The sequence below is a fragment of the Loxodonta africana genome, chromosome 24 (assembly GCF_030014295.1).
Source record: "Loxodonta africana isolate mLoxAfr1 chromosome 24, mLoxAfr1.hap2, whole genome shotgun sequence".
Taxonomy (NCBI): Eukaryota; Metazoa; Chordata; class Mammalia; order Proboscidea; family Elephantidae; genus Loxodonta; species Loxodonta africana.
Window position 1 is genome coordinate 30,346,126 of NC_087365.1, and position 124,454 is coordinate 30,470,579.

The window sequence follows — 124,454 nt, forward strand, 5'->3', positions numbered from 1 at the left end:
ACCAGACTTACTGGTCTGAGAGACTTGAGAAATGCCGAGAATATGGCCCCCGGACACCCTTTTAGCTCAGTAATGAAGTCACTCCTGAGTTTCACCCTTCAGCCAAAGATTAGACAAGCCTATAAAACAAAACGAGACTAAATGGACACAATAGGGGCAAGGACAGGAAGACAGGAGGGGACAGGAAAGCTGGTAATGGGGGACCCAAGGTTGAAAAGGGGAGAGTGTTGACATGTTATGGGCTTAGCAACCAATGTCACAAAACAGTTTGTGTACTAATTGTTTAATGAGAAGCTAGTTTGTTCTGTAAACCTTCATCTAAAGTACAATTAAAAAAAAAATCTTGACATCCAGGCCACATCCCATATTAACCGATTGAGAATTTCCAAGAATGAGGTCCAGGCATCAGGATTTTTTTTTTAAGTTCTCTGGTGTTTGCAATGAGAAGCCAAATTTTAGAATTAACCATAGTGACTGTCTCCTGGTAACAAACTTTCTCAGTTTTTGTTTGAAAAGTTCTTTATTTAGACCTCATTCTTGATAGACATTTTCACTGGATACAGAAGTCTAGCTGACATTTCAGCACCTTAAAGATAGCATTCCATTCTCTTCTAACTTCCATGGTTGCTATTGAGACATCATCTGTGAGTCTAACAGCTGCTCTTTTTTAAAACCAGCTTTACTGAGATATAATTCATATACCAGTAGTTTTTGGTACATTTACAGAGTTATACAACCATCGCCACAATCTAAATTTAGAACATTTCGTCACTGCAAAAAGAAACCCTGTCCCCATTAGCAGTCACTTGTTGTGTGCCGTCAAGTCAATTCTGACTCATATGAGTCAGAATTGACTTGACGGCACACAACAAGTGACTGCTAATGGATGAAACTGCCCTATAGAGAATCGACTCGACGGCACTGGATGGGTTTTTTATAGGGTTTTGCAAGCTATAACCTTTACAGAAGGAGCCCTGGTGGTGTAGTGGTTAAGTGCTCGGCTACTAACTGAAAAGTTGGCTGTTTGAACCCACCAGCCATTCCATGGGAGAAAGATGTGGCACTCTGCTTCCATAAAGCTTACAGCCCTGGAAACCCTATGGGGCAGTTCTACTCTGTCCTATAGGATCATCGTGAGTAGCAATCAACTCAGTGGCAACAGGTTTTTTGTTTGTTTTTTTAATCTCCACAGGAGTAGATCACCAGGTCTCTTCTCCAGCAGTGGCTGGTGGGTTCGAACCACCAACCTTTCAGTTAGCAGCTGAGCACTTAACCATTGTACCACCAGGGCTCCTTCCCCCAGCTGAAGGCAACTACTAATCTGCTTTCTGTCTCTGCAGATTTTTCTATTCTGGACATTTTATAATAAAGTTTACAATATGTGGTTCTTTGTGACTGGCTTCTTTCACTTAGCACACTGTTTTGGAGATTTATCCATGTTATACTTCTGCTATTTTGAAGGTAATCTCTCTCTGTCTCTTTTTTTTTTTTTCCTCTGAGTGTTTTTAAGACTTTTTTGTCTTTGGCTTTTTGCATTTTCACTATGATGTGTATATGTGTGAAAATTTACTGAGTCTCTTGAACCTGTAATTGGTTTCTGACTTCTAGCTCACTAATTCCCTCTCTCTTTATTGTGGTAAAATATATAAAACAAACCATTTGCCATTTCAGCTATTTTTACATGCACAATTCAGTGACATTAATTACATTTGCCATGCTGTGGAGTCATTACCACTATCCATTTCCAAATTTTTCCCTCACCGTTAACAGAAACTCAGTACCCCTTAAGCAGTGACTCCCTCTTTTCCCTGCTCTGCTGTCCTTAGTAACCACAGATAAACTTTTGTCTGTATGCATTTGCCTGTTCTAGATATTTCATGTAAGTGGGATCATACGATATTCTTTTGTGTCACTCAGTATGTTTTCAGTGTTCATTCATCCCGTAGCATTATCAGAACTTCACTTCTCTATAGCTGAATAATATTCTATTGTATGTATATATACCACATTTTGTTTCTCCATTCATCTGTTGGGTTTTTCTATCTTTTGACTATTGCTGCGGTAAACATTGGCATACAAGTGTCTGAGACTCTGCTTTTCAAGTGGAATTTCTGACTCATATGATAATTCTATGTTTAAATTTTTGAGGAACCACCAAACTGTTTTCCAGAGTGGCTGCAACCATTTTCCAATCCCACCAGCAATGGGGCACTGAATACAGGTCCAGCCTCAAAGAGTGGGCAGGGCTTAGCCACAGAGAGAGGTGGTGGGCCTCCATCTTTCTCTTCCCCTGCCACTGCTCTGTGAATCTGGTGGCAGGCAGTCCTCCATCTTATAGTTAAGGGATGACTTGGCCTCAAGGTGTCAGTGGCAGAGACAGAGATGGAGGCCAGCCCATCCTCAACAGCTTCAGCCCAGAAGTGGCCCTTCCTCTCCCCCACTACTTCTATTCACACACAATTGGTCCGAGGTAGTCATGTGACCCAAACCTAACTGCAAGGGAAGCTAGGAAGTGTAAGGGAACACATGGTGTATTTGGTGATGCCTGTCTTTGCCACAAAGAAGTTACCACAAGAGTGATTAGTTTTTTTTTAACATCTCTCTCCTCTATTAGACTGAGTCCTTGTGGGTAGGGGACACGTTGTCTGTCTTTCATGAGGCCTACCCTATAGTGGGCATTCAGTAATAGCTGTTGAATTGCTAAGTGAATGAATAATTGGACAGGCAACAATATGATTTTTTTGTATTCAGCTCTCAATTGCAGAGAAAATTCTCAATTAAATTTCTAACAGTCCCTCCCAATAATGCATGCATTACATTTGATATCGTAAAGCTCTTATACAATGATGATTAAATGCATGTAAATAGAACATGAAAGACCCCACTAATCGGTATCAGGGGTGAGACTGCCTCCATCACTTGTTAATAAGGGCAAGGATTTTGCTGTTTGAATGGGCAGTTTTCATGTGGCTGACTTGTCAAAAGTTCCTGCTTCAAGGCAAAACCAGGTGACTCTTGTTCTCTGTTGTGTGGCCTTGAATGAGTGCTGCTCTCTCTAAACCTCATTGTTCTATCTGTAAAACAAGGCAGACCAGAGCACCAAGTGCCAGTGGTTGTTGGAAGGATTAATCTCTCTCTTAATGTAGATAAAGGGTTTGGCAGTGCCTGCCACTTGGCAGCCCTCGTTTTATGTTAGTTTGCCTCCCTTCCCCTTGCTCCCCTGGCACAAACCAGGACATCCCACCCTCAAGGGGAGCTGGGGCAGGGTCTCTAGGCAGCTGGGCAGGGGAAGGGTAGAAGGCAAACGATATTGCCTAAGACCGTATACATAGTGATCATTTAATTTAATCACCGCTGTGAACTGGGCCATGTTCTGGGCAACGCTGGGCACACAGAGACAAAGCTGACGTGTCCCTGTCTGTATCAGTCAGCTTTTGCTGCATAACAAAACAGCCCAAAATGTAGTGGCTTAAGACAACAACTATTTAGCTCATGATTCTGTGGGCCAGCTGAGCAATTCTTCCTCTGTCATTGGTCTCTCCAATGTGACGCTTTGACTGCTATAAGCCCTCACACTGATAGTCACCAAGGCAAGAGAGCAAAGAGACAGGAAGGGCCTGGAAAGCCTGTGTCCTTGCTACCAGCTCTGAGAGCCTACCTCACTCACTGACTTCTTGTTTAAGCCACTTTGACTCAGGGCTTTTGTGACTTGCAGCCAAAAAGCACCCAACTGAGATACCACTGCCTCCAGAAGAAATAGAGAGTGCGGCTAGATCGGCCAGGCTGCCGGGGATCTAATCTCACATACTACTCAGCTGAGGTTGAGACAGAGGCCTCTAGCTGTTCACCATGGATGCTGTTTTGGAGGCAGAGGTGGGGGAGGGAGGATAGATAAAATCTGGAAAAACAGAAGTGATTTATAACTCTCCTTTATTAAGGCACAAGGTAAAAATATATACTCATGGTATCCAAAACCCATAGTGTTGAAGTGGGATCCCCAGAACAGGGCCTGATACTTCCAAGTGGCCAGAGGGCATACCCCTGGCTAATCCTGCCTCCAACCTCTGTGCTCAGGTCAGGGGTCACCAAGGTAGACAGGCTTGGACGCTCATTCTAAGCCATTCCTTAAGTTAGTTGAGGACCAGCCTCATAGTTTGGATTCTTGCTCTTCTGGCCCACATCCTTGGCTTGGGCCTGGATAAAGTACCTCTTAATCAAGAAGACAGAGCTGCTGGGAACACAATTCCCAGCATGCCTTGAGCTCTGGAGGCATTTGGCACAAGGACATTTCGCTTTCACGAGGTGCTAGACACAAAAGGCAGTGGGGTTGTTGGTGAAAGGGACTGTCCTAGGGACAGAAGCACCACAGCACCAGCAAGTGGGTGCTGACATGTGGGTACTAACGTGTCCAGGGCAGGCCCTGGTGGGTAGACATGGAGAGGGGTCTCTGGCTCAAGAGCACCAGTGTATCAGCTCTGTGAGGCAGGGAGGTTTGTCTCTTTTTTCACTGCTGTGTTCCCAGCACCCAGAATAGGGGTTGGCATACAGCAAGTACCCAGGACAGACTTATTGTATAGCCAAGCCTATGTGCACAGGCGTGTGGACACCACAGGTGTGAAAACAGCACGCTCTGCACATGCCTCCTCCTTCCTCCCCTGTAGAAGGCACTTAAAGTGTGGCTCAGTTCAAAGAGGAGGGAGAAAGCTTGGAGACACCCCAAATCAATCCACTGTTGGCAGCTAAGACTCTACTAGGGAGGCCTTAGCCGTATAAACCCACATCCTTGTCTCCCTCCTCTTCCTCAGCCTCTTCTGGCCCCAGTCCATCAGGGACCACCTGGTCAGCCTCCCGGAGGTGGGACCGTGATGGGGCTGGGGGCCGTGGGTCCTCCCGCAGCCAGGGGTGCAGCAGGATGCCCGTGGCTGTGAGCCGGTCAGCTGGCTCCCGTCGAAGGAGGCAGCGGACCAGGCATCGGGCTGGAGCCGAGAGGCCTTCCGGCAGGGCAAAGGCCCCGCGACGGATCTTGCCAAACAGAAGGACAGGCTCTGAGTCCTGGAAGGGGTAGTGGCCAGCCAGCATGGTGAAGAGCGCCACACCCAGGCTCCAGACATCTGCCGCCTTGCCAGAGTAGGATGCCCGTGAGCTGAGGATCTCGGGCCCCACGTAGGCTGGACAGGCGTGCTTGTCCCATAGACTGTCGTCCGGCCCGGTCAACACACACGCGTCCTCCAGGTTCTCCAGTACCAGCTTCGTCCTGAGGCCAGGGGAGAAACACAGGGGTCAGGTCCTATCAGGCCCCCACACCACTACCCCACATCATTACCCCTAAGGCCACCCACCTCCCGAATGCCTGCTGGCATTTGACAAATGTGAAGCAGTCGTGTGAGGCTGGCATAACTGATCCTGTTTTACAGATGAGAAGCCTTGGCTTAGAAAGGGTAAGTCATGTCTCAAGGTCACAGAGAAATTACATTTGAACTAAGGGTCTGAGAGGGACACAATCCCCAACAGTCCCTTGGGGAGGGGACTGAGGAGGCTACTTCTCTCTTAAACCAGCCACAAACTCAGAGTCCAGGCAGGTAATAAAGTAAGAGAACTAAGAATTGGTACGGTGCCAAATGTCTCAGCACCAATCTGCCAAAAAGAGCACCACCAACACCATGGAGTCCTTTCGTGGTGCAAACAGTTAAAATGCTTGGTTCCTAATTAAAAGGTTGAAGGTTCGAGTTCACCCAGAGGCACCTTGAAAGAAAGGCCTGGTGATCTACTTCCAAAAAATCAAGAATTGAAAACCCTATGGAGCACAGTTCTATTCTAACACACATGGGTCACCATGAGTTGGAATCGACTCCACAACAACTGGTGTGTGTGTGTGTAACAACACAGTCTAATATTGATCGAGTGTCCACTGGGTACCTGGCTCATCTCATTGTATCCTCACTACAACCTGTAAGGAAGACAGCACTTTACAGATGGAGAAACTAAAGAGTCATCTAGCTCTAGGGTATGGAGCTGGGATTTGAACCCATGCTGTCAGGCTCCAGAGCCAGTGTTATGACCTCTCCTGTAGGCCCAAGAGAAGCCAGAAGTTCATGTTTTAATGAAAAAGTCCCAGTCTTGAGACTAGAGGAATCCCGGCGGCCATGGTCCCCAGACCTTCTGTTGGCACAGGACAGGAACCATCCCCGAAGACAACTCATCAGACATGAAAGGGACTGGACAGTGGGTGGGAGAGAGATGCTGATGAAGAATGAGCTAATTATATCAGGTGGACACTTGAGATTGTGTTGGCATCTCCTGTCTGGAGGGGGGATGGGAGGATAGAGAGTGGGAAGCTGGCAAAATTGTCATGAAAGGAGAGACTGGAAGGGCTGACTCATTAGGGGGAGAGCAAGTGGGAGTACGGAGTAAGATGTATGTAAACTTATATGTGACAGACTGACTGGATTTGTAAACGTTCACTTGAAGCTCAATAAAAGTTAATAAAAGAAAAAAAAAGTCCCAGTCTTTGAAATGTTGGCAACCAATTCCAATTAAAAACACAAGTGAACACGCGCAGGGGTGCAAAACAAAACAAAATCGTGTTTGTGGCCTGCCATTTGCAACCTCTGCTTTAAACAAACCCCACAGAGAAACCTAAACCAAAAACGAAACCCATTGCCATCAGGTCGATTCTGACTCATAGCGACCCTATAAGACACAGTAGAACTGCCCCTATAGGGTTTTCAAAGAGTGGCTGGTGGATTCTAACCGTCGACCTTTTGGTTAGCGGCCAAAAGCGTAACCACTGCATCACCAGGCCTCCCACAGAGCACTCTAGATTAATAATAATTATGTATTCTATTACCACTGCTATTAATCTTCTTCCTTAAGGCACCCACTTCCTGGGTGCCTACCAACATTTGGCAAACATTGACCAATCCTATGAATCACAGGACTGTGGAGGCAGCATTGTGAGTCTGTTTTACAGCTGAAGAAAGCAAGGCTCAGGCAAGTGAAGCCACTGTTCAAGGCCAAAGAGCAGATAAGAAGCAGAACCAGGATTCGAACCCAGGTCTGTCTGACTCCACAGTCCCTCTTCCACCTACAGTGCTTTTCAAATTACTACCTTGAGAAGAAAAGGAAACAGGTTCTCACCTCCAGGTCTGGGGGTATTGTACTGACCCTAAGGTGAAAATTTATTTATAGTTGTATATTAGCTTAAAGATCATTCTAAATTTTACATTGTGTCTTATTAAAAGCATGTTTGTTTTAATCTAAAATGTAATGGAAGAAGGAAACAGAGTGTCAGCACTAGGCAAACAGCACAGCAATAACTGCTGCAGGCAAGATGGACAGCCGCCAGGCGGCCTCCAGAAAGGGCAAACAGGATGTTTACGTAGCCTCAAAGTACCCACAGAGGCCGATCGATGGAAAACAGCTCCAATGGCACGCACTGAACTTGCGCCTCCGCAGAGGCACCGCAGGGATAACCAGTGCTCAGGCGCAACCTTGAAGTCGCGCCCCCCCCACAGCCAATTTCAAGGTGAAAAGACGTTGATGTTGGCAAGCCATCAGCAGAAACACGCCTTCCCCCCGTGTCTGGTTGCCTCTGGCAGGCACCTTTTATACTTGTGGCGCCTCATCTGGTGCCCCCTTGAACTTGCAGCCTGGGGAAAGTGCCCCCTTCTGGTCCCCCACGCTGCACCTCTGCTCCCCCAAGACACTTATTAATTAAAAACCCAAACCAAACTCGTTGCTGTCAAGTTGATCACAACTCATGGTGACCCCCTGTGTAACAGAGTAGAACCGGACTCCGTAGAGTTTTCTTGGCCGTAATCTTAACAGAAGCAGATTTCCAGGACTTTCTTCTGTGGGCCATTGCGTGGGTTTGAACTGCCAACCTTTAGGTTAGTTTGCACCACCTAGGGACCTTATTTATTAATTACAATGGGAAAATTAGGAACTTTTTACAGTGCAGAAACCTGGCAGATGCCACCTTAACCAAGAGATTGAGGTTGACCTCACCAGTAATAAGACAGACATATCAACATCACATATGTCCCGACATGATGAGCTGAGAAGGGTACATCACTTCTGGGAGTATTCTTGTCAAAAATGCATAACCTCAATTTAACTGTGAGAAAACATCTGTCAGATCCAAACTGAGGGACATTCTGCAAAATAGCTGGCCAATACTCTTCCAAAATATCAAGGTCACGAAAGACACGAGAAGACTGAGAAACTGTCTCGGGTTGCCGGAGACTAAAGAGACATAAGGGATGGCGCAAACGGTTAATTAAGTGCTCAGCAGCTATCTGAAAGGCCTGGCGATCTGCTTCAAAAGGTCACAGCCATTGAAAATCCTACGGAGCACAGGTCTACTCTGCACACATGGGGTCGCCATGAGTAGGAACCAACGCCACAGCAACTGAAGTTTTTTTAAGGAGACACAATAACTAAATGTATTGTGGGATCCTGGATAGAAAAGGAAACTAGGGAAATCAGGATAAAGTCTGGTTTAGTTAATTAGCACATTGTATGCTGTTGAGTCGATTCTGACTCATAGCAACTGTATAGGACAAAGTGGAACTGCCCCGTAAATCTGTAAATCTTTATGGAAGCAGGTCACCCTGTCTTTCCTCTGGCAGAGCGGCTCATGGGTTTGAACTGCCAACCTTTTGGTGAGCAACCAGGTGTTTAATCATCGCGCCAGCAGGGCTCCTTAATAGTACCATAAACCAAAACCAAACCAAACCCAGTGCTGTCAAGTTGATTCCGACTCATAGAGACCCTATAGGACAGAGTAGAACTGCCCCGTAGAGTTTCTGAGGAGCGCCTGGCAGATTCAAACTGCTGACCCTTTGGTTAGCAGCAGTAGCACTTAACCACTACGGCACCAGCGTTTCCAATAGTACCATCCCAGGATAATTTCTTAGTTTTGATGATTATATTATGGTTGTATAAGATGTTAACACTGGGGGAACTCGGGGAAGGATATATGGGAACTCTCTGGGCTCTTTTTGCTACTTCTCTTCAAGTTTAAAATTATTTTAAAATATAAAGTTTAAAAGATGCAATGGGGTCACCCTCCTCTGCCTGCAAAAGAACCTTGAAACGAAATGGGTGCCCCCGGTTGAAGTTCATGTGTATCTGGTGGCTCTGACATATCCCACATACCCAGAAGTCTGAGGAGGGGGCCGGATGTCAGCTCCCCCTACCCAGTTCTCTTCTAACGAAAAACCACGGATTCTCGGTTTTACAGAAACAGTTCCCATGTGGGTTGGAACTTCAGGGCCTGTTTTGGCTGTTGTCTGTGGACTTGGAATTCTGGAAACATCCTGACAGTCCAGCCCTTCCCCTACCAATGGGGAAACTGAGGTCCAAACACCCTGAGTCACCCAGAGTTAGAGAAAGCCCAGCCAGGTATCCAGGCCCCCTGCCTCTCAAGTTCGGTGTGAATTAAGGCCCAGGCTCTGGAGTCAGATCCGGGTTTGAATCCTGGCTCTACCATTAAGCTGTGGGATCTTGGCAAGGTTACTTAACCTCTCTGGGCCTCGGTTTCCTCATCTGTCATGTGAGGACAATATCAGTATCTACCTCATATGTACAAGGACCCAGGCCAATCAGAGAGGGCAGCTGTGGTCTTCAATACTGTCAGCTGCTGTTATGATCATAACACAGTGCTCAGCCCCAGGGCCTTCCAGCAGGGCTGAGCAACCTTTCCCAGGGAACTTGGTGCTAGTCCAGGCTTCTCCATTTATTGCATGAGTTACTTTGCCTTCTTGGGCCTCAGTTTGCCTCATCAAGGCCCACCTCTTTGGCATGTTGGTGGGTGGGTCTCCGTGGCCACACTCACCTCTCACAGTTGGTGAAGACAAAGCGGCGCAGTTTGAGATCCCGCAGGACTAGACCGTGCTGGTGGCAGTGTGCCACGGCGGCGGCCATCTGGCGGAAGAGCACAGCAGCCTCGGGCTCAGGGAGGCGGCGGCGGCGGCGCACCAGGCTGTGCATGTCCCCGTGGGAACGTTCGAAAAAGGCATAGAGGAATTGGGTGCCCACCAGGACCTCAGCGGGTCGTGCCACGTGCTCGTGGCGGGGCAGCCGCGCGTAGGGCTCCTGCACAGCCAGGGCCTCGGGGGCCGGGTACACCTGTGGGCAGAGCATGGTGTGAGCAGAGGTGAGGACCTGTGGAGCCTGGGCTGGGCTTGGAGACAGTCATAGCTAACCCTTTAGACACCTACCGCAGGCTAGGCACTGTACCAAGGGTTTCATGGACCAAGTCACTCCACTCACTCAACATCCCTGAGGTAAGTACCATGATTCCACAGTTCCGGAAGCTGAGAAGCCACACAGCCAACAAGTGGCAGTCATGATTTGAACTCATTGTCTGTGCTCTTAACTACTAGCCTATAGAGCCTTGGAGCCCTGGTGGCACAGTGGTTAAGTGCTATGGCTGTTAACCAAAAGGTTAGCAGTTCGAATTCACCAGCTGCTTGTTGGAAACCCTATGGGGCAGTTCTACTCTGTCCTATAGGGTCACTATGAGTCAGAATCGACTTGATGGCAATGGGTTTTTGTTTTTGTTTTGTTTTTGGTACATAGCCTTAAACGTGAGATCACTGAAAAACAATAGGTAACCTATACAGAAAAGTAACCGTCCACGCTGGGGAAGTCCAGAAGAGCAGATAATGCAGAAGTCACATCATGCTATGTCATCAGCGCTAGCTCTCACGCGGACTCCTGCCCACCCTTTCATTCATCCTGCACCACACACGGACTGCCCACCTGTGCCAGCCACTGGAGACCACACCTGACTGATAGCCATGCACTTGCCCTCCTTGCGCCTGGCACCCAATACAGGAGACAGTAAACAAGCCAGCAGACTAGATATTTACAGATTCTGACGAATGTTGCAAAGGAACCAAGAAAGATGCTGGAATAGAGGGTATTTTGGAAGAGGTCACTGATTTTAGAAAACGTGGTCTGGAAGAGACTCTGGGGAAGTGACCTGAAGGATTCGGAGATGCCCATGGGATAAGCTTTCCATGTGCAGGGCACAGGCAATGCAAAGGCCCTGAGGTGAGAAAGAGCTTGACCTGTTCTAAACCCCCAGCCATAGATCAGTGTGGCTGGAAGGGAGTAGGGAGAGGAAGAGGGGCATGTGGTGAGGGTGGGGAGGTTGGCAGGAAATGTGCTAGGGGCTTTGTGGACATTAGATCAAAACATCAACATAGTTTTGAAAGGCGTATCCCATTTTACAGATGGGAAAACTGAGATTCAGTGAAGTAAGCCATACAGCTAATCGGTGGCACAGCTGGGACACGCACTCTGGTTGGTCTGATTTTAAACCCTTTGCACGTTCTTTTAGTTATGCCACAGAGAAAATTAGATAAAGGATACGCATAGTTAATGCATAATTTTTTTTTTTAAGTGGATGCTGAAAAACAAATACTTGGGGTGGTATAGAGGCTTCTATTTTAGTTCAAGCAAGCACATTCTCCTCCATGCATCTGTAGTTGCTGTTCCTGCTGCCTGGCCGCCCTCCCTCTCGGTACCCACACGGCCAGCCCCCCAGGTTCATGCAGCTCACATGGCACCTCCTCAGAGAGGTCTTCCTGGCCTGCCCTAGCTGAAATGATATCCTGCACCATCTGCCCTCCATGCCCCCTCACCCTAATCCCAGCCTTATTTTTCTCCATAGCACTTAGGACGGCCTGACAGATTTCACTTATCCACTTGTCTGTTGTTTGTCAATGTTATGTTGTGACCCATGAGGTTTTCATTGGCTAACTTTTGGAAACCTGCCAGGCCTTTTCTGACACCCCCTCCCTCAAATATATTAGAGGCTTCTCTGTGCTCCTCTGCTCCCCTGAGCTGCACCCTTAACCATTTATCACACTCTAGAGAGCTGGGTTTAGAGCCTAAGCTGTGAATTTTTCAAGGCCTAGGAGGATGTCTGGTTGCCTCTCTGACCTCAGCCCAGGCCAGGGCCTAACAGAGAACTGGAGGCTGGTTCCCTAATAAATAAAGGAATAAATGAATATAAGAACCCCCTAGTCCCCCTGGAAATCCTCTGTAGCCAAGGCCCCTTCCAGACCCCTGCGATGTGGGAGAACATGGCCCCTGGGGACGTACCTTGCAGGTATACTCGGTCCCTGTGGGGCAGTGCAGGGCACGGTAGGCACGGCCACCCTCCTCAGGCTCCAGGAGGATGTAGGGCCCAAGCCGGGAGGCAGTGGCCACAGCAGGTACAGGATCTGGGGCGGGGGTTGGGCTCAGGGGCAGCAGGCAGGGGGGCAGCAGGGGCTGGGACTGGCTTCGAGTTCGTTTCCGGGTAGGGCACTCAGCATCTAGGTCATTGTCCAACTCTAACCCCTTCTTCCTGGAGGGGGCACCAGCAGGAGCAGCCAGAGGGGTGGCTTGCATCTAGAAAGAAGGAGAGAAAGGGACTAAGGTGAGGCGTTTGGTGGCCCCTCTCTTCCCCTGCTGAGAGGGTGGCTTAAGTGGAGATTTATCCTCCACTTAAACTGCCCACAAAAACCTAACCACATGGTTGGGAACCATGAGTCTCGGGGAACATCTAGGTCAACTGGCATAACGTAGTTTATAAAGAAAATGTTCTACATTCTACTTTGGTGAGTAGCGTCTGAGGTCTTAAAGTCTTGTGAGCAGCCATTTAAGATAAGCCACTGGTCTCACCCCATCTGGAGCAAGGCAGAAAGAAGAAAACCAAAGACATAAGGGAAAGATTAGTTCAAAGGACTAATGGACCACAACTACCAAGCCTCCACCAGAATGAATCCAGCAAAAGTAGATGGTGCCCCGCTACCACCACAGACTGCCCTGACAGGGATCGCAATAAAGAACCCCAGACAGAGCTGGAGAAAAATGCAGAACAAAATTCTAACGCGCTCACACAAAAAAAAAGACTTACTGGTCCGACAGAGACTGGAGAAACCCCAAGAGTATGGCCCTGGACACACTTTTAGCTCAATAGTGAAGCCACTCCTGAGGTTCACCCTTCAGTCAAAGATTAAACAGGTCCATAAAACAAAACAAGACTAAATGGGCACACCAGCCCAGGAACAAGGACGAGAAGGCAAAAGGAGATAGGAAAGCTGGTAATGGAGAGCCCAAGGTCAAGAAGGGGAGAGTGTTGACATATCATGAGGTTGGCAACCAATGTCATAGAACAATCTGTATATTAATTTTTTAATGAGAAACTTGTTTGCTCTGTAAACCTTCATCTAAAGTACAATTAAAAAAACAACCACATGCAAGGTTGTTTATCAGAGCCTTGTGTCTACTAGCAGAAGGCAGGAAATGCCCCACATGTCCAGCAGTAGGGGGCTGGTGAAAACGTCAAGGGGCATTCACACAGGGGAATACTATAGAGTTCTGAAAAAGGACCAGGAAGCTTTCTACAAACTGATGTGGACCAATCCCCAAGGTATATTACAACAACAAAGCAAAACACAGAACTGTGTGTAACATGTAAGGCTCTTATGTTAAAAAAAATAAGGAAGAAATATATTTGCTTATATATGTATAAACTCTGGCAGTATACACAAGTCTGGAAGAAGACTTTTACTTTTAGACTTTTTGAATTTTAAACTATATGAATGTACTTCCTATTTAAAATTTTTACATTTAAAGAAACTGTTTGGAAACACAGCTTGTTCCTAAAAATCATAATAAAGAAAATCAATCCATCTTAGAATCTGTGGGTCTAGTACATTCCAAGATGCTACACAGAGATGCAATCCTATTCATTCATTCAGCACTCACTGGGAGCCGCTCTGTGCCTGGTCCTAGGTGGGTGCTGGGAAAGAGAGATGTCTCAGCCAGAGTTCTGGCCCTTGGGATCTTCTAGTCCACTCGAGGGCAGACAAGTAACCACAAAATCAAGTACAGTGTGATCGCTGCTCATGGGGCGAGGTGGGGAGCACGAGGCTATAGGAGCCCAGAGAGGCCTCTATCCCAGGCTGGGAGAAACCAAAAAAACCCATTGCCATCAAGTCCTACAGGACCCTATAGGACAGAGTAGAACTGGCCCATAGGGTTTCCAAGGAGTGGCTGGTGAATTCGAACTGCAGACTTTTTGGTTAGCAGCCGAACTCTTAACCACTGCCACCAGGGCTCCAGACTGGAAAAAGTAGTATTCAAAATGAGACCTGAAAGAGACCAGGAGTTAGCCAGGTGATGTGGAGAGACATATTCTAGGCCAATGGTTCCCAAACTTGAGTATGCATCGGAATCACCTGGAGGACTTGTTGAAACACACATTTCTGGGCCCCATCCACAGAGGAGCTGATTCAGTTAAGTCTGGGAAATGGCCTGAGAATTTGCACTTCTAATAAGTTCCCAGGTGAGGTTGTTGCTGCTGGTCTGGTAACCATTGTCCTAGGGAGAGGGAGGAGTCCCTGGATGATGGAAACAGTTAACATACTCATCACCAGCCAAAAGACTGGAGGTTTAAGTCCACCCAGAGCTACCTTGGAAGAAAGGCCTGGTGACCTACTTCTGAAAAATCAGTCGTGGAAACTCAGAACATTATGCTAAGTGAAAGGAGCCAGTCACAAAAGACTACATATTGTGTGATACCATTTATATGAGATGTTTCAAATAGGGAAATCTTATGAGTCGAAAACAACTTGACAGTGACGGGTTTGGCTTTTGGGTTTTATAGAGAGACAGAAAGCAGATTAGTGGTTTCTAGGGCCAGGAGGTATAGGAGGAAAGGGGGTGATAACTAAAGGGTATGGGCTTTCTTTTTGAGGTGACAAAAACGTTGTAGAATTGATTGTGGTTATGGTCGTACAACCCTAACTACACTAAAAGCCAACTAGTTTGTATACTTTCCATGGATGAATTGTATGGTATATGAATTATAGCTCAGAAAAGCTGTTAGCAAAAGAAAAAAAAAACCTATGGAGCACACTGCTAGTCTGACACACATAGGGTCACCGTGAGTCAACAACTATTTTGTTGTTGTTGTCAGGGAGAGGGGAAGGGCAAAAGTACAAGCTGCAGTTGGGAATGGGTGTGGCTGCAGCAAAGTGTGAAAAGTTCAAGAAATAAGGCTGGTGAGATGAGCAGGGTCCTATTCTGAAGGGCTCTACAAGCACCACATGGCAGAGATGGCTGGTTGTCCCTCAGTCTCTGGTCCCCCCTTCTCACAAAAGATTAGGACCTGAAGTTTTTAGATGAGCACAAGGCCACTTGGAATAAAGACTACATGTCTGTCTCCCTTGCAGCTTGGTATTGATGTATTGATGTGGCTAATAGGATATTAATGGAAGTATTGCGTCCAACTCACAAGGCGATGTCCTTAAAGAGAGGGCCTACCCTCATTTCCTCCTTCCTGTTGGCTGGAATGTGGACCCGATTGCTGGAGCCCCAGCATCCATTTTGGACCAGGAAGTACTACATATACAGTGGAGCAACAAGAGTAGAGCCTGACTCTGACACTGGGAGCACAGACCAGCCCTGGGCTGCCTGCCTCCAGAGTTTTTACACAGGAGAGAAATAAACTTCTATTTCATCTCAGCTGCTGCTAAACTGCTTGTTTCTATAGTACAGCTGAAGGAGCCCTGGTGACGAAGTGGTTAAGCACTTGCCTGCTAACTGAAAGGTGATTATTCAAACGCACCAGCCGCTCCATGAGATAAAGACGTGGCAGTCTGCTTCTGTAAAGATTACCAAAAAAATAAAAACCAAACCCGTTGCTGTCAAGTCGATTCCAAGTCGTAGCGACCCTATAGGACAGACTAGAACTGCCCCATAGGCTTTCCAAGGAGTGGCTGGTGGATTCAAACTGTTGACCTTTTGGTTAACAGCCAGGCTCTTAACCATTGGCACCAGAGCACAGCCATAGTTTCAAAGGCTCAGAGGAGGAGGATCCAGAAGACTCCGTAGTGGACTGGACGTGGGGGTGAGAGAGAAGGTGGAGTCAGTGAGGTCCAGTATTAGGTTCCTGAAGTAAGGAAAAGGCGTGGTAGCTTTATTTCCTGAGCTAGGGGAGAAACCCTTACTTTTGGAACTCTGGAGGAAGGTCGTTGAGTTTCATTTTAGACACGTTGCATCTTAGCAGAAAGAGTAGCATACTGGAGACGTTGTGAAGGAGGGTGTGCACCATGGCAGCCACTAACAACAAGGACATTCTGGTGGCGGGAAAATGGTGCAACCTCAATGGCATACATTTTGATAATATCAAAATAAAAAGTGCACACACGCTTTGATTCAGTAATTAATCCCATCGCCAGGAATTTACCCTTTAGATGTGTGTGTGTAATAATGCACCCATTGCTGTCAAGTCAGTTCCGACTCATGGCAACCCCATGTGATACAGCAGAACAACTCCATTTGGTTTCCTTGGCTGTAGTCTTTGCAGAAGCAGATCTCCAGGCCTTTCAAAGCATTGATCAGTGGGTTCCAACCGCCAACCTTTCAGTTAATAGCTGAGGGACCTCAAAATGGTGCGAGTACAAGGTTATTCCTGACACCCTGTACAATATAGAAAAAGAATGGCAAACCGGAAGTCCACCTTTAGGGGACCGGTTAAGTGAATTATACTTCACCCGTACAATGGAAGGTTATGCAGCCATTGAAAAGACTGAGGGAGCTCTTTACGTGCTAATTAGAAAGACCTCCAGGGTGAACAGTTAAGGGGAAAAGAAAAACAAAAAGTCAAACAGAAAGATGAGCTTGGTGGTGGGGTGAGAGGGAGAGAGACTCAGCACTGTATCTATTGAGTCTGGTTGTATAGACATTTATCATCTGTTGAAAGCGGGGGGGAGGAAGGAAGGAAGGATGAGGGTGAATGAATGGCATATGTACTAGACGTTTGTATGAATGGATGTAGAGAATGGGTGTATATTGTCAAGTGAATGAACAAAGCAAGTTGCCTGACAATACACTCGAAGTGATTCCATTTGTGAAAAAACTCAACAGCACATAGAACAATGCATCTCCATATCTGTACATAAGTAGTTGTGTGAGTGCACAGGAAAAGGTCTGGAAGGACCCAGAGTAAATTGGCCACAGAAGCTTCTGGAGAGGAAGGGATTTGCCAGGGAAGCAAGGAAATTTTTCTATTTCAAAATTTTAAAATAAAGATTCTGCCTTCGTTGATTGTTGGGTATTTCAAAAGAGAGCGTATTTCTTTTCTCAAATGTGACTTTTCTCTGCTGTATGAATAGGCCAATGGCCCAGAGCCGCTGTAATCAGAGTTCATATGCAGTTAGTCTATGAGACAGACACCTGAGTGCTCCAGTGTCACATCAGAGAAATGGGACTGAGCAGGGAGGGTCTCTCAAAGGCCCCAAGATTCCCTCATTCCACTGTGGAGTAAAGTGCCACATGCCCAGTTGAGAACTGTGTGCGGTGAGTGGGAGAGAGGACAATGTAATGGCCGGTCAGGGTGGGAAGCTTCTCTCCGGGACCCATCTGTCCAACCATTTAGGCTCCAGATGAGGACATTGGAGACGTAGGTCTGAGACATTAGATCAAGCCAGACTTCAGCCCCGATAAAGGACAAACAGTCCAAGCAGAGGCAGGATGAATGGGAAACATCATGCAAGTTGGTCCTGAGATGGAGACCCCCCACTCCAATCATGCAGCTCCCATAGGCTGCCTTGGGTGGGAGGGGACACTGCCAACCCAGTGAAACACCATAACCCTTCTTGGAAAGAATGTGATGGGGGGAAGGGGTTGGAGTCAGATATTCCTGGGTTCTAATCCTGGCTCCATTCATTCCTGGTTGGATAGTTCTGGGCAAATTCCTCAAATTTCTGAGCCTCAGTTCCCTCAACTGTAAAATGGGAAGAGGATGCAAAGCCCACAGGATTTTTGTGATGATGAAATGAAAACTCAAATTACGTAGAGCTTAGCGTGGCCCTGTAGGAGGATCAAAAAAAAAAAAAAATGTTGCTGTCAAGTCAGTTCTGACTCCCTGCAACCCCATGTGTCAGAGTAGAACTGTGCTCCATGAGGTTTTTAATGGCTGATTTTTCAGAAGTAGGTCCCCAGGACTTTCTTCAGAGGGGCCTCTGGGTGGACTCCAACTGGAGTCATTTGCACCAGCCAGGGACTCCTGTTGCCGCATATTGCTATGTGTGCAGTTGAGGGGATTCCAACTCACAGCAACCCTGTAGGACAGAGTAGAACTGCCTCCACAGGGTTTCCTAGACTGTAATCTTTACAGGAGCAGATTGCCAGGTCTTTTCTCCCGCAGTGCAACTGGGGGGGTTTGAACCTCTGACCTTTCCCAGCAGAGAAGCCCTTAACCATTGCATGTCGGAGAGGGTCACTACTGTTGTTCTATTGGTCCCCTGGTGCTGCAGTGGTTAAGAGCTCAGCTGCTAACCTAAAGGCAGGCAGTTCAAATCCACCAGCCGCTCCTTGGAAACCCTATGGGGGGTTCTACTCTGTCCTATAGGGTCACTATGCATAGGAATTGACTTGTTGGCAATGGATTTGAAAATGGATTTGGATGGGTTCGATTGTCCTATTATTATTTATCATTGTTATTCATAGCTGAAAGTACTTAAGTGCTACTCTTGAAAGTCTTAGAAATCTCCCCAGAAATCCCCTTCGGGGATGAGGCTAGGATAACACTCCTTACCTCACTTCCCCGGGCTGTTCTAAGAGTCCAGTGAGATGGGACCTGGCTGAGTAAGTGTTTCACCGCCCCCCCCCCCCCGCTCCGCCCCACACACACCAGGTGAAGAGGGGGTTGGGGCCTGGTATCAGCTCCGTTGGACAGATAGGGTAACTGAGTCTCTCAATGAGCAAGGGACTGACTCTGCAGGCCACACGGCAAGCCTAGAACCTTCACTGTAGGATGGAGGCAGCCCTTTATATCTACCTCCTGCTTTTCTCTGCCATAGGGAGAGGGGGAGAAGTGAGGAGGAGTCATACCCACCACTCATCCGCATCCAGGGCAGACAGGTGTACACCCCTCCCCCAAAAAAAAAACTTCATCCAAGCCAGTCGAAGACACACGTTCAGAGCAGAAAGGGACGCACACCTCATTACATGGCACACACACACACACACACATCCCCCAGAACTATCACAACCACGATCAACACCGACAAGGCCACATGCTTCCGACCCGAGGAGAGGGGGCGGCGGGCCATCGGAAGCCCCGCCTGCTCTGGGCCCTCCCGTGGGCGCGGAAGCAGCGTGCGGCGCACATCTGGGGACAGAAGACCCAGTGGAAACGGAAGAGCTGCCCGTGACTGGAAGACAGTGAGGCAAAGGGTAGGAGGTTGGGTCCTAGGGCCCGGCGAAGGGGCAGATCTGGGCCCTCGTCCCCCCTGCCCCAGAGACTGCAGGTACACCACAAACCGTCTGCGGGAACAAAACCTATGCGCGCAGAGTACAACCTGCAAATCCGCGGCAAGCTGCCGGGTGCACACTGCGGCCTACGCCCGGCAATCCCCGCACCCCCGCTCACCCAGTCCGACACCCCGCGTGCGGCCTCTTCGTTCCCATCGCCTTGCACCCGCACCCAGCTCCCGGGGCACCCCAGCTCCGCACCGGCCGGGCCCTCTGCACATCCAACACCTGTCCCCAGAGCTCGCACCATCCAAGGAGGCACGCAGATTCCCGAGACCCCCGCGGACCCCCGCACAGCCTGCAGACACTCAGACGCAGACCCTACAGAGTTCTACAGTTCTCCAATGACCCGCGCAGACCTCCCCCACAAAACTCACAACTTCCCCAGTCCACACTCACACAAAACAGACAACCCCGCACACCTCTCTGGGGTGACACAAGGACACCTCCATCCCGGGATCTCCTTTCCCCCTGGGTCACAGCTACTACGCCCCGCGAGAGACCCCGCACCCTACGAGACCTGTGGGGACGCTGGGCCCGGTGCGCCCCGCGGACAGCGGGACTTGTGAAAAGTTGCGTGTGTATGTGTGCGCGTGTGTGTACGTAACATGTAGCCACCCTCGAGCACCCCGAGGCTCTGGCCCCCCGTGCGCGCCGGGCTCCCCACTCCGGTCGGCCCCGGCCGGTTCGCTCTCCTGCTCTGCCGGTTACCTTGGTCTCGTGTCCCGCGTGGTTCCCGGCACCGTCCAAGCGCAGAGTCGGCAGGGTCCCCGAGGTGAACCGGGGACCGCTCCGCTGCGGCTGAGCTCCGGCTCCGGTCTAGCTCCCCCCGCTGTCGCCGGACGCTGACGAGGCTGCCGCTGCCGCCGCTCGAGCTGCGAATGTCTCGGGGGCGCCGGGCGTAGCTCGTCTCCAAGCCCGGGTGATGTAAACCTGAACTAATCCGCGCCGCTGATGCCCTCAGACGGGGGATTGCACCATCCCGAGCGCCCCGCCCCCGGGGTCACCGCCCCGGCTCGCTCCGCCCGGGCCTCGCCTCCTAGGTCAGCTCACTGCCGGGCACCCTGGCCTCGCCGTCTACCAGGGGGGAGTCCACCGCCACTCGGCCCCCCGCGCCCGGAGCTGAGTGCGGACATCAGCCTCTGGCTCTCCCCATCATCTGGGAAAAATCAGTTTATTGTTATGAGCCCCAATTTCCCCAACTGTGAAATGGAAAAAACGTCTTTCCCTCCCAAGATGTTGCTGAGAAGAAAAAGAGCAAACTGAATGTTTCACGGGTGCTTCCCTGTTTATAAAGCACCAGCCCACTACCGCCTTATTAACTCTTAGGAGAACCTTGGGCAGAAAGCCCCGTTGTCCCCATTCTACGGAAGAGCAGCCTGAGGTCCAGCTGTGGGACAGCAACCCAGGAGCTTTGCAAAGACTCACAGACTTAAGAGCTGACTCCTGGCTCATAAGAACCAGTGGGGTGCCTAGGGAGGCCTGAGCTTCACAATCTGGTGGGCTTTACGGCATTCATGATAGAAGCAGTGTGGTCTAATGGTTAAGAACAACTGCACGCCAGGGCTCCAACCTAGAAGGACCTTGCCTAAGTGTGTACCCCACCTCTGCCTTGACCTACTGTCCTACCTCAGGAAAACAACTTAAAGCCCTGCTTCAGTTTCCTCCTCCCTATCATGGGGCATAAAAAAAGAAAAAAAAAATTTTTTTTTATCATGGGCTCATAACAGTATTCACTTCATAGAGTTGTTTTGAGGATTAAATAAGTTAATACATGTAAAATGCTTAAAACAGTGTGTGACGTATCGTAGGTGCTCAATAAATAAAGTGGAGACAGTGGAAACGTAGAGATGGGAAGAGGCCTATAATGACTTGAACCCAGAGGCCTGGGAGCTCCTGGTGCCATATGCTGTTCAGCGGAGCCTCCCTGAGCAGCCTCAGGGGTCCAAGACCTTTCTTAGAAATCTATGTTAGGTCTTGATATCTGAATTCACCAAATGTCAAAAAATAACTCCTCAGGCAGAGGCTGGATGGGAGGAGGGACAGAGTCACTCTCCTTTATTTCTGGCCCCAGGGACCAGCCCATCTGTGTCTCAGAATCCCCAGCCTTTGGGGCACACCAGGGGGATCTGAGATATCATTTCACCCTGAGGACGCCCCCACTGGGGAGGGATGAATGAACTCGTCTTTTTCTTTATTTTGATAAAAATATATATAAGAAAACATTTGCTGTGTCAACATTTTTTACATGTACAATTCAGTGACATTAATTACGTTCATCGTGTTGAGCAATCATCGCCACTATCCGTTTCCATCACCCTTAAAAAGAAACTCAGTGCCCCGTAAGCAATGACTCCTCTCTTCCCCTCCCTTCTGCCCCTGGCAACCACTGATAAACTTAGATCTCTATACATTTGCCAATATTAGAAGTTTCATGTAAGTGGGATCATACAGTATTTGTCCTTTTGTGACTGACTTATTTCACTTAGCATAGTGTTTTCAAGGTTCATCCATGTTGTAGCCTGTATCAAGACTTCATTTCTCTTTATGGCTAAGTGTGTACGTATACACATTGTGTATGTATATACCATATTTTCTTCATCCGTTCATTTCTTGATGGACATTTAGGTTGTTTCCACATTTTGGCGATTGTGAATAATGCTGCAATGAACACTGGTGTACGAGTATCTGTTTGTACAAGTATCTGCTTACAAGTCTTTTGAGTACAGACCTAGGAGTGGAATTGCTGGGCCATGTGATAATTCTGTTTAACTTTTTGAAGGAACCACCAAACTGTTTTCCACAGCAGCTATATCATTTTCCAATCCCACCAGCAATGGATAAGCGTTCCAACTTCTCCAAGTCCTCATCAACACTTGTTGTTTGAGCTCACTTTTTACACCAGGACACCAAGGTTCAGGCTGGAAGGGCCAGTGGTCAGAGGTGAAGAATGGCGGAGATGGTTGTTCTCTGAGCACCTGCCTGAAGCCAGCACTGCAGTGAGCTTGCTCTTACATCCCTATCTTGTGGAATACTGCTGGGTTGTGGGCCCCGCTCTAAATGCTGGTCTTAACTCAGCGGAGACAAGACTGACCCATCCCTGCCCTCGCGGATCTTAGAATTCAGTGAGGAGACAGACCATTGTCAAGAAAATAAAATGAAAACTGTTTAAAACTGATTTTAAGCATCATGTATTTATTTTCTTGAATAAAATAAGGTAGATTTGTTCTTTCTACCATGCTTGAGGAAGGACGTTGGACCCTACCGGGTTAATAGAAACTGCTCAGTGGCACCCTCCCACCCCCACCCCTACCTTCAAGTGGCCCCCAGGGCACGTGACATACATCCCATATCTTAGACACACCTCTGTTACCAGGACCGAGGGGTGACTATTTTCAGTAGGCCTCATCAGGAAGATGATATTTGAACTAAGAGCTCAAGGAAGGAAGAGGTGAGGGGTGCAAAGGTATGCAGGGGAGACAGAAGAAACAGGAAGTGCAAAGCCCAGAGGCAGGAACATGAGTCAGTTAGAGGACTGCAGGATGGGCACTGTCGCCTCCTTTCCATAGATGAGCCAAGGCGAGGGGCTCACCCAAGGCCACCCAGGTTGGATGAGGCAGATTTGAGATTTGAACCTAGGACAGCTGACTCCAGTCCCCACCCTGTCCTGGGACATTTTACAGCCTTTGCAATCCAGTGGCCTCCATCTGGACTTGTGGGTATGGCCACTGGAACTACACCCTGGGCATAGCCCCCAGATTTGGGGGCCTTGTCGTAGTTGGGTTTACTGAACCCCTACTCTCTAGTCCAGCACTGTCCAATAGAAACGTAATGTGAGCCACCTATGTAATTTCAGATTTTATAGTTGCTGCATTAAAAAAAAATAAAAAGAAGCAGGTGTAAATAATTTTAATAATTTCTTATACTTAATCCAATATCTCGAACATATTATTATTTTGGAAACCATGGTGGCATAGTGGTTAAGTGCCATGGCTGCTAACCAAAGGGGTTGGCAGTTCAAATCCGCCAGGCACTCCTTGGAAACTGCGGGGCAGTTCTACTCTGTCCTATAGGGTCTCTATGAGTCGGAATCGACTTGACAGCCCTGGGTTTGGGTTTTTTGGTTTTATTGGTATTTTAACATATAATTAACATAAATTTTAATTATTAATGAGATATTAAGATTTTTTGCCATACTGATATCTTTGAAATCTGGTACGTATTTTACGCTCACAGTACCGCTCATTTTGGACACCAAATTGTCACTGGCTAAAGTGAAACGTAGTCCTGCTGAAACAACTAAGTTGTGTTTATTGGGAAAAATATTTCGCCTCCTTCAGTTTTACAATTAAAATAAATTAAAAAATCAGTCACAGGAGTTCCTCAGTCACCCTAGCCAAATTTCAAGTGTTCAATAGCCACATGTGGCTTGTGGATACCCTATTGAGCAGCGCAATCCTAGACCAAGATTCCTGATAAATGATCCAGGGAGTATAATAAAGAGGTTAAGAGCTTGGGCAGACAGGAATTTGACTCCTCTGTCTACAATCTAGAGCCCAAATAGCCTTGAGCCTCAGTTTCTGCATCTATCAAATGGGATTTATTATACCTCCCTAGCATTGCAGTCGTAAAGATTAAATGCATTGAGGAAGCCTCCTGTCCTTGTTAAACGTTTTCTGGGTTCAAATCCCACCACTTCTTAGTGGTGAGATTTTGGGCAAATTACTTAAGCTCTCTAGGCCTCAGTTCCCCTATCTGTAAAATAGGGATATTGATAGTACCTACCTCGTTGGGTTGTCATGAGGATTAACGCTATAAATCCTTATGATTTATAAATAAACCTTATGTACACATTTGTTAAAAAGTGAGAAAATAAATAGGGATCAAATATTAAATGCAAAAATGTGCCCTTTCCTGACACAGTTCAGCTTTCATGAATCTGCTTCATTCCAAAACATCTCTCTATGCAGGTGTGTGAGCAGATAGGCTGTTTCTATTTGCTGGAGCTCTGATGAGGCCTGGCCTCTGACCTCTGACCCGCAATGCTGGGGTGAAAAGGAACTGGGGATGGGGCTGTGCTCTACCGGAGAGGAAAGGACCTGGTGTCTATTGACTTCTGTGATCAGAGCCACATCTGCCTCCTTTCTTTCTTTCTTTTTTTTTTTTAATAATTTTTATTGTGTTTTAAGTGAAAGTTTACAAATCAAGTCAGTCTCTCACACAAAAACCCATATACACCTTGCTACACGCTCCCAATTACTCTGCCCCTAATGAGACAGCCCGCTCTCTCCCTCCACTCTCTCTTTTCGTGTCCATTTCGCCAGCTTCTAACCCCCTCCACCCTCTCATCTCCCCTCCAGGCAGGAGATGCCAACATAGTCTCAAGTGTCCACCTGATCCAAGAAGCTCACTGCTCACCAGCATCCCTCTCCAACCCATTGTCCAGTCCAATCCATGTCTGAAGAGTTGGCTTCGGGAATGGTTCCTGTCCTGGGCCAACAGAAGGTCTGGGGGCCATGACCACCGGGGTCCTTCTAGTCTCAATCAGACCATTAAGTCTGGTCTTATGAGAATTTGGGGTCTGCACCCCACTGCTCTCCTGCTCCCTCAGGGGTTCTCTGTTGTGTTCCCTGTCAGGGCAGTCATCGGTTGTAGCCAGGCATCATCTAGTTCTTCTGGTCTCAGGATGATGTAGTCTCTGGTTCATGTGGCCCTTTCTGTCTCTTGGGCTCATAATCGCCTTGTGTCCTTGGTGTTCTTCATTCTCCTTTGATCCAGGTGGGTTGAGACCAATTGATGCATCTTAGGTCGCTGCTTGCTAGCGTCTTCTCCCTTTCTACCAGGTTGTCCCTAGCCAAAAAACCAAATCTGTTGCTTTTGATCAATTCTGACTCATAGCGACCCTATACAGTGTGCCCAGTGGCTGCTGTATGCCTGAAATTCCACTATCAGTCCTTAAAGCTTTTCATCTTCACCGATTCACCCCACGAAAGTAAAGCTATGCCTTGAAAAGTGTCCCAGCTGGATTCCAGGTCTGGCTAAAGCCACTGACTCTCTGAAATCTTGGGCAAGACATCTCCTCTCTTGGAGTCTCAGTTTCTTCATCCGTAAAATAGGAAGACAGAGTTGGTTTAGGTCAGTGTTCTCCAAAATATCATAGGTAGGGCACTGGTGGGATGCCAGATGGTTTTATGGTCTCAAAATTCTGTACTAAATAACACTGGGTCATATCGGGAGATAGGCATTCTTTTTTGATTTTCTTTCTGTTCCTCTAATTACCTGGGGAGAAAGTCTCATTTAACAGCTGCTGTGTCTTTAACGGAGCCCTGACAGAGCCCTAGTGGTGCAATGGTTAAGAACTACAGCTGCTAACCAAAAAGGCTGGCAGTTCGAATCTACCAGCTGCTCCTTGGAAACCCTATGGGACAGTTCTACTTTGTCCTATAGGGTCACTATGAGTCAGAATCGACTCAACGGCAATAGGTTTGTTTGTTTTTCTGATTATGTCTTTAACAAGGGAGCCCTGGTGGTACAGTGGTTAAGCACTTGGCTGCTAACCAAGAGGCTGGTGGTTCGAACCCACCAGCCACTCTACAGAATAAAGATGAGACAGTCTGCTTCTGTAAAGATTATAGCCTTGGAAACCATATGAGGCAGTGTCACTCTGTCCTTTGGGGTCACTATGAGTTGGAATCAACCCGACAGCAACTGGTTTATGTCTTTAACACCTCAGTTTTTAAGGAAAAGAAAGCAAGGCTCTGGCTCAGAGCCTTCAGCAAGAAACAGGATTTAGCTAAAATTTAATAATCTTGGTTTGCTCTCCTTATACTTAATTTTATAGTTACCTTTTCTTTATGGCAAATGAGAGCGGTTTTCCATTTGAAGTCAGTGGTGCACATTTTCCTTTTCAAATAAATTTGCCTAAGTTTAAAAGAATGACCTTATTGAAAGAAAAATATTACAGAACTAATAATACAGATGGGTGTCAGTCACAAAAGGACAAATATTACGTGATTCAACTTATATGAAAGGCCTAGAACAGACTAATGTATACAGACCTAAGGTTGTTAGTGGTTACTGGGGGCGGATGGGGGGAGGGGACTTTGCTTAGGAAACACCACAGTTCTGTTAAGGGTGATGGAAAAAACTGGAAATGGATAATGGTGATAGTTGTACAACATGATGAATACAATTAGTGTCAATACATTGCACATGTGGAGAGTGTTGAAACAGCAAATGTTTTGTTACATGGGTATTTGTTGTTGTTGTTGGGTGCCCTTGAGTCGGTTCTGACTCATAGCAACCCTGTGCACAATAGAACAAAACACTGCCTGGTCCTGCACCCTCCTCACAATCGTTGCTATGCGTGAGTCTATTGTTGCAGCCACTTTGTCAATCCATATTGTTGAGGGTCTTCCTCTTTTTTGCTGAGCCTGTACCTTACCAAGCATGAGGTCCTTCTCCAGGGACTGGTCCCTTCTGATAACACGTCCAAAGCATGTGAGACAGTGTCTCACCATCCTCACTTCTAAGGAGCATTGTGGCAGTACTTCCAATACAGATTTGTTCATTCTTCTGGAAGTCCATGGTATATTAAATATTCTTCGCCAACATCATAATTCAAAGGCATCAATTCACTTTTGCCACACTAAAAAAAAAAAAAAAACAGCTGGGTAAATGGATTTGGGCCAATCAATTTGAGGAAGACAGCGGGTGATTCGAGAGTGACATCTTAGGCTAATGCTCTTCTTAGGGACCTCTTGTCGAGGTGACGAAGCACCTCCGCCTTCGCTGGAGTCTCCCAAGGGCTTTGCAGAAATCCTTCATCATCCAGATTCATCTCAGGCTGGGTCCCAGGGGAGCGACAGCCTAGGGAGGCCCGGGGTGGCCCAGCAGCAACCACAGCCCTGCTGGATGATCCAGCCGCCTCCTTGTGGGCCCCTGTTTTTTCACAAGGAATGTGAAACCTTGTGTGAGTGCTTTCCTTACATCATCTCACTGCATCCTCAAAACCTCCCCCATGGTGTTGCTGTTTGCATCCCTGGAGACAGATGAGGAAACTGGGGCTCAGAGAGGTGACATCACTGGGTCAAGGAGTGAGGAGGGAAGGTAGATTAGGAGCCAGCCAATCTGGCTCAAAGCCAATATGGTCTCCTGTCCACTATCTTGTTTCACCTCCTTGGCCTGCGCTGGCTGTGTGACAGTGGACAAGTCACTTAGCTGCTCTGAGACCTAGAGCCCTCATCTATAAAGTGGAATTTGTAACAGTGTCCTCCTTAGAGTTATTGGAAGGATTAAATGAGCTAAGACAGGTAAAGTACTAGAAGAGTGAGAGCCCGGCACATGGCAAGCATCTACAATAAGTAACTATTATTATTTCCAAGGGGCCCAGGCTGACACCCTGGTTAGAGCTGAGGATGAAGGGGAGCTGAGGACATATTTCCTGAGCACCACCCCTGTGGCAGGTCTGAGCTGTGTCCCCCATCTGCTTTCTTATGTAACCCTCACCACAACCTGCGAGCTAAGGATAAATTTATGCCCATTTTACAAGTAAGCAAAGCTGGTATCAGAGAGAGGAAGTAACTTGCCCAGAGCCACACAGCAAGCCAGTGGGGTTTGAACCCAGATCTCTGAAGTTCTAAAGCCCAGGTTTTTCACTATTTCAGGAGCCTCAGTGGAACAGATTGCAAGTTCATGGGCAAGTCCCTCACTCTGCTCAGATGTGAAAGGTCCTCTCTCCTGTCTATGTTGGGGGCACAGGCTGGGGCTGGGGGGTAGATAGTAGCAGGTGCGTATTGAAGGCAGCAGCAGAAAAGCTAATTTCTCATTCTGACCTTGCTTCTAACAGCTGGGTGACCTTGGGTGGCAACCAGTTGCTCTCTGGGCAAAAAAGGCTCTCTGGGCACAGCCATATAATTCCTGCTTGGTGTGTGTGTGGTGTGTATCTCCCCACCCTTATCTTCCAGCTGGGAGAAGGAGGGGGGGTCCCATACTCCCTCTCTTCCTCACCTCCCCTCAACACTGGAGTTGTTGCTGAGTCATCTGACCTGACCAGGGAAGGAAAGGGATTATGTGTGTTCAATCTAGGCCACTGCCGAGCCCTTCCCTTTCTGAGAAAAGCTGTGGGGGGCGGGGGTGCCAAGGTGCTCAATTGGTTGCATCAGAAAGCCTTGTGCAACCTCCTGGGTCAGGCACGGAGCCCTCGTCTATGGCCTTTACTCCTACCTTGGTCCCTTGGGATGCCAGCATCAAGATTGTTAGACCTCCTGGGAAACACTGAGCCAGGCCTGGCTGTCAGGGAGTGACCTGGATGGAGGGCAGGGGCTGAGAGGCCTCAGGCTGCCTGGAAGGTGGGAGCCCAAAGCAAACTTCATTCCCAAAGGCCCTTTCTGGAGAAAGAAGAGACTAAATCGTGCCCTGAACACTGACTGATCCCTGATTCCTGACCCCTGACCCCAATCGTAGACTGAGCCCTATTCCCTGACTCTTAACTCTGACCTGCACCCTTGGATATAGACTGAGTCCTGAATACTAACTAGCCATGGCTGACCCTGACCTTGGCCCCAAATAGAACTTTGACTTGGACACAGACTGGGTACCCACGTTTTCCCATATGATCCTTGACCCGAATTCCAATTCTAGCTCCTGATTGAGTTACAGTACCGGAGACAGTCTTAGCTCTAACATATTATGCTGAGTCCAGCCCCCAAATAAACTCCAACCCTAGTCCTAGACCTGGTCATAAATACTCTCTCCGGAATCAAGAGGAAAGGTGCCAGGCACAGGCAGCAAGAGCTTGGCACCTGCTACACTTCCTTCCGGTCCTCTTGGTCTTTTCCAGAGAGGCTGAGGATGGCCATGGGGCTGGATTGAACTGGGGGCCCCATGGAGCCTTCCCCTGGTGACTCAGCAGGGTGGGGACTGGAGATGGAGTCTGGCAGGACTATTGGGGAGGGGCTGGGGCAGGTGCTAAGTCAGTGCAGGGAGAGAGGAGACAGTCTCTCTGAGGCCAGAGCTACTGGTGGGGTGGGGAAGGCCCAAGTCTGGAGATGCTGGCTAGTGCCTGTGGCTGGCCAGGGACCTTTAAGGTGAAACCGTCCAGCCCAGGTTTTATCTACATTCATCTGCCCGTTTATTGCCCATTTATCATTCCCCTCCATGTCATTCTCTCTCAGCGAGTCCTATTTTTTTCCTTCACAGAATTTCTCATAATTTGGAATTATGTATGTCATTTTATTATATTTGCTTAGTGTCTGTCTCACTAACTAGACTACAGGTTCCATGAGGGCAGGCACCCTACCTGTTTTGTTCACCATTGTATCTCCAGAACTTTGCATAGTGCCTGGCACATGGAAAGTGGTTAGTAAATAGTAGCTGAATTAATTAAATTCCTCCATCCATTCATTCATCCTTCATCCATCTATTCAGCATTCGTCCCAATCTACCCCCTCCCAACTATCCATTCGACTTTGTCCTGCCATCTCCTTGTTCTTCCATCCACACTCCATTTAACCACCATGCATCCATTCCCCATTCATGCAGCGTCAGCATTCACCATCCACCACCTGTGTAACTTTCAAGCATCTACCAAACCATTTAGACTTTCATTTATTCACTCATTCAACAAATATTTATGGGGCACCTGCTCTCTACCAGTCAATGTTCTAGAGGCTAAGGGCAGTGCAGTGAAAATAACAGACAAAAATGGTGCTTACATTCTAACGGAGGGAAAATATATAAGAAATACCAACATAATAAATATGTACTTAAATTATAGAGCATGTTAGAGAGTGCTAAGTGTTATGAGGAAGAGTAATATGAACAGCAGGGTAAAGAGGATGAGGAGGGCGGGGTGGGGGAGGCAGGTGGCTGTATTGAGTAGGGTGGTCCAGTGGATGCCATTAGACATCCTGGAGGGCAAATTGTCCAGAGAGGGGCAGCAATGTGTACAAATGTTCCCAGGGAAGGCTCACTGGTGTGCTGGAGAAGGTCTGTGTGGCTGCATGAAGCTAGTGAAGGGGAAGTGGTGGGAGACAAGATCAGAGAGATAATAGGGGTTCAGACCATGTGGAGCCTGGAAGGCCCTGGAAAGGACACCTAGGAGTCATGGGGAGCCATGGAAGATTTTAGGCAGAGGAGGGATACGGTCTGGTTTCTTTTTCAATAGGATCATTTAGGGAGCTGTTCTGGGAATAGACTGAAGGACGGAAGGACAGGGAGACTAGGGAGCAGATGTTGCAATAATTCTGTTGAGAAACTTTGGTGGGTCCGAGCAGGGCGGTAGCTGTGCAGGTGGTGAGATGTGATGGATTCTGGGTATATTTTGAAGGTGGGCCAACAGGATTGTTGACTTTTCAGATACAGGGTGTAAGGAACAGGGAGATGTCAAGGATGTCTCTAAGGTTTCTTGGCCTGAACAACTGGAAGTTTGGAGTTGTAATCAAATGAGACAAAACAAGCTGTCTGAGGAAGGATCAGGAGTTCTTTATGGTATGCTGTTGTAGAATGCACCAGTTAATTTAAACCACCCCTTGTCAATGAACGTTTAACTATTTCCCGTCTTTTGTTATATCACACAGTGCTGCAATGTCCATACATGGACAGGAGGAAAGATAAGAGGGAAAATGTAATCTAGTATCCTGGAAGCAAAATTGCTAAATCAAAAGTTTCTACGTTTGCAACTATAAAATAGATTTCTGGATTATCCTCCACAGAGATTGTACAAATTTACTTCCCACTAGCTTTTTAGCAGAGCATATCAGTGCCCGTTTTCCCACAACTTCACCAGCATAGGGTGTAACAGTTTTTGATCTTTTTCAATCTGTTTGAAAAAGAAAAGTGTCTTCATGCAGTTTTCGTATGTATTTCCCTTACTCTGAGGGTGAATCTCTTCACATCTTCCAGCCACAAAAGCAGACGTAAAAGAAAAACTTCCTCAAGGTCAGCGCTGCCCAGGTTGCCTCAGTAGCCACTGAGCTCTCCATCTCCAGAGGTGACCCAGGGGAGGTGAAAGGAGGCAAGGCGTGTTGGCTTAGGCAGGGGCTTGTAGCTGGCATGGAGGCCCTGCCACTTCTGAGAATGGTCTTACCTCCATCTGCCTCCTGTTTTCAACTCTCTCTCCCTCCTCTCATGGGCTCTTGCATCTCTATCATCTCCCCCCTAACTCTATAGCCCCACAGGCCACCCCAGGGTCCCCAACCCTTCCTTCACTTTTCCCGCCCTTTAACTTTTCCTTAGCCCAGAGTTTTCGAAAGGTTGGCCTAAGGAGACATCCAGCCTCCTGCTTGGCCCCACAAGACACCATTGAAAATGTTAGAATCTTAGATATCTCTGCTGATTGGCCCTTAGTGCTCACCAAGCCCACACCCCTTCGTTGTAGGTCAGTGTGCAGGGTGCGTGTGTGTGCGGGCAGATACACATTTTCCGGTGTGCATTGCACAGATGTGTGTCTTAGTGTCAGCCTGGAGTAAAGGGAAGAAATGCCTGGGTTCTGGAGTCAGGACAGACGTGGGTGTGAATCCCTGCTTAGCCCTAAATAGCTGTGTGACATCGGACAAGTCACTAGCCCTCCTGGGCCTCAGTTTTTTTGTCCACAAAGTTAGAACGATAATTACTAATCTGGTCCCTGCCAGCCTCTGCCTCAGGGCCTTTGCTCTTGCTGTTCCACCTGCCTGGAAACTTTTCCTAAATCTTCCCAAGCTCCTTCTTCTCCTTCAGGTCTCTGCTCAAATGTCACCTCCTCAGAGAGGCCCTCCCTGATCCACTCTGCAGTCATCTCCAATTCATAACTCTGTCAAATTTTGTTCATTGCACTTGTCAAGGCCAGAAGTCATCTCGCTTATGTGTTAGATTGCTAGTTGTCTGTCTCTTCTTCCACCACTAAAATGTAAGAACCCTGAGGACAGGGATGCTGCATCCTCCTGTCAAGCACAGAGCCCAGCGCCTGCTAGTTATTCAACGAATATTTGTTGGATGAATGAATACGTGCAAAGTGCTTAGCACAATGTCTGACACCTACGAAAAACTCAAAATTGTTGGCCATTATTATTATATAAATGCTAGTGGCTATCATCATTATTATTTATGAGGAATAAGGAATCGACTCGACAGCACTGGGCTGGGTCAATAACTTCAGTCAGCAATCTAAGTCTGTACTGGTGAAGTTGTGGAGATACATTCCTCAGCCCAGACCCTGGACCCTAGGGGTAAAGACCTCCGGGCAGAGGGACCCCTATGCCCCTCGGCATAGGCCTCTCCACCAGGAGCCCAGAGTCATGAGAAACACATGCAACTAAAGGTCGCCCCCTGGTGCCCATGTGCGTGGAGTCTGCCTAGGTACACGCCCCACATTCTAAGCACTGGAGCAATGGACATGTCCTGGGGGAGGTCCAAACATGCGCAAGTGACACCGTGATCACACAGTTCCCACTCTAGGCTGGCACTGTGCTATGTGCTTTGGAGACACACCGACCAGAGAGCTGACTCTCAGCTGTGTGTGTGCTCATGCCCACAAACACAGACACACACAGTTCTCTTGAATACTCTTGCTCTCCTGGACAGGCTGACAACTCTGCTCGCATTAACTAAGACACTGTACACGTTAAGGGTCCTCCAGGACCCTGGCCTGACTGATGGCATCAGGGCTCTGGACTCTCACCTTTGCAAGTGCAGGCTGATGAGGCCTTTGTCCTCTGGTCGGAGGAAGCAGCTGTGAATGGGTGTTGGGCATGACTCAGGGCAGGCCCAGAGGCTCAGGACAGGGGCAGGCCGGAGGCTCAGGAGGGGGCAGAAGGAGGCTGTACTCCGGCAGGGCTGTGTCCACCCCGTCCACCAAGCATCCACAGTACCCCGCCCAGGGCCAGGGTAAAAATAAATTTTCTCCCTCCCTCGTTCCATCATTAGCTTATTTACCTGTTCATTCACTCTTTCACTTACTCCAGGCCTCCAGGGTCATGCCATGCTGCACCTCTCCCTCCCTCCCTCCCTCCCTTCCTCCCTCCCTCCCCTTGGTCCCTCACACAGGTTGTATCTGCTGAGTGCCCATCAGATGCCAAGTCCTGGCAGCTCATCCCTGCCAAACCCAGCCCAACACCCTACCCAGGTACACACCCCAGGCGGCATCCTGTTTTCCCTACCTCCTTCTTCCTGCCCTGAGCACATGTCCTAGCCGGATGCTTATGAAATCCCGTGAGCTCTCCCATCACCAGGGCCCTGATGGCCTGGTGCCCAGGGCTTGGCTTTGAGTTACGTGCTCTGGGCCATGGCAAGACTGGGACAGGAAGCTCACAGTCCTCAGTGACACCAGCCCAGGCTGAGACTTGGCAAGGGGCCGTGGGTCACTGGTTTCATCACCATGCGTCTCCATAGAGCACACATGTGAGCAGACACACATGATGATGTGGCCTGGACAAGGACGTGACGTGTCCAAGGTTACGGGGAATGTCAGTGTGGGAATCCAGCCATCTGTTTACTCCTGAACGCATCTGCATGACAGTGAAGTAGATACTGCAGCCTAGTATTATAAGACTTGGGTTTGAATCCCATTTACGAGCTGTGTGACCTTGGGCAAGCTACTTCACTTCTCTAACCTTTATCTTTAGTTATTTACACATAGTAGGTGCTCAATGAATGTCACTGCTAAAATCAATCACAGAGGAAGTGCAAAACACTACTAGCAGAGTATGTTGGTGTGTCTACAGACATCATGCAATTTACATGCACATGAATATAAGTCAGTGTGCACACACAGTTGTGGCGTGTTTATTCAAGAAGTTGTTTATGGATCCACCAATTCACACCTGGATGCAAGTGTGGTTGTGTTCATTTAGGGCTGATTATTTTTTTTGCAACAATGTGCACCAATCCTGGGTGGGGGGCGGTGTTCCAGAGGAATTTCTTCTTGCCTGTGCCTGTATGAACACGTGTGTGGGGTCATAAGGAAACCCCATCTCTTTATAGGTTCATTAGTTGGTAAAATCTGGGCTACAGGAGTCATTTCTGCATCTGTCGACACCAGAGGTATGGGGCACTCAGAATCTGGACTGCTTGGATTCAAATCTCAGTTCTGCAGGCTGTGCAACCTCGGACAGGATGCTTAAATACTCTGTGCCTCAGTTTCCTCTTCTGTGAGTCCTTTTCTATGACAAAAGTAATGAGGACTAAAAGAGTTAACATATGTAAAGCACCGAGTACAGTGCCTGGCACAGATTAGTGTTATATATGTGGCTATTATTATGTATCACTCTCTGAATCACCCTGTGTCTGTCCCCAGTGATATGACATTGCATTGTCCCTGCTTTACCTCACTATATTGCTGTTGTCTGTCTACAGGATGGTTCTTTCCGGTAGATTGTGAGTCCCTGGTGAGCAGGGACTGAGTCATCCATAATTACAGCCTGCGCATTGCCTGCTCTTGCATCAGATTTCTCTTCTTTAATAATAATACCAGTGGCTGTAGAGCCAATTCTATGGTGTCAGAGTAGAACTGTGCTCCACAGGGTTTTCAATGGCTGATTTCTCAGATGGAGATCACCAGGCCTTTCTTCCAAGGTACCTGGGGGAGAACTCAAACCACCAACTTTTCAGTTAGCAGCTGAGAGAATAACCATTTGCACTGCCCAGGGATGCCTTTAATAATAACTAATGTATATTGGGCACTTCTATGTGCTAGGCACTTGTTAAACTCATTCAGTCTTCAAACAATCTGAAGAGATGGATACTATTGTTGTCCCTATTTTAAAAAACAAAGGAACTGCCCAGGATCACACATCGACTCAAACCCTGGTGTAGTGACTCACTCTCAGCCTGAACTCTATATAAGATATGAGATTTGGGAAGAAGAGTTTGGGGCATGAGTTGTTGCCTCTCTGATCCTCCCAGTAACACCTCCCCCATCTATATGAAGCCCTCTTTGTTTTTTTTTCTCACCTTGGAGCCTCTCAGCTCCCTGTCCTGTCTCAGCATTCCCAGAGACCTGCAGATGGCCCTAAGATCACCCCTTCTTTGGTCAGTTGGGGGTGGGCTGGAGGGGCTTCTCCTCGGAAGCTGGGGTCTCCCTTGGGTTTGAGAAATAGCTAGTCCCCTCGGTGGGTAGGGATAGGGGAGGATAGGCAGGACTCAGCAGAGGGAGGGGCAGCCCCACGGTGTGTGTGTTGGGGGGCGGGGGACAGGATGCTTAGGCTCAGGGATAAAAGAGGGTGGAGCAAAAAGTGGACCCCACCAATCGGCCTCTCTCCCTCTCCCAGGCCTCCTCACAGCAGAGAGGACAAAGAAATGCTGGCAGGAGGAAACGCAGCTGTCTTCTCTGGTCTGCAGGAAGCTGTTAAACTGTGAGTTGCCGCCGCCAGAGGGCCCCCTGAGGCAGCGATGGGCTCTGTCTATTGAGCCTCCCCCTTGCCCTTCTGGTCTCCGGGAGCTGCCAGAGCCAGAGGCCTTGTGTATTCTGCTGTTGCTGGGTGGAAAAACCAAAACCAAACCCGTTGCCCTTGCCATTGGGTCGATTCCGACTCAGAGAACTGCCCCACAGGGTTTCCAAGGAGCTGTTGGTGGATATGAACTGCCGACCTTTTGGTTAGCAGCTGAGCTTTTAACCACTGCACTGCCAGGGCTCTCTTGTTGGGTGGAAAAAAAACCCCGTTGCCGTTGAGTCGATTCCGACTCATAGCGACCCTATAGGACAGGGTAGAACTGCCCCCACAGAGTTTCCAAGGCGCGCCTGGTGCATTCAAACTGCTGGCCTTTTGGTTAGCAGCCGTGGCTCTTAACCACTATGCCACCAGGGTTTCCGTTGTTGGGTGGGGTGCTCTGTAAATGCCAGTTAGGTCAAGCTGACGGTGTTTCACAAATCTTTCCTATCCTTACTGATTTTCTGTCTCGTTGATCTCTAGTTATTGAGAGAAGGTATTGAAGTCTATGCTATGGCCTGGAATCTCTCACGGAGGCCAGCTGGAGCAATTGTAGGCTCATCTCATTTATTTCCTGGTCCATTCTTCGGTTCTTTCAGGTGCTAGAGTAAGCCTGATCCCTATTACTCCATCTTGACCAGAACGAATGTATTATTTTAACCTTCTATTTTGAATTAGGTTTCTAGAAGAATTGCAAAGACAGTGCAGAGGGTTCCCTCATGCCCTTTTTCCATGTCTCCTTAGTCTCCTCCAATCTGTGACAGTTTCTTGACCTTTCCTTGTCTTTCATGACCTTGATACTTGAAGACACTGGTCAGATATTTTGTAGGATGTCCTTCAGTTTGGATTTTCTCATGATTAGGCTGAAGTTATGGATTGAATACCACAGAAGTGAAGTATCCGTCTCCTCATATCCTGTCAGGGGGTACATGAATGACATCAACAGGACTTGTTACTGGTCATGCTAACCTTGGTCATTTGGTTAAGGCAGTGTCTGCCAGATTTCTTCACTGCAAAGTCATCATGTTTTCCTTTCCTTGTTCTATTTGTTAGAAGCAAGTTGCTAGGTCCAGCCCACACTCAAGGGAAGGAGAATTAAGCTCCCTCTCCCGGAGGGTAGTGCATCAGAGAATTTCTGGACATGCGTTACCACCACCATAGTAATACATATTTGGGCAGAGATAGTTTAACACTGTGGAAACATCCTGTTCTTCCTTAACGGTTCATCCATACCTTTAGCTTTCGTCAATGGATCTTGCCTACAGCAATCATTACTGTGATGCTCTAATGGTGATTTTTCTATGTCTCTCAGTCCTTCTGCATTTATTAGTTAGAATTCCTCTGTAAGGAAGATTTGCCCCTTCTCCCTCATTTATTTATTCAGTAGATTATATTATTTTTTTAATTTTAAGGTAAAATTGAAATTAATACATTAGAATTAAAATGTAATACAGTCACATGGTTCAAAATTCAAAATGAGTTAAAGAGTAGATGGTGAAAATCTTCACCTCATCCCTAACTCCAGCTACCCAGGCCCCCTCCAAAAGCAACCAAAGTTAATAGAGATTTTATGTGTATACAAGCAACGTCCATAAGTATTCTTTTTTTTTTCTCAGAAAAATTAAAAAAGTATTCATAGTGTTTTTCACCTTTTCACCTCTACACTATAACTTGGAGATGGTTCCAGGTCAGTACATAAAGCGCTTTCTCATTCTTTTACATAGCGTTCCAGTGTATAAATGGACCATAATTTATTAACTAGTGTCCCACCAATGAACACTATTGCAGACAATCGTTCAGCGTTCTGACATGTAGAATTTAAATTGGATTCTGCTTCTCTGAAATGGGATGCTCTGTGGAGATTGGGCTGTGTGGAGGCCGGGGAGTTATTAGGGTTACAGACAAGGGGTGGCTTCCCATGTAGCAGCTGGGAAGGAAAGCTAATATGACATATTCAGGGTAGGGAGCAAAGTCTACTTTGGTTTCCTGAGCCATTTAGTCAACATGAAATCCTATCCTTGGTCCTGATCAGCCATAGGCACTACCCAGAAGTGTCCAAGATGGAGTCACACGATGGCTGCCCATGAGATGAAGCTATACCCAGGAATGCTTTGTTTGTCTTGCACAGTGCTTAGTCACATTTTGAATTAGATACTGATATTTTTAAAAAAGAAACATTTCATTAAACAATTGGGATTCCTAACTTCCATGGGGAAAAAAAAAAACATGTTAACACTGTGCTCACATTTCCACAAGGCAACAATCATCTGGATACACTTGTTGGCACTTGATATTGTGCACCCAGCTCTGAGCCTTCAAGCCACATGGCAGCGAAGTATAGTAGTCTGACCTGTGGACTCTGGAGCTCAACTACCTGTGTTTGAATCCCAGCTCGGTCACTTACTAGCTCTGCATCCCTGGGCAAGTTGCTTGATGTCTCTAAACTTCAATCTCCTCATTTGTGAAAGTGAAAGTAGGGTTGCTTTATTCAACAAAATTTTCTTGAGCATCTACCATGTGCCAGGCACTGTTCCAGACACTTGGGATATGTCAGTAAACAAAGCAAGTAAAGATTCCTGCTCTTGTGGAGGTTATGTTGTGGTGGGATAGACAGGAAATAAACAAAGAAATAATAAATAGATAAATTATACAGAAAGGTGATAAGTACTGTGGGAAATGAGAAAAAAAAAAACTCCAAAGTGTACAAGGAAAGGAGTATGTTGGCATGGTTGCATTTTTAAATAGGGTTGGTGCTTAGGGAAGGCCTCACTGAGAAGGTGACATTTGAGCAAAGTCATGAAGGAGGTGAGGGAATTGACCAGGTGGTTAACTGGGGAAGAGCCTACCAGCAGAGGGAACAGCTAGGCAAAGGCCCTGACTGAGGTAGGAGCCTGGCTTGTTGAAGGAGGAACAACAAAGAGGCCAGTGTGGCTGGAAAGGAGAAAGGAAAGGGGAGAGTGGTGAGAATTAGGGTCACAAGGGAAGGTGGGGGGGTAGTAAATTGTGTAGGATCTCGTGGGGCGTGGCAAGGATTTTGGCTTTTACTCTGAGTAAGGTGGGAGCCATGACAAAGTTCTGAGGAAAGGAGGGACATGACCGGACTTATGTTTTAACAAGATGTGTCTGGCTGCCCTGTGGAAATTAGACTTGGCGGGGGTGGGGGGGGGGGTGTGCAAAAGGTGAAACAGGGAGACTACGGAGAAGCTGCTGCAATACTCCAGATGAGAGGTGATGGCGGCTTAGACTAATCGCTAATTAGCTAATTGCAGGCATAGTGAGAAGTGGTTGAGTTTGGGATGTATTTCCAAGATTGAGTTGACAGGATTTGATGGATTGGATTCAGGGTGTGAGAGAAAGAGTCAAGGATGGCTCCAAGTCTTTGCCTGGAGCAACCAGAAGGATGGAGCTGCTACTATCTAAGATGTGGACAATGAAGTAACGGCAGGTTTCGGGGGTGGGAGATGATAGGGAGGACAGTTTGAGATAACTGAATTTGCGATTCAACATCCAGGTGAATGCTGTTGGAGATATCATCTTGGAGTCTGGGAGTGAGTTTGGGAATAATAGTCCCCATCTTAGTTAGCTAGTGCTGCCATGCCAGAAATACCATTAGTGGGTGGCTTTAAAGAACAGAAATTTATTTTCTAACAGTTCAGAAGGCTAAAAGGACTGATTCAGGGCATGGCTTTGGGGGAGGTCCTTCTCTGCCCATTTCAGCTTCTGTTAACTGGCAATCCTTAGCATTCTTAGGCTTGTAGATGTATCTGCTGTGTGTCCGTCTTCATATGGCGTCTTCCCCTCCTGTGTGTCTCTTTCTATTCTGCTATTTTTACAACTCAGAAGGGATTAGGTTTAGGACACACCCTACTTTGGTATGACCTTATTAGCATAAAAGAAACCTCTATTTCCAAACCGGATCGCATCCAAAAAAAACCAAACCCGCTGCCCTCCAGTTGATTCTGACTCATAGTGACCCTATAGGACAGAGTAGAACTGCCCCACAGGGTTTCCAAGGAGCGCCTGGTGGATTCAAACTGCCTACCTTTTGGTTAGCAGCCATAGCTCTTAACCAACTACGCCACCAGGGTTTCCGGATCACATCTACACGTACCAAAAAAACCCACTGCCATCAAGTTAATCCCTCCCTACTCATAGCAACTCTATAGGGCAGAATAGAACTGCCTGTAGGGTTTCCAAGGCTGTAAATCTTTAAGGAAGCAGACTGCCACATCTTTATCCCATGGCGCAGTTGGTGGGTTCGAACTGCTGACCTTTTGTTTAGCAGCCAAGCACTAACCAGTGTACCACCAGGGCTCCTTCCACGGATACCAAAACCAAGAAACCAAACCTGTTGTTGTCAAGTCTATTCGGACTCATAGTACAGGGGCCAGGAAATACATATTTGAATATAATTCAAACCACAACACCACCTCATGGGTTGTTGTGAGGGTTAAATGAGTTCCCGTCTGTAAAGCACTGAGAACAGGACCTGGCACCTGGCAAGTTCCACCAGGTGTTAGCTGTTCTTATCACCCTGGAAAAGATCCCACTTTTTGCTCCCGTCCTCTCCCCAGGCCCCTGCCTCCTATTCCTCTCCTTGTCTGCTGACCTTGATTGGGCGTGGGATGAGAGCAGTAGGTTCTCAAATGGCTGAGAAATTTCCTTCCCACGTGACACGGGAACGCCACACACTCTCACGCAATGGACCAAGGAGGTTAGTATCTAAATCCACCTCTGGGAGGCCTTAGGTAAGTGACTTTGCTTCTCTGATACCAGTTATCTCATCTGTAAAATGAAGACACCTTATATACCAGCTGCCATCAAGTTAAATTCCAACCCATGGTGACCCCATGTGTTTCAGAGTAGAACTGTGCTCCACAGGGTTTTCAAGGCTGTGACCTTTTGGAAGTAGATCGCCAGGCCTTTCTTCTAAGGTGCCTCTGGGTGGAGTTGAGCCACCAACTTTTCAGTTTGTAGCCGAGCACTTAACTGTTTGCAGTACCCAAACCAAAAAAAAACAAAAAACCAAACCAACTGCCATCAAGTCGATTCTGACTCATAGCAACCCTATAGGACAGAGTAGAACTGCCCCATAGAGTTTCCAAGGAGCACCCGGTGGATTTGAACTGCAGGCCTTTTGGTTAGCAGCCGTAGCTCTTAACCACTACGCCACCAGGGTTTCCTTGTGCTACTCAAGGACTCCTAAATTAAGGAAAATAATCCCTTCTCAAAGGGTTATAACGAGACAAATGAGAAATAATGGATCTAAGTGCCCAGCACAGAGTAGGCACACGAGGTCTCTTGCCTCCCTCCCTATGCCCCAGTGGCCAGGGAGAAAGGAGGCAGAGTCAGCCTTCATCCCAGCTGTTTATTGAAAGGGAAGGTGGGATGCAAAGGGTGTAGGATGAGGAAAGGCAAGGGGCACAAGGGTGGTAGGTCCTGGCCTGGTGAGGAATGAGGACCCATTCAGGAGGCTTGTCCAGGCTACGGGTGGTGTTGGGGAGTGGCCGGGAGCTGGGAAGTCCATGAGCACTTCTCTCCAGCTGTCTTGGAGCTCCCCCTAGTGGTGGAGAAAGGATAATACAACGCCACTGGCTGGGGAGCCTGCAGGACTGAGCCGCTGGTCTCTCCAGGTCAGAGTCTGGGGCTAGGTGGAGGGACTTTGAGAGAGCAAAGACATCCCAGTTCTCCTGCTTTCTGCCTTTTAGAAGCCACTTAAATCCATGTCCAGAATATCTTCCAAGTTACCTGGGACCATCAGGCCTCTGGCTAGCCTCTCTGGGCCAACGCTGCCCCCTGCCCACTGGGTCTCCCTGGGAATCAGGACAGAGTGAGATGTGGAACAAGAGCTGGAGTAGGAGGGGTCTGAAGATGTGGCTCTGAGTCCCCGTGGACTGCCTTGCTGTGTGACCTTGGACACATCAACTCTCAGCTGCGCTCGGCCCCTTTATCTGTAAACCGGGGCCAATAATAACCCTGTGACAGTAGACTGTGAGGCTCTGATGTCAAATGCATGCAGAAAACATACTACATGGGGTAAATTAGGATGTTTTCACACCATCCTGGAAAGGAAGGCCAAGGGAGCATCTCTGACTCGTCCCGAGGCATCCTGGTGGATGAGAGAATCACCCCTTAACCCTTCCGCTCATCCTTGCATGTGGAGGGCAGTGCTTATACGCTGGGAGAAAGGATCAGGAAGGTCACAGAACTCAAAATCTGGTCCAAACCCCTCATAGTACAGAGGCAGGAATTGATGGTCTGAAAGGGAAAGGGGCTCGCCCAAGGTCACACAGCAGGAAGAGCAGGGGCCAGGTTGAAGCAGATGTTTCCGGTTCCTTTCTGGGGCCTTGGAAAGGAGGAGCGGGTGTGACCTTTTAGGAGGATTTGGGGAAGATTGGCATCTTGGATGAGTTATAGTCCTATCCATGGGGGAGGGACAGGGAGATTTGACCTCCAGACTTTCTGACCTAGAGTCGGGCCTTTTGGGGGCTTGGATGAAACAGGCCCTGCTGAAAGGGAGAAGTTGGGGAGACAGTGGGAAGGCAGAGCATGGCGGAGAGGAAGAAGGGCCCAGGCCCCAGGCCCAGCTCCTCCTCTGGCCGAGTGGGCAACTCAAGAGTCCCGCTTGGGCTGGATGGTCTGCACAGAAGATTGCCCAAAGGGGCTGGGGGGTGGTGAGAACCATGACTGACTGCTGGTATCACGGAAGATGGGGGACAGCTGCTGCTCCAGCTCATCCCCAGAGACCTCCACATGGCCATTAACTTCGGTGTCCAAGTGTTCTGCTTTGGTGTCTTGGCTCAGCCAGCTGGTCATGGCCCAGAACAGGCAGATGGCCAGGAGGACTCCCGCTGCTGCACAAAGCACCATGCCTGCCAGACGGCAGGTGCTCAAGGCCCGGTTATAGTCGGCTGCCTGCTGATCCAATACCAGGAACTCACCCTCACCGATGCCTTCTAGCTTGGGGGGCACTGCATAGCCAGTGGTCAGGGCCGCCACACCCAGAAGCAGAAGCAGGGTCCCTGAGGACAAGCTGATCTAGGGAGAGACAGATCAGGAAGCAGTCAGGGTCAGCCAGGGGCCCTAAGCCAAGGAGTCACCTTTGATCCCAATGGGATTTAAAGGACATTTCTTGGTCCAGCCTTAAGAGCTAGGAATCACAGAACACACCTGCTGAGATCTAACTGACGGGAGCACAAACAGTCATGTTCTATTTGGAATCTTGAAGCTTCTTGATTAATTTGCCTTTCCAGCTCCCACCCAGCAGTGTTTCTCCTGCGACCTTGAGTCCCCTCCTGTATTATTTGGGTCCCATATTATCTCTGTGTCCCATTTACACTGTTTCTTTCTGTCAAGTTAACACCTACATGTTCCTCAGATCTCATTCAAACCTCATCTCCTCCAGGAAGCCTTCTAGGACATCCCCAGCCTGGGTCAGGTCCCCCCACTTTGCACTCAGGTAAACACTATGCCTGTTCACTCTTCAGTGTGCTCACCTGGGTGCACACTTTGACATGTATTTTGGTTCCTATATGAGTGATGAGGAGGCCCGGTGGTATAGTGGTTAAAGTGCTTGGCTACGAACCAAAAGTTCTGTGGTTTGAACCCAACAGCTGCACCATAGGAGAAAGGTGGGACAGTCTGCTTCCATAAAGATTATAGCCTTGGAAACCCTATGAAGCCATTCTGCTCTGTCCTACAGGGTTGCTGAGCCAGAATCAACTCAGTGGCAACAGGTTTGGGTTTTATGCTTATATATTTTATATTTTATAAATATTTATATTTGTATATACTTCATAATTTTATATATATATATATGATGTCCGAGAGCAGGGGCTGTGTCTGTTTGGCTCACTATGTGTCCCTGTGCCTAGCATGGTGGTACTAGCACAGAACAGCAGCTGGATAAATGTTTGCTGAAGTACTAAATGGACCACAGCTAGGAGCTCCTAGAGCCTAGTACAGCGCCTCACAATGAGAAGATGGTCACAATTTTTAATTACGTTCTCACCTCTTCCTAGACATTTTCCTTGATCCTCCAGGCACTGAGGCCATTTCCTCTCCTGGCATCCTCTGCGTACCTGGTCTCAGATTGTGCATTCAGTCTGCACAGGTTGGCACCTCACCTAGAGTACCTTATGCCTCTGTGTTTAGCAAAGAGCTGTACCCATTGTAGGAACTCAGTTCACTGCCCCCTCCACACCTTTACCCATATGTATCTGGGCCTGACTGCTCTCCCTGACTGCCAGTCAGTGCAACCCATTCCTGAGCCACAGTCATTGGTTCAGGGATGGGCAAGTGACCCAATCAGAGGCACTGTGATGCTTGCTAGGACTTCTAGGAACGAAAACTATTGTCTCTTTTCTGAAAGAACTGTTGGAGGACACTCTGACTTCTCTTGGATGGCGTGTGAAGTGAAGGTCTAGGGTCAGCAGAGTAGCAGGCATTTGGAGAACATGTCAAAAGAGCCTGAAGCTGAGAGTGGGCCATAGAGGAGGGAGCACCATGGGCAGCCTGAAGACTGAGAGACACTTTGACAAGTCTTCCGTGTGATGGTTTGAACTGCTAGATCAAACTTTGCCTGAAGTCACCCAATCTCTGGTCTCATCTATGAAATGAGCAGTATTTTCCCTTTATTGCATAAACCCATTTGTGTTGGGTTTTCTGTTTTTTGAACTCCTAACTGCTGCCATGCCTTTTCTTCTGTCCTCTGAGCCTCAATTCAGTCCCCTATCCTTTATGGAGTCGCAGGAAATCACAAGAGTTGCTCCTTCTCTGCCCTTACCTTCCAGCACAGTGAGGGCCAGGGTCGGCGGGGGCATAGGACAGGGGGCCTCTCGGGGTCATCGCTGAGGGCAGTACCCGCACAGTCCTCATAGAAGAGGTGGAGATAGGAGCGAACCCCATACCACTTGCCATCCTCCACGTTGGGGCCGCGGCTGCAGCCACAGGAACGATCACAGCTGGGCATCGTGGATCCCTGGGTGTGGCTAACAGAGGGGGGCGGTCAGTGAGAGCTGCCCACAGTCAGCCTACCAGGTCCCCCTGAATCTTGGTGCCATGCCCACTTCTCCCACTTATAGACACCCCACACGCGTAGTACCACCTGACTTTTTGGAATCCTGGCCTATCTTTCCCTAAACACCCTGCAAGTGAGCCCATGCATTGAAGTGCTTAGGCCAGCGCCTGGCAATTATAAAAAAAAAAATTATAGGTGTCAATAAATATGGGTATTCGACCCAGAGGCCACCCAGTGGCTGAGACTGTGGGCTCAGGAGCCTGACTGCCTGGATTGGAATCCCAGATCCACCACTTCCTTACTGTGTGACCTTAGACAGGTGCCTTCACTTCTCTGAGCCTCAATGTCCTCATCTGTATAACGAAGGCTAATAATCATACCTGCTTCATATAGTTACTGTACGGTACAGAGAAACAGTTGCCGTTGTGATTGTCATTGCTGTAATGTGTTTATTATCGTTGCCATCATGAATTTGTTGGCCCCCACGTCTGGGACCAGAGATCCTCACCTTCGTCCCACTCAAAGTTCCCCTTCCCCATTCAGGGCCCGTCCTGGGGACAACTGTCATGGCTGACACTTGTCCAATCAGTCAGGACTCCCAAGCTGCAAGGCCCTAGAAGGTCCCCTCTGGGCTGTCTCTTGGAAGGGAATGACAGCCTCCAAGTCCCCGGGAATCTTCAGTCCACAGGAGGTGAAAGTCAGGGGCCCTCAAGATTAGAGGTTCTCAGGCTCAAGGGCTGTTAGATTTCTTAGAGAAACCCATTTAAGAGCTCCTCTTGTCACAAACAGAGACAAGGGAACATTGAGAATAGAAGGTACTTGTGTATCCACACACAGGTAAGGGTCCAAACCAAAGTCAGGTTTGCAGCACTTTTCACAATAGCCAAAAGGTGGAAACAAAATGTGGTACATACAGACAATGGAGTACTACTCCCTTAACGAGAAATGAAGTCCTGATGTATGCCACTACCTGGATGAATCTGAAAACATCATGCTGAGCAAAGTCAGTCAGCCGCAAAAGGACAAATAGTGTATGATCCCACGTATATGTAATTAGATCGTTAGTGGTTACCAGGGGTGAAAGGGAGGGGGAGAGTGGGAACTTTTGCTCATGGGGCAGAGAGTTTATGTTAATGGTGGTGGAATAATATGGAAAAGGATATCAAGAATGGTCACACAACTTGAAGAATGTAATGAATGTCACTGAATTATACATGTAGAAATTGTTGAATTGGCATATCTTCTGTTGTGTATATTTCGCCACACACACACAAAAAAAGTCAGGGAGGTGCTGGAGAAGGGCTGGCTCACCTGCCCTCCCCCCCCCCCGCCCACATGGTCCTCGGACCCTCTGAGTAGCTTCAAACAAAGTAAAACCATGTGCTTGCTCTGAAGGGTACACAAATCTCTAGGCCCGTCACTTCCAATCAGATGTGGCCCCCAAATCTACCCCTAGAGAAATTCACAGCACACACGATCACACACATGAACACAGAGCACTACAAAGAGACACACCCAGATAGTCACGCACACATCACACAGAGACAGACACACAACACAGAAAAACACAGCCGCGCGCGCGTAAACACACACTACACAGAGACATACAAATACAGACACACAAAGACACTTCACTGAGAAACACACACACCACACAAAGACGCATGGGTAAACACGCAAGTACAAATTCACACCACAGAGAAGCACACATATAGACACATGCACACACTTAAACCGTGTGTGTTGGGGGTGCTTCTTGGAGGCCTCCCGGACCCACACAAGCGCACATGACTGCTGCTGTTGACAAAGCCTGCCCATAAGTCACGGCTCTCCAGCCCCCTCACCCACAGTTCTGGAGAGAAACGAGGAAAAAAAGAAAAAACACAGAGCAGAACGGGGGAGGGCGAGGTGGGCGGGGCGGCCCGCGGGCCCCGGGAGGTGGGCGGGGCGGCCCGCGGGGGCGTGGCCAGTGCGCAGCAGGCTTCAGGCGCAGCGCCAAGCCGGCCGGGAAGGGAGAACGGATGGGCTGGAGGGGCACTGGGAACCTCAGGGCAGCGACCCTTAATTAGTGGCCACAGGCGAGGGGACGAGGAGGCGGGCTCAGGGAGTAGTAGCTGGGTCAGCTTCTCCCCTGCAATTCACCGCCCCGCTCCTCCAAATATATATAAAACCACTCAATCCTGCTGGCACCGGATAAGGAAGGTGACCTTGCCGCTGTCTCTCGCCTCGGCCTGACCCCTCTCTCTCCCATTTTAGGGGTGGCAGGGAGGCGGACTAGCGGTAGGGGGAGAGAAGGAGGGAATACTGGGGACCCGGTGCGGGTACCCGAGACGAGGGTTGCCATGGGAACCGCTGGGGAGGTGTCTGTGGCCCCGAGGGAGGAAGGGAGCGGGAAGAGGAGGCGGATGCGGAGTCCAAGGAGGGAGACCGCAGTGGAGGAGGCGAGGGGAGAGAGGCGTACCGGGAGGTGACAGGCACGAGGGCCTGAAGATGGATAGACTCTCGCTTCTGCACGGCCTCGACACTCAGCCCTCCTTCCCCGACCGCCCCCCCCGCCCCGCCCACTCACGTCCGGTGCCGCCCAGGCCAGGGGACAGGGCCGCTCTCCGGGGCGGGGGGCTAGGACACGGAAGTCAGGCCTCTGCCATCTCCCGCCCCACCCCATCACTGTTCCTGCCAGGACCACCCGTCTCCTGGTAAAGATTAACTGCGGTCTTTCCCCTAGGGGGAAACTGAGGCACAACGGGGTGGAAATGGGTTTTCAGTATGGAGTAGGTAGTCTTGCCCTTTGAAGCCTCCGCCCAGCCTGTCAACCCTGAGGTGCCATAGGGCGGTGGGGGTGGTGCAGTCCTTGCCCCCCGGTATTACCCTGGGATCCCGCCTCCCAAAGCTCAAGACTCGCCAGGGCTCCGGCGCCGCGGTCCTGCAGAGGCGGGGCGCTGCCGGGCCTGGGGATGCAGGCGGGGGAGATGTCTCCGGAACCCCTGGAGAGGGCCGGGTAGGGGTCCGGCAGTGCATGGAGCAGTGGCTGAGCTCACCTCTCCGCTTGCTGCCTCCGCGGAGCGGGAGCCGGAGCGGGAGCAGAGCAAGAGCCAGCTTGGTCTGCGCCTGCGCCGCAGTGGGAGGCGGGGGTAATGGGGGGCTGGGGGAGGAGAAGGGGTGCCCGCCTGCCCCAGGGGCTGGCTCTGAAGGTCGCGCCCCCCTGCAGCTCCCGAGCCCACCCCCCTCCTCTCCCAGAGTTCCCTTCCCTTTTCCCTGAGACTCCAGGCACCTCATGGAGACCCCACCAGTTCCTCACCGAAGCGCCTATCACCCACCCCTTCATTGAGAACCGATTCCCTCACTGAGCCTTCATCTCTTCTCTGAGTTCTCAGACTCCTCTCTGGGTCCCCCTCCCCCTATACGTGGAGCCCCCACCCCAGTATAGAAACTCGTATCTCTTCTCCGAGCCTCTGCCTTCTTCACAGACTCCCCTCCTCTCAGAGCCCCCACCCCATCCTTGAATTCCACCCCTTTCTCGCTCAGCCAGGAGGTCCCTCCCTCTTGCTTCCGGAGCCCCTTAACTCTGGATAAAGCCGTTATCCTCTCACTGAGTCCCTCATCCTCTCTCTCTCCATCCTCTTTGAGTCTCTACCCTTTTCTAAAGGATCAGTCCACTTACCGAGAAGGAAGCTGGGCTAGGGGAACAGAAGACGTGTCTCCAATGCAGAAGTCGAGAATTCTACCATTGAGCCACCATGCCCTCTGAGCATATTAAACCAAAAGAAAGCCAAACCCCTTATGGTCCAATCAATTCTGACTCACAGTGACCCTATAGGACAGGGTAGAAATGCCCCACAGAGCTTCCAAGGAGTGACTGGTGGATTCGAGCTGCTGACCTTTTGGGTAGCAGCCATTGCACTGAACCATTGTGCCCGCAGGCCTGAGCACATTAAATCCTATCAATTCATTAAAATGCCTCAGGGCAAATATTAGATTAAGGATTTTGTCTTCACACCAATTTTTAAAACGTCTCTATTGATTAAAGTACCTCAGGGCTAAAATCAATTAAAGTAAGAGACTGAATTATAAAATCTTTGGGTGAAAATTCCCATGTAAAACTTCTCTGATAGATAAAATGATTCCAGTGCCAAGATCATATTACAGCTGTGAGTGGCACTGATAGCTCCCTTTAAGTTGAGAGAGATTTGGGGTAAGAAAGCAAAGAAAGAAAGCTGACCTGAGAACTATGTGGCATGGTGGTTAAGAGCTCGGCTGCTATTCAAAAGGTCCGCAGTTCGAATCCACCAGCTGCTTCTTGGAAACACTCTGGGGCAGTTCTGCTCTGTCCTATAGAGTCACTATGAGTCGAGTTTGGATTTAATTTGGTGGTGCAAATGGTTAACAAGCTTGGAAATGTGGGAAGTTTTTTGGAGGAGAAAGAGAACTTGACATTTAGTTAAAAGAAAATCCTGAAAACAGCCAAAGCTGAGAAATTGAGTTGCTAAGAAACTCCCAAGGACGGGGGAGAGGGTTGGCATCCATTGCTAGGCAACCTAGAAGAAGCAGCTAGACAACAGGCAGGTCTGACTACAAACACCTTTCTCCCTCCTTTCCATAGACTCCTAGAATACCAGGCTGGGTATATGCTCTTAGAGACTTCTAGTCCAACCATCTCATTGTATAAAAACGAAAACTGAGGCCTCAAAAGGCAAGGTGACTAACCCAAGGTCCCTCGGATTCCCCAACAAGGGCAAAGACAAATGGCATGAGAGGGCATCGTCACTGAGGAGTACATAGCTGAGGCAGTTTGAGGGTAGGGCTGGTAGCTAAAGATAAGTCTATGAAAGACTGAAGGAGTTAATTGTAAAAGGCCTTGAATGACAGGCGAGAACTTTAGACTAGACTGAGGGTAACAGGGAGCCATAGAAAGGTTTTCAGCAGTGGTTAAATTTGTGTTCTCAAAAGACCCCTTGGGCTGCAGTGTGGAGGCTCAAGATAAAGTCCAGGCACCTTCAAGACCCTTGTGCTCTTTCCTCTACCTCATCTCTCCCCACCCTCTCCTCCAGCCAGAGCCAACTTCTGGCAGTGTCAGCCTCTCTTGCCAAGTCTTCCCACTTGCTGTTGACGGTGTCCAGAAAGTCCTTTCCTTTACCTGAATCTGCCTCCTCCTACTGTTCTAGTTACTATTTCTGCGTAATAACTACTCCAAAACTTAGCATTGTGAAGCAACCATCATTTCATTATGCTCATGGATTCTGTGGGCAAGGAATTGAGACAGGGCACTGAGGGAATGGCTTATCTCTGCTCCTTGATGCCTGGGGCCTTAGCTTGAAAGAAACTCCAACAGTTAGGGTGACTTAAGTGACTGGGGGCAGGAATCACTTGAAGTTTCTGCACTCATGTGTCTGGGGCCTGGGCTGGAACTGCCAACTGGAGCACCTACACCTGGTGTCTTCATGTGGCTTGGACTTCTTCACAGCATACTAGTCTTGGGGTATTCGGACTTCTTGCATGATGGTTCAAAGTGACCTAGCCTTAGAAACCCTACAGCATCACTTCCATTACATTGTATTGGTTATCAGTGGATCACAAAGGCCAGCCCAGATTCAAGGGGAAGGAAATTTACAGGAAGAATGTCAAAGAATTTGTAGCTGTGTTCTAAAACCACCAGCCTTCTGAGGTTTCAGGTCACAGGTTAAACATCACTTCCCCCAGGAGGTGACCTAACCTGCTCTTCTCCATGTCTGGGGCTAAGGGCCTCCTCTGTGGTCCCCCAGCCCCACCATCCATTTCCATCAAAGCACTGCCATCCCTGTGGATATGTGTCTTTCTCCTTCTCAGACCTGTAAGCTCAGTGAGGGCAGACCATGTCTGTCTTTTTCGCCTTTGTATGCCCAGCGTCTAGCATAGGGCCTGGTTAAGGCAGAGCCTTAATAAATGTTTGTTGAATGGATGAGTGGTCAAATGAGCTAAGGCATGGACTCCAGCGTAGAGGCCATTCCTTCCTCGTGAAGCTTACATACTAACTGGAGAGACATATAAAAAAATAAAAATTATAAATGGCATGTAGGGATAGTGTAATGGGGAGGGGCGTTGATATTTTATACAGGATGGTGAGAGTACTCTTTGAGGTGGTGACATTAGAGCCGAGACCTGAAGGAAGCAAGGGACTGAGCCATGTGGTTACCTGGGGAAGAGCATTTCAGGCAGAGGGAACAGCATGTGCAAAAAACCCGAGGAGCGAGTGTGTTGGGCAATTATGAGTAACAGCAAAAAGCTAGTGTGGATGAAGCATGGTGAGAGGAAGAAGGAGCAGCCGTACATGAGTTCCAGAGTGGGCCACAGACCAGTTCACATAGGGTTTCACAAGCCATGCTGGGGACTTTGGTTTTTATTCTGAGAAAGATGGGAGCCATTGGAGGGTTCTGAGCAGAAAGCCATGGTCTGATTCATAGTTTAACCAGATCACTTTGGCTGCTATGTGGAAAATACGACTGTGAATGAGGCCAAGGAGAAAGCCAGGAGCCCAGTGATCTGGGCTGGTAGAGGGTACCAGGTGAGACATGATGGAGGCTGGGACCAGGATGGTCAGTGTGGATGAGGTAAGAGGTGTTAAGGCACAAGACACATTTATACTTAGAGCCAAAGAATATAAATGGTATGAAGCTAGGAGGGAGGGTGGAGTCAGGGATGACTGCATGGTTTCTGGCCTTTTACTGATAGGAGATGTGAATATGTAGGGTGGAAGAGCAGTCTCGAAGGGTTGCAGAAACAATTTATTTTTAGATATGTCAAGTTTGAGGTGCCAATTAGACATCTCAGTGGAGATGACAAGGAAGCAGCCAGATGCACAAGTCTGGCAATGTCGGGGATGGAAGTACAAACTCAAGAGTTCTCAGCTATGGTAAGCAGAATTCGAAGATCATCTCTAAGACTCCTACCCCCTGGTGTACACACCACCCTACATAACCTCTCCTTGAGTGTGACACTAGTGAATCTGACAGACGTCACTGTTGTTATTAGCTGTTATTACATGCCAACAGTGAAAGGATTTTGCAGATGTAATTAAGGCCCCAAATCAGTTGCTTCTGAGTTAATCCAAAAGAAGATTATTCTGGGTGGGCCTCACCTCATCAGATGAACCCTTTAAAAGAACGCTTAGGCTTTTTCTGAACCAAGAGACTGGATGCAGCATGTTCTACTGGCCTTCACAGAATAAGCTGCCATATTGTGAGAAAGCCTGCGTGGGGCACATAGGAAGAAAAGACAAGCAGCCTCTAGGAGCTGAAAGTGGCACCAGCTGACAGCCAGCAAGAAAACAGGAACCTGTAACGGTAAGGAACTGAATTCTACCAAATGCCACGAGTTTGAAGAGAACCTCGAGCTCCAGAAAGGAACACAAGCTGCCCAGCACCTCAATTGCAGCCTGAGATCCTGAGCAGAGGACCCAGTTAAGGCATACCTGGACTCCTGACCCACAGAGGCTGTGAAATAATAAATGGGTGTTGTTTTAAACTGCCAAGTTTGTGGCAATTTTTTATACAGCAAAAGACAGCCAGTACATCAGTACATGGGTATTTTAAAAACTTGAAACCAAAATGGTTCAAATAGTCCAGGCAAGGGATCTGACCCAGTGAGGAGTCGATGGCTACAACTGGAGACTAGGCATACTTCCTGCCCAACCTCCAACTGCACAAAACCTGGGCTTCCTACTCCTTCCAGCCACTAGGTGTCCCCCGTGTCCCCGCAAGCAGGTCTCACCTCACCTTTCACAGGTCAGGATCTGAAATGGAAGGAACCAAAAAGTTTCCAACACTCCCTCCCCCGCAACTTTACATATGGAAAAAGAGGCTGGCAAAAGGGAATAGCCTTGCCCAAGGTCCCACAGGGGTCTAGAACTACCTCCTGGCCACGAATTTTACCCTCCGGCTGCCCTGCCTCCCTCCCAGGCCATTCTGAAGGACACGCACATATTGATAACTCCCTCTCAAGGCTGTCTCCAGCAGGACCTCTCAGGTTTGACCAGGGGCAGGACTGCCAGTGAGAACTGCATCAGAGGACTCTGGAATGACTTGTGGGCTAAGCTGGAGTTTCTAATTGATGCCAGCTGGTTTACGGACTGGCAAAGGGTGCAGTCCAGGATTGAAGCTGGTGATGTTGGAGAGGGAAGACTCCTCTGAGGTTGAGGGCATCCAAGGTGACCAGCTTTGGTTGCTGGGCCAGGGACCCAATTTCCCTTGTCTAGCCCCTTGCACCCTCTGTTGCAGACTGAATTCTCCAGAAGCAGACGCTGAAGCTGAGTTTGGGGTACAAGATGTTTATTAGGAATGAACACCTGTGAAAAGAAGAGGAAGCCGGATCGGGGTGAGGAAGAAGTCAAACTGCTGGCTTGATTGAGCCTTGACCACACCAGTGGGAGCCTGGTATGAGCACTGCCTGTGTCCCACATTGGGCTGAAACACCCAAGAAATAGCCACGCTTTTATACCTTACCTGGCTCAGACACCGGATTCAGGCTGCCCTGGGATGGCATGATCTCCAGCTACGTGGCTTTCGACAGCTGTGGCAGATCCTGAAAGGAGCTGACAGCTGGAATTTATCCACTGCCTGTACTTCCCGACAGCTGGGCAAGTCCTTCCTTGAAGGGGGTTCTGGGTGGCACACACCTTTGTCTTCCACACCATCGCAACTTTAGCCTTTTACAGGGTTTGCCATCTTGCTTCCAGACATGCTGAGAGAAAGCAGTCATAATTGGCTCCCAGCCCCAAACCTGCTATTAAAAAAAAAAAACCAAACCCGTTGCCATCAATTCCGACTCATAGTAAACCTATAGGACACGTCAAAACTGCCCCACACGGTTTCCAAGCAGCAGCTGGTGAATTTGAACTGCTGACCTTTTCGGTTAGCAACCCGGCTCTTAACCACTGTGCCATCAGGGGTCCAAACCTGCTATGGCCCCTTTTTAAAGCCTCTATGGGAATCCCAATCCTCAAACACCCTCTCTAAAGGAGGTCTGTACTCTTGGCCTTGGCCCTTGGAGGGGAAGCAGGGGCTTTGTTCAAGTTAAGGAATTCACTGGTAGAGGAAGAATCGGTTGGGAATGTTGCTCTTCTAGCCATTCAATCTACACTGCAGGCCAATGTGTGCCAGGCACCGTGCTGGGCACTGGGACCAACCCCCACCACCCAATCTGATGGCTTAACATCTACAGGTTTGTACAGGGAGGGAGAGGCAGCACCCCAAAATGGCACTGCAGCAGGAGACAGGATCAGGATTTGAGGCCCTGTCTCTGACCTTGACTGCTTGCAGGCCCTGCTGTAAGTTACTTTGCCATCCTGAACTTGTTTCCTCTATGCTAAAGGCTTCTCCCCTCAAGCCTCATTTCATCCCATAAAGCTGACAGTTATCATCCTCATTCCACCCAGATGGAAAGAGCCAGGGGTGTGCTCAAGGTCACACAGGTGCTAGGTGGTGAAGCTGGGCTTTGAGCAGAGGCAGGATGGCTCAACCCTGCTTCCCCAACCTCATCAAGGGCAGAGTCTAACTGGCCACCTTGGGCCAGACTTGCGGGAACACCTGTTTCATTTGGTCCACGGGGGATTAATGATATCTGAGTTAGCTTTCAATTTTAAATCGAGATGATTCATAGAAATATTCAAATTTCCAGCCTCTCTCTCAACTGACCCTCTGGTCACCCTGGGTTACATTCCCACAGGGTCACAAAGGGGGAAGTGAACAGCATCTCCCCTTGAAATGAGTCACGAAGCCAGTGTCCACCCAGACTTTCACTCATTTATATTACCAGCCCAGCTCCTGAGAGAATGAGTGTTTCATCCTCAATGAAGACCAGGGGATTCTGAAACAGAGGGGAGCCAGAGGCCTAGAGGGACCAGGTGCCTTGCTCTCAGACAATCAGTTTTTCCTGCCAGGTGGCTAGCATACAACTAAATTATATTAACTTGAACTTGACCAAACTGTTCCGGGAGGATTGAGAAAAAGCACAGACATGCAGAACCACAGGGCGAGGTCGGGGCAAATACACTTTATTCAGTCCTGGCATCAGACTGGCACAAGTCCTGCTGTGGGTGCCAGTGCCCCAGATGGAGGGACCCCTCCCCTCAGCTACAAGACTAGTTCTCCAAGACCACAGACAGTGACACCTCTTCACTCACATGACATTTTCCGTTTGCTTTTTTTTTTTCCATTGTCTTTTTTTTGTTATTTTCGTTATAAAAGAGAGAAAGAAAGAGCGCGCGCGAGAAAGGCCCAGAGCCGGAGCACCAAGCTTAAAGGAGGCAGCTGGTGGCTTTGTCAGCGATGGGAACGCGTGGGGCAGAGACCTGCAGAGACCCTGGGCAGGGGTCCCGGAGGACTCTGGGACCGTTTGTTCCTGAGATTTGTGTGTGTGAATGAGTGTGTGCACCACCCCGAGGGTGAACACACGGCCGGTGAGATACAGGTAGTGAGGACAAAGGGGGTGTGGGGAGGTCGGAGGGGCGGGGCTTCAGCAAGGAGTTGGAATCAAGGAGTAATAGCATCAGGGGCAGGGACCTGAGAGCACCCTGAGCTGGACAGCATTTGCTCCTACCCCCATTTCTCACGTGGAAAAACTGAGGTGCAAATGGCCCACCTACGCTACTCTGACTGCACCGTCTCGATTTTACTGGGTCCAGTCGACGGTCCCTCTCAAGTCAGCTGTTTAAAAGCGCAGCTCTTCCTGCCACCTCATCTGTTATACCTCAGTCTCAACCCCATAGCACCAACGTGCCTCAGTTTCTCCCACTGAATACTGTGGCTGTGGATATTGACAGGGGACTTGGGTGACTGGAGGGGGCAGAGGCTTAGGGAGGGGCCCCGGTCGGGAGGGTACCTTGAGGTGATAGGGCGTTTCTCCAGGGGGAAGGGAGCGGCAGGGGACCGGTGCCCCAACACTCTGGTAGGTCTCCTGATTCTGAGTTTTCTCGGGCAGCCCCTTCTTCTCTTGGTGGGGTTCCAATAAAAGATCCTACCCTCAGTTCCCAGGTGGGGAAAGGAGACGTTGCTAGGGACCAAAATAGGCTACGGGTAACCCCTAAGAGAAGACAGACTATGCCACTCAGGGAAGCTCCAGGTTCTAAACATACCCATCAGACCAACTAGCCTCTTTCTCCCCTTCCCAGTGCTCCTCCCAATAAGGCAGAGACGCCCCGTCGGGTTGAGAGGAAGCGCCGCGGCTCCGGGATCAAAAGATTTCTCAGGATCACGCTCCACCCGCCCCACTTCTTCCCCGAGCAGGCGGCGGAGGCGTGCGGCTCTGCGGGAACCAGCCCCCTCCTCCCAGGAAGCACTAGGCATGCGCGAGGAGGGGGCGGGGCCTAACCCTTCGGGGATAAAGAGCGCGCCCCTCCCCCCTCGGGAGGGGCGGGGAATGGGAGGAGCGCGAGATGCGCCCAGCCGCAGAGCCCCCAGAACCGAGAGAAGGGAGCGGGCTGGGCAAAGGCGGAGGGATTCGGGAGCAGCGGGGGGCGTGTCCTCCGGCCACGAGGAGGGGCGTGTGCAAAGTGGGGGAGGGGTGCAGGTCCCTAGGAGAGGACGGGAGGTGTGCCGGAGGGGGTGGCTGCTGGTGGCAGTGCGGGAGAGGGCAAGATGGGGAGGGGCGTCCGTGTCGAAGTCGGGGTGGGGGATGGGCAGCCTTGGGGTGTGTCTGCGGGGGAAGGGCACGTCTGGATCTGAGGGGGGATGGGCACGTCTGGGAGGGGGGAGGCTGCGCGGGAGATGGGGTGCCAGCCTCGGCCTCCGAGGGGCCCCAATACCTGATTCCTGTATGTAAACAGCTGGTTTGGGGGCGTGCGCGCCCCGCTGACGGTGGGCTCAGTAGGTGAAAACCAGGTCGGCGATGCTAGACGGGCGCCAGTCCCCCGCGATCATCTCGGTGACCTCGGGGGTGCAGTAGTCCGGGAACTCGAAGTGCGACGTGCCCGATGGGGGCGGCAGGTCCGGATCGCGGTCCAGGGAGCTGCAGTCCAGGCCGGCGGGCCCGGGGGGCAGCCTGGTCAGAAAGCCCAGCGACTCCTCGCCCGACGCCACCGTCTCCTCCTCGCCTTCCTCCGCTGCCGCCCCCTCCTCCTCCTCTTCCTCCGGCTCCTCGTCCTCCGACGGTGTCGGGGAGGCGGCGGTGGCTGCGGTCCCCTCGCCCGACGGCCCCTGGGCGCGCTCCACCGGTCCCCGGGCGGCCCGCCCCGCCGGGACCATCCTCCACAGCTCCCGCCCGGGGGTCTCGACCAGGCGCACCTCCAGCAGCTCCTCGTCGTCGTCGTCGTCGTCCTCCTCGGGCGCCGCCGCGCCGCCCCCCAAGGGCCCTACGGCCGCTCGGCGGCCCCCGCGGCCGGGCAGCTGCGCCCCGGGCTTGAGCCTGCTGCCGCCGCCGCCGCCGGGGGGGCGGGGCCGCGCCTTGGCGGGCGCCCCCTTGCTCTTTTTGCGCGGCCGGTACTTGTAGTCCGGGTAATCCGCCATGTGCTTGAGGCGCAGCCGCTCCGCCTCCCGCACGAACGGGATCTTCTCCGAGTCCTGCAGCAGCTGCCAGCGGCGGCCCAGGCGCTTGGAGATCTCGGCGTTGTGCATGTCGGGCCACTGGTCCATGATCTTCCGCCGTTCGTGCTGCGACCACACCATGAACGCGTTCATCGGCCTCTTGATGTGGCCGCTCGGGGTCTTGCACCAGCCGGGCTCGCGCGCCCCCTCCTCGGTAGTCCCGGGCCCCGGGGGCGGAGGCCCGCCGTCCCGCTTGGCCCTCGCGCCCCGTTGCTGCACCATCGCGCCTGGGCCCGGGGCCGCTAGACGCCGCCGGGGGCCGTCAGCATCCTCCGCGGCTGGGGGTGGGGGAGGAGGCAGCGGCGACGGAGGGGCGGCTCCGCCCCGTGGCTCGGCCCGGCCCCCACGAGCTGGGGAGCGAGGAGCTGGGCGCTCCGGCCCAACGGACGGCGGGGGGAGAGGGTCAGCAGCGCGGGCTCAGGCGGGCTCGGCGCGCCCCCGCCGCCTCCGGCAAGTTGGGTCCCGCTGCACGCCACACATTGTTTTGCGGGGGCGGAGGAATCGCCGGCCCCGGGGCCCCGCGGGCTCTCCTTGCGGCCGCCTTCACCGGCGCAGCTCCCCGCCCCGCCGCTACCCAGTGTCTTTCTCCCCGCGCGGCCCCGCCGGCGCGCGCGCCACCCCTCCCCCTCGCCGTCTGCGGGCCGCTGCGGCGCGCGCGGGGCCGCCCCGAGTAAACACCGAGGTGCCCGCTTGGGCTGCGGCCGGGCCACGCCTCGCGCTCGGGTGGCGCGTCACCGGTTGCTGGGCAGAGAACCCGGTATTTGCATCTCCCAATCGCTGGCCGCCGGGGCGGGGCGGGGCTCAGGCTGCGGGGTTGGGCGGTCTCGCCGCGGGGATAGGGGGAGACGGATGAGGTCGTTTTCTTTTCTTAGGCTGGGGGTTAGGGGGAGGGTGGGCGGAACGCCATGCGTGCTTTCCATCTGGTTCTCAAAGCTCGTCTCCACCCTGCATTGCCTTTGAATTTCTAGCTTATTCTGTGACAGTTGCTGGCAGGTACGACCTCCGCCCCCTCCTCTTTTGGGGATATCGTCACAGACCGTCCCAAAGCGGAATTCGGGGGCTGGAGGACAAGGCAGGGTATGGTCTCCACAAGGTCTTTAGAGGAGACAGACTCAGCTTGGTCCTAGATGTAGCCCCGCTCAGTACACACAGAGCCCGCTTACATATGAACTCAACAAATGCTTCTGGACCCAATAAACGAACCCCTTTCATATTTTCTTATCTCGTTTGAGGGGCCACAAGAATCCTGAGAATGAAAACGATATGACGCCCACTTTCCAAAAACGGAACACGGGGGCGCAGACTTCGTTCCGAGGCCTCTCTCCCCGGCTGAGCGCACGAAAGCGTTGGACACCTCTCCGGCCAGCCGAGGTTTCTGAGCAGAAGCGCACTCCCCGCTTTTCACAGTCCTCGGGCCAGGCTTCAGGTTAGAGGATGCGTGGGTGCCGTGCTCCCAAGCCCCACGCCATCCGGCGGCCAGCCTGGTGGCCCGCTTGGGCGCGTCCCGCCTCCCCCGGCCGGGAGAAGCGTGCGCGGACCCGGGGGCGGAGCCAACCCGGAGGCGTGGCCAGGGCGGAGGCGCGTGGCAGGGAGGGGGCGCGCACTGCCCGTTTCCCACGTGTGAGCCCTCCTGGGTACCGCGGCGCGGGTGCCGCCCTCGGGGGGAGGTCACCTTCACGGCGCAGTGGGCCCTGTTCATGGCAGGGGACGCTGCGACCTTGGCCCTCGGGATCCGAAGCTGGGAGGGGTCGGGATTAGGGTTCCGAAGGGGGCATTACGCTAGCGCGCAGCGGACACGGTCCGGGACTTGGGAGTACACGCCTCTAGCTGCAGAGTTCTTGCCTTCCGGGCTGGCAAGGGCTGAGATCCGAGCTGGAGGGTGTGGGGCTGGGGGAGGGCCGAGGTGCGGCTCTGCGGACGCTGAGTGCTGCTGTGGATGCCTGGAAGGGTAACTGGAGCATCTCGGGCGGGAGCGGATAACTCCTAAAGGCACAGAGATCTTGGAAGAAGGCAAAGGCTCTCCTCCCTTTTCCTCCGACGATTTGCTGGACGCTGAGACCTGGACATCTCCCAGTTCGAACCTTCACACCTGCAGCCTGGGAAGCCGAATAGCTTCTTGTGTTCATATCGTGGTTCTTCCTTTTGGTTGTTCTTAAAATGGGGATAATGTAGTCTCTCCTTCATAGGTTATTTTGCAGATTAAATGGGATAATGGATGTAAACACATCCGAGACACCTGGGCCTGGATTTCTCAATGAATACCCAGGGCATCAACAACATAGAGACGCGGACAAAATGAGAAGAAAATTGACGGAAGCCGGTATGGATTTGACATTTCAAAAAAGGTGTCAAAGTAGTGATCATGAGGGGAAAAAAAAAGCTTTCAGAATTGTCCATCGTTTTTACACATTCCTATCTCACGTCTGTTTTATTTTAAGTGACATATGATGGGCACTGTCACCTTTTCAGTGCTTAGGGCCTTTCAAAGGTCTACTGTAGCTCCTGGTTACAGTAAGTAAGTACCTTCATTGAATTCCAGAGTATCCGAATAGTCCCTAACCCTTCACTGCCAGCTTGTCTGATTTGGAATAGAGTGTCACTCTATTCTCAAAAAAGAAAAATATCCATCCGTTATCCCATCACTCTTCCCTCCCTCTTTCTCTCCATCATCCAACCATTCAACAAAACTTAACGCTGTTTCCCAGGCCCTATGATGGGTGCTGGGAAGAGAAAGATAGTTAAATGCAGAGTCTGGGCCCTCAAAGGACCCGCCTTAGGACTCCTCCAGGACACATTAAAGACAGCGAGATAGGGTGCCTCAGTTATCTCAGTTGAGGGAGATAACGTCTTCGTTTTTTTTTTTTTCCAACACATTTATTCAATGTATGGTCCATTCTAAAATAATCCCATAAAGAGAGGACATTTAATTCAACAAATATTTACTGGGCACCTACTGTGTACCAGGTACTGAGCTTGAAACTGGGTTTATGGGATTACAGTAGGAACCAAGACAGACAAGGTCCCTATTCTCAAGGAGCAATTGTTAGATGCTGCTGAGTCAATTTCAACTCATCGCGCCCCCATGTGACAGAAGAGAACTGCCCCCACAGGGTTTTCTAGGCTGTAAATCTTTATGGAGAGCAGATCTACAGTTCTGCTCCCCAGGAGCCGCTGGGTGGGTTCAAACCGCCAACCTTCCGGTTAGCAGCCTAGTGCTTAATCATTGCACCACCAGGGCTCCTTAAAGTACAATCAGGGCAACAGAGAACAGTAACTGAGATAATTTCAGACAGTTGTGAATGCTATGAAGAAAATAAGACGATGTAATTGGTGACTGGTTAATGGGTGAGTGACTGGGACAGAGGTGATTATCTGGGAAGAGCACTCCAGGCAAATGAAAAGTGCCAGGGCCCTGAAATGGGAAGGAGAGGGGGTGGAGTGTTGAGAGAGATTCAGAGAACGGGAAGGTTCCAAAACCAAAGAGTGTAGAGTATACATGAGGAACGGGATGGATTTATGTGGAGCTGGAGGCCAAAATGGTGATTGGGTCTTAGAAGCCAACTTAAAGAGGTCTCTGGGCTGTGGGCAGTCAGGGAAGGGTTCTGAGCTGGAGGGTAACATGATCAGAGTTGCACTTGAGGAAGATTAAGGGATTTTAGGTGTTGTGGATGAATCAGAGGAGAGAAATCTGGGGGCAGGAAGATCAGCCAAAAAATTGTGTTTTTTAAATATGTCCACAAATTTTTGGATACTTCTCCCTTCAAAAGGAGGAGCCCAATTCCTCCCCCTCCCCCTTTAAGTGTGCACTGTATCCAGTGATTTGCTTCTATTTTTTTTTTAGTAGAATGTGGCAGAAGTGATGGGATGGTGTGTTACCCATGAGATTACATTCTCGTGTTATACAGCTGCTGTGACTATCCTTTGCCAAATCACACCACCACCATTAACATAACCTCAATGCCTCCTGAGCAAAAACTGTCCCCTTTCTCCTCCGTCCCACCCCTGGTAACCACTAATGATCTTTGGTTTCTGTGTATTTGTTTATGTCATGTAAGTCAGTTCATACATAACAAGCTCTCTCATGCCTTTTGCAGTGTGACTTTGCTACTTTTCCCATCAAGAGATATACTTCTCTCTCCTCTCCTTTAGAAGCTGGCTGGTTTTGTCACTTGCATTGACCAGAAGAATATGATGAAAGTGATGTTGTGTGACTTCAGGGTAGACCTCAAGCAGCTTTTTGCAGCTTCCAGTTTTGCCCACTCAGAATCCAGCTGCCAGGTAAAGAACCCCCCCGGGCTAGACTTCTAACCAATGAGAGACCACATGGAAAGAGAGAGGCTACTCGGAGGAGAACTGTGCACTTACCACATTCTGAAACTATTTTGTTTACTTGTGTTTTTTGTTTTTTGTCTATCTCCTCTCCACTGGCATGTCAGCTCCAAGAGGGCAGAGCTTTTTGCCTGTCTTGTTCACTGCTCTATCCCTAGGAGAGTGCCTGGCGCTCAGTAGGTGCTCAATAAGTATTAATTGAATGAATCAAAATCAGTGCTCTATCAGGAGTGCACTCAAATCCCTGTCCCTATCGGAACCCAGAGAAGGAAGTGAAAATTTGAAAAACAAAACCCGAAACTCCAGTTTGCCACTGAAATCTAGTTGTTTTCAGTATATCCAAATGGCCCTGGGTACTTCCAGATGGGTGCTTCAGCTTCTAAACCCTGCAGACTGTGTGAGTTCAGTACACTGAGCTGTTCACACCAGACTGCAGTAGGTGAACAGTGGGGTTCGTGGATACTGATGCTGACCACCCCACAGGTCCTGGCTGCCATCATCTCTCACCTTGGCACCTGCCCAGCCTCCTTAGGGTTCCCTCTGCACCCACCAGGTCTCCTTCCATTCCATTTTCCTCCCTGAAGCCAGAGTGATGGTATTTTGCCATCATAAACCTGTTTCTCTTTCCTTCTTAAAACTCTTCAGTGGCTCCCCATTTGCTCTTAGGATAAACATCAGGCCCTCATCGGGGCCCACTAGGCCTTGCATGGTCTGGTCTCTGCTCACCTTTCCCACGCTAGGCTGTTTTCAGTTTGCTGCCTTCCCACATGGGGTATTACTTAGTCCATTTCCTCGCTCTTTCCAGCATTCCTGCCTCTGTTTGCCTCTTAAATGCTCTCTTAACTCCATGTTTGTTTGTTTGTTTCCCCTTCAACCCACCAGTGGCCTAGCTAGCTCATTTGACACCCAGAGCAGATATTTTAACACTCACCTCTTTTAAGTAACAAAATTATTTTCAGTAAGTCATGTAATGCAATAATGCATTAATGCATAATGGTCAGAAAAGAAATATAGAAAGTATATTTACATATTGCATATACATACATGTCAGTAAAAATAAATGTTACAGTACTAGAAAAGGAAAAAAGTAATGGATCAATACTTTCAAGTTATAGTAATATTTTTTTTGGAAAAAAAAGTAAATAAAAAATACCCATAAAGTATTCTGTTGCAGTATTAATTGCAGTAATTATTTACAGTTTTAAAACAAATAAAAATAAAACATTAAAAATCAATTTCAATTTCAAACATTCAAATTTATTGTTGCCATTAGGTGCAGTGGAGTAGGTGCCGACTCATAGTGACCCTATGTACACCAGTTGAAATACTGCCTGGTCCTGTGCCATCCTCACAAACGTTATGTTCGACCCCTCGTTGCAGCTACTGTGTCAGTCCGTCTTGTTGACAGTCTTCCTCTTTTTCACCGACCCTCTACTTTACACCAAGCATGATGTCCTTCTCCAGAGACTGGTCCCTACTGATGACATGTCCAAAGAACATGAGATGAAATTTCATCATCCTCCCTTCTCATTAGCATTTTGGCTGTACTTCCTCCAAGACAGATTTGTTCATTCTTCTGGCAGTCCATGGTATATTCAATATTCCTTGCCAACATCAATTTACTAATTTAGTAAAATGTAATTTTACTAATAATTTTACTAACAATAAAATTAGTAGTTACCACACAAAAATATTACACCTTGCAGTTCATTCTTTGCCTGTTTTAAAATTTAAATACAAAAGCTTCAAGAGGTCCCATGGAATTGACAATCGCAGTGCTATCAATACTTATTTTGAGTCTAGTGTATATGTAGTATACACTATTTTGAGTCTAGTGTATATGTAGTACCAAAGGGACTGGAGACATGACTGCGCAGAAGCGCGCTCGAACAGTTCAGAGCTGTGATGATCTGACTCTCAAACGCTGGTCGGTGAGTCTGAGTCTGCCTGTATCAGGGGCTGACTGTGTAACTGGGCGTTCTCTGGATTAGCTTCCTTGGAGAAGATAATGTTTATTAATGTATAAGTAACTAAAATGTGCTGATTTGAAGCTTACAAATATTAAAACACAAATTAGACCAACAAAAGGTTTCAGAGAGGAGTATTTTATCACTGCCGTGGTTTAGACCAGCTTTCCATCAGTTTCACCGTTGTTTTTACATTCTCTACAGACAACACACCCCTCGTTGCCTGCTGGGGCTTCTCCCGTGGCCCACTCAGCTAGGCCCAAAGCTCCCTGAGGTCAGAGCACCCATCTGATTGGCACTCTGGCCAGCGTATCCCCGGCCCTTCGCAGAGCAGGGCACAACACAGCCCGCTGCCGTGGAGCCGACCTCGCCTCATGGTGACCCCGTGTGCGTCAGAGCAGAGCTGTCTGCCACAGGGTTTTTAATGGCTGATTTTTAGGAAGTAGATCACCAGACCTTTCTTCTGAGGCACCTCTGAGTACACCGCCCAGTGGCTTCTGGCACAACATAGACTCCCGATAATGTCTGATCAGTGAAGAAAGGAAGGAGCCAACTCAGGTATGGGTGTGGCTGCCAAAAACACCATCATCATCAACACCATCCACAAACCCCAACTGTATGTACCTCCAAAACCCCCATCTGCAAACTGGCATGGTCCTCAAAGACATTCATAATGAAAACAGGGAACAGTAAGGACAAGCATCTTAGTCATCTAATGCCACTGTAACAGAAATACTGCAAGTGGATGGCTTTAACAAAGAGAAGTTTATTCTCTCTCAGTTCAGTAGGATAAAAGTCTGAATTCAGGATGCTGGCTCCAGGGGAAGGCTTTCTTCCTCTGTTGGCTCTGGAGGAAAAGTCCTTGTCCTCAATCTTTCTTTGGTCTAGGAGCTTTTCCATGCAGGAACCTCAGGTCCAAAGGACGCGCTCTGCCTCCCAGTGCTGCTTTCTTGGTGGTATGAGGTCCCCATGTCTCTCTGCTTACCTCTCTCTTTTATATTTCAAAAGAGATTGGCTTAAGACACTATACAATCTTGTAGATCTCATCAATATAACTGCCACTAATCCATCTCCTTACATCATAGTGATAGGATTTACAACACTTAGGGAAATCACGTCAGATGACAAAATGGTAGACAATCATACAATACTGGGGATCATGACCCAGCCAAGTTGACAGATATTTTGGGGGGATACAATTCAATCCATGACAACAAGGGTAACTCATTTTTTTATTCATCTTTCTTCACCTTAAAAAGTTCGGATATCATGATCACGTATGTTTGTGTTACAGCGCCCTTTTGTTTACTGAATGACAGTACAGGACTGTATGTGTGGCTATTGAACAGGTGAGCCGTGGCCAGTGCAAACCGAGATGTGCTGTAAGTGCGAAATACATGCCAGGTTTTAAAGATTTAATATTCAAAAATAATGTAAAATATCACATTAATATTTTTCTACTGATTTTATGAATTATATGTTGGCTATATTGGGTTAAATAAAATATATTAAAATTATTTTCAGTAATCTTTTTTTAACGTGGCTACTAAAAAATTTAAAATTACACTTGTGGCTTGCATTATATTTCTACTAGCACTAATATAGAAAATGAAGGTTTTTCTCATTTTGGCAATATAAAAAGGTGTCAATCATTTTCTAGTCCCCCGATTTTAAAAGGTGTCCTTTTTGGGGGGTAGTGGTGGTAGTTATTATTTTTTGAACCCTGACTGAATGCTGGATTGCCAACCCATGAGATGTAGCTTGAGTCTCAGGGAAGCACAAGGCAAAGAAGTGGCTAGAGCTGGGGAGATGCTCATGGGGTGGACAGGAGAGTGTCATTTTATTGACACTGGCAGGACTGGGAATGGGGGATAGTCAGATTGGGAGAAGGAAGGATTGAGGTGACTAGATGGGACAAGACATTTTATTTTGATCGTTGGACCCAGGTGGTTACTCTGAGGCACATTAGCCTTTTGACCTACCAGGGACTCACGCTCTTACTCTAATTCACACCCCACTGGTACCTCTCCACATCTCCTGGGGTATAATCCTTCCCTCCACAACCTGACTCTGAAATTCTGTTATGTGGTGTCCTGAATGGGATTCTGAAACAGAAAAAACGACATTAGGTTAAAACTAAGGAAATCTGATTAAATTATGGCCTTTAGTTACAATGTATTAGTATTGGTTCATTAATTGTAACAAATACACCATATTAATATAAGATGTTAATCATAGGGGTACTGGGTTGAGGGGTATATGGGAACTGTCTGTACTATGTGTCACAAATTTTCTGTAAATCTAAAACTATTCTAAAAATTTTAATGGCACAGAATTTGTTAAAAACACAGTTAGTTTCAGACTTTCCAGTGTCAAAGCCATTACATGCAGCTTGTCTCAAAAGTGAAATTTCTTCCACAGATTCAGAGAAACGCTCATTTATTTTACCTTTTTAATATATTCTCAATCTAGGAGTTAAATTGTTCAATACAAAGTCTGCTACCAATTAAATAGGCCAGTGTCTCATGAACTAAGCATCAAAAAATCACGGTCTTTAATCTGTAGGTATTTGAATTACAAACCAGGGAAAACGACTAGTTCCTTAATCGCTCTAATGTAAATGAAAATACCTATAACGAAAGAAATCCCCACAGAACACTAGATTTAAATAGCAACTCCACTGCCTAAATTTTCATTGCCTAAAATTAGGTTGTAGAGAATGGCATATATCGTTGCGTAATTGCAGCATTTTTGCTCCCCTTACATAAAATACCAACCAAAGATTATTCAGGCTGCAAGTGACAGAGACGTTACTTCTAGTTCCTTCTAATTTGGAGAATTCCTTTTTAAAAAATCGAGACTTGTTGCTACATTGAAGCTAGAGGGAGAGAGGCTTGCAGCTCATTGGTGGTGTCCCTGGGCCGAGAGCAGGGCTCTAAGCCAAGGGACTTGCCCATTGGCGGGCTGCCCGGCCGCTGGGGCGGGGACGCCTGAGATGGAGCTCGAAGCCCATTGGCTATGTCGCTGGAGGATGGTGTCTTGGACCGCTAAGGCCTGTGCGGACGGTTTCTACGGCAACACAGGCTTGAAAGAGCCACTCAGATTTCTGCTCTCGCCCCCAACTCCCCCTTCCGGAGGGGGGCAGGGCGGCCTGGATTTGAGGGCCGGTGGGGGAGGCGCGGGGGCTGGGAGTTAAGGGGATAGGGCCTGCTTTGGACCGAACCAACCCAGCAGTGCAGTATTTGAATAGGGGTTGAGGAACCTAGCCTGCTTTCTCGCTTAAAAAAACAAAACAAAACAACAGCAACAACAAAAAACAGCCAAATAGGCGAAAAGAAGGAAGAGAAAAATGACATATAATTCCATCTTCCCCTGAGCTCTCCGCTGGTAACACTTTGCACCGAACACGTAGCCTGGCACATAGTAGGCACTCAATACACAATACCCAATGAAAGAAAGAAAGGGAAACAGAAAAAGAGAGGGACGGAGGGGCAATGATGTAGGCAACGTGGCGGTAGACTAAGTGCTTGCCCTCTTGGGCTGCACGTCCACAGACAGAGCCGACGAGGTGTCAGGCCCTGGATGGGGGGTTTGGGGAAAGAGGGGTAGCCCGCGCCCTGCAGAACGGAGGGGCTGGCAAACAGCTCTTTGGCGCGATGTTAGTTTCTGAGAGACTGGCTGCAGTATGACTCCCTGAGTTCAAATTCTCGCCGGCTCTGGCACTTACCAGCTGCCAGTGCTTCAACTCTCCAGATCCCAGTGTCTTTGTGTTTGGGGAATAATAAACAGTACTCACTTCATTGAGTTGGTGTCAGAACTGAGTTGAGATAATGCATGTAAAGTTGTTGAAACAATGCCTGAAACACAGTAAGTGGGCAATCAACAGTAGCTATTATCATAATTGTAGAGGGGGTCAGATTTGACTAGCAGAAGAGAATGGGAAGGTCATTCCTGGGGAGAGGAACAGCGTAGACATGCTACAGAAGAGGCCAGTTTGGAGGTCACGGACAATCTTAGGAGATGATAGCCAGAGGGCACAAAATAAGTGGGAGCGTAAGGATGCTACTGTGTATTGAGGGCCTGGCGCTCTGCTAAGCCCTATGCATGGATGATTTTATATTATTTTCTCACCAGCCCTCATGAAGCAGTTACAGTTAGACCCATTTTCCTGGTAAGAAACTGAGGCTCAGGGAAGTTACCTGGCTTGTCTGAGATAGGAAATGACAGAGTCAAACAGAGGCACTGGTGGGGCCGAGGGCGAAGGTACACTTGGGGGCCCCTATGCCCTATGTCTCTACTTATTCAGAAGTTACACATCATCCTACAAGTGTTAAATAAAAAATGTTCTATTTGCCTCCTTGACAAATGGGCCTTCAAAACAACATGGAAGGCCAAAGTCTGAATTTAGAATTCTAGGACTCTTGGAGTTCTGTGCCAGAATGTATTGGCTCAAGGAGAACGCCTCCCTGGATCCCGCGTCCAGCCCTGGTCCAGCTGCCCCTCGTCCCATCAGTGAGGGACCTGGCATGCATGGGTGAGCACCCCAGACCCCATGTGTAAGCTCTGTCCACGTCCCCTTCAAACAGGTACTCTCAGGCATCAGGCCCCACCCTCATCCCTGACATATGTAACCAAGCTTAGTGACATTTTGAAAGGGGATTCTGGAGTCTCACAGCATGTTCTAGAAGGGGTGGTCACAGTCTCTGGGTAGGCAGTTCCTAATCCCATGAGAAAAAGTGACAGGGCCTCAGGGCAGAGGTAAGGGGGTGTTGAAGCCAGGCTGCCAACACAGGCATTCTGAGCCCAGGAGCCTAGTGCTCTTCCTCTGTGCCTAACAGTGCCATGGGCCACACAGGCTGAGTTTCCATGATTTCATGCTCTCAGAGAAATAGAAGAGGATGAGCTGGTAAACTGACAGAGCCAAACAGGAGCGTTTGAGGGGCTGAAGGTAAAAGTACAATTGACCTCCTAGGCTGAAGGAAACCATTATCAAAGGTGAGAAGAATGAGGGAGATTCATTGATGCCTTATAAAAATGAATGAATAAGCTCTTCTTTATAGTCAGTGTGACAGGTATGCCAAGGGATATTTGGAGTATCATTAAAGATACTGATTTGTCATCTCAGTCAAGTACTTTCTAGATTATTCATGCAATAAATATTCACTGGGCTTTTACAATGTGCTAGCCACAGCACTAAATGCTGAAGCTACAAAACGTGAGCAAAAGAGATATGGTTGTTCCTGCCCTCAGGGAGCTCAAAGTTGAGAGTCAGAGGCAGATACTAATGAAAACATAATAAACATACCACAACTGCAGTAACTGTTGGAAGGAAGGGCTGGGGAGAGTGTAGGAGGGTCTGACTGGTCTAGGAGGTTAGAGAAGGCTCCAATTAGGAACAGGCATTAGAGCTGAGTACCCAGGGACAGTAGAGTTTAACCCTGGGTAGGAGAGCAACCAAAACCAAACCTACGGCCTTGGAGTGGATTTTGACTTACAGCAACCTAGACAGAGTAGAACTGCTCCATAGGATTTCCAAGGCTGTGGGGGAGGAAGAAGATGAATTCCAGAAATTACTAGAATGGACTAGGGAAGCCAGAGTGAGGGAGTGAGGCCAATGGAGGTAACTCCAGACCAGAGAGGAGGCAAGGGGCATTAGGCAAGGCCTGGTGAGCCCCAGGAAGAATGCAAAGTCTTTGGGATCAAATTTCATTTTGGGGAAGCTCAAATGAAGGAGGCCAAGGCTGGAAGCAGGAGGCCCAGTGAGTGGCTGCTGTGGAGTTTCTTAAACTTCTCCATCAGAGTTACTATATTTAAAGAAAGAGGGGAATCGACTCCTGTCCCTATAGAGTCTGCAGGAATTTTTTTTTAAGTCTTGTGTTTTGCATTTATTTTTGTTAAAAGATTTTTTTTTTTTTTTGGATGGGGGGCTATAGATAATACATGAAATAGCTAAAAAGAAAAAACTCAAACAATATAAAGGGATATACAAGGAAAATAAGTTTTCCTCTCACCTTAAACCCCAAATACTGTACCTAGCACTGAGAAGCCAGCATTTCCTGAATATCCTTTCAGAGTTATTCTATACACAAACAAGTCTATGTACATGGATATTCTATCTTTAAAAAAAATGTAAACAATAGCATACCATACCTTGCACACTTCACTTGCAGCGCCTCTTAGAGATTGTTCCATATTAATACATACAGAACTGGTTTTTTTCACAGCTGCGTAGTATTCTGCTATTTGAGCATGCCATAACCTATTCAGCCAGTTCCCTACTGATAGACAAGTTATTGCCAGTCCATGCGACTCCAACCAATGCTGCAGTGAACTTCTTTGCACTTATATCTTTGTGCATATGTTTAAGTTTAGCTATAAATTCTTTTCTTATAAATGATATTGGTGTGTTAAAGATTATGTGAATTTTAAATTTTGATAGACAGTGCCAAACAAATTGGTTTCCAAAGATGTTAGTCCATGTCTTATCTTAAGACTCTGGAAAGTTTGAATTCTCTTCCATAATATACCTGTGGTTATTTCCATGTAAACATGTCCTCCCCCAAATCTTCTTGGTCATATTGACAAGCCAGCTGATGCTCTGTGGATCCTATGGCTGTGTACACAGATAGTACACCCTCGTGGAACTCCACCACCAGCTTGGTAATTAATGATCTGACCCGGGCTCACCTTAGCTTCATCTCCTACCACTCCACGCCCCAGCCATACTGAACTCCTTTTTATACCTTCCCATTGCTTTTTGTCAGCCCTACCTGGAAATGACATGAACGGATGTAATGGGCGCTCTGCCTGAGAATAAGGTTGGAAATGAGCCCAGGAGCCTCTTGTAAACGGACTTGGATGGCTCCTGCTCCCATCACTCTACAGCTAGAAGTTGCTCCCTGATGACCTCCATATTACTCAGCCTGGTGGGCAGCCGTCCTCCCTTGGTTTATATAACTCTACACTTTTGTTTTCCTTCTTCCTTTCTGGCTGTCCCTTAGTTTAATTGTTACCATATCCTTTTTCATTAGGGAAAACTCTCACAAGTCAGAGTTGCTCAAGACATGATCCTAGTTGCTATAATCTTCCTCCCCTCTGCTTCTGCCATGACTCATTAGGAGACTGCGAAGTCAATTTAATGGGTCATATAAGCTTTTATAAAAGAATGAAGCAATAGAATGGAAAAATATCAGAGTGCATCATACACCCTGTGTATAAATACTGCTTGGGGAAACTTGTTTCAGATTTATGTATAGATACACAGGCATATGATGCCTGTAATGTAAAATGTACACCTTACCTTACTGTGGGATATAGTAAAAGAGTTTGAAGCCAGTTCAGTTGCCATCAAATTGATTCGAACTCAAAGCAACCCCATGTGTGTCAGAGCACAACTGTACTCCATAGGGGTTTCAACGGTTGATTTTTTCAAAAGTAGATGGCCAGGCCTTTCTTCTGAGATAACTCTGGATGGACTCAAACCTCCAATGTTTCAGTTAGCTAGCAGTCAAGCAAGTTAACTGTTAGCACTGCTCAGGGGCTCCAAAGAGTTTGAAAACCAGTGCTATACAATGACTCCTGTGTTTATTTCTTAAGCCCAGAACTGTCCTCAGAATTTAAGTATCCAACCACCTACTCCATACCTCCTCAAAGACCTCCTCTGTGGAGATCTCAGACTCAACACTTTGAAAATCAAACTTAAGATCTTCACCCCAAACTTCAGTTTCCTTCTCTGCCCCACATCTCAAGGAATGGCCCTACCATCTACCCAACTGCAGAAGCTGGAAACCTAAGAGTCACCCTTGGTATTTGCCATTTTCCCCAGCCCATGTCAAATCCAACTCTTGTTGACTTAAACTCCTCGGTATTTCTTTATCCTTCCTGCTGCCTTCTGTCATCTTCACCACCCAGGTCCAAGGTGCCACCATCTCTCACCTGCGTAAACTAGACTCCTTGTTTCCACCTGGGATTCTCTCCAACCTATTCTCCACAAAGTACTCGAATGGTCTTTTAAAACCACAACCCTGATCATGTCACTCCAGTGTTAAAAAATCCTTCAAGGGATCCTCATTGTTCTTAGGCCCATATTCTTAACACGGCCTACCAAAGGAAAAAAACAACAACAACAACAACATACCAAAGCCCTTGCCATCGAGTCGATTCTGACTCATGGCGACTCCACGTGTTACGGAGTAGAACTGAGCTCCAGAGGGTCTTCTTGGCTGTAAAATTTTATGGAAGCAGGTCACCAGGCCTTTCTCTTGCAGCACTGCTGAGTGAGTTTAAACTGCCAGCCTTTTGATTAATAGTCAAGTACAAACCATATGTGCCATCCAGGGACCCTACAGACCCCCCATAACCTTCAGTCTCATCTTGGATCATCACCCTCCCCATCTCAGCATGTAGCCACACTGGCTACACTGGATATGGTTGGTTGGCAGGCAGCAGCCATTCCCATTCTACATGCCTTTCTGTGCTTCAGATGCTGTAAAGCTAAAAGATTTCCTGACTCCCTTGCAGCTAGGACTTCAGCAATCAGATGCACTTGCATGAGATTTGGAAGGTGGAAATAAGGCAGAAGTCAGTCAAATGGTTTTGGCTGTTTCTGTTCATAGTACAGTTGCGGAGACTCTAGTGTACAGTCTCTGGTTTTCCTGAGGCAGGGAGAGGACGTGGCATATCATTGTCCTGGTGTTGCATTTGCTGTCTGACCCCAGCATCCTGTTCAGCTTTAGTAGTGTGTTCTCAAACTCCACTTTTCCAGTGGTGACCTCTTGGCTCTCGTCTTTCTGACCATGATAGAGATATTAGCTCTTTTGGTAAGTCAGTTCTGTGCCGTTCTAGAAGTCATTCCTAATACCCTGCCTTGGGCCCATCACTTTCTTCAATACCTAGAGTGGTTTCTGTTTCCAGACCCTGAAAGATACACAAAATTTCTAGAACCGGCATGCTTCTTCCCACTGTTGGGTCATTATACTTGCTATTCCTTCTGCCTAAACTAAATTCTTTATCATTCCTCAACCCCCCGCCCCATCTCTCAGTTAACTTCATACGTAACTTTTGGATCTCAGTTCAAACATCACATTCCCTGGGAAGTTATCCCTGACCCCTAAGACTAGATCAGTTTTCCTTATGTCAAAGAGAGAAATTAACAGCAGATGTCTGCTTTGATTTTGGAGTTTTCTTACCCACAAAACCAAATATTCATTTAAAGAAATCCCTGACCAAAAATTAACCCAACAGCAGCTTTTCTTTCACTGGAAGTTGCAAATCCTTTCTTTCCTGTCAGAAGCCAGGCTACTAAATTTGAATCTCAAAAGACACACCTGGGTGGAGGGGCAGAGACTATCTTGTGAATTGATATTCCATGATCTCAGTAAAAGGGGGAGAGTAAAGTTCAATCAATCATGTCGAGTTCAGCCAATGGCTGATCTTCTGTATTTCTCCCTCCTCTTTTCTTTATAAGCTCTATTATACCTAGCTTCTTGGAGTCATTTGCTTTTTCTGGAATCAAAATGGTGTCCCTTATATGCACAATATGCACCCTGGTGGTACAATGGTTAAGCATTTGGCTGTTAACTGAAAGGTCTGTGCTTTGAACCAGCAGCTCTGCAGAGAAAGATATGGCAGACTGCTCCTGTAAAGATTTCAGTTTTAGAAACCCTATGAGCCGGCTGGCAATGGTTTTTATATGCATATAGAATAACTGCTCAGAATAAATGTTATGTTCAAATTTCAGTGAATTTGGATTATTTTTAACACTTGTTAAACACTATCACCCTGTTTCTTTCAACGTATTGTCATAATTTGTGTTAAAAAATGTAATCATGTATTAATCAAAAGAATAGTACACTATTTGATTGCTGTATGATTTAATAAACAATTTGCAAATTGGGGCAACTTCCCCTCATGCGTGGAGCCCTGGTGGCGCAGTGGTTAAGAGCTCTGCTGCTAACCAAAAGGTGGGCAATTCGAATCCACCAGCCGCTCCTTGGAAACCCTATGGGGTGTTTTACTCTGTCCTATAGGATCGCTATGAGTCGTAATCAACTCGATGGCAGTGGGTTTGGTTGGTTGTTTCCCCTCGTGCAAGAGGAGCCTGCTTCCAGAGAAGGAAGAATTCACAGAGACTTAAATAACTTTTACTTAAAGAATACAGTTTTCCACGATGGCAACTGAGTTAACATTAAAAAGGGGAGTTAATAGTGATGGAAAAATTGCATTAAGGGTAGGGTTGCACAGGTGATAATTTAATTGCTTTCAATAAGTTGTACACCTGTAAAAAGTCGAATCGGCAAAAGTTATGTGACAGATATATTTACAACAATGACAGAAAAAAAAGAGTGGCTGCTGAGGCTGTTTATGCACAACCAAACACCTTACGGGATTTGGTTCCTTGGTTTGGAGGTTTAAGGTCATGGTTTCATGGGATTTCCCAGTTAACTGGCCTAATAGCGCGTTTAGTGCTTCTGCTCTACTTCCTAGTTTATTGCATACTGGGGTCTTAAAAGCTTGCAAGCGGCTAGGCCATCCAAGGTACAACAATTGGTCTCTATTCACATGAAACAACAGAAGAGGAAGGATAGTCAGGAATGGGAGGATATGGAATGTGTGGCTAATTGCCTCCATAAACAACTGTCTCCTTTACCATGAGACCAGAAGAACTGGATGGTGCCCGGCTACCATTACTGAACATTTTGATCAGAGATTCCACAGAAGAATCCTGATCAAAAGGGGGAAACAGTAGACCAGAATTTCAAATTCTCATGGGCTCTAGACTTTCTGAAGTCATGGAGGGTGGATGAAACCCTGAAACTATTGTCCTGAAATAATTTTTAAACTTAAAACCAAAATATTCCCTGAAGTCACCTTAAAACCGAACAATAGTTGAGCTTAACTAGTAAAAAAGGTCTGCCTTGAGCATTACGTTCTTTTAAGAACTATCTGCTATCAAATTGGTAATAGCAACTTGAAAGATTAGATAGGAACATTAGGGGGCAGTGAGTTTATGTTAATGAAGGAGGAACAACTCAGAAAAGGAGGGTGACAATGGTTGCACAACTTGAAGAATGTAATCAATGTCACATGTAGAAATGGTTGAATTTGTGTATGTTTTGCTGTGTATATTTTCAAAAACAAAATAAACAGAGCTTAGAAAAACAGAAGGTAACTTTTCGGAAGCTTTGGTCCTCCACCTACCTGCAGCCCTTAGACCTCTAGAAATTTAAAGAAGCTAGAATTTTTTTTCATTAAATCACAAGTTAATGGTTTTGTTACTGTCTGCTCTTCAAAGAGGCAAGTAGATTAGCAATTTTGGGAAAGAGAAAAAAATCACTAGCAGGATTAACTTTGGGTCAGGAATTTTTAATTCTCTGATAAGAAAAACCAGTAACCATCGAGTGGACTCCCACTCGCGGCGACCCTATAGGACAGAGGAGAACTGCCCCGTAGGGTTTCCAAGGAGCTGCTGGTGAATCGGAACTGCTGATCTTTACGTTAACAGCTGAGCTCTTAGCCTCTGTGCTGCCAGGGCTTTCGGATGAGAAAATGGCCTCTCGAAATAAATCATCTATTTTTAATACAAATTTGATTCCACATTTGTAATTTATGTATTTATGTGACTCTAGAATTCGAGTCCTAGGGGACTTGACTGTTTTGCTCACTGCTCTATTCCAATGCCTAGAAAGAGCCCACATAGAGTTGATGCTTCAGGTACACGTATTGAATAAATGAATGGAATGGAGGTCAGATTGGAAGCTCTTAATTTAAAACAAAAATCAAGTCTCTTAAATAAGGCTGGGAAGCTCTTTGTTATCGCCTCTCCCTCTCTTCCCCCACCTCCATCTTCCTAGGATTCTCTGGTCTCTGTACAGACTGTTTCTGCTGCCTGCATCTCTTTCTTCCCTCTTCCTCATCTTGCAGGTGTCAGTGAAGCCATCCTCTTTTCTAGGAAGCCTCTATTTCAGATAATCTTTGAATTTTTTTTTATCTTAAAATACTTTTTATGACTTAGAAAATTGCCTGCTTGTTATTTACCTGTATCTTTCACCCCGAGTGAGCTGTCTTGTTCACTGGTGTACAGTGTTTTGCTCATAATGGTCCCCAGTATTTGTTGAAAACTGAATGTCTGCCTTCCTGTCAGCCCCCGTCGGATCTAGACACTCCCCTGGGAGCCCATGAACAGTGAGGAATTGTAATTTGCGGGCTGTTTGATTAGAAGGGGAAACCCTGGTGCTGCAGTGGTTAAGAGCTATGGCTGCTAACCAAAAGGTCAGCGGTTTGAATCCACCAGGCTCTCCTTGGAACTCTACGAGGGCAGTTCTACCCTGTTCTATAGGGTCGCTATGAGTCGTAATCGACTCCACGGCAAGGGTTTGTTTTTTTTTTAGTTTTGATTAGGAGGAAGCTGGGGGAGGCTTGTCCCACCCCAGCCAGGGGTCAGTCCCTGCACCGCCAGGCAGGAGGCCCTGGAGCGGATCCTGTGGGGGCTGGGCAGGGAAGTAGTTTCTTCCTCTGTTCACACCAGGAGAGCCGGTGGGGGAAGGGAAGGAGAGAGAGGTTCCTACGGGGAGGCTCCTTGGCACTAAGCCGGCTTTGCGAAGGGGGCGGGGAGCACAGTGAATGCACGCTTTCTCCCCGGCCTCAGGCCTCTAAAAAAAAAAAAAGAGGGAGGGAAACCGCAAGCCGAGGAAGAGAGGTGAGGGGGAAGGGGAGAAAGGAGGAAAGGGGCGAGCCGGGAAAGGAATGGTTGCTGTGGGAGACAGGAAGGCGGGGCTGAGCTGGCTCCCACCAGGCCACAGCTCCACGGATCAGCTCCGGATATAGCCTGAAATCACTGAGCTACTGACTCAATACGCTGGAAAACCTTAATTCTTAGGATCGGATCCTCTCAACATCTCTGAGCTGGAAGATCCTTCAGAGGGTTTTGTCTGGGGTTCGCAGGGCACTGGAGGGAGTCAAGAACCTTGATCGTATTCAGCCCCCCGAATAGGGCCCAATCTCCAGGGCTGGCTGGAAGGAGTGGGTCAGGTCTCCGGGAAGTGTCCTGGATCCCCCTTCTCACCTCCTCTCTTAGCACTGTGATAGTTATTTTTCTAAATCCAAGAATACATCTCTCCACCCTCCACCCCCCCATTCATGGCGCTTACAATAACTTCAAGATGATGAGGCTGGCATCTTATCGCCCCTTTCAACTGGTTTATCATTTCCCTGGGGGCAGAGCCAGTTTTATTCATCTTAGTGCCATTCAGAACTGGGGTCTCAAACCTGGCTGCCCATCAGAATTGCTTGGGGCTCCTTAACGTATTTTCACTCACTCCAGTGATGCTGACACCCTGGTGCTGGGTTAGGCTGAACGCTTCAGTTTTAAAAGCGTCCTAGGTGATTGTGACTCTTTGGGTTAAGGCAGCATTCCAGAGGAATCGGCAAAACAAGGTGGGTGCTAAGTGTTGGCCAGCGGGGGCAGGGACACGTATTGTCAGGGTAACAAATGGTGTGTAGAAGTCTGAACTAGGGTCTGACTAGCATTCCTGGGCAGGTTGGGCAGGTCCTGCAGAAATGTGAGGGGAAGGAAGAGGTGTTCATCTAGCACTTGGAAAGGAAATAGAGCAGCAATATTAGCAATACAAAAGATAAATATTTATTCAGAACCAAACTTTTAACAATCGATTTTACATTCTAAGCCACAAAAAGAAAAAAAAAAAAAAAGGCAAAACAAAGCAAAAGACAAAAACTAAGAGAAAAGCAGTGTACTATCTTCTCTACTTTAACTTGATAACACTAAGTTGACCCATGCCTTCTTGCTTGGCCTATTTTGCAGGTACATTTTAACGTTAACTCACTTATAATTCCGGGTTAAAACCGTCTTTCTCCTGAGAGTCAGGGGGTTGCAGATGAGCTCCAGCTAAGCTAGCTTCTCGGGGGTTCTTGGCTATGAGGCTAAGGTGCAAACGTAAACCTTTGGTAGGCTTCCTTCCTCAGGAGCACCCATTTCTCACTGCTGACACTGGATGGGAAGGATGGGTAAGGTTCTCACAAAAGACCTGGCAAACTTTGTTCCAGTTGTGGTACCCTATGGAACGAGTACACCCTGGAGTACGTTCCTTGACCCTTTCCCTATCTCCTGTGTTTTCGGAAGTTCCTGCTAACCCCCAGGTGGTTTCTAGGCATTCTTCTGGGCTCACCATTCTGAAGAGACATTCTGGGCCCTCAAGTGACATGGAAAAACATGTTGTGAAGTGTGAGAGGTAGTGGGATGAGCACCGGGCTTGGGGTCAGGGAACTCTACTCTAGGCTCAGCTCTGGAACCAGACAGCAATGTGATTTTGACCCAGTCACTTAACCTCTCTGGGCCTCTGTTTCACCTGCTGGAAAACCAAGGGTCTAAACCAACTCTCAGATTCTTACCAGCATGAAAATTCTAAATTCCATGATTCTGATGATTCTATAAAAAACGGCTTCCGACCTTCTGAAAGAGCTGTCATTAAGTCCATGCATTTTTTGCCCTAAGAGAGGCCCTTTCCCACCATTCAGAGCTTACGGAATCAGATTTACATACACTTCGAACAACACTGGTTTCACAAATTCTCAGACCACGTAGATTAGAAGCAGCAAATTAAAACGGGAGGGGAAGAGCTGCAAAAGGTAGACATCCTGATAGAAGCCACAGCCGACATTGTTTCAATTCAGCGACACTGATGGAGTGCCTACCACGTACTGGGCCCCGTACCTAGTGCTGGGGCATGAAGATGAGCAAGGCAGCCCAAAGGGTGACAATCCAGGAAGAAGACAAGGTATGGGGTGGGAGATTGAAGTTAAAAAAAAAAAAAACCAAATATAAAAACAAAACCAAAATTAAAAAAAGAAAAAAGACGACATATCTGCACATTACAGTTCTCGGCAGTCATTACTCAGGATCACCAATTCAGAAAAGGCTGAAATGGAGTAAACTCGGCTTAAGAAGGCAAAGAGATGTCTCTTGCAGGTTTAAAAAGATGTCCTTCAAAAATGACAAAAAAAAATGGTTTAAAAAAAAGTTTTGGCACTTAGAGGGGTAAGCTGGCTGTGTGTACACTCCGGCAGCTGGCAGGCTGGCGGGTCTTCAGTGCCCGGCCACGCCGGTGAGCTGAGCTGCCACGGAGTTGTGAACTGCTTTGGGGCACTGGGCAAAAGCGTGTCCTCGCTTGCCACAGAGGTTACACACGATGCCCTTCCGGCAGTAAGGGCTCAGGTGCCCCTCCTCCCCGCACCTGAAGCACCTGTCCTGCGTGCAAGTGCCACTCATGTGGGTCCGGGAACCACACTTAAAGCACGTCTTGGGCTGCCCCTTGTACCAGCTGTATCCCCTCTCGGCCCCCAGGAAGAAGGCCCCCGGCAGGTGCCTGATCCCGCCCTCCCCCTGGCGCAGCTCGATCTCGCATTTGTACTCCCCGGTCCAGATCCCAAACCTGTCGGTCACTTTCACGGGCACGGCCAGAACATCGCAGTGGCGCTTGAGCCAGGTCACGATGTCCTCCACGTCCACCGTCTCATTCCGGAAGAGGATGAAGAGCGTCTTCAAGCTGGACTTGCTCCGCCCCAGCACCACGAAGTTCTCCCAGCAGTCCTCCTGCTCGCGCTTCTCCTCGTAGACGCGTAGGAACAGTGCCAGCTTCTCCGCCGAGCGGAAGCTCACGTCGAACTCGCGGCTGCCCGGGATCTGGATGACCGCGTAGATGTCGCTCGGGTCCATGCCGATGGAACGCAGAATGAGCGCACCCACCACGAAGTCCCGGGTCGGGCAGGAGCCCTCGTCACCCTGGAAACAGATACGCACGAGGAAGCGACCCTTGCCTGGGCCTGCCGCGGGGCCCGCCGCGGCCGCCTGCTCGTCCTGGTGGGGCCGCTCGGCCGCGTCCTCGGCCGTGCCGGGTCTGGCCGGGGCCGCCATGGCTGCCGTCTCGCTCTTCTTCCTCCGGCTCGCCTCGGCTGTACCTTTCTTCTTGCGGGGGTCCGCCGCTTCGCCGGCGGGGTCCTTCCGGCGGCCCTTCAGGTCCCCGCGGCCAGCTGGGGGGAAGTCACCGAAGCCCGGGGCAGCCAAGCCGGCCGGGGCGCCGAGCGCGCCGTCGCCGCTTTCTTCGTCCCGCCGCGGTGGCCGCGACTCGCGGAACTCGCCCTTCTTCTCGGCCAGGTTCTTCACCACCTGGGCCCAGCCTAGCTTCTCGCGGCCGCCCTCGGGCTCCTCGCCCCGGGCAGCCGGCCGGGCCGGGGGCAGGAGCTGCGGCCGCCCCCGCTTCCTCTCCTCCTCCGTGCCGCCGCCGGTGGCCATTTTACCTCCTTCCCAGCATCCTCCACTCGCTCCCGCAGCCTAAGAGCGCCCATCGCGCGCGCCCGCCCGCCCGGGGCTGTAGGGGGGTTTGTTTTTTTTTGAAATTCGACCCTTCTCTCCCCCGCCCCTCCAAAGGTATTTACATGAGGCGCATATTGGCCAGAGCCCGCCCTGAGCCCCCTCGGCAAGGCTGAGCCACGTTTCCTCCAGCGCTCGCTCCAACCCCACCTCCTCTGCACGGAAGCGGGATGGGGAGCTTGGAGGCGCGTCCCTTTCCCCTGCGCGGATTTGGCAGCCTCCGGCCTCGCGCTCGAGGATTTGTTATTTCGCAAGCAGCCCTGGATGAGTTCATTCAAGCAGCATTGTTAACGGCCCGCAGCCCAAAGGCGGGACAGAGTCGAAGGAGATCTCGCCCATTTTGTTGCTTTTTTCTTTTGTGTTCAAACAAAACTTGTCTTCCTCCCTGAAAGAATGCCACAGTGCATTATTTTTTTCCAGAGTTAAGCATTTTCCAACATACAGAAAAGTTGAGAGAGTTTTACAGGGAACCCTTTACCCTTAACTTTTCATTATTTTAACTTTTTATTATCAAACGTTTACTATGTCTTATCACATATCTACCTATATTGCTATTCATTCATTAGTCTTTATTTTTTGGTATATTTCCAAGTAAGTCTTAGAGAACGTTTTATTTTTAAAAATTTCCGTCGTACTAATGATGGCAACTGTAATGTATTGAGCAGTTAAGTGTTTGGTGTTGTGCTGAGCACATTGCAGACTTTTATTAAACTGAATCTTCCGTAATTACACCCATTTTACAGCTAAGAAGCAGGGGCTTGGAGAGGCGTTAAATCACTTGCCCCGAGATGGAGCAGTAGTTACTAGGAGGCCCCACGTATAGGTGACTCCATCAGACGCTCCAGGAAACTTGGTTAACATGCAGATTCTCCGGTTAAATTCAGCTTTTTTTTCTCCCTTTGGAGACATTGATAAAAGTTGGGTGGCTGAGGGGATGGGTTTAACATCACCTGTAAGTTTTGCTTTCCTTCCCCGTATCTATGTGCATTTCAGGGTCTTTCAGTCACCTTTCCATCTTAAGTGAAACAAGGGTGAGTTCTGCAGTTAGGGTGACCCATGTTTGAATCTGGCTGCTTCACACCTCAGCCTTGTCATACTGGGCCATGATTTCGGCTCTCATAGCCTCAGTTTGCTCAGCCATAATAAAGGATACTAACGTCTACTGGAAACCCTGGTGGTGTAGTGGTTAAGTGGTACAGCTGCTAACCAAAGGGTTGGCAGTTTGAATCCGCCAGGTGCTCCTTGGAAACTGGGGGGCACTTCTACTCTGTCCTACAGGGTTGCTATGAGTTGGAATCCACCCCACGGCACTGGGTTTGGTTATTTTTGGTTAATGTTTACTGGGAGCCCTGGTGCTGTCCTGATTAAGGGCTTGGCTGCTAACCAAAAGGTTGGCAGTTCAAATCCACCGTCTGCTCCTTGGAAACCCTATGGGGTAGTTCTACTCTGTCTTACAGAGTCGCCGTGAGTCAGAACCCACTGAGGACACTTAACAACAGTATCTACTATGAGTGGGAATCGACTTGGGGCAACCGGCTTTTTTTTTTTTAAACGAAGACTGGAGTCTTAGGGGCACAGTGTTTAAGCTTCCGGCTGCTAACCAGAAGGTCAGCAGTTAGAATCTACTGGATGCTCCTTTAGAACCCTATGGGACAGTTCTACCCTGTCTTACAGGATCGCTTTGAGTCTGAATCTACTCCGTGGCAATGAGTTTGATCTTGACTTCTGTCAGAACGATGGAACCCAGGTGGGGCGGTTAAGAGCTATGGCTGCTAACTGAAAAGTTGGCAGTTTGAATTCATCAGCCACGCTTTGGAAATCCTATGGAAAATTCTACTCTGTCCCAGTCCCATAGGGTCGCTGAATTGGAATTGACTCGACAGCAACGTTTTTTTTTTTTTTTTTTCCCATAGGAGGACTACTGTGAGGGTTCAGAGAGATAACCTGTGCTAAAAAGCTGGGTCCAGAGTAGGGTCCCAGAAAGGTTGTCTTCCTTTCCAACAGTGTTGGATTCTTTCCTATTTCTGTCCCATATCTTCAAGTTCTATTTCGCGTTTTACAGTTCTTGTGGACCCCTGGTGGCGCAGCAGTTTAGTGATCGCTGCTAACCAAAAGGTCAGCAGTTGAACGCATCAGCCCACTCAGTGGGAGAAAGGTGTGGTGGTCTGCTGCTTCCCTTCACTTACAACCTTAGAAACCCTGTGGTGCGGTTCTGTTCTGGCCTGTTGTGCTGCTATGAGTCGGAATCAACTTGAAGGCAGTGGGTTTGGGTTTTTTTGTTGTTTTGGTTTGGAGTCCTTGTGAGTTCCTGGGTCATGATCTTTCCACTGATTCTGATTCCAGGTATGAGTCTCAGGGAGGCCAACATACTTGATTTTTGTCCCGTTTGTCCTTTTAATTCCCTCACTTCAAAACCTCGTCTTCAAGGACGTGGAGTTCATTCTGTGGTGTCTGGCTGGAGCAGTAATTTTCTGTAAGTTTTCTGTTTTGCTAAGCTGTCCATTTTCTGGTCCTTTGGCTAGAGAGAGCAGCCTTTATGTGTCTCTTTTTGTTTGTGTCTCTTTGGTGTTTTGGGGTTGCTGGTTTCATAAAATGCACATCTGGACTATAGAAGGCAAAATGATAACACAGGGTATTTAGCACCAAGTTGTTCCTTGGGTCCTGAGGACCATAGCTTGTTTGCCTTCTTCTCTTCATCTTTCAGAGTCTAGTTTCCTCAAAGAAATGAGGCACAAAGCAGCCCATTGGCCAGAATGAGTCACATGGTCTCACCTAACTGCAAGGGGCTGGGAGCTGTGAGGCAGTAAGTACATGGATACTCAACAAACAACAAACCTCTCTATTTCATAGTGGATTCTAGGACATTTTCTTCTTCTGACCTAGAAAGGGTTGAGGAGATGGCAAATGAGGTGGGAAATGAGGGTGGCATTTCAAATACCCGTCTTTCCACACAAGTTATTTCATCAACAAATATTTTTGAACATGTGAATGCTCAAAAGCAATGAAGGTCATTTCTAACACATTATGTTCAGAAACCTAGTTCTTGATTTCCCCACTCTTCTAATCCTATTCCTCCCTAGTTTTCTCCATCATTCTCCTGTTGTTCAGGCCAAAAGCTAGATATTTATCTCCTCTCTTTATCTCAAACCTCACATTTGCTTCTTTGGCACACCCTGATCACTATTCTTCCAAAACAAACCCCAAATCTGACCATTCTCGCCTCTGTCCAAGCCACTATCCCACAAATTGTTTAGAATAGTGCTTAGTTCAGGCATTGTATTTAAATAATGACAGATAAATGTGTGTAGGCTGGGCCTGACCAACAAGTTTGCTATTTGGCTTACCTACCATTATCCCACTTTATATATGAGGTAACTGAGGCTCACAGAGGTGAAGGGACCAGTTGCAGAAGCAACACTGGGCCATGTCTTACTCTTCACAGATGCCTGCTGTGAAGAGTACACAGTTGTCCAGTGCTCTGTAAGCACTTAGTAAATAGTAGCTGATTTTTGAATTGTTAGGAAATTTGCTGTTAGTTGGAATTATGTTGAGCTATAACAGAAAATTTCAGAATAATGGGGACTTACATAAGAATAAGGAACCTTGGTGGTATAGTAGTTCAGTGCTTGGCTGCTAACCGAAAGGTCAGCGATTTGAATCCACCAGTAGCTCCACAAGTGAAGGTGGCAGTCTGCTTCCATGAAGATTTACAGCCTTGGAAAACCTATGGAGCAGTTCTACTCTGTCTATAGGTTCTCTATGAGTTGGAATTGACTGGATGGCAATGGGTTTGGTTTGTTTTTAATACAAGAATAAAGTTTATTTCTTTCTTTCATAAAATATGTCTGGAGGTAGGATCCCAGAGCTGGTATCGTGGCTTCATGATGTCAGGGATCGGTGTTCTTTGTATCTTCCTGTTTGGCCATATACATTGTCAATAATACCTTATAATCCAAAATGGCTGCTGAGTATCAGCCATCACATACCACTCCAGCAGCTAGAATAAGGGCATACTTCTTTAAGGACACTTTCAGATACTGTGCTACTTACATCCTACTGCCTAGAACTTAATTACATGGCAAAGCAAGCCTAGCTGCATGGAAGGCTGGGGAATATAGTCTGTCCTGTGGCCCATGTGTGCAGATAACATTGGGGGTTCTATCAGAGAAGGAGAGAATGGGTACTTGGATCAATGGACACACTATTCTCTCTGTAAAATATTTGGACACCGGTGGCCACTATGTGCAAACGCTCGTGTTTAGAAGTTTGCTGTTGCGCTTACTATAGCTATGTAACAAACTGCCCAGTTTTAGTTTCCTGGGGCTGCCATAACAAAGTACCATACACTAGGTGGCTTAAAACAACAGGATTTTTTTCCTCTCACAGTTGTGGCAGCTAGAAGTGTGAAATCAAATTGTCAGCAGGGCTGGCTCTTCTGGAGGCTCTGAGGGAACATCTGTCTCATGCCTCTCTCCTGGCTTCTAGTGGTTGCTGACAGTCCTTGGCATTCCTTGGCTTGTAGAGGCATCACTCCAACTCCGCCTTTGTCATCACATAAGGTTTTTTCCTGTGTCTCTGTCTCTGTGTGTCTGTATCCAAATTTCTGTCTTCTTAAAAGGGCATCAGTTATTGGATTTAGGGCCTACCCGAATTCAGTATGACTTCATCTTAACTTGACTACATCTGAAAAGACCCTATTTCCAAAAAAGGTCACATTCACAGTAACAGGGGTGTGATGAAAGGAGTTCCTTTAGTAGGTTTTTGCCTTGGTTCTTTGGAAAGACAGCTTGGGAGATTTCCCCACTAAGCCCTGAGGAGTTACCTTTGCCCTAGTTTTCTACCCCAGGGGGTTCGTTACTTCTGTCCAAGTTGATGGAGATTTCCTGGGTAAACAGTAAACAACTTGATGGTTTGATATTTTTGTCTGACCCTGTGTTGTAGCCTGCCCTGTGACTGGTCTATTTTATGCACTTTGCAGGGATTGGTCAATATACTATAGACACTTTCAGTGCAGTGAATTACTTAATATGACCCTTCTAGCCATAGTCTTTGTAATGCCCACCAAATGACTGGGTGGGGCTATGCAAATGAGGTGCTTTTGGCCCACCAAGGAGATTGTATAGCTTGCTAATAATGTAAATAAGGTGCATGGCACCCTTGTGGGGTGGGGCCATGCAAATAAGGTATATGGAGCCCCAATGTGTGGATGAGTCATTTTTGCCATTCCACTAGGCTTAAGATGAGCCACCCCTGAGGCCAGAAGAAAGGATCTCACCACCACCAAGAAAGAAGAGCTGAGAGCAGGGTGTGTCTTTTGGATCCCGGGTCCCTGTGCTGAGAACCTCCTCGATGTAGGAGACAGAGAGAAACCGGTAACATCAAAGACTGTGACAGATAGTGAGAAGCAGCAGCAGAGAAACGGTGGCAGCAGAGGCAGCAAGCAGAACCAGGAGACCAGAAGGAGATGGCTTGGTGGGCTTCCTGCCTCACAGAGTGAGAAAGCTGAGTGCCTTCAGGCAAGAGGCTTTCTGTTGGAGTGGGATGCCTCCAGGTGGTACTTGGCAGCAGAGGTAGGGCCATGAACCCACTCAATGACAGAGCTGAGCGCCTCCAGGCCCAGACTTACTGGCAGAATGGAGTGCCTCCAGGCACTTATCGGCAGAGCTAAAAGGGCTTTGTAACACTTGCCCAAGCAGGGCAGAGGCCAAGGGGCCAGAGAGAGGCATGCCTGTGGGCACAGCTGAGAAGAGGCTGTCCTGATGGAAGAACTGTATCCTGAGCGTTTCTGAACCTGAATCGTAACCTGTTACTTCCCTAGTAAACTCATAATTGTGAATATTGTCTGTGAGCTCTGTGTGGCCATTGCAACAAATTGTCAAACCCAGCAGAGACGTAGAGAGTGCCAAGGGGAGGACAGCTGGCGTCATGGATTGAATTGTGTCCCCCCCAAAATATGTGTCAACTTGGTTAGGCCATGATTCCCAGTATTGTGTGGTTGTCCTCCATTTTGTGATTGATATGATCTTCCTATATGTTGTAAATTCTGATCTCTGCCTGTGCTTAATGAGGCAAGATTGGATTGTGTTGAAGAGGATTACGGTGGGATATAACACCTTTGCTCAGGCCACATCCCTGATCCAATGTAAAGGGCGTTTCCCTGGGGTGTGGCCTACACCACCTTTTTTTATTACAAAAGATAAAAGGAAAAGGAAGCAAGCAGAGAGTTGTGGGACCTCATACCACCAAGAAAGCAGAGCCTGGAGCAGAGTGAGTCTTTTGGACCTAAGGTTCCTGTGCAGAGAAGCTCCTAGTCCAGGGGAAAATTGATGACAAGGACCTTCCTCCCAAGCCACCAGAGAAAGCCTTGCCCTGGAGATGATGCCCTGAGTTTGGACTTCTAGTCTACTAGACTGTGAAAGAATAAACTTCTATTTGTTAAAGCCATCCACTTGTGGTATTTCTGTTACAGCAGTGCTAGATAATTAAGACAGCAGGTGTCAGAATTGGTTCAAAGGTTGGAGAGTGGAAGTACGTGTGACCTCCACCTCATGGGAAGCAGCTTTAGGCTGATCCAGGTTCTTATCCCTGAGAAATCTAGACAAGCTCTGGTACTCCTAGATTACAGTGGGCTAGGACTTGAAAATATCTTTTCGGGAGACACATCAGTCCAGTATACACCCCTACGTTAGTGCTATAAAACAACAGCTATTATGTTTATGGATTCTCTGCGTTAGGAATTTAGAAGGGGCACAACAAAGATGGCCTCTATTCTGCAATGTCTGGGATCCAAAGGCTGGGTGTGAATTAATGGCTGGGGGTTGGAGTCATCTGAAGGCCCATTCACTCCCATGTCTGGCAGTTCATGCTGACTCTTAGTTGGAACACCTACACGCTGGGTGTCCATGTGAGCTTCCTCACAGCATGGCTAGGTTCTACCAGTGAGTATCCTGAGAGAACCAAGAGGAAGCTGTATCACCTTTTATGATCTAGCATCAGAAGTCACATAGCATCACTTCCACCATACTCAGGCCCACTCAGATTTAAGAGGGGGGAACATAGCTCCCATCTCTCAATGGGAAGTGTCAAAGTGACATTGTGAGAAGAACATGTGGGATGGGAGATCTTATTGTATCTATCTTCGGGAAAATACAGTCTGCCACAGCTGCTCTCTAATATGTCCTTCACTTCTGTTCCCACAAGCTGAGCTACATATTTACCAAGAGTCAATTGTATTTGCTCTTAGATCTACTTCTGTTAATTGCATTTATCATTGAACTTACATCATTTAATTAGATGTTTTTAAATAGAAAATATTTGTGAATAATACAGTGTCTAGCAAAGGAGAGATACCTGAAATTAAAAAAAATATATATTTGTTATAAATAAAAGTATCATGTGCTTATTTAAAATTTGAATAATACAGAAGTATATAAATTAAAAAGTAAAATTGATGAGTCCTTTCCCCTTCTTGCCACAAACTGCAATCTCTTTACCAAAGAAAAGCTGACCCAGAAGGAGAAGGAGGCCCTTGACCATTGGTGTCTGGCCTGGATCAACATCATCCTAACCCACGGGAATGAGAAACTGGTAGAGTCTGTGAAGCAACATCATTTGAAGTCCAGTTTTACATCGACAAGACCAAACTCCTTGACATCTTTTATGAGACCCATCACAGCACTGGACATGGCAGGTACATATGTACGGAGGGAGGTGGAAGCTGGCACTGTAGTCCAGGTGCAAGAGGAAGGTGTGTGCACGTGTGTGGTGGTGGTAAGTGATCTGATTCAGCATATATTTTGAAGTTATTGCTGGAGAATCTGCTGATGGATTGGATGAGGGATGTGAGAAAAAGAGATGAGTCAAGGATGACTCCAAAAAGAAAGTTGCCATTTTGAGTTGGGGAAAAACAGGGGAGATGGGTTTCAGAGGAAAGATTGCACATCAGAATTGCCTGTTAGGCATCCAAGAGGAGATGTCAAATAGGCAGTTGGAGGTACATGGCTGGAGAAGTGAAGTTGTGAGGTATCCGGGTACAGATGGCATCCAAAGTCATGAGGCTGACGAAACTGGAAGGGATATGAGTGTCGACAAACGGCAGGAGAGTGAATAGAGTAAAGGAAGGAACCGAGCCTTAGGGTGCCCCGATAATGAAGGGAGAAAAGGAGGAACCAGCAAAGGAGACTGAAAAGCAGATAGGAAAGAAACTAAGAGAGTTGTTTTCTGCAAGCCAAGTTAGAAAAGTGTTTCAAGAAAGGGGTGATCTGCTGGGTCATATGCTACTTGGCGAGGACTGAGAAGTGACCATGGCATTAGCAACATGGAAGTCACTGGTGATGTCGGTAAAGGCAGTTTCAGTGGAGAGGTGGGGTGTGAAAGCCTGACTGAAGTAGGGGAAATGGACCAGGAAACAGAGAGTAGACACACTTTTCCAGGAATTTTGAAGTAAAGTGAAGCTTCTTGAAAATGGGAGGGTAGCTGGAAAGGAGTGGCACTTTTTTTTAATAGAAGAAATAAAAACATGGTTGTGTATCAGTGGGAATGATAAAGAAGAGGGAAAAATGATATAGTAGAGGAAGTGGAGGTAGAGTGAGGGTAAACACAACTGTTTACCCTTATGCGAGTTGCTTTACTTCTTTGAAATTCAATTTATTTATCAGTGAAAAAAATAATGCTTACCTCACCTGGGGCAATGCCTTTGAGAAGATGAGAGAGGACAGGATTTTGCGCACAACTGTAGGAATTGGCTTTGGATAGGTAGTTTATGCATAGTCACGGGAAGAAAGCAGGTACGGTGAGCAAATGAGGTGATGTGAACTTGTTAGTTTATTGATCCCTATGATTTTCTCAGTGAAATCAGAAGCAAAGTCGTTAGTCAAGAGTGACGATGGACAAGGAAGTCATGGAGGCTTGATGAAAGTGGGAAAATATGGTATAATCCTTTAGGATTATAGGTGAGACAAACTGAGGGGTAATTGAGGCCAAATTGAGAATAATGAGGCAAGAGTTACATTTTGCCTTGCGGGATTAGTCCCTCCAGGCGCTCTGTAGTCCGCGTCCCGTTTCCTTGGAGACTGAGACGCGAGAGAATGCGTCTGGTTTTGCTGGGAAGTTCAAGTGACCTGGGTAACCGCGCGATCCACACAGAGACAAGGAGGCTGGAGAAGCCGAACAGGCATCCCAGAAGATCAGGGCCCCAAGGACTACAACTCTTCTTCCATTTTCCCCAATGGCGCGCGTCTTTGCAGAGTGGGTAAAAACAGGCGTGGGTAGTGGAGTACGAACGCGTGACCTCACTCCTACTAACCTTGCCCTCGCCCCCCCCGCGCGTCTCCTGACTCAGCACCCTTCCCCGCCCACATCTGCTCCCTTCCCAACCTCTTTCCACTGGGTCCCTGGTTAAACTACAATTTTGGGTTCGAGACCCCATGCCTGTTTCAAGTTTGCTGCTTGCAGCCCCCTAAACTGAGTATGATGTTTAAGTTCTTTCCCACCCCAACTCCTTCCAGACCCGACCGCTCTGGGATTCGCTCCACAATCCACAAGTACCAGGCGCTGGTGAGTCCGGGAGGGCTGGGGAGGAGTGGGGGCTCGCTGACCCTGGGTCTGCAGTTCCCTTCTGTTTACCTCCTACGGGCGTGACAGTCCTGGGCGATAGAGTTAGGACACCTGAATTCCAGTCCCAGCTGTGTCACAGTATTTGCTGTGGGACCTTCCATTGAACATTTGTTTTCTCTTCTCAAGTCCTTAGCAGAATCTAAGGGCATATTATAACCCGTTGAAGTCATAGTGACCTCATGTGACAGAGTAGAACTGTCCCATAGGGTTTTCTTGGCTGTAATCTTTAACGAACAGGAGCCCTGGTGGCACGGTGGTTAATTAAAGCTCTCAGCTGCTAACCAAAAGGCCGGGGGTTGGAACCCACCAGCCTCTCCATAGAAGAAAGACGTGACTCTGCGTCCTTAAAGATTTACAGCCTTGGAATTCCTCTGGGGCAGTTCTACTCTGTCCTGTAGGGTCGCTATGAGTCGGAATTGACTCGACGGGAATGGGCTTAACTTTTTGGTTTGGTTTACCACATATTTTTACAAATATTATCTCTCAGAATCCTCATACGAATTCATGGAGGTAGGTTTTATTATTAGGTTCAGTTTACAGATGAGGAAATTGAAGCTCAGAGAGGTAAAGTCGTAGATACCTGTAATGGGTGGAACTGGGATTTGAGCCAGTAATGCTGTGTGACTAATTGTGTTATGTCTGGTAGGATTATGGCCCATGGCAGCGGTCTAATCAGAAAACCAAGCCCTCTACTCTACCTCCAGTCCAACCAACCAGCAACAACAAGAAAAACAAAAGGAAGGGCTTCATTAGCCTCCAGCCAGGTGGGCAGAGGCACTTGGGAGCCGATTTAGGGGTTGGGGACAGGATGGAGTGGCTGCTCCCAGTCCTTGGTGACACCATTTGTCAGGCAAACTGCTGTAAAAAAGTCTTCAATTTCTTCATCTTTGGCATTAGTGGTTGGTGCGTAAATTTGAATAATAGTCATATTAACTGGTCTTCCTTGTAGGCATATGGATATTATCACTGACGGTACTGTACTTGAGGACAGATCTAGAACTGTTCTTTTTGACAATGGATGCCACATCATTCCTCTTTGTCATTTCTGACATCAAACCCATTGTCGTCGAGTTGATTCCGACTCATAGTGACTCTATAGCACAGAGAGAACTGCCCCATAGAGTTTCCAAGGAGTGCCTGGCGGATTTGAACTGCCAGCCCTTTGGTTAGCAGCCGTAGCATGTAACCACTACACCACCAGGGTTTCTGACATAGTAGACCATAAAATTGTGTGGTTCAAAATGGTCAATACCAGTCCATTTCAGCTCACTAATACCTAGAATATCAGTCTTCAAGTGTTCCATTTTATTTTTGACAACTTCCAATTTTTCTAGATTCATACTTTGTACATTCCATGTTCCAATTACTAATGGATGTTTGCAGCTGTTTCTTCTCATTTTGAGTTGTGCCACATCAGCAAATGAAGGTCCTGAAAGCTTTACTCCACCCACATCATTAAGACCGACTCTACTTTGAGGAGGCAGCTCTTCCTCAGTTGTATTTTGAGTGCCTTCTAACCTGAGGGGCTCATCTTCTGGCAGTATATCAGACAGTGTTCCGTTGCTATTCATAAGGTTTTCACTGGCCAATTTTTTTCAGAAGTAGATTACCAGGTCTTTTTTCTCAGTCTTAATCTGGAAGCTCTGCTGAAACGTGTCCACCATGGATGACCTTACTGGCATTTGAAATACTTGATGGGATAGCTTCCAGCATCACAGCAACATGAAAGCCACCACAGTATGGCAAACTGACAGACAAGTGGTGTTTTACTGACTTGGCAAAGGCATTTGACTGTGTGGATCATAACCAATTATGGATAACATTGCGAAGAATGGGAATTCCAGAACACTTATTTGTGCTCATGAGGAACCTGTACCTAGACCAAGAAGCAGTCATTTGAAAAGAACAAAGGGATACAGCGTGGTTTAAAATCAGAAAGTATGTGCATCAGGGTTGTATCCTTTCACCATACTTATTTGATCTCTATGCTGAGCAAGTAATCTGAGAAGCTGGACTATATGAATAAGAACACAGCATCAGGATTGGAGGAAGACTCATTAACAACCTGTGATATGCACATGACACAGCCTTGCTTACTGAAAGTGAAGACTTGAAACACTTACTGATGAAGATGAAAGACCACAACCTTCAGTATGGATTATACTTCAACGTAAAGAAAAAAATCGTCACAACTGGACCAACAAGCAATCATGATAAACAAAGAAATATTGAAGTTGTAAAGGACTTCATCTTACTTGGATCCACAACCAATGCCCATGGAAGCAGCAGTCAAGAAATCAAATGACATATTGCACTGGGCAAATCTGCTGCAAAAGACCTCTTTAAAGTATTGAAAAACAAAGATGTTGCTTTGAGGACTAAGGTGTGCCTGACACAAGCCATGGTATTTTTAATTGCCTCGTATGCATTTGAAAGCTGGACAATGAATAAGGAAGACCAGAGAACTGATGCCTTCGAATTATGACGCTGGCAAAAAATATTGAATATACCATGGACTTCCAGAAGAACAAATTTGTCTTGGAAGAAGTACAGCTCCTTAGAAGTGAGGATGGTGAGACTTCATTTCATGTACTGTGGACATGTTATCAGGAGGGACCGGTTCCTGGAGAAGAAGAACATTCCTGGTAAAGTTGAGAGTCAGGGAAAAAGAGGATGACCCTTAATGAGATGGACTGACAGAGTAGCTGCAACAGTGGGCTCAAGCATAGCAGTGAATGTGAGGATGGCACAGGACCGAGCAGTGTTTCATTCTGTTGTACACAGGGTCACTAGGAGTTGGAGTGGACTTGATGACACCTAATAACAACAACTGCTGTAACATACAACCTTTACATTTCAAGTGTTAATACAAAAGTTTATTTCTCTTTTATTTCAAAGTGTATTGGTGGATCCACATGGTCACTCAGGGATCCAGGCTCCTTCATCCTTGTGGCTCTGACATTTTGTAAGGTCTTGAAGTCCTCTGGTGGATACCTCTGCATCCAACTGGAAGAGAGGGAAGAGAGAAAGCAAGAACATGGACAGTTTAGTGGGCATTTTTTTGGAGACCAGTCCCAATGCATATCACTCCCATTCATATATAGCCATAACACAATCACACAGTGGATGATGCAACATGTAGTCTGGCTGTCTGTACAGGAAAAAAGGGAAACAGGTTTTGGTGAACTCATAGGATAATCTCTGCTGCATCATTGTCATGCCTTCTGGGATTTTCTGAGGAATTGGCTTAGGCAGACAAAGTTCAAATCTCAGCTCTGCCTTCTACTCACTTGGGAAAGTCATTCATCTCTCAGATCCTCAGTTTACTTATTTGTAAAATGGAGACAGTAATACTTGCCTCATAGAATTGTGATAATTAAATGAGATGATCCATGTAAAACAGACTTTCTCAACCTTATCACACTCAAAAACTTCTAATAACAAATATTTTATAGTGTTTCCTTCAGTATTCTTAAATGAACATCATAGATAATATAACTCACTTATATATATAATTGGAAACCTTGGTGGCATAGTGGTTAAGAGCTATGGCTGCTAACCAAAAGGTTGGCAGTTTGAATTCACCAGGCACTCTCTGAAAACCATAGAGGGCAGTTCTCCTCTGTCCTATAGGGTCACTATGAGTTGGAATTAACTCGACGGCAATGGGTTTGGTTACATACATAATTACATGGTTTGTACAAATCTTACATGTTTTATAAACACTTGTAAGGGGAATCTTGGAACTTGGTTAATTAAATTCCCCTAAACCTGTTATGAGGCAGTTCTACTCTGTCCTATAGGATCCTATAGGGTCACTATGAGTCGGATTCGACTCGACGGCAGTGGTAAACCTGTTAAAAGGAGCCCTGGTGGCATAGTGGTTAAGAGCTCGGCTGCTAGCTAAAAGGTCGGCAGTTCAAATCCACCAGCTGCTCCTTGGAAACCCTATGGGGCAGTTCTCCTCTGTCCTGTAGAGTTGCTTGGCACCTAACAACAGCAACCATTAACCTTTTAAAAAGGAGCCCTGGTGGCACAGTAGTTAAGTGTTTGGCTGGTAACTGAAGGGTTGGTGGTTCTAACCCACCAGCTCTTCATGGAAGAAAGATGTGGCAGTCTGCTTCAGTAAAGATTGCAGCCTTGGAAACTCCATGGGGCAGTTCTACTCTGTCCTATAGGGTTGCTATGACTCACAATTGACTTGATGGCAATGGTTTTTAGACCTTTTAAGACAAATTTTAAAACTTAATATATTCGATTTCATTTTCAAATAGTTAATTTGTCTCATTAACAAAAGTCCATTGGATATTTAAATAATTCTTGTAAATCTAATAAATAACTTCTAAATATGGGTTATTTTATGTTAAAAGTTCTGATAATATATACAAACTTAAGAATTTCTTAAATTTTCAGCTTAAAATGAAGTCAAATTGAATTTACATATTTCTAATTAGAATCACAAGATTAACCTATTAATCATTCAATTTTTTAATACAATTAAAGACCAAATATATATATAACACAAAAGTAATTATTTTAATTCACTTCATCAGCTCAATATTTAATATTAAAATTTCCCAGGATTAAGGATACTGATTCATTAAAGAATGAATGAATGAATATTTTTCCCAGGTGAACTGGGTTGTTCAATGAATTGTGAAGGGAACAGCAGCTACCTAAGTGACTTGTCTTGTGTAAATGCAGGACAGGCTGAGAGGAGACCTTATTCCAAGTCCATGCCCTCCAAATGGTTTATTCTAATCTGAATTATTTTCATATATTCTTTACCTGGTAGGTCCGTAGCTCTTAGAGTTATTTCAGAGACAGCCAATGAAGTTTTGCATATCTCTTATGCCTTTGGTGCTATGGTGCTGTGGTGCTATGGTCCCAATTCTCAGGCCATTAGTTGGACTTTGAACCATAATTTTTTTCTGTTCTGGTTATCATTCTGCTTCGGCAAAGTTTTAAAAATTCAGTTCAGTTGTGCTAGAAGTCCTAGCTAGAGCAAAAAGAAAGGGTATTCATATTGGTAAGGAAGAAGTAAAACTGTCCCTATTTGCGGATGATATGATACTATGCGTAGAGAATCCAAAAGACTCTACAAGAAAACTATTGGAACTAATAGAAAGCTTCAGCAGAGTGACAGGATACAAGATAAACATACAAAAATCAGTTGGATTCCTATACAGCAATAAAGAGAACTATGAAAAGGAAATCAGGAGAGCAATACCATTTATAATAAAAAAAAATTATTATAATAGCCCCTAAAAAATAGAATACTTAGGAATAAATCTAACCAGGGACATAAAAGATTTATACAGAGAAAACTATAAAATGCTACTTCAAGAAACCAAAAGAGACCTACATAAATGGAAAAAACATACCATGCTCATGGTTAGGTAGAGTCAACATTGTGAAAATGTCAATTCCACCCAAAACAATCTACAAATACAATGCAATCCCAATCCAAATACCAAGAGGATTCTTTAACAAGATGGAAAAACTAATCATTAACTTTATATGGAAAGGAAAGAGGCCCCAGATAAGTAAAGCACTACTGAAGAAGAAAAATAAAGTAGGAGAACTTGCACTCCTTGATCTCAGAACCTACTATACAGCTATGGTAGTTAAAACAGCCTGGTACTGGCACAACAGAAAAATTGACCAATGGAACAGAATTGAGAACCCAAATATAAATCCATCGATGCATGGCCACCTGATTTTCAACAATAGCCCAAAACGCATTAAACGGGGAAAAGACAATCTTTAACAAATGGTCTGGCAAAACTGGATGTCCATCTGTAAAAAAATTAAACAAGACCTATACCTCACACCGTATACTATAAGTAATTCAAAATGGATCAGAGACCTAAATGTAAAACCAAAAACTGTAAAGATCATAGAAGAAAAAATAGGGTCAATGCTAGAGCCCCTAACACAGCATAAATAGGATACAAACCATAACTAACAATATACAAACACCAGAAGATAACCTAGATAACTGGGATCTTCTAAAAATTAAACACTTATGCTCATCAAAAGACTTCACGAAAAGAGTAAAAAGAGAACCTACAGACTGGGAAAAAATTTTTGTCAGTGACAAACCTGATAAAGGTCTAATCTTTAAAATCTATAGGAAAATCCAACACCTCTACAACAAAAGGACAAATAATCCAATTTAAAAAATGGGCAAAGGAAATACAGACACTTCACCAAAGAAGACATTCAGGCAGCTAACAGACATGTGAGGAAAAGCTCTCAATCACTACCCATTAAAGAAATGCAAATCAAAACTACAATGAGATACCATCTCACCCCGACATTACTGGCATGAATCAAAAAAAAAAAACAGAAAATAACAAATGTTGAATAGGCTGTGGGAAGACTGGTACTCTCATGCACTGTGGGTGAGAATGGTGCAACCATTTTGGAAAATGACATGGCAATTCCTTAAAAAGCTAGAAACAGAAATACTATATGATCCAGTTATAGCACTCCTAGAAATGTATCCTAGAGAAATAAGAGCCATCACACGAATAGACATATGCACACCCACGTTCACTGCAGCATTACTCACAATAGTAAAAAGATGGAAACAGCCTAAGTGCCTATCAACAGATGAATTGATAAACTATGGTACATACACACAGTAGAATACTATGCAACGATAAAGAACAGTGGTAAGTCTGCAAAACACTCCACAACATGGATCAATCTAGAGGGCATTATGCTAAGTGACATACATCAATCACAAAAAGACAAATACTGTATAAGATCACTATTATAAAAACTCTTGAAAAAGTTTACCCACAAAAAGAAATACTGCATTTTTATAGTAACTCGCATTTTGTTCATCCCGTTTTTTTTATTGTGCTTTAGGTGAAAGTTTACAGCTCAAGTCAATTTCTTATTCAAAAACTTATATTGTTTTGTGACATTAGTTGCAATACCCACAATGTGACAGCACACTCCCCCTTTCCACTCCAGGTTCCGTGTGTCCATTTGACCAGTTCCTGTCCCTTTCTACCCTTTCCTTCCTTCTTCACTTTGCAATCTTGCCGTAAATTCCTTTAAAGATTTTAAAGTTCCCAAAGTTAATTTCACATATATCCTTTTGTCATTAAATCCATTGTTGTCCAGCCAATTCCAACTCATAGGGACCCTGTAGGACCGAGTAGAACTGCCCCATAAGGTTTACAAGGAGCAGCTGGTGGATTCAAACCGCTGACGTTTTGGTTAGCAACCAAGCTGTTAACCACTGCGACACCAGGGCTCCCCATTTGTCACCGTAGAGAATTTTGCATCCTAGTAAGGTTTCTAACATGGTGTATAGACCGTTCCATCTTGTTGGGCAGTCCAGTACAGGTTTCCTTAAACTATTTTCTGAAAATTCGGTACACGATGAGTTCACGACATTCTAGAAATTTTTCCAGTTCAGCATCCTTTTTGCATCTTTAACAACTAATTGAACTGTGTGTGCAGCACAGTTTATACAGTCTTATCTTTTCTTATAAACCTTATTGTTTTCACCGTGATGGTTAACATCTGCAAGTCAGAATGCACTAAGTCAGAGCCTTCAAAATCGTCATTTTGCCCTGACATTTGCCATTCAATTTCACATTCATTCCTGAGCAGATCAACAAATTTAATCCTATTAAAGCTATCATCTGTGGTTACAGAAAATAAATCTGTTGTAAAGCCACGTTGTACTTCTCTAAAATTTGGTAGTTTTTTTTTTTTTTTTTAACGTACAGACCTGTGTGCCTTTCTTTTAATTCTTTCATTCCCAGTGTCAACAGATGTATTTTACCATCTTGTGTGAGCTGAGGTTAATTTCCAGAATTGACCGACTCAATCTACTGGCAACAACCACTTTCAAAGAGAATATTCATTTTTTCTAGGTTACTACTCGTTACTACTACTGAGTTTAATTGAAAAAGTTTGACCAATTGAAGCAATAATTGAATTAAAAATTTTACGGAATCCTGAATATTCAGTTAACTCAAACTAATGAGCAACCGTTAACAGTACCTAATTCAACACATGCGTAGACAATTGTTTGTTTACCTAATTTTTGTTTAGGCATTCTGGAATGGCAGACTAGTCTAATGTTTTCTGTTGGTTATTTGGAACACTTCTGACACTTTCTTCCATCTTCTTTGTCTTCATGCTTTGCACTGCATTGTATTCACCCTTAAGGTGATGCTTCAGGTGCCTTGGAATTCACTGCATGGTCTCCAACCATATCTGCGTTCTAAATTTTACACTGTGCTTTTATTTTCAGTCTTTTCATATTTGAAAAATTCTCAACATGCATTTTCTCTGGTTTATCCCATACTAGAATTCAAGGGATAGGAAATAATATTAACATCAGGGCATATTTTATAGTAAAAAAAAAAAAAAATTTTTTTTTTTTTAATAGTCACTATGAGTCAGAATTGACTCGATGGCAGTGGTTTTTTTTTTTTATATTACATTACTGAGCCCTGGTGGCTCAGTGGTTAAGAGCTAGCCTGCTAACCAAAAGGTCAGCGGTTCAAATTCAGCAGCCACTCCTTGGAAACCCTGCGGGGCAGTTCTACTCTGAGTTGGAATCCACTCGATGGCAAAGGGTTTGGTTTTAAGGGTATATTACATTACGGTAAAAACAAGTCTTAAACTTTGATAACATAAAGAGAATAGAATACATAGACACATTTGTAGAAATGAATTAGAGCCAGCATATATTAAAAGGCTTCTAGCCGCTCATGGTCAGTACATTAGAAAAATCAGAATAACTTCAATTTTACATTCACAGGGTTTGCCGATTTCCTCCATTTCAAGGCCCACTTTACAACATTCCTGTACATTTAACCAGCGCCTTTCGAAGAAAAACCTCAGTTCATAGTGATGCCATCAAGTTGTTTTCAGTGAAATAACTATATATCTCAGTTGAAACTAATTTTCCGCCCACCAGTGGCTGATTTATTAACATTTTGATTTGTGAAATAAATATGAAATTTAAACATAGAAATACAAACAGTATGTGAGAGTACATTTAGATTGAGATTGAATGCAAGAGTGAAATTATCAAAAAATTACACGCAATTTCTTGAGTTTAAATATCACACTTAAAAATGTGAATAACATACGTTTAAAATGCTTACATTCACCTGACAAGCTTCCGTTCACATGAAACTCTGTTCAGAACTTTGGTGCAGTTTCGCCAGCTCTTTGAGATTTCTCACTTCCGAGTGTTCTCAATCACGGAGCGTTTGTCTCATCTCTGGGGACAGAGCGCTCAGGCACGGAGCGGAAATAGCAAACTCTGCCTGGCCTGTGAACCCTCTCGAGTAACGTTGCACGCTGCAAACGATGAACTGTGACCTTCCCAGCCATGGGCATTCGGCGTATATGGGTGCCAGATGCAAATCAAACATGAATGGTCCATTGGTCTTGCTTACTATTTAAAAACTTGTTGAACTGAAAATAGTGGAGGGGGAAAAAAAAAAAGGTTTTCGATTTCAATTTGGGTTCAGGAAAACATTTTTTTCGATTTATGTTTTGGTTTCACCCTGGCGAAAATTTTGGGTTATTTTTCGGTTTTGGTTTTCCGTTCCGTTCCGGTTCGAAGCCCTGGTTTATTACACTAGTATCAACTAGCAGTGTATATCCAGTACTGAGTATGTATGTGTCAGGCACTATCCCAAACCCTTTAATGGACGGTAACTTCTTATTTATTCTTCACCACAGCCCTATGAGGCAGGCATGATTATTCCTTTTTTACACACTGGGGACGCCGAGGGCACAGCAGTCATGTGACATGGCTAAGGTCACACAGCTAGAAGAAGGTAGAGCCTGGATTCAAACCCAGATTGTGTGGCACTATAGTTTTTGTTCTTTAACCCCTATCCCACCTGACCTTTCCACTGGTCAGGTCAGTGGGAGAACAGGGATTTGGACTCAGGCCTGCCCAACTCTGGTCTTCTTGCTGTCCCGTGCTGCCTCAGCTATTGGCAAGACGCAAAGAGCGGGAGTTCCCGACTCTCTGCTGCATGGAAGGGCTGAGAGCAGGAGTCCCTGACTGTCTCCGTGCTGCCCCTGTCCTCCCCTCTGCCCACACTCACAGTCACTGCTTTCCTCTGGACCTGTCTCTCCCTCGTGTCAGGGCTCAGAGTGGGGCCTGGGGAGCTTATCGATGGGTGTGAACTCCATCCTCTGTCTCACTGTGGCACCTTATAGGGCTGGGAGCAGGTGGGGTAGGGCCCTGTGCCCCATCACATTGATGGTGCCTTCCCTGGGACCTGACCCTCGGCCTGCCTGGACTCTCATCCTTTCCCTGCCCTTTCTTATTTACCTCAGCGTTGCTCTCCAAGTCCGTCTTATCTGTGGCAAGCCAGCCGAGGAGTCACCGAGAACTGCGCAGAGGGGAGAAGTTGGACCCTGGGAAGATGCAGGCGAAAATTCGGCTACTAAGGGTATGGGGGGCACTGGGCCTAGGGCAGCTAGGTAGGCGATGGCTATAGCAAACATGCACCTTCTTGGGTGCCAGACTGGACTCACTTCCTCCTCAGAGCAACCCTGTGGGCACACTTATCATCATCCCTGTTTCACAAATGGGGAAACTGAAGCGCAGGGAGGTAAGTGACTTGCTCCAAGTCACAAAGCCTGGATAATGGTAGTACCATGGGTCGAAGCCAGTTAAACAAAGCTTTTACCATTGTGTTTAAGACTCAGGAAAACTATCAGCATCACTGTTTATTTCACTGTATTAGGAACACCATCTAGTGGCTTGAACATCTTAAAATTTCCAGTAAATTAACCTTCTGTGGAATACAGTGCACCTTGGAGAAAGGGTTAGAAGCTTACTATTAAATTTTCCACATTAACTGGTAGAATTTTAGGTAAATAAGTTTCTCACTGTTTATTGTTTTGTGGCTTCTGTAATTACCTGAACAATGTTTCAAAGTATTTGAAATGACTAAAAGAAGGAGGGTCTTTAGTGTCCATAGCAGAAAGTAAAATACTAAATATGCTACAAAATAATACAGAAAATTTCTTAAAGAAATTTTTTAGTAACTCACTGAACAGTGACTACTATATAAGGAAATAGGAAAAAATGTATTTGCTTTGAAACCTTTTTTTCCCCGTATACATACATATTTTTAAAATATTTTATTTTTGTTGTTGGTGTTGAGAATATATACATAGCAGAACATAATGCCAAGTCACCAATTTTTACATGTATAATTCAGTGACATTGATTACATTTTTCCAGTTGTGCATCGTTCTCACCCTCCTTTTCTGGGTTGTTCCGCCCCCATTAACATATACTCACTGCCTCCTAAATTTCTTGTCTGATCTTTCGAGTTACTGATGTCAGTTTGATCCCATATAGATGGGTCTTAAAAGGGCACAATGCTCAAGGCAGACATTCTTTACTAGTTCAGCTAAACGGTTTTTTGGTGTTAAGAAGACTTCAGGGGCTGTTTTTGTTTAAGGTTTAAAAATGATCTCAGGGTAGTAGTTTCAGGGGCTCATCTACCCTCCATGGCTCCAGAAAGTCTGGATTCCATGAGAATTTGAAATTCTGTTCTACATTTTCCCTCTTTTGATTAGAAATCTTCTGTGGAATCTTTTATCAAAATGGAACTCATGTTTTTAATGTTATATTTTTACTGACTTTTGAAGGGTGTTGTCTTAGCTATCTAGTGCTGCTATAACAAAAATACCACAAGTGGATGGCTTTAACAAAGAAAAATTTATTCTCTCACAGTCTAGGAGGCTAGAAGTCCAAATTCAGGGTGTCAGCTCTAAGGGAAGGCTTTCTGTCTCTCTCGGTTCTGGGAGAAGGTCCTTGTCATTAATCTTCCCCAGTCAAGGAGCTTCTCAGTGCAGGGACCCTGGGTCCAAAGGACACACTGTTCTCCTGGCTCTTGTTTCTTGGTGCTATGAGGTCCCCATGTCTCTCTGCTTGCTTCTGTCTTTTATCTCTTAAAAGAGATTTACTCAAGACACAACCTAATCTTGTAGATTGAGTCCTGCTTCATTAATATAACTGCCAATAATCCTGCCTCATTAACATCATAGAGGTAGGACTTACAACATATGGGAAAATCACATCAGATGAGAAAATGGTAACAGTCACACAATCCTGGGAATTATGGCCTTCCCAAGTTGACACATTTTGGGGGGATACATTTCAATCCATGACAGGCGGTTTATGGGTTTTTGTTTGATACAGCTCTTGAACTTGGACAATTTGGCTCTAAAATCTGGGCTCCTAACCAGTTCCTAATACTGTCTCTTATATTCATTTGTTTAGTTATTTTACAAATATTTGTTGAGTGCCCACAGTGTGTCAGGCCTTGTTCTGTGGTAAAGACTCTGCCATGATATAGCTTCTGACCTGAGGGAGGCAGAGCTCACATTCTACTGGGAGAGACAGACAATAAGCATAACCAATAAATATATAATATGTGCAGTGACGATAAGAGCTGTGAAGAAGCATAAGGAAGTTAAGAGGCTAGAGAGGCACAGAGGAGAGAGTGGCAGTGACTATTTTAGACTGGTCAGGGAAGGCTGCTAAGGTGGGGACATTTGAGCGGAGACCTGAAGAAAGTGAGGAAGCAGCCATGTGGACATCTGAAGGAGGAATGTTCCAGGCAGAGGGAACCATACATACAAAGGTCCTGAGGCTGGTGTGGCTGGAGCAGGTGAGTGAGGAGGAAAGATAATAGGTGGCGGGGAACGATGGGGATAGCTTGTCCGTGATTAGACCTTGTGTTTTTGTGCTGCGTACGACTGGAAGACCCTGGAGGGTTCTGAGTAGAGCAGAGACATGATCTGATTTAGGTTTTCACCATGCCAGGTACAGCTGTGAACAAGACTTTCAGTTTGTGCTGTTATGGAGCTTACTCTTTAGCGGGGAGACGCATAGTAAATGAATTAAAAAAATGCCAAAGGATAATCATTCATTTATTCAACCCACATTACTGAGTTCTAGGCATTGTTCTACATGCTGGAGATGAAGCTGGGGCAAAACGATCAAAGTCCCTGCTTCCCTGGCATGACATTCTGGTGGGGGGAGACATACCAGCAACAGGACAGTAAGAAAAATATCTGTGTGTCGGATGGTGGTAAGTCTTAGAGAAGAATAAATTAAGGAAGAGGGACACACTATTATAAATTATAATTAGAAATTGGGGTAAGGGGCAGGAATAAAGCAAAGCAGGGTTTCTACAAGAGATCTGGAGGTCAGAGAAGACCCCTTTCTAGAACAGAAGCTATTAAATTATACTGTTTATTAGAACCACCTGGGAGTGGGGTGTGTGTTAAAAATACAGATTTCTGGTGCCAGCCCCAACAATACTGGCTCAGTAGGCCCAGGACTGGGAGACTGACATTTTTCACAAGATGCACGTGGTCCCTATTTTTGAGATATTTTGGTCTAGAGATGTGTAGGCAAGACAGCAGAGTGGCTAGGAGCCCAGACTTTAATGACAACAGTCTGCTATGTGGGCAAGTGACTGAACCTCAGTTTCTGCTTCTATAAAGTGGGCTAATAATAGTGCCCATCTCAGAATGTTGCCGTAAGGAGGAAATGAAGTAATGCACATAGTAAGCACTTAATAATTTGAGCTATTAATAAGGGAGCAAGGGTTAGGAAGGGGTAGTTTCTGGCAGAGGACAGGGAAATCAGGAAGAACAGAAGGAAGAAAGAAGAGAATAAAGAGGTGTGTCGGGGTGGAGGGTGAGAGCCAGAGAGAGTAATCACAGTTGCTGTTCACTGAGGGCATGCCGAGTGTGAGACACTACTCTCATGTATAATATCTCTTTTAATCTTTACAGCAGCTCTCTGAAGTAGGTATTAGTTTCCTCACCTTGAGAATAACAGGGCTCTGGGAGGTTAATTAACTTGCCCAGCTCCCTTAGATGGTAAGCGGCAGAGCTGGGCTTTGAATCAAGGTGTGCCTAGGCCTAACATCCAAGTCTCACTCACTGTGTGGTTCAGCTGCGGCTTGCAGTTTTTTGTTTATTTAATTTTTATTGTGCTTTAAGTGAAAGTTTATAAGTCAGTCTCTCATAAAAAAATTTATAGACACCTTGCTATGTACTCCTAGTTGCTCTCCCCCTAATGAGACAGCACACTCGTCCTCTCCACCCTGTATTCCCCATGTCCATTCAGCCAGCTTCTGTCTCCCTCTGTCTTTTCATCTCCCCTCCAGACAGGAGCTGCCTATATAGTCTCGTGTCTCTACTTGAGCCAAGAAGCTCACTCCTCACCACTATGATTTTCTGTCTTACAGTCCAGTCCCTGTCTGAAGAGTTGGCTTTGGGAATGGTTCCAGTCTTGGGCTAACAGAAGGTCTGAAGACCCATGACCTCTGGGGTCCTTCTAGTCTCAGTCAGACCATCAAGTCTGGTCTTTTTACAAGAATTTGAGGTCTGCATCCCACTGCTCTCCAGTTGTAGCCGGGCACCATTTAATTCTTCTGGTTTCAGGCTGATGCAGTCTCTGGTTTATGTGGCCCTTTCTGTCTCTTGGGCTCATAATTACCTTGAGTCTTTCGTGTTCTTCATTCTCCTTTGCTCCAGGTGGGTTGAGACCAATTGAGGCATCTTAGCTGGACACTTGCTAGCATTTAAGATCCCAGACCTGTGGCTTGCAGTTTTAAGCCCCTTAGCTTTAAGCCTTCCGACTCACAGCGACCCTATAGGACAGAGTAGAACTGCTCCATAGGGTTTCCAAGGAGCAGCTGGTGGATTTGAACTGCTGACCTTTTGGTTAGCAGCCATAGTTCACAGTAGCTCTTAACCACTGCACCACCAGAGTCAGAATCAACTCAAGAGCAATGGGCTTGTTTTTTTTTTAGTTTTAAGCCTCAGTGTAGTGGAAAGACATCGGGAGTCAGAAGTCTGGCTTTCCAATTTCAGCCCCAACACTTCCTGGCTGTGTGATTTTTGGCAAATCACTTAACCACTCTGAGCCTCCATTTATCAATAAGATTGTTACCCAGTGGAAACCTCAGGTTCTCACTCGGCATGACTCCTATTGGCCAATAAAGGAGACCAAGGTGGGAGAACAGGAAAGGCACCTTCATTTTGTTGTACAAGGAAAAGGAGTCATTCAGAGCTGCTGCCGCCAAGACTGCTCCCCCAGGACGGCAGGCAAGTTATTTTTAAGGAGTTTGCAAGTAGGGAGTTCATACAAGTTATATCAACAACAGTCTTAAGTCATACTAGGCAGGGTCAATGGGGTTTAAGTATAACCTCTGAGCAAAAGCAGGATTCAGATGCAAAGCTGAGGCGGGGGGGCCTGCAGCAAAGGAAACAAGCTTTTTAATACAACACTGTGGGGGAGGAAGCCAAGCAAAGAAAACAACAGGGTAGTTGGAGGATGAAATGATACTATGTGCCAAGTGCGGTAGAGTGCCTGGCACAGAGTAGGTAGGCTCTGTTATTGTTATTTTAGACATTATGTACCTGTTGGGTGTGACCTTAGGCCAGACGTTTAACCCTTCAGACTCTTGTTGCTTCCACAGGGGCCTTGTTGAGAGTACCGTGTTTACTTAGCTCAGCAGCCCGACAGGAAATGGTGGCCTTAATCGTCTACTCACTGCTTCCCCTGCGTCAACTCCAGACATGGCCTGCCACCTCTGCTACTTTCTTACTTCCCTAGAACAGTTTTTAATTATAACAGTGAAACCTGTGAGAGCCGGAACTCGCCCGAACTGCCTTATTTTTCTGGGTCTCGGAAGTTTTCTGCCTTTGACAGGGTGCAGTTTTACCACTTTTCTATGGCTTGTTTTAGTGGAAAAAATTTTTCTTTTCTGACAGGTTTCCGCTTTACACAGGTTCCAGCTTTCACAGGATTTATGGTATTAATACTAGGATGTTATTGATCCTAAGACGCCATCGATGTAAGACACCTTTATTTTAATTCCTACTAATAAATAAAAGTATTTACACCCCCCCCTTTCAGAGATGCAAAATTAGGGAAAAAGGTACGTTTCGGAATGCATGAAATAGTAACCTAGCAGGCGAAATGCTTTGACGCGAAGACAAAGGGAACCGCCGCCTAGCTCGGCCGCATTTACCAGTCGCGGCCACAAGGGGGCGGGTGTCCGGCGGGAAGGCGTTGGTCCCTAGGCTCCCAGAGGCTCTTGTCGGCCCGGCGCAGCGCCGCCTCCCTTCCTTTCGTCCGCAGTTGGTGCTCAGGAACAGGCGCACCTCGCTCCAGATGCTCCAGAACCACGAGAACTTCCTCACCAAGGTCAACCAGGACCTGGTCAAGACCATCCAAGACATGGAGGACAGCACGGCCCTGAAAGTGCGGGAAATGCTGCAGCAGCAGACTATCCTCGGGGTAAGACCCCGCACGGGCACGCAGCCCCGCCTCAGCTCCCTGCGCAGCGCGGGTGCCCACGGCTGCCGCTGCCCTCCGAGCGCTCTGGCGCCCTCTCCTGCCCTCTGCGTCCCACCGGCGGCTTCCTTCACCCCAAACATGCATCCTTCCCCTTTTGCCCCATCCACTGGGGCTTTGGGATCGGACCGAGGTGGAGTCTTGTCCAAATGCTCACTAGATGGGAGAGTATCTGTGAGTTAATCTGACCTCTTGGAGCTTCAGTTTCCTCACGTGGTTCTCTGTAAATGTGCAAGAGAAAATAGCTGCTATAATCTGTACAATATAATAGAAAGTACTGTATACACACACGTTGTTGGATGCCGAAGAGTTGGTTTGGGCTCATGGCGAACCTGTGTGTGCAGAGTAGAACTGCTCCATGCAGATCGCCGGGCTTGTCTTCTGAGGAGCCTTTGGTGGGTTGGAATTGCCAACTTTTCATCTAGTAGTTGAGCTTCTAAACATTTGTGCCACATACATATAGATACATATAATTCTTACAGCAAGGTGGATACTATTATCATCCTTATTTTACACGTGAAGACAGGTAAACACACAGCCTAGATGACTTGCTTAAAGGCCACCCGGCTAGCAAGTGTCAGAGCAGAGATTTGAACCCAGGCACACTGGCACCAGGACCTGCGCTCTTTCCACTGTGGTGTTGTCTCTGCCCTCATCCCGGTGGCAGCACTTACAGTCTGTGGGGAAGATTGACTTTGCAGAGAACCCAGGGAGCATCCTCTGCCTCCTCTAGGACAGGCTTGGTGACCCTGGGGTGAGAGGGCTGAAAGTTAACAGGGGACCCAGGAGTTTTGGGTGGAGAAGCGTCTTGAGAAAATGGCTTAATTGAAAATAATTGCCCTCTGACTACAGATTGCAGGGAGCGGAAGGATTGAGCTCACCTGGAGCCTGTGAGATGAGGGGAGAATTCTGACTTCTTGGGGACCAAGAGTAAGGAAATAGAGTTATTCAGCCCAAAGAAACGTAGTAGAAAATTCTCTAGACTTAAGATAAAGTCATTCTCTGCTTTTCCTCTGTTGGTCCATTTATACATGTTTTGTTCATTCCAGTTGCCTCCTACGGGCCAGGCCCTTGGGAAATTGCATTGAGCAGGACACCCTCATGCACATCAAACTCACGGTCTAGTGGCGTCACAGGCAGAAAACCTTGCACATGTATTGTTATGAGGGTGGGGGACTTACTGAGCTCAGAGGGGGCCCTAACCAAGACATGGGAGGATCAGGAAGGCTTCCTGGAGAAAGAGATGCTTGGGGACAAACCTGCAGAAGTAGGTGTTAACTGGGAGGGAGTGGGAGAGTGTTCTGGGCAGAGATAATGGTGTGCACAAGATCCGGGGTAAGAGGGAACATAGCATGTTGTTTAGTGTGGCTGGACAATGAAATGTGAGGAAGTGATCAGAGAGAGATGAGGTTGGCACAGGCCAGACCTGTGAGCCTTGTTGGCTAAGATAAGGAGATTGGACTTTTCCAGAGGGTAGTAGGGAGCCACTGGAGGGTTTTAAATAGGAGGAGGACATGGTCAGCTGTTTTTTTAAAGAACGATTCTGACTGTTGTGTGGAGAATAGAGCAAAGGAGGACTATTTAGGAGTAGCTTTTGCTGTATTGCTGGTGGGAGATGACGAGAACTTGAATATGATAGTGGCACTGGAGATGGAGAGAAAGGCGTGACCATTGGAGCTGCATGTGGGGTGAATCTATACAACCTGGTGACATTCAGATGAGAGAGTGAAGTAGGGACTGATGCCTGGGCCTGGGCTTGTGTGTTTGGGTGTATGGTAGGACCATCGCCTGAGATAGGGTGCTAGGGGAGGGGAAAGTTTGGAGAGGGCAGGGGCTATAGGCATCTTCTCCAGCCTCTGGTCTGTTTGCTGGGCCTGGGAGTGGGGTTGTGTTTGGGGACTCCTCTGAAGAAGTGCTAAGTGGCCATAGCAGGCTGTGCTCCCCACCTCCTGAGGGCCCCCATCTTTGGCAGTGCCAGCCAGAGGCTGGGAATGAACTGACTCCACCGTCTTGCAGAATGTCATCGACATTTTGGAGTATTCAAACAAGAAGAGGCTGGAGGAATTGAAATGTGAACTCCAGGAGTGGGAGGAGAAGGAGGAATCTCAGATAAATTGTAAGAATCTCTGGAGTGGACTCCTTGGCCCTCATCCCTGGCTTTTTGGGAAGGTCAGCTGCAGGGCATTCACCTTGTACCTCCCTTCTTAGGCAGATAGAACTGATAAAATGCAGAGCTAATAGCTGACTTACCAAGCACCTTCTAGGCCCTGTGTGTCTGCATTTTTATGGGCACACTCTCACTTAGTCGTTAAAACCCCCTGTGAAGCAAGAACTGTTCTCCAATTTTACAGATGAGAAAACCGAAGCTAAGGGAGGTGAAGTAGCCTCCCTAAGGTTACATAGCTAGGAGCCAGAATCCAATCCCAGCCTAGCTATATTTCCTGCTAAGGACTCTCTGAGAATCAGTGGCTGGGCCAGAACCCAGGTCTCCTAGCTCCCATCCCACTGTAACCCTTCTGAGGGGTGGGGCAGTGTGTCTGGCGGCCTCAGACCTTGGGTATCCTCTCTATGGAGGAAGGCAGGATAGACTTTGTCTTAATCCTGTTGTGTTCCTGTCTTTGGAACCAGTGTTGCCCCATCCCCCTGGTTTCATTTTCCTGGGAGTGTGTGTGCGAGGAAGCAGAGATCCAGAGAGCGATGAGTATTGACAGAGCTGGAACTAGTCCAGGGATCTTGTACCCAGTTTAGTTTCCACTTCTTGCTTAGTGTTGCCTTTTCTCCTGTAGGAGTGGTAGACTCTTTACGGGCTTCATTTTTCCCTGCCTCCCAGCCCATGAGCTTGCTTCAGCCCAGACACCAATCCATTGATCAAGGAGAGCATTGCCTTTAGGCCTCCTGGGGGGATCCTTGAGGGAGGGTCCTGCCTTCTGTCCCTCCTGACCTCCCCGACCCATCCCGAGACCTGGAGAAGCAGGTGGAGCAGCTGGATGCCAAAATCAAGAAGATGCATGAGGAAGTGAACTTCCTGAGCACTTACATGGACCATGAGTATCCGGTCAGATTGGTCCAGATTGCCAACCTTCTGCGCCAGCTCCAGCAGACGAGAGACAGACAGCAGGTAGGTGAGCGCCTCATCCTGTGCTCCTGGACCATACATGAGGCAGGCTGGTGGTCAACACCCTTTTGCTGGCCCTCAGGATGAGTTGGACGAACTTAGTGAGATGCGCAAGATGGTCCTGCAGTCGTTGTCCAATAAGATTCAGAGGAAGGAAAAAGGTCTTCTAAAATCTCTGGTCATGGTGAGTAGCCAGGCTGCTTTGGTGGGCCCTGCTGTCTTCCTTGTCCTCAACCTCCAGGTCCCCTTCTTCTCCTTCGTCTACAGAAAGTCCTGGATCCCCATCAGGAGGTTCTTGTACAGAACACCCGGGATAACCAAGAAATGCTGAAATACATGGACGAGTTCAGAGATGTGAGTGGGCAAGGAAGGTAATGGTCCCTCTCTGAAGGAGCAGAGGGGTGGGCTGTCCCTAGGACCTGTGGAAGTCAAGCTTGTCCTAATCTGGCACTCAGGAAATCTCGAACTGTGGTATTAGCCTTCCAAGTAAAGTTGACATTACTTTCATTTGTTGTTTATCTGGGAAGGGAGTTAGCGAGGGCCTTCCCTTATTAACCAACATCATTGGTTGTGACCTGTCAGCAACATCATCAAGTAATACCTGTTCAGTCATTATGCATTTTACTGTCAGGAATCACCCCCCTTCACCCCATAATTTTTATCACTGACAATTGTCTTATTGTTAATGAACTTAACTATCACCATCCTCTTCCATTAATTTTCATCATCTTGCACCTTCCTTTTGCATCTATCAGTGTGAGTGGCCTTCACCATCTCCACTAGTCCACATTCTCATTATCAAGACTGCCACCATTCTCCATGATCCCCGCACCTTTATCAACACCATCGAATGCTGTCACTAACTTGTGAGCCAGCCAGGCCTATACTGGAACGTTCCTCTCAGGAGTCCGGGCTGGCTCTGTGACAAAGCCCATGCCATTCCTCTAGATGTCTCTACTCGTTGTCCATACTGCCCTTTGGTTTTTTACTTCTGCTGTGCTTCTCTCCTCAGTTTATTGACCAGTTTACAGAGGAAATGCCCTTATTAAGGGCCCAGGTGCAACAACTCCAAGCCCAGATCCGGGATCGCCGAGAGATCATATTTGAGGATGTCCTGCTTCGGAGACCCAAGTAAGTGATCTTTCTGGAGCTGACTCTTAGTCTAGCCATGCTCTGGAAACTGAGGCTTTCCTGATGCCTGGCATAGAGTGGGTGCATGTTACGTAGGTGTCAACTGAAGGAGTGAGGCTTAGAGAGGAGAGATAGCTTGCTCAGGGTAACACAGAGCAAGGCTTCCAGCTCAGTCATTCTGGCTCCAAAGAAAGTGCTCGTCCCCGAGGCGCCTCAACATTTCAGAGGTGGGGTTTCTGCTCCTCCTTGACGTCAGATGTCTTCAGGGGAACGTTAGTCCTGCCAAACCTGTTCCTTTTCCATCTGTGGCTCTTTTGTCTTACGTGCCTGTGCATACAGTTGGGCTGCAAGGTTTTGGAATGGGGCTCCCCCAGTAAATGCCAGTATTCTAAAGAGAAGGGCTCTCCTGAGGGATGTGCTCCTTCTACCCCCCAACGATGTCATCCTTGCTTGGCCTCTTACACTCCTCTCTGCTGCTTCCTACCAGGTGCACCCCAGAAATGGACGTCATCCTCAACATCCCTGTGGAGGAGCTGCTGCCCTTCTAGTTGGCAGTGTCACGGACTACTCCTCCCTTCCCTGCTTTCTTCCTCCCACCTGGAACCTTGAATTGTCTCCTTCCAAGACCACGTCCTCATCTGGGGTAGACCCTAATTTTCAGTTCTTTCCTTGTTTTCCCCCTCCCTCTGTCTCCCCACCTCCTTCTCTTTCTCTCACCCTCCCTCTCTTCCTTATTTCCTTTTTTTTTTTTTTTACCTTCTTTCTGGCCAGATTGGTGCTGCTGGGTAGTGAGAATTCCCAGTCAAGTTTGCCATTTCCTTCAACAAATAAAACTGGATTTGTATTTGCTCTTTGCCAGTGTCGGGGGTTCCCAACTAAGCCTTGTAGAAGATGTGATAGGAATGGACTTTGTCTTAGGATAAGGGGTGGGCAGCTGTGCTAACTGCATCTGAGGCTCAAGAGTTCTCTAGCAGCACCTCTGGGAAGATGGCAGTGTGAGCAGATCTAAGGTGCTGAACCTGTCACATGAGCACCAAGAAAAGCAGCTAGAAATCTGTACTCTGAACTCTGTAAGAACTATGAAAAGTAGGCGGAGGGTTGCTGTAACTGCACACTGAAACAAGAAAAAGGCGACTTTTAAACAGTAGAAAAACTTATTTTTCTGCTATCCTTGCCCCTCCCTGCTGGCAGAGCAGCTAGGTGGCTGCAGCAGAGGCAAACCACAGTTTGTGTTCTCAAACAGGGGGCTCTGATCTCTGGCTCTGGAGTGATTAAGGCAGACTTGGCTGGAGGACTGGTCAGTGTATCTGTTACGATCTATATGGGAGCTGCCTGAAGGACTGCAGCCTACGTTGGGCCAGAATCAGGCTCATGAAGGGTGAGGAAGGAGGCAGCAAATAAAGACTTAAGGCTGTGACAGCTTGAGTGTTTCTTGCAAAAATTAGTGCATTTGAAGTCACCATGTATATGGGAGAATGGAGACAGCCACACACGTGCTCAGTGCTAACACACTGTAATATTTTAACATTCTAGTTTCACCAGAAAATCTCAAAGCACAAAGCACAGAAAATCTCAAAAGAACAAGACAAGGGGAGAGAAATTATCTCTATGGAAGCCTGGAAAAGGGACAGACTAGGAGACTTTAAGACAGCAGTATTAAACATACTCAAAGAACTACAGGAAAACATGGATAAAAAAACTAGAGGATATCAGGAAAACAGTATATGAAAAAACAAGGATACCAGTAAAGAGACATTATAAAAAGAAACCAAACAATCCTGGAGCTGAAAGATATAACAAATGGAGAAAAAAGGAAGGACTCAATAGCAGATTTGAACTGACAAGAGAAAGAATCAGTGAACTAGAAAATAAGACAATTAAAAGTATTGAAATCTGAAGAGCAAAAAGAAAAAAAGGATCAAGAAATCTGAGCAAAGCCTCATGGAACTGTGGGCCATCATGGAATCCCAGAAAGAGAAGAGCGAGAAAAAGAAACAATATTTGAAGAAATACTGTGTTTTTATGCAAATAGTGCATGACTCCTTCATTTGTCAACCACACCCTCCCCACGCAAGGTATTTTTGTAAGCATGCTGTTTTAGTTACCTAGTGCTGCTATAACAGAAATATCACAAGTGGATGGCTTCAACAAACAAGTTTATTCTCTCACAGTTTAGGAGGCTAAAAGTCCAAATTCTGGGCATCAGCTCCAGGGGAAGCCTTTCTCTCTCTGTTGGCTCTGGAGGAAGGTCCATGTCATCAATCTTCCCCTGGTCTAGGAGCTTCTTAGTGCGAGGACTTTGGGTCCAAAGGATGTGCTCTGCTCCTGGCACTACTTTCTTGATGGTATGAGGTCACCCTCTCTGCTCGCTTCTCTCTTTTATATCTCAAAAGACATTGACTTAAAACACAACCTAATCTTATGGATTGAGTCCTGCCTCCTTAACACATCTGCTTCTAATTCTGCCTCATTAACAACACAGAAGGATTTGCAACACAGGAAAACCATATCAGATGACAAAATGATGGACAGTCACACAATACTGGGAATCATGGCCTAGTCAAGTTGACATGTATTTTTAGGGGATACAATTCAATCCGTAACATGCTGTATGCTAATTTTTTTTATAGCAACATGTAAAAAAATTGGCATAGTGGTGCTTACAAAAATATCCCCTGGGGGGAGGGCGTGTTTGGCAAACAAATATAGAAAGCACGTGTTACTTGTGTAAAAGTTTGGTAATGGCAGAAAATTTCCAAATTTGGTGAAGGACATGAATCTACAAAACCAAGATGTTCAATGAACTCCAAGTAGGGTAAACCCAAACAGATCCACACTGAGACAAAATATGATCAAACACTCAAAAGCCAAAGATAAAGAGAGAATCCTGAAAGAAGCAGGAGAAGCTAATTGTCACATACAAGGGATACTCAATAAGACTAAGGCCTATTTCCTCTCTAAAACCTTGGAGGCCAGAATGCAGTGGGATGACATACTATAAGTGCTGAAATGAAAGAACTGTCAACGAAGAAATCTGTATCTGGCAAACTCAAGAGTGAAAGAAATTAAGACATTCCAAGATAAACAAAAGCTGAGGGAGTGAATGACGACTAGACCTGGCCTGCAAGAGGTGCTAAAGGGAGTTCTTTAGTTAGAACTAAAAGGACAATCGGCAACGACTTGAAGACATGTAGACAGGAAAGATCTCTGATAAAGGTAACTGGATGGGCAGATATAAGGATCAGTTTTATGGTATATTTGGCCTGTAACTTTGGTAGTTATGTCCTGTGTGATTCCAAAAGACAAATAATAAAATATGAATTTATGATCTTGGGCACATAATGTTTAAAGATGTAATTTATGATAACTACATAAAGGCAGGGGGAGGACTGTATAGGAATAGAGTTTTTATATGTTACTGAAGTTGGTATCAATTTAAACTAGGCCATTTTAAATTTAAGATGTTAAATGTAATTCTCACGGTAACTGTCTTAGGCTGGGTTCTCCAGAGAATCAAAAGCAGTAAAGCGTATAAATCTATATATAAAAAATGTATTTATATCAAGGAAACAGCTCAGGTGATTGTAGAGGCTGGGATGTCCCAAGTCCATGGATCAGGATAGGGGCTTCTTCTGATTGACATAGTCACAGGGGCTGGTGAACCCAATATCAGCACGTTGAAGAGCAGGGCTCTTGTTCACAGGCTATGAAGATGGACAAATCCCAAGATCAGCAGGCAAGACTGTAAGACTTCTCCTGATTCACTTAGCTGGAGGGGGTGGCAAACCCAAGATTGGTAGGGCTCTTGCTCACAGGCTGTGAAGATTGATGAATCATAAGATTGGCTGGTTAGCTGCTACCTTAAGTTGCAAGAACCGGAGGTTAGACAAACAGGAGGCAGCCATAGGATTCACAACAGGGAAAATCCAGAAGATCCACTTCCACTTATATTCAGATACAGAGCACATGCCCAAGGAGACTCCCTTTCAACTGACTGGCTGCTCATGGCAGATCCCATCATGGAGGTGGTCACATATTAACACTGAGAATCATGGCCTGGCCAAGTTGACATACAATCTTAACCATCACAGTAACCATAAAGATAATATTTTAAAAATATATACAAAAGGCAAGGAGAAGGGTATCAGAATGGTTCAGTACAAAAAAGCAATGAAACACAAATGGTGGCAGCACTGGAGGAAATGATGGACAAAAAAGATTTGACAAACAAAAAACAAATAGCAAAATGGCAGAAATAAGTCCTTCCTTATTTGTAATTACCTTAAATGTAAATGGGTTAAATTCTCCAATGTAAAGCAGAGGGTGGCAGAATGAATTAAAAAACATGATCCATCTATATGCTGTCTATAAGAGATATATCTTAGACCCAAAGACACAAATAGGTTAAAAGTGAGAGGATGGAAAAAAATATTCCATGGAAATAGTAGCCAAAAGCGAGCTGAGGTGACTTTAAGTCAAAACCTGTTTGTCTTAGCTATCTAGTGCTGCTGTAACAGAAATACCACAAGTAAATGGCTTTAACAAACAATTTTCTCACAGTTTAGGAGGCTAGAAGTCCAAATTCAGTACCCTGACTCTAGGGGAAGGCTTTCTGTCTCTCTTGGCTCTGGAGGAAGGTCCTTGTCTCATTTGAGCTTCTGCTCCTGGGTGACCTTCCTCTCCTTGCCCATCTCTGCTTATTGGCTCGCTTGTTTAATCTCCTTTATATTTCAGAAGAGATTAACTGAAGACACTCCCATGTGAAAGGCAAGAATTCTACCGCTGAACTACTAATGCCCCCATAGTTGGTTTATAGTGTTGTTCAAATCCTGTATTTTCTTACTGATATCCTTTCTAGATGTTCTGCTCATTGTTGAAAGTGGTATATTGAAGTTTTCAACTATTATTGTAGAACTATTTCTCATTTCAATTCTGTCAGAATTTGCTTCATATATTTTGGGGCTCTAATATCCAGTCTCATAATACAAAAAAAAACCATTCCCAAATGAGATTATAACCATAGGCATAGAGGTTAGGATTTACAACACATATTTCTGGGGGACACAATTCAATACATAACACTGTTATATGAGACAAGGACATTATAAACCAAAAAACCAAACCCAGTGCTGTCGAGTCGATTCTGACTCACAGCGACCCTGTAGGACAGAGTAGAACTGCCCCCATAGAGTTTCCAAGGAGTGCTTGGAGGACTTGAACTGCCGACCCATTGGCTAGTAGCTGTAGCACTTAACCACTACGCCACCAGGGTTTCATAATGATAAAAAAGTCATTAAGAACATATAAAAATGTACCTAATAATACTGGGGTAGGGGGGTGGGAAACAAATCCATTGCTGTCGAGTTGATTTTGACTCACGGTGACCCCTATCGTGCAGAGTAGAAGTGCTCTAGAGCATTTTCTCGGCTGTAATCTTTATGGAAACAAATAGCCAGATCTTTCTCCCGTGGTGCCACTGAGTGGATTTGAGCTACCAACCTTTAGGCACTGAACTGCCCCGTATGATTTCTAAGGAGTGCCTGGTGGATTTGAACTGCTGACCTTTTGGTTAGCAGCCGTAGCTCTTAACCACTAAGGAAAATCTCAAATCAGTAACCTAATTCTGCAACTTGCGGAACTAGAAAAAGAAGAGCAAACTAAGCCTAAAGCCAACATTTTTCAGCAACGGTGAGGGCGTGAACCACCTGCTGATTCTCCATCACCCTGGCTCTGGGCGTCTCCCTCTCTAGTTCGGTGGGAACTCAGTTTTCCTTCGGATTTGTGCCCAGACGTGTCAAAGCCAGTGCCAGGAACAGAGGGTCAGACCACTAAAGTTTAATATACCTGGGGATTTGCAGGGCCTGCACTGCTGATGACCATCTCTCTTCGGGTCCGGCCATTTGTCTGTTCAGTGCCTTTACCCCAGTTGCCTATGGGCATGAACTCAAACTCATACTTGAGTGCACATTCGTTTACAACTCCACACTACATACACTCTTCTGTGGTGGACTTAGAGGTGCATTGACTGGATCCCTCTTTAAGCAAGGACTTGTTGCTTTAGCTACTGGGAGTGTTGTTGGTATCCTTCAGGGGTCAGATCCGTCAGGGATTGCCTCACCTGGAGAGAGCTGCCTCATGACCACGTTCAAGCCCCTTCCCACATCCAACGACTGCTAGATACACAAGTATAAAGGCCCAGCCATCCTGGCCCAACTTGGAACAACTCTGAAGGGCTATTCTGGCTCCATTACTCCCTGTAAGGTCCAGCTGGGACTGTCTTTGGGCCTGCACTGCAGCTCTACTGTTCCCTCCGCTCAGTGCTGCGTACTTCTCCACCCCTACTCAGTTGTTGATCTTGTAGGCACTGCTTAATAAACATCCCGCACCCTGCACTCCATCTCAGAGTCAGCTTCCGTGGGAACCCAGTTGGCTACAACTCCTAAGAACCTCTGGCTACTCACAAATGCATTTTGTGTGTTAGGAGACTTTTGGTTACAGAACACCTAACTCAAATTGGCTTAAACAGTAAAGGGCTCAGGTAAATAAATAATCCAGAAATAAAGCGATGGCACCAAGAACCTAGTTTCTTTCTGTTTCTCTCCTTTGTCTTCTAAGGTACTGGCTTCCTCCAAGGTTGGTGCACCTTGCAGTCACAATATAGCTACCAGTGTCTCCTGGAGTTGTGTGGTTCCTTGTTCACGTCCTGCCAGGAAGAGAGACAAAAATGTCTGTGTCCCCTTATGTGCTTGTTGGCCATCTGTATATCTTCTTTGGAGAAATACCTGTTCAGGTCCTTTGCCTATTTTAAAATTGGATAGTTTGTCTTTTTGTTGTTGACTTGTAAGAGTTTTTTTTTTTTATGTATTCTGAATACCAGACCCTTATCAAAGATACATTTTACAAATATTTCCTGTTCTGTGGGTTGTCTTTTCACTCTTTTTAAATTAATTGTGCTTTAGGTGAAAGTTTATATTGCAAATTAGTTTCTTATTCAAAAATTTATACACAAATTGTTTTGTGACATTTGTTGCAATACCCGCATGTGTCAGCACACCCTCGCCCCTCCCGTTTCCCTTTAGACCCTGGTTCCCGACATGCATTTGTCCAGTTTTCCTCCCTTCCTGCCTTCTTACCTTTGCTTTTGGGCAGGTGTTGCCCATTTGGTCTTGTATACTTGACTAAACTAAGAAGCATGTTCCTCCCTTGTGTTATTGTTTGTTTTATAGGCCTATCTAATCTTTGTTTAGGAGTGGCTTTTGTTCTGTGCTTGCAGGGTGTCTGTGGGCCATAGTGTTGCGGGTTCCTCCAGTCTCTGTCAGACCAGTAAGTCTGGTCTTTTTTTGTGAATTTGAATTTTGTTCTACCTTTTTCTCGCGCTCTGAGCGGAACCCTCTATTGTGATCCCTGTCAGAATGGTTGCTGGTGGTAGCCAGGCACCATCTAGTTCTTCTGGGCTCAGGCTGGTGAAGGCAGTGGTTCCTGTGGTCCATTCGTTAGTCCTTTGGACTAATATTTTCCTTATATCTTTGATTTTCTTCGTTCGCCTTTGCTCTAGACGGGATAGGACCAATAGATGTATCTTAGATGGCCACTCACAAGCTTTTAATACCCCAGATGCTACTCTCCAAAGTAGGATATAGAACATTTTCTTTATAAACTGTTGTCAATTTACCTAGCTGTCCCCTGAGACCATGGTCCCCAGCCCTCAGCCCCAGTAACTTGGACCCCTAAGGTGTTTGGATGTGTCTAGGAAGCTTCTATGACTTTGCCTTGGTCAAGTTGTGCTGACTTCCCCTATATTGTGTGTTGTCTTTCCCTTCACCAAAGTTAAAGCTTTGATTTAGTTAATGATTTCCCCTCCCTAGCCTCTCTCCTTCTTCATAACCATCAAATTTTTTTTTTTCTGTACACAAATCTTTTCTTGAGTTTTTATAATAGTGGTCTCATACAGCATTTGTCCTTTTGTGATTGACTTATTTCACTTAGCATAATGCCCTCTGGATTCATCCATTTTGTGAGATGTTTTGCAGATTCATCATTGTTCTTTATTGTTGCCTATTATTCCATTGTGTGTTTGTACCGTAGTTTCTTTATCCATTCATCTGTTGATGGGCACTTAGGTTGTTTCCATCTTTTGGTTATTGTGAATAATGCTGCAGTGAACATGAGTGTGCATATGTCTACTTGGGTGATGGCTCTTATTTCTCTAGGATATATTCCAAGAAGTGGGATTGCTGAATGCTATGGTATATTTATTTCCAGCTTTTTAAGGAGGCATCATATTGTTTTCATAGTGGTTGTACCATTTTACATTCCCACCAGCAGTGCATAAGAGTTCCATTCTGCCTGCAACCTCTCCAACATTTGTTATTTTCTGTTTTTTTGATTTGTACCATTAATATTGGGGTGAGATGGCATCTCATTGTAGTTTTGATTTGCATTTCTCTAATGGCTAATGATCACTAGCATTTCTTCATGTGTCTTTTGGCCTCCTGAATGTCTTCTTTGGTGAAGTGTCTCTTCATATCCTTTGCCCATTTTTAAATTGGGTTGTCTTTTTGTTGTTGAAGTGTTCTATAGACTTTAGAGGTTAGACCTTTGTCGACTATGTCGTAGCCAATTTTTTTTCCCAGTCTGTAGGTCTTCTTTTGGTCAAGTCTTTTGATAAGCATAACCCAAAATACATAAGTGTTGAATATTCAGGAGCTCCAAGTTGTCTAGTTTATCTTGTGGTGTTTGTGCATTGTTAGTTATGGCTTGTATTATCTTTATGACATGTATTAGGGCACATAGCATTGTCCCTGTTTTTTTCTTCCATGATCTTTATCGTTTTAGGTTTTGTATTTAGGTCTTTGATCCATTTTGAGTTAGTTTTTTTGTATGGTGTGAGGTATGGGTCCTGTTTCATTTTTTTACAGATAGACCTCCAGTTTTGCCAGCACCATTTGTTAAAAAGACTGTCTTTTCCTCATTTGGAGCCCTGATGGCACAGTGGTTAAGAGCTACTGCTGCTAACCAAAAGGTCGGCAGTTCAAATCCACCCACCTCTCCTTGGAAACCCGATGGCGCAATTCTACTCTTTCCTATAGGGTCACTATGAGTCGGAATAGACTTGACCACAAAGGTGTTGGTTTGGTTTCCCTATTTAATGGGCTTTAGTCCTTTGTCAAAGATCAGCTGACCGTGGGTGGATGGATTTACATCTGGGTTCTTAATTCTGTTCCATTGATCTATGTCTGTTGGTTGTACCAGTACCAGGCTGTTTTGACTACCGTGGCTGTATAGTAGGTTCTGAGAGGAGGTAATGTGAGGCCTCCTACTTTGTTCTTTTTATTCAATAATGCTTTGCTTGTCCTGGGCCTCTGTCCTTTCCATATAAAGTTGATGATTCATTTTTCCATCTCGTTAAAGAATGCTGTTGGTATTTGGATCAGGATTGCATTATATCTGTAGATCGCTTTGGGTAGAATTGACATTTTCACAGTGTTGTCTTTTCACCCTCTTGATAGTGTCCTTTGATATACAAAAGTTTTTAATTTTGGTGAAATCCAATGTATCTAATTTTTCTTTTGTTTCTTGTGTTATAGATCAAAGAAACCTTTGCCAAATCTAAGGTCATGAAGATTTACCTTTACGTTTTCTTCTAAGAGTTTTATAGTTTTAGCAGGTCAAATCTTGTTTGTTGCCTAGGAAGTAACTAATTACAATCAGAGAAGATCGTGAGGAGGGTTTAATAGGAGTGCAATAAAGATGCTATCTGTATGGTTGGAAGTTAAACATGTTGTTTGATGCGTGCCATTAAGAGGCTGTGGGTGAGGGGCTCTGATGGGGAGGTGTCCTATTAGGTGAGGTGTGGGGACCCAATAAAACCTGTCCTATTAGGTGAGGTATGGGGGCCCAATAAAAGGGAGAGCTAAAGATAGCAGTGGTGAACTTGGCAGTTTGGGTTGGGAGTGTCCTATACCCATGCCAAGAGCCAAAAAAAGCCTCAATAAAGCCAATCATAGGAAGAAGACCATATAAGGACATCTCATGATCTTGGTGGAATCCCTCCTCCCACCATCTTTGAGTGTATAGGAAGGGGGCTGAGAGTGCAGAGAGTTGCCTTTGGGTCAACAGGTGTGTAGACTGAGGAGGACCCAAGACCACATTATGGGAGGATATTTCTCATGTATGTCGGTTTGGAGTTATCCTGCCCCCTAACGCCTGTGGAATTTAGGCAAAGTTCTGGCTTAGGCATACTCAGACTATCAGGATTCCAAATCAGCATACTTGGTGAGGACCTTGGTAATTGAAGTTTTATGCTCCGTAATCCCTCCCCAGTCTGGCCACCATCCTTTATAGGAGGGCGGCAGGAATGAAAAACAATAGGTGTATGCAGACCCATCACCAGTGCCAATGCGGGAAAAGCCAGCATTCGGTCCTTAAAAGACTCTAAGACAGATGGTATCGCCTTTAATGGAAAGGACAGGCAATTAGGGTCTCTTCAGAGAGCGTTCTGATAAATTATAGAGTGCCCCAAAAGTTGAGAATTTAGCATAAATAAGGTCTGTGGTCAGTAACAAAACCTGTTTAGATTTCCAGGCATTTTTTGGGTAGTTTTAGTAGGTTTTTTTTTTTAGTAGGAGCTGTTTGAAAAGCCTCTTCTGATGTTCAGTGTGTGGTGAGTCCTACTAAATGGAGGTTCCACTGAATAAATTCTCTGTTCTAAGTACCGTCTGTTATCTTGTGAAATAATGTGTGAGCCTTAATCTGAATCTATTATGTCTGGGACACCAGTAGGAATTAGGAGGGTTTTGGTAAAGCCCATAACAGCAGCTTTCTAAGCAGAGTGTCTGGTCTAACATTAAGCCAGCGAGCGGGCATACCGAGGATCGCCAGCAGATGGCAGTAAAGGGTTGATAAAATCAGCCGGCCAAGGCAGAAAACCAAAAAAAAAAAAAAAAACCAAAACAAACCCAAACCTGTCGCAGTCAAGTTGATTCCGACTCACAGCAACCCTATAGGACAGAGTAGAACTGTCCCATACAGTTTCCAAGCAGAGCCTGGTGGATTCGAGCTGTCAACTTTTTGGTTAGCAGCCGTATCTCTTAACCACTATGCCACCAAGGTCCCTGGCCAGGACAGAGCAGGAGAAGAATGTAGAACAAAATTCAATCTCACAAAAAGAGAGCAGACTTACTGGTCTGACAGAGACTGGAGAAACCTCGAGAGTATGGACTTCGGACACTCTTTTAACTCAGTACTGAAGTCACTCCTGAGATTGACCCTTCAGCCAAAGATTAGATACCAAACCAAACCCGTTGCCATAGAGTTGATTCTGACTCATGTTGTTGTTGTTAGGTGCCATTGAGTTGGTTTCTACTCATAGCGACCCTGTGCGTGACAGAATGAAACACTGCCTGGTCTTGTGCCATTCTTTCAATTGTTATGCTTGAGCTCATTGTTGCAGCCACTGTGTGAATCCACCCCGTTGAGGGTCTTCCTCTTTTCTGTTGACCCTGTACTCTGCCAAGCATGATGTCTTTCTCCAGGGACTGATCCCTCCTGACAACACGTCCAAAGTATGTAAGATGCAGTCTCGCCATCCTTGCCTCTAAGGAGCATTCAGGCCGCACTTCTTCCAAGACAGATCTGTTCGTTCTTTTGGCAGTCCGTGGTATATTCAATATCCTTCGCCAACACCACAATTCAAAGGCGTCAGCTCTTCTTCAGTCTTCCTTATTCATTGTCCAGCTTTCACACGCATATGATGGGATTGAAAATACCATGGCTTGTGTCAGGCACACCTTAGTCTTCAAGGTGGCATCTTTGCTTTTCAACACTTTAAAGAGGTCCTAAAAAAAAAAAAAAAAATTTTTTTTTTTTTTTTCCCCAGCAAATTTGCGCGATGGAATGAGTCCTTTGATTTTTTGACTGCTGCTTCCATGGGAGTTGATTGTGAAGCTACAGTGGAACCGTTGACAACGTCAGTCTTCTCTCCATTTCTCAGGATGTTGCTCACTGGTCCAGTTGTGGGGATTTTTGTTTTCTTTTTGTTGAGGTGCAATCAATCCATCCTGAAAGCTGTGGTCTTTGATCTTCATTAGTAAGTACCTCAGGTCCTTTCCACTTTCAGCAAGCAAGATTGTGTCAGCTGCATAATGCAGGTTGTTAATAAGTCTTCTTCCAATCCTGATGCCCCGTTCTTCTTCAAATGATCAAATGATAGGTTTTTGCAAGACCAACAACTTCTTCATTGCAAATACCTTCTTTTACCAACATAAATGGTAACTGTACACATGGACCTCACCAGATGGAACACACAGGAATCAAATTGACTACATCTGTGGAAAGAGCCAATGGAAAAGCTCAGTATTGTCAGTCAGAACAAGGCCAGGGGCCGACCGTGGAACAGACCATCAATTGCTCATATGGGAGTTCAAACTGAAACTGAAGAAAATCAGAGCAGGTCCACGAGAGCTAAAATATGACCTTGAGTGAATTTCAAGACCATCTGAAGAATAGATTTGGCACATTGAACACTAGTAACCAAAGACCAGATGAGTTGTGGAATGACATCAAGGACATCATACATGAAGAAAGCAAGAGGTCCTTGAAGAGACAGGAAAGAAAGAAAAGACCAAGATGGATGTCAGAGGAGACTCTGAAACTTGCTAATGAACTTTGAGCAACTAAAGCAAAAGGAAGAAATGATGAAGTGAAAGAACTGAACAGATTTCAGAGGGTGGCTGGAGAAGACAAAGTAAAGTATTATAATGACATGTGCAAAGAGTTGGAGATAGAAAACCAAAGGGAATAACATGCTCGGCGTTTCTCAATCTGAAAGAACTGAAGAAAAAATACAAGCCTTGAGTTGCGGTAGTGAAGGATTCTATGTGGAAAATATTAAACGACGCAGGAAGCATCAAAAGAAGATGGAAAGAATACACAGAGTCATTATACCAAAATGAGTTACTCGATATTCAACCATTTCAAGAGGTGGCATATGATCAGGAACCGAGGGTACTGAAGGAAGAAGTCCAAGCTGCTCTGAAGGCACTGAGAAAAACAAGGCTGCAGGAATTGATGGAATATCAATTGAGATATTTCAACAAACGGATGCAGTGCTGGAGGTGCTCACTGGTCTATGCCAAGAAATGTGGAAGACAGCTTCCTGGCCAACTGACTGGAAGAGATCCATATTTATGCCTATTCCCAAGAAAGGTAATCCAACCGAATGCGGAAATTATCGAACAATGTCATTAATATCACACACAAGCAAAATTCTGCTGAAGATCATTCAAAAATGGATGCAGCAGTATATTGACAGGGAACTGCCAGAAATTCAGGCTGGTTTCAGAAGAGGGTGTGGAACCAGGGATATCATTGCTGATGTCAGATGGATCCTGGCTGAAAGCAGAGAATACCAGAAGGATGTTTACCTGTGTTTTATTGACTATGCAAAGGCATTTGACTGTGTGGATCATAACAAATTATGGATAACGTTGCGAAGAATGGGAATTCCAGAACCCTTAATTGTGCTCATGAGGAACCTTTACATAGATCGATAGGCAGTTGTTCGTACAGGACAAGGGAATACTGATTGGTTTAAAGTCAGGAAAGGTGTGGGTCAGGGTTGTATCTTTCACCATGTCTATTCAATCTGTATGCTTTCTGACTCATAGCAACCCTATAAGACAGAGTAGAACTGCCCCATAGAGTTTCCAAGGAGCACCTGGTGGATTCGAACTGCTGAACTTTTGGTTAGCAGCTGTAGCTCTTAAGCACTACACCATCAAGGTTTCCAAAGATTAGATAGGCCCATAAAACAAATAATAAGACATGTAGTGGAACCAGGTATAGGAGACTAAATTGGCATCCCAGCCCAGGGGCAAAGATGAGAAAGCAGGAGGGGACAGGAAAGCTGGACAAATGGAAATGGGGAAGCTGAGATCCAGAAGGGGAGAGCGTTGACATGTTGCAGGGTTGACAACCAACGTCACAAAACAGTATGTGTATTAACTGTTTAATGAGAAACTACTTTGGTCTGTAAAGTTCACCTAAAACACAATTAAAAAAAAAAAAAAATCAACCAGCCAATGATTCTAAGCTTAGGCTTCCGGGGGAATGGATCCCAGCCTATAAATTACCAACGGTGGGTTTTATTGCACAGTTCACAACTTGAGATGAATATTTTGGCCATTAGTGTGGCAAGTAGGAGGCCTTT

The 124,454-nt window shown here is 46.8% G+C and overlaps 5 protein-coding genes and 1 long non-coding RNA gene across 11 annotated transcripts; 2 read left to right on the forward strand and 4 right to left on the reverse strand.

Moving 5' to 3' along the window:
* Positions 1–3,913: 3,913 nt before the first annotated feature.
* On the reverse strand, positions 3,914–20,145 carry TRIB3 (tribbles pseudokinase 3). The gene is made up of 4 exons (XM_003411631.4): positions 20,038–20,145; positions 12,118–12,408; positions 9,839–10,131; positions 3,914–5,254 (listed from the first exon to the last, which is right to left on the reverse strand). Exons 2-4 carry the CDS (start codon positions 12,406–12,408, stop codon positions 4,762–4,764), a joined length of 1,077 nt encoding a protein of 358 aa, XP_003411679.1. The 5' UTR covers positions 20,038–20,145; the 3' UTR covers positions 3,914–4,761.
* A 20,963-nt stretch (positions 20,146–41,108) lies between these two features.
* Positions 41,109–44,841, reverse strand: NRSN2 (neurensin 2). The gene is made up of 2 exons (XM_023550119.2): positions 44,515–44,841; positions 41,109–42,767 (listed from the first exon to the last, which is right to left on the reverse strand). The coding sequence occupies exons 1-2, from the start codon at positions 44,698–44,700 to the stop codon at positions 42,342–42,344; spliced, it is 612 nt and encodes a 203-aa protein (XP_023405887.2). The 5' UTR covers positions 44,701–44,841; the 3' UTR covers positions 41,109–42,341.
* Positions 44,842–54,756: 9,915 nt separating this feature from the next.
* Positions 54,757–57,886, reverse strand: SOX12 (SRY-box transcription factor 12). The gene has a single exon (XM_064275919.1). The coding sequence runs from the start codon at positions 57,519–57,521 to the stop codon at positions 56,580–56,582; it is 942 nt and encodes a 313-aa protein (XP_064131989.1). The 5' UTR covers positions 57,522–57,886; the 3' UTR covers positions 54,757–56,579.
* A 266-nt stretch (positions 57,887–58,152) lies between these two features.
* LOC135228600 (uncharacterized) lies at positions 58,153–65,851 on the forward strand. Of its 2 annotated transcripts, XR_010319239.1 has the most exons (4): positions 58,153–58,725; positions 59,486–59,619; positions 61,449–61,577; positions 62,902–65,851. It is a non-coding gene; the product is annotated as an uncharacterized LOC135228600 (long non-coding RNA). The 2 variants fall into 2 exon arrangements; XR_010319238.1 differs by lacking the exon at positions 58,153–58,725 and having other exon boundaries at positions 58,951–59,619.
* A 12,350-nt stretch (positions 65,852–78,201) lies between these two features.
* On the reverse strand, positions 78,202–80,030 carry ZCCHC3 (zinc finger CCHC-type containing 3). The gene has a single exon (XM_003411481.3). It carries the CDS (start codon positions 79,899–79,901, stop codon positions 78,696–78,698), a length of 1,206 nt encoding a protein of 401 aa, XP_003411529.2. The 5' UTR covers positions 79,902–80,030; the 3' UTR covers positions 78,202–78,695.
* Positions 80,031–80,241: 211 nt separating this feature from the next.
* On the forward strand, positions 80,242–113,973 carry C24H20orf96 (chromosome 24 C20orf96 homolog). 5 transcript variants are annotated; one of them, XM_064275921.1, is made up of 14 exons: positions 80,242–82,452; positions 82,684–82,782; positions 84,366–87,669; positions 89,008–89,225; positions 89,486–89,534; positions 90,241–90,358; positions 99,936–100,051; positions 105,784–105,942; positions 108,016–108,115; positions 108,960–109,117; positions 109,197–109,298; positions 109,382–109,468; positions 110,127–110,245; positions 110,733–113,973. In XM_064275921.1, exons 4-14 carry the CDS (start codon positions 89,206–89,208, stop codon positions 110,791–110,793), a joined length of 1,089 nt encoding a protein of 362 aa, XP_064131991.1. In that variant the 5' UTR covers positions 80,242–82,452; positions 82,684–82,782; positions 84,366–87,669; positions 89,008–89,205; the 3' UTR covers positions 110,794–113,973. The 5 variants fall into 5 exon arrangements, 4 of the variants coding, with proteins under 4 accessions (XP_064131991.1, XP_064131990.1, XP_064131992.1 ...); XM_064275920.1 differs by having other exon boundaries at positions 80,242–84,538; positions 85,212–87,669; XM_064275922.1 differs by having other exon boundaries at positions 80,242–82,782; positions 85,212–87,669.
* Positions 113,974–124,454: the final 10,481 nt, after the last annotated feature.

Coding starts and splice junctions, on each gene's coding strand:
- C24H20orf96 (XM_064275920.1), top strand. CDS start 89,206: ATGGCGCGCGTCTTTGCAGA. Junction 89,226..89,485: donor ATGGCGCGCGTCTTTGCAGA/GTGGGTAAAAAC, acceptor AACTCCTTCCAG/ACCCGACCGCTCTGGGATTC. Junction 100,052..105,783: donor CGAAAATTCGGCTACTAAGG/GTATGGGGGGCA, acceptor TTTCGTCCGCAG/TTGGTGCTCAGGAACAGGCG.
- ZCCHC3 (XM_003411481.3), bottom strand. CDS start 79,901: ATGGCCACCGGCGGCGGCACGGAGGAGGAGAGGAAGCGGGGGCGGCCG.
- NRSN2 (XM_023550119.2), bottom strand. CDS start 44,700: ATGCCCAGCTGTGATCGTTCCTGTGGCTGCAGCCGCGGCCCCAACGTG. Junction 42,768..44,514: donor GGCCCTCACTGTGCTGGAAG/GTAAGGGCAGAG, acceptor GTCTCTCCCTAG/ATCAGCTTGTCCTCAGGGAC.
- TRIB3 (XM_003411631.4), bottom strand. CDS start 12,408: ATGCAAGCCACCCCTCTGGCTGCTCCTGCTGGTGCCCCCTCCAGGAAG. Junction 10,132..12,117: donor GGACCGAGTATACCTGCAAG/GTACGTCCCCAG, acceptor CTCTGCCCACAG/GTGTACCCGGCCCCCGAGGC. Junction 5,255..9,838: donor GTCTTCACCAACTGTGAGAG/GTGAGTGTGGCC, acceptor CCCTGGCCTCAG/GACGAAGCTGGTACTGGAGA.
- SOX12 (XM_064275919.1), bottom strand. CDS start 57,521: ATGGTGCAGCAACGGGGCGCGAGGGCCAAGCGGGACGGCGGGCCTCCG.